The sequence below is a fragment of the Microchirus variegatus genome, assembly GCF_963457635.1.
Source record: "Microchirus variegatus genome assembly, chromosome: 1".
In the NCBI taxonomy this organism is placed as follows: domain Eukaryota; kingdom Metazoa; phylum Chordata; class Actinopteri; order Pleuronectiformes; family Soleidae; genus Microchirus; species Microchirus variegatus.
In genome coordinates this window covers 16897061-17000560 of record NC_139802.1, presented here as the reverse complement: position 1 = coordinate 17000560, position 103500 = coordinate 16897061, and the positions used below count along the sequence as shown (strand labels likewise).

The 103500-nt window shown below is 40.3% G+C and overlaps 6 protein-coding genes across 7 annotated transcripts; 4 read left to right on the top strand and 2 right to left on the bottom strand.

Moving 5' to 3' along the window:
• Positions 1 to 5175: 5175 nt before the first annotated feature.
• On the top strand, positions 5176 to 70510 carry LOC310925326 (dolichyl-diphosphooligosaccharide--protein glycosyltransferase subunit STT3B-like). The gene is made up of 16 exons (XM_083887250.1): positions 5176 to 5765; positions 43569 to 43677; positions 44965 to 45252; positions 46943 to 47008; positions 49402 to 49501; positions 54731 to 54829; positions 54997 to 55143; positions 55907 to 55955; positions 59532 to 59686; positions 63778 to 63989; positions 64527 to 64714; positions 65359 to 65530; positions 66529 to 66702; positions 67264 to 67377; positions 67472 to 67681; positions 67882 to 70510. Exons 1-16 carry the CDS (start codon positions 5473 to 5475, stop codon positions 67960 to 67962), a joined length of 2457 nt encoding a protein of 818 aa, XP_083743376.1. The 5' UTR covers positions 5176 to 5472; the 3' UTR covers positions 67963 to 70510.
• Positions 15747 to 16791, bottom strand: LOC310930989 (uncharacterized protein). Its single transcript, XM_083894058.1, has 3 exons — positions 16608 to 16791; positions 15931 to 16036; positions 15747 to 15860 (listed from the first exon to the last, which is right to left on the bottom strand). The coding sequence occupies exons 1-3, from the start codon at positions 16762 to 16764 to the stop codon at positions 15764 to 15766; spliced, it is 360 nt and encodes a 119-aa protein (XP_083750184.1). The 5' UTR covers positions 16765 to 16791; the 3' UTR covers positions 15747 to 15763.
• A 1090-nt stretch (positions 70511 to 71600) lies between the features above and the next one.
• Positions 71601 to 72685, top strand: LOC310935737 (transmembrane protein 42-like; the record flags this gene model as incomplete). The annotated part of the gene is made up of 3 exons (XM_083899675.1): positions 71601 to 71762; positions 72301 to 72447; positions 72542 to 72685. The coding sequence occupies 3 exons, from the start codon at positions 71601 to 71603 to the stop codon at positions 72683 to 72685; spliced, it is 453 nt and encodes a 150-aa protein (XP_083755801.1).
• A 1817-nt stretch (positions 72686 to 74502) lies between these two features.
• LOC310934328 (palmitoyltransferase ZDHHC3-like) lies at positions 74503 to 84673 on the bottom strand. Of its 2 annotated transcripts, none has more exons than XM_083898022.1 (7): positions 84542 to 84673; positions 82924 to 83347; positions 82369 to 82493; positions 82076 to 82172; positions 81852 to 81933; positions 79819 to 79949; positions 74503 to 74810 (listed from the first exon to the last, which is right to left on the bottom strand). In XM_083898022.1, the coding sequence occupies exons 2-7, from the start codon at positions 83263 to 83265 to the stop codon at positions 74604 to 74606; spliced, it is 984 nt and encodes a 327-aa protein (XP_083754148.1). In that variant the 5' UTR covers positions 83266 to 83347; positions 84542 to 84673; the 3' UTR covers positions 74503 to 74603. The 2 variants fall into 2 exon arrangements, with proteins under 2 accessions (XP_083754148.1, XP_083754149.1); XM_083898023.1 differs by lacking the exon at positions 74503 to 74810 and adding an exon at positions 76134 to 78380.
• A 291-nt stretch (positions 84674 to 84964) lies between these two features.
• On the top strand, positions 84965 to 86903 carry LOC310930925 (THAP domain-containing protein 6-like; the record flags this gene model as incomplete). The annotated part of the gene is made up of 4 exons (XM_083893993.1): positions 84965 to 85044; positions 85269 to 85464; positions 85608 to 85724; positions 86496 to 86903. The coding sequence occupies 4 exons, from the start codon at positions 84965 to 84967 to the stop codon at positions 86730 to 86732; spliced, it is 630 nt and encodes a 209-aa protein (XP_083750119.1). The 3' UTR covers positions 86733 to 86903.
• A 13038-nt stretch (positions 86904 to 99941) lies between these two features.
• Positions 99942 to 102934, top strand: mc2r (melanocortin 2 receptor; the record flags this gene model as incomplete). Its single annotated transcript, XM_083886990.1, has 2 exons — positions 99942 to 100294; positions 102385 to 102934. The coding sequence occupies 2 exons, from the start codon at positions 99942 to 99944 to the stop codon at positions 102932 to 102934; spliced, it is 903 nt and encodes a 300-aa protein (XP_083743116.1).
• Between the last annotated feature and the right edge of the window lie 566 nt (positions 102935 to 103500).

Here is a 103500-nt window from a genome sequence, read left to right as displayed (position 1 = left end):
TGCCCTGGTATATACGGTACAACAGTATTTCTGATTCTCCACCAGAAAAAAAACACAACAAAATGTGTGTCTGTCTCTTGACTGAAAGTTAATCCAAAGTTGGATTACACGAGTAAGCAGTGCAGATCACACAACAGAAGCGGGCACAAAGGCAGAGTCAAAGAAACAGTCAAAAGGTCACTCACTAGATAAATTGGCTCTGAAAGGCTGGAACCGACCCAGCTGCCAGGATCAAATGTTGTACTTAGTTTCTGTCGTCCAAAAATACACGTCAGCTGAAACGGAATTCTGTTATTATTATTTACACAGCTACAGATATGTAAGCATGTATCATATTGATATGTACTAATATACAAAAAAGAGTTAGAATAACTCTATTTCCAGACATGTTGATTCCGAAAAGTGGGATTTCTTAAAACCATGTGTTAGGCATAAATATCATCTGCCAACCAATTTTTGTGATTTTGACTGATGAAAACCACCTCCTGTGGCTAGATTAAGGCACAGAATCGTCTGGTTAGAGTCAGTGACAGGACAGGGATTATTGTTTGATCAGTCTGTTACATAAAAACACTCTGTTTAAAGCCACAAAGTGTCACTAAAACACACCACACACTCATTCCACGCCACCTTGGACTCCGTGGATGTTCCTATGACTCATATAATTTGCCCAAATGTCTGTGTCCAATATTCAAATGCACTAGTTCCAAAAGACCGCAGCTATGATGAGAATCATTTCGGGAGACCAGGCTGGACAATTACCATCGAATGCCCCCTGACTCCATTTCTACATGTCATGCTATAATAAAAGCATAATCAGTTCCAGTGAGTGTCTCACCATTTAGAAGCACAACTGTTACGGCCTTATCCAGCACATTTAATCTAATGAAGCAATATCGCCGGTACAGCTGACGTCGCACCACAGAGACAGAGAAACACGAGCCAGATTATTATGGAATATGTTCAGATCAGCAGGTTAATTAAACCCATATGGCTCCACGGGAATGAGTCACTCTTTGATATCACTCTACTTGCATCATCTGTTGAGTGCTAATGTCATGCTATGGGAAGTAAATGGGATTTAAGCCAAGCCTGTTTTGTCCTTTGATTGTCTCTGCGATTGGGTTGTATTTGTTGTATTTTGTACCACTGCTGTGTGTGTGTGTGTGTGTGGGAGTGACAATAAATGCACACAGATGAGAAGAGAAAAGCATGTATGTGCAATCTGGCTTATAATTAGATCGGGGGGCTTGTGTGTCTTAGTGTCAGGGCTGTAGGAGATAAAAGAGTTGTTGTACCTTCATTAGCTCAGCTTCTTCCAGAGGCCTGTTAGGCTTAATGATGGTCTTTTTTTTTTTTTACATAAAGCATTTACAGCCGTGCCTCTGTTTTTCAAACATTTTCTGGCAGGGGGCAGCGTTCTGGAATCGCCAAAAATAGTTTTCACTGAATTGTCCATAATCACCCGAAATGATTCACATTCGACTGCCTGTGTGTCCAACAAACAGGAAGAAGTTTTGGGGTTTATTATCAGACTTTTGAACAGTAGCAGTAAGTTAAAAAAAAATGGTCAGTTCAGTTGATGATTTTAGACTTTTTTAATGCAGTGTTTGTTTGTTTGCAGACCTGCTTTCTCTTAAATTCGTCCCTGGGGAAACAAATGACGTATTTTGAATTCAATTCAATTCAGGGCCACATGGTTCTCCCAATTGAGTCCAAAAACATGCAGAGGTTAATTGCACACTCTAAATTGACTGTAGATGTCAACGTGAGAGTAAAATGCTTCTTACGCCACCTTTAGCCCTATGTCAGCTGAGATTGGCACCAGCGGCCCCCACGACCCTCATCTGGAGGATAAAGTGGTAGACGATAAATGAATAAATTTAATTTAATATGTTTTTAAAACAAGGATGCTGGTCTGTTCTTCATGTGGAGGTAAGGCCTATATATATATATATATATATATATATATATATATATATATATATATATTTATATACATAAAGTACAGTTTTAGAATTACTTGACCCTACAGGTCTCTACCCTTGAATAGGGTAGAGACCTATTCAAGGGTAGTAATCTATAGCTACCATGGTAACAATATTGTCTCATAGCTACAGTTGGACAATATGTTCAAGTACATCACCATGATACAACAATTCTGAACCGATCAACAAAAAAAGAATTGGCTTGATATTTACTCCTGAGTGAAAGGTAAAGAAATGATGGCCGTTAACGCCTTTATGGAGAGAACACACTTAAGAGAAACCTTTCACACATCCGAGCGAAAGCATTCATAAAAAAAACAATTTTATTGCAATATATACAATTTGGTTTATTGCCCAAGGGAAGAAGAAACATCGCTCACGTAATTCACTTTTATGAGAAATGTTTTTAGAAATAGCTTCCAGTGGTAAAAACGCTATATAGACAATGTATTGACAACTAAATCCTGCAGAAGTACAAACAACTGTAACTGCTGCACTCACTCGGTTGCGCTTGCTCAACCAAGCTGGGAATGAGAAGATAGAGGTCAACCTTTAAAGTCCCCTTTTGCAGTGTGTAGCAGTCCGTTGGACTGTGCGTGTGTTTATGTGTTGCACTGCAGACACTGCAAAGGTAATTTATATGAGGCCAAGACGGCAGAGAATAGAAATACAGCTTCAACAGAAAATGGACAATATTCCTTGGGTACTTTTAGTCACAGGGAGTGTCCTCAGTCCAGTCTTTTTCTGCCTGAGACTAAAAAACAGATTCAGGGATGACGGAAACATCCCTGCATGGCAACCAACACACAGACACATCTTACCTTTTTGTGTACATGATGTGAGACTAAGATTCTTTTTGGGGAAAAGGGAAATGTAAAGACAACATGGACAAAACAAAGGAAAGTGCTCTCCAATGGGGCAAAAAATTGGTGGAATAGAAAAGAATCACTGTTCTGTTCATTGTTAAGAGGAAATATGAAAAAAGAAAGGCATCGAGATTACTAATTCATGGATATTGTAATTGTTAAAGCCTTTTTTGTGTGTTATAGATAAAGCATACATTTACAAGTCATATACACAATATTTAAAATGATTTACTCGTTTAATTTTTTAGTCCTTTCTGCATCTTCTTTCATGCACTTTAAAGTTTTATTCTCCATGCAGATATCTAGCACATCAACTCCCAAAGCACCACATGGTCTTGGGGACATCGCACTGGGAAGTGGAAACTGTAGTAAATAAGACATGCTGGGGTGTCAGGAGAGTTTGCCAATAAGTGCTTTGTAGTTAAAAGAAAATGCAGTGTCGTCCTCTTCTCTCGGCCAGCAGCCGGCGACTGCCACCCAACCTCCTGACACAGGACGAGGTGATGAGTCCTAAAGCTGTCTGCTGTTATGAATCACAGGGAGCAGTGATGAACTGCATCTATACCATTGAGCATAAGAGCAGGTAAGTGCACAGGCTGTAAATAACACCAATATAACTGCATCGTATCCTATATCTATAAAAGTATGCCATTTTCATTATTTTTTCACATTAAAAATGTCATGTGACCCATTCGAGAGATATTAGACAGATTAACAAACGGACGTCTCTTGCATTTCTTATCCAAACAATGTAGACTTTGACATTGACTTCCATTTGACATTGACATACAGATCAAAGGAAGGAGAGGGCTGCAGCTGTCAGCTGCATTCATTTCACCATGTAGACGGGACAGAAGCGATTAATTTAGCCACACATCTGTCACATTTCTACTGATATCTCTTGTACCAAAGTCATCACTATACACACTGCTTCTCTTAGTAAGTCACCTGCCAAGTTTGAAGCCCGTAATGCAAACCATTGGACAGTTATGCTGTTAACAGACAGAAGTCCCTTGATCCCCTAGATCACAGGTGTTAAACTACCGGCCCGCAGGCCATATGCGGCCCCCCACTCAACATAATGTGTGTATAATGAAAACATGGCCCACGCTTACACCATCTTTTAAACACAGTGTGTAGCTGAGGTGACACAATATAATATAATATATGTTTGTTAGCAATGTTACCAAAGTTGTCAAAAGGTTTTTGCGGATTCAAAACAGTGTGACCATGGCAACCCATTCGCCATGATACAGGAAGTGCCCTATAACTTCAGCATAGATTGAGTTCCACCTAATTTCCTGAAAATTGATGGGAAGACCATGGCCTCAACTCAACAGGAAGTCGGCCTTCTTGAATTTTGCCGTCCATTTTGGTGATTTGTGAATCTATGTACGTTCCTACAAATCTACGTACGTTCCTACAAAGCTATGTAGGAGCAATGTTGTCAAAGTTGTCAAAAGATTTTGCGGATTCTAAATGGCGTGACCATGGCAACCCTTGGTGAATTTCGGCCATTCACCACGATACAGAAAGTGCCCTATAACTTTGGCATAGATTGAGTTCCACCGAATTTTCCCGAAACTTGGCAGGAAGACCATGGCCTCAACTCAACAGGAAGTCGGCCTTTGTGAATTTTGGCATCCATTTTGGCAATTTGCACTCTACGCAAATGAGCTAGAGACATTAAAAAGTAGAACGTTGTTTTTCCCCCCATTTTTTGTTCTCTAGGCTGGCCCCCTATTGACCACACTGGATGTTCATTGGCCCCCAGGTCATTTGACTTTGACACCCCTGCCCTAGATCGAAAACACTGTACATTGGGCCTAGGCTTGAGCCCTGTGGTATCCCTTTTATACAATTTTAGCACTTTAAGCACTTTCTCTGTGAAGGTGCACTTTCTCTCAGTTTTTTTTTTAATTTCTTGATTCTAACTACAGTCCGCTGACTCCTCCCCCTTTCCCAACTTTTTTTTTATTATTTCAAAGCATTTATACACCCATAAAAACATACTTCAAGCATACTGAACTTTTGACAATAAACTCCCAAATGTTACTTACTAGACTTTCAAGGGGTTTTAGGGGGAACATTTTGCATAAGGTCTGATACTGCTCTCCCGCGCTGAAGAACCTCCAGTGGTCAGGTTGCTCTTCTGTCATTGGTCGCCGTGCCTGTCAATCAGACGCGCTCTGCTCCAGGATTGGCTGCTCTCCCTGGGATCTGTCCGTCTTGTCTCTACCTGTCTCACTCTGAGAGGCTGACGGCTCTTCCTGATCCGCGCGACGATCCCGCCCACTTCATCCAGCTCCAAGGAAGAAGGAACTGCTCGAAACGCATGTGTCACTTCCAGTATGCTGCAAAGCCGCCGCTGCTGCCTCACTCCCCGGGTGTATTCTGCTGCTTCTGCTGTCGGTGGGAAGTAAGGTCCAGTGGTGTGCAATCCCAACCGGTGCTTCTGGGGATGCGGGCCGCGTAGAGAAGGTGTAGCAAGTGGTTTCGGAAGTGGAGCGTGGCAGAGAAAAGGAAGAAGAGAGAGCGAGAGAGAAGGCGGGCGTCTTTCCTGTGCGATACTAGATAGCTTGTTTCGATCGCCTGCCACGACGGGACTGACGTAGAATATGGCGGAGCATCACCCGGCTGCCGAAAGCAAACACAAATCCTCGCTGAACTCCGGCTCCTCGTACTCCGGGAATGGACGCAGCAGCGCGGCGTTCGTGGAAAGAGGGAGCAGCAACGCCGGGGCAGGAGGAGGAGGAGGAGGTGGTGGTTTGTCCGGCGGCCTGTCGCAGCCGGCAGGCTGGCAGTCCCTGCTCTCTTTCACCATACTGTTCCTGGCCTGGCTGGCCGGCTTCAGTTCCAGGCTCTTCGCTGTCATTCGCTTCGAGAGCATCATTCACGAGTTTGACCCCTGGTGAGTTTTTCTTTTTTTCTTTCTTCTTTTTTACACGTACGCACACACGTTCATGCGCACGCACTAAACGCAGAGTCAGCTGCTTTTTTTGTGTGGAAGTTCTAATTTGAACCATGTCAAGTGAACAACGCGTCGTCTCCACGCACCGTGACTCTCATGAAATAATGTCTTTGCTTGGTTGCTTTTGTCCACGCGAAGTGGGGGAAAGCAGTGGTTACACAACTACTGTTTACTTTGCTGTGTAAAAATTACACCGGAGCCACCGGTCAGTCTTATTAATGTCAGCTCATGCGTCTGTAGTTCCTCTCCATACACGTCTGTGTGTGTGTGTGTTTATCTTTGGCCATTGTGGTAGCTGATAGCTAAACACTCTGCTTATATTTAGGTTGACATTTTCCGCACCACGTGACGCCTGCGTAGCCAATCCTTTGTGGGTAAAGGCAAAGTTGTACATTGCTCAGCCGGTGGAGCGGGAGGAGGGGAATGTTTCTGTGGGATGTCACGGCAGAGTAAGCAGAGGACAATGGCGACATCTTCATCTGACACGGGTTAAACCCGGTTTAGACCTTACCGTGACTCTCATCGGGAAATATTAATATGTTCCAAATCCACCAGGGGGCGACACGGCTGAAAAACAAGTTTGAATGGAAGCCTATGTGAAAAATTGCCTATTCTCACTTAGTAGGAGTTAATCGTCTCACTGTCTCCCTTTACATCTGGCTAAGGCCGAAAAATCGGAATGTTGGTGTAATCGCAATATTTGTTAAAGTCCAAATGTGTGACAAAATATACATTTAGATAAATTGTTGTCTTGATCGATACACATTATTCTACTGACTGAAGAGAACATCTTTGTTTCTCACAGATCTGCACAAATCTAAAGATCTGAAGAAAGCATTTGACACCGTAAACCACAATGTTTTAGTTTCTAAACTGTCCACTCATAATATCTCACTCGACACAATCAAGTGGTTAACATCATACTTGATGAGAAGGAAGAATTGCATTAAAATTAATGGCACATGGAAAATATCTGTTCAATAGGGGTGCCTCAAGGTTCAATCCTAGGCCCACTATTGTTCAGTATATATATTAATGATCTTCCTTCAGTATGCCCAGGCATTAACATCCAAATGTATGCCGATGACACTGTTCTCTATGTTCATCCAAAGACAAAACAACAAGCGGCATACAAACTCACAGGAGCAATGAACAACTGGCTGGATTACTCTTGTCTATCATTAAACATCTCAAAAACAGTTTGCATGTACTTTTCTTCATTAAAAAGTACTACGCAACAGCCTGACATAATTGTCAAGGGTCAAAAACTCCAAGTAGTAGATGTTTTTAAATACTTAGGGGTCATGAACATTTCTAGTCATTGATTCGTGTATCTTATTTCTATGTCTTTTCTTTATTCATTACTCAATTTTATTACTCCGTATCACTGTGATGTGTGTTTGGGTCATTGTCCCAACTCATTACATGTTGTCTTTTAATTTGATTTATAACATCAACAACTGTCCAGGGACAGCATATGTAAATTAGCCTTGTGGCTATAATCTGGCCCAATTATATATTGTGCATTGTCCCTGTCAAATAAACGTAATATAAGATAAATAAAAAAATCACACAGTTGAATGAAATTATGTAAAAATGACCATACCCTGTGATATCGCAATCAGAATTATTGTGATACATCAACAATGTGACCCGCATGTGAAATCGCGCTATTGTATGGACTCCTCCATACACCAAGTACCCGACGTGATCGAAATGCATCTCCAACCACCTCCTGAAGTGGTTTCAGGGTGTATTTACACCTGTGTATCGGATTGCAGTCCGATCGCAGAAAACACACTTGCCAGTGCCAGCTGTAAAGGGAGCCAATTGCTAGTTTTACTTTTTCAGTAGCACATGATGATGTCAATTTTATAAGTTATGTTTCCTTTGAGAGGAAAATGGACAATAAAACATGGCACATACGAGTGGACACACGTGCCTGGTTGCCGGTGACGTCTGTGAATTTCTGGTTGTAAAGTCTTGATCCTGAGGCCATGAAGTCACATTATTAGAGCATGGATACCCTGACCCGAGCAGAAATGATTGTCAGGCTTGTGCCGGGTTCAAATGGTGTAGTATAATAAGTAGAAACTGAAGAGTAATTGATTTAGGCTTTCTGTTTATAACCAGAGTTTACTGTACGACAGGACAGTGAATGCATCACAGCGAGGCTACTGAAGCCACCCACAATGGATCCTGTTCTTTTTCTCCACTGCTTGAAATAAACCATGATGGTCAGATTGTGTCAGTAGTTATTGGTGGTTACAGTTTAATAAGAGAAGAACTGGTGGTCATTTATGTTGGGTCTAAAATGTTATTCTTCTCATAAGTGCTGGTGATAACTCGTAAGGTTTGTGACTAGTGTGTATCTGTGTGTATGTGTTCATGGATCTGGTAGTTTCTTCCTCCTGGATGTAATAATAACTTTTATTGTTTTATTGTGACAGAGCAGTTAACACACATGCATCCAATATATCGCACCAACACACACAGACAGGTTTTGACCACCTGCGTGACTGTCAGGGTAACTCCAACATAAAATACAAAATGCACGTCAGGTTCGGCCGGGTTCTGTCAAGAGCCTTGCTGGCCCGGTCTGTTTTTTTCTTGGTGCGTCCGCATACTGTTGCACCAATATGAAAATGTTCAGCTTTTTTTCCCCCAAATATTGCAGCCAAAGAAGTGGGTCAAACTAGTTTTTGCCCACTCTGACATAAGGGTTTAACGTCCTATCATCCAGATAAAGCTCCCTTTTTCACACCCGCATCAAAGCTGCCGTGAGGAGAAACTAATCCTTGAATCCTCTCTCTGTGATAAAGCATGGTATTTAAAGGAAAAATCTGTGTTTTGCATTTTTCCCCCTTTTCATTCCATTCCCACCAGGTGTGTCAAGCTCTTACCTTTTAGGTGCCAGACCACTTTGCTTGGCACCCCAGAACGGAAGGGTGCCACATAGTGAGACGATATGGAACTTTGGAATTTTGGTACCTTTCCTTGCTTTTGACAATTGAAACTCGTAAATAACTGTGTACTTCCCTGTTCTTACCATTGGAATGTGGAAGCTAAAACAGAGATAGCAGTGTTTTCAAACTTGTCAGTTGGACGGCATGTATTTCTGGAGCAGAATCAGCATTTTTAAAATGAAAATGTCAATGATGTCATGTGGACGTTTCCTTTCACATCACGTGTGCTTATTTTTTTTCTAGGATCAGTCGTGTATGGAAGTCAATAATTCATAATTATTGGGATGATACACAGTGTTATTATAGATATATTTTTGCTTCTGAGTGACGGTTGAATAAACACTTTTCTGTCGTTGTAACCTTCGTGGGCAGAAAATAAAATTTCACACATCTGAGATGAAACATTACGGCAATTAACTGTTGTACCTCATTGCGTGTTTGTGCAATGTGCACATATTATTGAACTTTCGAGAAATTGCTGTTGAAGAAGATTCTCTTTAGCTATCGTTATTTTATTATATTGTTGGTTTGCTGCACTAGCAGAGCTCTGTGGAGACCCATTTAAACGCTGTGTGCCGTGCACCTGTTTCACGAAGAGCCTACTCACAGATATGCCATTTTGCACTTTCTCCAGTGCTTAGGTCCTACAGGCCATTTTCATTGTACCGTTCCAAATTTGTCTTTACTTTTTTTTTTTTTTTTTTGTTAACAAACTTTTTCAGATAGATGTGTATTTGAGAGTTGAATCTCTCCATCAGATGTGTGCTGTGAATAGTTGCAACATATTTCAGTTGTGCCGTGGCACATCCTGCTGGGTTTCCTCACACAGATTCTGCTCACGGTGAAGTGTAAAAAGGAGCCTGAGCCAAACCATCAGAATTTCTCCTTTTATTCATGTTTGTATTCCCCTCCAGTATGTTTGTTCTAAGCTAAGTCGCAGATACTGAAGCACCTTGGATTTATCACGCTGTTGCAGTGCCTCACCACATCCAATGCCTGTCCCTTTTCTTTCCTCCAATGACCTCCAAAAATCTTTTTTGTTGCATTTATTAATTTTTGTACAAAAAGTGTCCAATCCTGTGTTGCATTACTGAAAACAGATGAGACTGACAGATCTACATCATTGTACTTCATAAAACAAGGAAGCTTGAACGCGCTGGGTGGATTACAGTCTGTCAGTTTCTGTGTAGCTGTCTGAAAGACAAGTGTGGCATGACACAGAGGGAAATGTGTTCATACACTGCTCCATTGCTCTCGCAAACCCCCCCCCCCCCCATTTGCCATTGACATCATTATGTGCAGGCGTGTACAAAATGTTCCGTGTCAGTGTTTCTTTGATCAGTCGTTGCGTATGGTCAGCAGGTAATATTTCATGTTTCACACATGACTTAATATAATATGTCATTTTTAGATTATATATTTTTAAATTGGATCTCAAAAGTGCACAGCAATACATTTACTACTGATTTTATTTAAATATCAATTTACACATAGTGATTGCATTTTGTTTAAGGCAGCAGACACAACTGGTGTGTTTGTGTGTGTGTGTACTTTTACTTTATCAGGACCAGTAGTTTTCATGGAGACCAAAACCAGAGGAAGTGGTTCTGTTTATGGCTAAGATTTGAATTTCGTTTTGTTTTGTCAATGCAGTGCGCCAAGTTTGTGTGTTCTTGTATGGGTATCTTTGTGAGGACCAAAAATCATATAGACCGTACGGAGTGAGGACATTTTTGTTGGGTTCTCACGTTCCGTTACACATCAAAGGGGCTTTTTTAGGGTTAAGAACTGGTTTTAGGGTTAGTTGTGATGGTTTGGGTAAGGAGTATTACGTCTAAGAGGGTCCTCACAACGAATGTTGCGTATTGGTGAATGTCAAGTAGCTCACGTGCATCTGCGTTTTCGACGGACAGAATTTTTGAATTTGTGAAACGACAGGCATTTTTTCTTCCAGGAACATAATAGTTTCTAAAAATCAACAATATAAAGGACACCAACCTTTTGTGATATATCTTTCATCACTGTTCAACCCCACGACCTCAGGGATGCAGGGATGCTGTCATTGTGTATTTTACCTTTAACATTTGACTGCAGGAGAGCTAACAGTCATTTCACCCATCTGCCATTTTGTTTGTTCTCCTTGTTTTTCATCCTCTCTCGCCCTCATGCACTCTCGCTGATGTGTCCTTTTTGATGTGGCTTCTTAATAGTCCCTTTCCGAGAGAAATGCGAGAGTGTGTTGGTGGATATAATGGCAGAGGCTGGGTAGTGACTGACGCCAGGCTGCTCGCCCAGAGACAGTTCATTAGGAGTTTGAACTGTCTTAGCCATGAATTGACTGCACAGCATTATAAAGGAGATAGAGAAAAAGTTTAATTAGTTGTGTCTTTGATGGATGCATTAAAGGTGTTTCGCCTTTGCACTGGACCTCCATCACAACAAGGTCTGGCAAGGAGGGACCATTTGATCCACCTGTCACCCTTTGTTTTGTCCAAGGCCCCAGCTGGAGGACATTTAAGCAATTAGCGTCACTTGGTGGCCAATTCTTATAAAGAATGACATGGCTGATAACATAACTACAATGACCCCTAAATGACAACAGCCAAGCTTAATTTAGGCCTGTTATCAAGTTAATTACTTGAAGAAAAAAACAAAAACAAACATGTATGGTAGAATTAAATAGCTCATATGGGCGTCAATTACAACAGGCTTCAGCCTGTATTTATTCATTCATCTTTTACCGCTCTATCCTTCACGTCAGGGTCACTGGTGCTAATCTCGGCTAATATATGGTGAACACACTGGACAGTCCATAACAGTGCCACATAGAGACAAACGACCATTCCCCCTCACACCTATGGTCAATTTAAAGTGTCCAGTTCCATAATCCCTAAATCTGCATGATTTTGGACAGTGGGAGGAAACCGGAGAACCAAGAGAACCCAGGTCTTCTTCCTGCAAAGGCAAAGAGTGCCAACCACTATATATAAAATGTATCGTATGGCTGCATCTGTTGGGACAAGTTCTAACTTTGGTACTGAAGATGTCTGCCTTAACAACTTTACACAGAAGTATTGATCAAGTGTTCTCAAAACATATTATCTTTCCGTGTTTATTGTGCGAATGATGTACGGTAAGGATGTAATTCTTCTGTCCGATTCACTGCTTATCCGCAGTGTATGATGTGGACATGGCATGACTCTACAGATAACGATGTTCTGATATTATGATTAAGCTTACCCCTCCATGGCTTGTTATTTTTCAATTTGGTTCGTCTGATGGTGTTGTAATGAGAAAAACAAAGGATGGTAAGAAGGATGTTGACACAGATGATGATCGATGATGACTAAATGATGTAATTATCTCGTAGGATGCTCTTGATGATGTTTATGAATGAAAATGAGTTGGTATTTTGCTTATTACTCTGGTTTGACCCCCCCCCCCAGAGCTGAAAGCCTGCACAATTATATTGTTAGAATAAAGAGATCATAAAGGGAAGGCTGCACATTATTTTCTTTGTCTGTCGCGTCAAGGCTACCAGTTCAGATCTGACAAGGCCGAGGTGCGTGTTCAATTGACGGCGCCCTTGAAATGTCAGTTGGTCTGACATATCAAGGTTGATCAGTTTGTCATGTAAATTACTTCAGATATGTGGGTGATGGCATGGTATTTGATATTTGTGTGCCAGGGACATCTGTGAACTCTGATCCCGTGTCATTTTTAGATTTTAGATGAAAGCTGCTGGATCCTCCTCCTGTTCGCAGTCATTTTCCGGATTCAAATAAAATATTAGAATTAGAAAAGACTGTGATGTTTGTTAGGGATACATATCGAATATATATCGAAGGAAGTAGTGGATTAATGTCATTAGTCATATCGATAGATCTTGGTGTGTTTGCCGATATTTGATCATGCAAGGAGAGAGTAATAAAGTTTTCGTTACACCGATCTTTTGGACAAAGCAACAAATTGATTCAAAGAGAATATAATTGACAGATGAATCGATTATTAAAGTAATCATTAGTTGCAGCCCTAATTTAGATTAAAAGTCTAGTTTTTCCGACACATTTTGCTTTTTAATTGTGATTTAGGGACCAATTTCCAGACGGGCATAATACTGACATTTATACTGTAGACACTGTGGTAATTAACTATCAAACCCAAACCACTGACATTCTACTGTGCTCGAAGGTTGTAGGCAAAACGGCACATTTATCACTGAACCATGACATTCGTTAACCCTGAAACCAAACTCACTACTGCTCCACGTCAGTGAATCTGATGAGTCACAGAATATGACTCATTCGTTTCCATCTCAGACATTAGAACACGATCACTTTCTAACATGTGGAACAGTAGATTTTTAAGAATGGACGTTCACCACAGCTATTACTGTATAACTAAGTATCCCCACATTTAGTTTTGTGTTTTTTTTCTTGAAGCTTTTGCTTGTAGTCATTTGTTGTTGAAGCAACTTTGGTCCGTGTCATTAGTTTTTTTTTTTTTTGCTTCTTTGCTGACGCCTGTAGTGCCTGAAGAGGCAAAAGAGACCAAACAGAATGATAATGACTTTGATAACAGATTTGTTGACAGCTGAGCTTAACAAATCTCTGCTAAGTCTGGAACGGCTCCAACATGGGAGCCATCATCATCATCCCTAATGGTGGGGTATATGGTGACCATTATACATGCATTTTCCCATCATTAACATATGATCTGAATCAATATCTGATTCATGGGTCTGTATATTAATATCTGGGATTAAACATTTTAGCCTTCTCTTTATTGCTGCACTGTGACCGTCCACGTTTTGATTTGCAGTCTAGTCTTTTGCCGTTGGTGGCTCAGTTCCAGAGGTGGAAAGAGTACTGAAAGATTCTACTCTGTTACCACCAACGGTACCACTATTTTGATCAAATTTTACTCAAGTACAAGTAAAAGGGTCTAAAAATGTACCTTGTTTAAAATGTAAAAGTTACTTAGTTACTTCAAAAAAAAAAAAAAACAAGGCTGGGCTTCTCAAAATCTCACATTATCTGTTTTTTAACGAATTAAAGTGCTAACAAAATAAGTTAGCATAAGTTAAAATAAGTGGTCAATAACCAGCTTACCCGTGTACTGCGTATGTGTGCCTCTGTTTTTAAAGTTTAGCATTACTTAGACTGACATTTTAACAATCCGGAGACGTGTAAACATGTTGGATGCACGCGTATTTTCCGGTCAGTCGCCATGGAAACGCATCATGCATTAAACATTGTTCTCTGCCAAAGTTTCCAGTGAATTCTTTCATTTATTTATTCGGTAACCGATGTTATTCAAAATGTAGCGAAATACAGTACTTCCAAAAAAACATAGTTAAGTAAAATTAAATGTACAATTACACAAAAAAACCTACTCAATTACAGTAAAGCGAGTAAATGTAATTCATTACTTTCCACCCCTACTCGGTTCATACAAAGCAATGCCGTGTGGAAGTTTGAAGACATGCCGGTCATTGCTGCTACCCTGCATTCCTCTCAAATATTACTCATCTGATTCACTCCCAGCTAATAGAATGGAAGTGCAGAGTGTTCTTCCATGGACATTAATGGCGCTTTTCCACTAGCTCTAGGCTACACGGCACTGAGCGACACGGCACGAAACGGCACGGTTTAGTTGTGTTTCCACTACAGAGAACGTACCTTCTCAACGTGGGCGTGGTTATCACAACACTGCTGCAACCCGGCTGCGCGAAACTGCTATGACGTCCTATATGCGAGACACACACGCACATAAACAATGACGGACGTGGACTCGTTCTGTTGCTCGGTCTGTGGCATTTGTTCACACACAGAAGAGAAGATCGCCAGAAAAAGCTACAGGCGGCAAGAAGAAATACTGTGGAGGAGTACAGAAAAGTTTGGGAAGTCATACAACATGAAACTGAAGAGGAGATGTTACTAGACGACGAGTGAGGGTAAGCTAAATATAGTTGCTATCGATAACTAGCTCATATACAGTACTGTGCAGAAACGCTGTTGTTTTTTGAGTATGTAATACTCACGCATGTCTTGAACCAGAAACATTAATTAAGGTTCCACTCCAGTATTAACAGAGTTGTGTTATTGTTCAAGTGTAAGGGTAGATCACACTAAATACTGGACACCTGTAGAGGATGTTTTTTTTAAACAACAAAAAACTGCATACATATATTCTGATTGTGTTCCAGTAAAGTGAAATACAAATAATGATTCCTCTATTGTCATTATAGCAACAATCTAATGGTGGCCTCAGACTTCTACATAGTACTGTACAAGTGTACAGTGTAGTAATGACCGAAAGCAATCTCTATTTTTGGTATTCTGGTATTAACGTAAGCATGCTGCCTGTGTGTTTCAGATGGTTCTGTCACTCCTGAAAAGGAATGACTGTGATGTCCAGCTGGTGAAATCCATGGTGGTGACCTGCTGTGCTCTGCATAACCTGTGTGAAAATCATGGTGAGACCTATGACACTGAATGAGATGCACACACAGCAGCTACAGTGGTTAAACCTGTGGTGGCAGTGGCACAGGGTGTAGAGGAGGGCAGAGATGTAGGTGAGGGCCTGATGTGTCACTTGTTGTGAATTTGTAAAATGCTTTATTATTGTACTGTTTTTCACTGAATTACAAATAAAAGTTTGTACTTTCTGCAGAGATGTCTCCTTTTGTCTGTATACGTTGTGTTTGTAAAGGCTGCCACAATTAAAGAAAAAGAAAAGAAATACGCATGACGTAATCACATAAGTCACATTGTTGTTTATTCAAACAAAAAAACACAGCAAACCAAAGTTAAAGTGCACAGCAAATCAAATAAACTGTACATAGGTGGTGGAGTCCTAGGACAGGAGGGAGGAAATAGGTCACATGCTCCTGCCACCTATTGCCTTGACAAGCTGCCCAATCACTCAAAGGAATGCGTGGTTGAACGCAGCACTCCCGTGGTGTGGCGGTCACGTTGTGTCCGGTTCCACTCCTGCTACTGAACATCTTCCACCTGAAGCTCTGCTAGGACAGCCGTGAGCTTCTTTTTCTCTTCCCTCCATAACACTATAGAGAAGAAGAAAGGGGTTATTAAGGAAATACACAAATGCTGTAAATCATGTTTATTATTTCTTACCAGTTGCACAGAGCTGTGGTCTGTGGCGAAGTTGGTGCCCCCGATAACGAAGCAGCTGATGGCTCTGCTGGGGTGGATGAACACTCCTCACATATGGAATGGGATTCTTGAACAAAAGAAGTGTATACATACGCTGTAATTACATGCATAACAATATATATATATATATATATTCAGCCACAGACTGAAACACCCTAAATGAAGGAGCTTTATCATTATTATTATCCTTTATTCCTCCCTGCAGCTGTTAGCTCTCAGTAGACAACATATAACCACGCTCCTCATCCCATGTGCAATATACTGTCTTTTTGCAAAAGTGTAATATAGACATATAATATCCGATGCTCATTCTCTGTCTATAATGTAAATATAGAACCCATACTGTATATTCTGGTCAAGTCTGTTTTAACACGTAAAAACAAAACGTTACACGGTAGTAAGTGTAATTCATGACTTGTACAAATCTGGTTTCTTTTACAGGTTTACGTAATGTTTTGTTGTAGGTTGAGCACCTAATAGCGACATTGCTAACTAGCTAGCCAACTACGTTGTCTCGTGTAAACAGACGGACAGAGATTACCGACACACATGATGTTACTTTTATAATGTCTTGTTTAAGCGAGTTTATTCTCAGCAGTAGTTAAACGTTGCTCTCAGGCTGAGAATAAAAAACTTACCGTTGGCGTGTGCGGAGTTATTGGAGTTGCTGTGTACGCCGTGAGCGGACATCGACTCCCGGTAAGACCTGCTCGTTACGGGCAGCTCCGTCCAGCTCTCTGTATTTTGTCGTCTCCGACTAAACACAGGACAGTCTGGACCTCGTCGTTGGACCATGGAGTGTTCTTATGCAGAGTCGCCATGTCGAAGTATTTGCGTGCTACTATTTTTTGAAAAATGGTGAAATAGACTCCTGCATCCTGTATTTTATGTCGCGCTCATGACACACCCAGTGACGACACTTTTGGCCAATCAGTTGCCGGCAGTTTTGACCAATCAGCGCATAGTACCTGCGCATAGTACCGGCACCCATGAATGGAACCTCACCACCGCAGGTACTAAAAATAGTGCCGAGTTCCAGGTACTACGCTAGTGGAAACACTCGCTAAACCGTGTCGTGTAGCGCAGTGCCGTTTAAAGTCGGACCGGTGGAAAAGCGCCATAAGACTCTGTGCACCATCATGTCAGTCAGTTCCTCGGTCGTGTGCTCAGAGTTCAGGGGTAATTTTACAGGCTGTTAAATCTGCGTTCTCTATCCACTGGCTGCTAGGTAACAGGTAAGCGAAAGAAGGCCGGACACACACACACACACACACACACACACACACACACACTGACCTTCTGCATGCTGCTGACCTTGTGCAGTTTGTACCAGGCTCTATTTTGTTAAGCATTAGAGACATTTAAAGGTCCAGTGAGTTGTATTTAGGTGAATTTTATGAATTGTTCTTTTTCCTTGCGCTCAAAATGAACCTTTTATTTTCAGGAGTTGAGATATATTCTTACAGTAGCCCACAGTGGACAAACCTAGCAGACTTTTGTGTTTCAATGTCAATGGATACATAGATTCACCAACTCACTTGGAAGAGTCGGGCGAGGTGAGCATCAGCTGCAACATGCTACTTATTACAAATTGTACACATATCAAAAAATAGAATCCCCTGCAACAAAATCATTAATGCAGTTCATAATGAATTGTTGTTGACAAAAGGGCTGGGCCTGTGGGTGCTTTACTTCAGTAATATGATTCCTACTTGGAGGCAAATGAAGATAAAACAACAGTGAGGAAAGAAAACAGATTTAATCAGACACAGGCTTTGAAAGTATAAATGCAGCTGCCGCAGTTTGTGAGTGTTTATTTTTCTACCCTTCAATATAATGTCATCAAAATTATCACCGTGGAATTGTTCTTTGAATTTGGCATGGCACTTTTACTTCATAAATAATAACACTAATAATAAAACCTACTGAAGCATGTGTGGAAATTGGACAACAAAATACAGAGTCCCATTTGTCTTGATCAACAGCGTATTTATATTTTCCACATTGTGCCTCATCACTTTGAATACTGTGGCTCCAGCAGACCTTTGTGAGCTTTAAGCTGCAGTAAAAGATAAGCTTACTCTTGAATGTGTTGATGTTCACTTTTTTAAAAAGTGTTTTAAAGTTTTTGTCAGCAGAAGTTTTTGTGAGTTTAAATGTGAAGCCTTGTTCCTAGTCCAGATGGAAATACACAGAGATAAGCTGCTGCAATATTCAGTATCAGACCAATACTGGTCAAGATCATTGGATTGGATATGGAAGGAAAAGGTTAAAGTTGGATTCTATACACAAAACATAAATATCACATTATTGCTATTTGCTACAACATGCACAGGCTGTAAAAAGAGAAATTTACCACTAATGTCAGTTTGGTCTTATTTAAAAGCGACAAAATGCAGGATTTTAACCTTCAAGATTATTTTGATGGTGCGTCAACTTCCAACAGGGTGAAAATCTGATTTCTGGTCCATGCCTCTATACAATTGTGCTTTACGGCATATGTTACTGCAACATACATTGCCCCCTAAAGCTATTATTTTGTAAAATGAAGATATTTTACATCCACATCTGCTGCGACATGAGACTTGTATGTTCATTTCACTACAGAAGAGACTAAATGACTCCTGCAGTTGAGCAAAAGGAAGGACAGAGTATCGGTTATCGTCCCAAGCACTCCCGATATATTGACAAAGATTCTAGTATTGGTAGAAAACATGAAAAAAGTAGTATTGAGCTATCTCTGTTTTGGACCCTGATCGTCTTTGTTCATCCTCCATCCTGCACATTGTATGTAGTGTCAATATTTAATAGGAAGAGGAAACGGCTCATGACCCAACAGAAACAACCTCATCTTTCAAACCACTATTGCCAGTTTTACTTGCCATACATTTCACTCTGACATTCATCGACAATTTTGATGTCAACAGAGGCAATGTGATCAATGCAGAGGCTTTACTGGAGCAACGTATATCCCGACGTTCAGCCAAAACACGTCAAAACCTATTGAATAATATTTCACAGCAAAGCCGACCTCGAAAATCAAAGGGCCTTTCGGGGTGATTTTTTAAATTTATTTTATTTTGGCCAAGTCAGATCTCTGATCTCCACTTGCTCAAGGCCAGACTAAGCAACACGCAGGAGCTGAAGGACGCTGCTGTGACGCTCTGGGTAAGCATCGCTAGAAAAGATATGAAGTAGCAGCTGCAGATGTGTGCGTGCGTGTGTCAAAGACCTGAGGCACTCGCTGCCTGTAAAGGTTCCACAAAATATTTCCAGCGACATCTCCACGCGGTTATTTCAGTGCAGTTGAACTGAAAAACGTTGGCACCAAAATGTAGAATACCTTGTTTTTACACCACTGTCTTGCTGAAACACAGATGTTGAATATGTTTTAGTGTGTATTTATTCCAGAGGTGCTTAGTGATTTTATAATAAATAAAAAAAACCATGTACACAAGGGTGGAAAGCTGAGGCTCCTGTATCAACACCATGTGCACAGTTCCATTGGCCTCTGTCAAATATCAGTCTATATCACAGTTTTGCAAACCGTTGAACAGAAATTCCACCCTTTAACACACATCGTTTACTGAGAAACATTGACAACACCAAAATACACCAAACACCCTGATTACCCCAATTTAACTCTCTTACTCAATTTGAAAAACACCTGTACTGTGTTAGGAAATTAGAGGCCTCAAGTGGTGCCTTTTTTATTTGGGACTGTTTTTTTCCATAGCGGGTTTTTAGTTTTGTTCCATACTACAAAAAAGAAAAGAACATTTGCATGCGTCACCTGTCATATTTGAAACGCATTTGGAACATCCTGTTGTTATCTCCAACAGCTCTTGTAATGAAACCTGCACTATTTGCAACTATAAAATGTAGCCGACACCTGTATCTTCAGGAAGTCGATTAGCATGACCACCTGCCTTTGCATCATGCAAACTCTGCCGCCACGGCCAAGGAGAAGCCAAGAACTATTGATCTTTTTCAGCCCTCAAGTCGATCTGTTTATCATTCTCTCTGTAAAATCAATATTTCCCAAACCTCAATATGACAACTTGAATATTATTGCTTTGTCCAAGAACCAAAGAAGTACCGTAAGGACATAGAAACCAGAGAGATTCACATTTAAGAACCTGAAATGACTCCCTATTATTAGTGCATGAACATAAGTATTGATTTATCCATCTCAAGATGGAGCAACAGTTTTTCTCCTCTGGTCTGAAATGCAATTATTGTTTGTTCCTTTTTGTCCTCTGAATTAATTAATATACAAAGAGTTTGACAAAAGTACAAGTTCAGACTGAGTGATCACACGACGAGTGTTTCACAAAATAATCTCAGCTAAAGACTTTTTCAAGTCACGTAAAGCTAAATCGTTTTGCAGTATTTTTTTTCATACTTAATATCTGATCAGTAATTTAAAATCGTATTTATGGTATTTTTCAAACTTTCAACGGTTTGCCTTAGCATGTGTGGTGCAGCAATGAAAAGGGTCCCCCCTTGAACAGTGGTTTGCTATGTCACGTTCCGTTTTGCAGTATAAAAAAATATTCATATTATTAATACGAATTTGCACAAATACCTAATTGCAATTGCAATTGCAATAAGAGAGGGAATGGTAATATTTACATAATTTACATAATTTTCATCTGAATCACATATTTAAAATGATTTGCTGTGTGATATTTGTGCAGATCCATGAGGAACGACGATGTTTTCTTCAGTCTATCTGGACAATATTTAATCTAAAATGGTAATTTGACATACAGCTTTAAGAGATATTGCACCTCCTGCGAGGTTAAAGTTGCAGAAACGCGGTATTGCGATTTCGGTAAGAAATTTCTAAAAAAAAATACCGAAAAAATTTACCCTACTGCTCGGCACGAGCCTCAGTTTATTTCCCCATATACTGTACATACTCTAGATCTAATTTAGACCCCCAGAACATTGCCATCCTTAATCCTCAACTCGGCGACCAAATTTCCATCTCACAAATGTAATTTTTTATTGTATATCGTATAACAGTCCAGACACCAGCCTAAGTGCCTGCTGAGATAACATTGTTCTCTGGAGACAGTGGCGCTCATCTCAGCAGCAGGGCAGCAAAAAGCACCTCATGTTTGTCCACTCTTGCATCTTTTGTTCAGATCTTATTATTCTGACCAATTAATACAGACCATCAGGTAACTCTGTGTGTTTTTATCAGGGGGACGATGACGGAAAGTGCTTTAGCTTTGTATTCACCCGGGTAAGATTTGTCACGTGGCTTCTGTGAGCTTGTTGTGGCTTATAGTTGGTGCCATTAAAATCACATTCAGTGTATTGGAAATACATTAGAGCTGAGTTTTCCCCACCCCGTTAATATCGCCACTAATTAAAGGTGGGGGATGCAGACAGTCCGGTGCACTTCGCTTATGTGTGTCTGTGTGCTGTGAACTCTTTTCAAAACTTCTGCTGTTTGATCTGGACTTATCACCATGGCTACTATACATGCACACACACATGCACACACACATACACACAACACAGGCTGTGAAGTGTGTGCAGTGAAGCCTAGTGCCACTTTGAAGTGTGCATGTGTGTTTGTAGTAGCACTGTGATCTGCTCTGGCGCTTCTGTGCTCGATATCAGACGATTATCAGTAGAATTCTTTGTCGTAAAGTAGAGCCCGTACTGAAGAGGTGATGAAATAACTGTGCAATTGTTTTTCATATGTATGTATATATGTATGTGTCTTTTTTTTTTTTTTAAATGGACAGGGTACTGTTACCATTTGACTGTACCAGAATATATCTTGGGGCTCATTCACATCCGTAGTCGGAAAATAACACAACAGCACAGCAACAGTGCAGCTTTGTGTCAAATATCAAAGTAACGCCTCGTGACCTCCCAGTGTGTCTCATTATTATTCTTTGATGTCTGCTATTGGGAAGATAAACCGTGTAGTTTAACTCGGCAACATTTTAAGAGAATTTCCTCTTATTCTGCTCACAAACTTTCCTTCAGTCAAATGTGAGATGTGTGACTGTTGTAGGCTGTAGAAGAAATACGAGTAGTCGCTGTCTGCTGGTTTCTATGTGCATGCACCTGCTGAAAATCACACAAATGATTATATAGTTCTGTGCTATGTTTACGGTCTTTTGTATTTATTTTTTTTTGTCATCTGTACTCCGATTAATGTGTGTTTAACTTTGAAATTGGAGTCTAAATTTACAGAGACGCTGTGGTTGGATAAATTCAGTTATATTTTATTTTCAGCTCATCACTCTCTTCGTCGAGGACTTTTGTCTTTGTCTGTTTTGTCGCTGCACAAAGAGTGATTCATCATTAACTCCTCGCATATTTTATTAATCTTTCGTTTGCTTTGACTGATTGTTTATTTTGTTCGTTGTCGGGCCGCAGCTGTGCAGGTTCGATTGGAATGACACAATGAATGATATTCATTTTCAGGCCGGCGGGCACTCTACCCAAAAATATTTCATTTTACAGTGAATTATCTTCACATTTTTTTAATTAACTGTTGATAAGTCTGACTAGAAACCAGCCTGTGGACTATTTTAAAACGATACTACATGAAATTTGCTGGCATTTCCAACTGTGCTTATGAATTTTGAATTATTAACTTAATTCCCAAAATATGACCACCTCACACTTGTGGTGATGTCTAGGGCTGCAACTATTAATAATTAAGTATGTCAAAACAGCTTCGCCGGTAATTCACCGATTGCTGCTGCAAAGAACGCATCCACGTAAGTGAACTATCGTTCGCTAAGCAAACTTCTTCCATGATTTTCTGACTGACCGCCGTACGACACAAACATATTATTTATGTATTACATCATATCTACGAGGTATCAACATTATTTGTGAACTTCTGTGTTACGTGATGATACAGCAGCTCAGGGGTGAAACTTAAGCGACACATTTTTGTAGTCGACGTAATCGATTCAGCCCTAGTGTGATGTCCTAAGGTGTTTGGAGGAGTCCTTCAATTTAAGGGAAGTAAAAAGATAAATACGCTGTTAATCCATCGTTTGGAAAGCATTTATTGTACACAACAACGCTGCAAGTTGTGCAGTTGACTCAGGTTACATTCACTCTACAGTACAGTCTATGTCTGTTTGTGTGTGTGAGTGTGTGAGCCACGGATGAACCATGGCAGCAGGGGCAACGAAGCGATAATTGAATGGAAGACAAGATGCACTTTTAAAGGGCAGTGAAAGTGCTACAGTCACCTCCATCAAACTGAAGTAAAAGCGCACATAAATGTCATAAACATAAAAAAGCTTTTCTTTCAGGAGGGTGGGTGGTGGATGAGCTGTCCACTCCCTGAATGATTGGTGGGGGAAAAACCCCAAACTGTTGCTCTTTAACAAAGGCAGTGAAACTTAAAAAGTGACACACAGTTTAATCCATCAGGTCGTTTGTCTCCGAGAATAAGACTGCCCGACTGTTGAGCTCTTTTGAGCTCTTGCCAGTTCTTCAGATGAAAAATGAAGCTTCACATTCAGTGAATGGCCACTTTGACCATTTTCCTTTTTGGTCAATAGCTTTTTTTGTGTACTTTGAACCACTTATTCTGTCAGTGCTTCGCCGTACTGCTAACATATTAGCTCATGCAGTCTTTTTTTAATAGTATTGTTGAGACACTGACGAGATGGAAAAATAAATATCACACAATGAAGCAGGATTCTATGTTGAGCTTGGATGCTTGATATACTTGACCTACTCATGTACACTTAATGCCATCATTCCTACTAGATCATTTTAATACTTGTGTTTAGATGGTTTATTCAAGTCTTCAGATTGCTTTGTTCTCTTCATTTCTGTGTTTGTAGTTGATTTAGTTTGTCTGCTAAACACTTTCATGTCTCTCTTTTTTTTTTTTTTTACAGTTTACATAAACTATTTCACTTTAAAATGAGGATGTTCAGGGTGTCTGCGGGGTCTTTAAAAAGTATTAAAAGTTGATCAATTAATTTTGGGATAATTAAGGCCCTTAAAAAATATGAAAAATTCTTAATCACGATTTCATGAGGTCTTAAATTGTATCCATAGAGTTTGACTGCAAAATGATAAGTTCTTTAAATATTTTGAGAAGGTCTTGAAAAACTCTTTTGAAATGAACTTTTCCTGCATATACCCTGATGTTTGATGATGTAAGATAGAAGCTACATTGAGCTCATTTTTGCACACCGTGTCTTCATTAATACCTGGCTAAATTCACTGGATTGCATATAATGGGACAGATAAGAATTTAAAATCCAATACAATCCAAAAATCAGGCTGTAAAAATAGAAATAGTCATTTTGTGGGCTGCTTATTTCTTCCTTATGAGAGAAGAATATTTGAGAGGATTATGTCTTTGAAAGTGCACTGTGTTGTTTACAGCTTCATGGTTTAAAAGGTTTAAAATGACAGTTTGAGCTATCGCTATCGGACAAGAAGAAGGCTTATCCCTCATTTTAAAAAAAGAGAAAACGTTTATCCAGGTGGTTTCAGCTCCTTCAGTGGTAATCTTTGTTTGTACTTGCATATCACATGATCTGTAACATAACTCTGTAGTCGTGTGTGGACAGCAGGTGCAACCACAGTAGACCCTATGTGTTTTGTGTGGATGTAGCATGTGTACGGCAGACAGGTGACACACGAAGGTCTGGCCATTGTTGGTTGTATAGGTTTGCAGAAGGAAACGAGGCAAAAAGAAGAAGGCCATAATGCAGCATTGCAAATACCGACTGCCAAGAACACCAACAACAGCCCACACAGCAGTGAGTTGGTTAGTTTGAATATCCAGAGGAAGTATTCTGCCGTTTGCTCAGCAACTGCCCTTTTTCGAATCTGTGCTTCTTTTTGTCAGGTTTCTTATTTGTTGGACACTTTTCCCTATAGCTCGTCCATGTGGTGAAACGATACAGTTAAGATTGATTTTTTTTAAAGTACATTATTTAGATGATTGTGAGAAGCACTGCCTTTTCCTCCAGGCATCTGTCTTATTTTGTCCCTCAAGCCCACAGTTTCTTTCTCACATATTCTTAATAATACATTGGCACCAGAGCCATTCATCATCATTCATCTGTCTTGTGTTGGATCAGTGAAGACGCTGAATTGCTCAGAGCCAGCTTTGTGCAAGCAGGCAGGGACTGCGCTGCGTTGATTTAGCTCACTATATCCCACCGCATCAGAAAAATAGAATGTGCTGTGCTTGCACATTTTCCCATTTCATTGAAGAGAGTAATCTGTATCCATTTCAGTCAATTTTTCATCTGTTGGACGTCCAATGTGATTGTCAGTGTTTGAACAAGTATTAAGGATTTATCACGATTCATTTGACATGTTAACAGGCGCTGCACGGTTTCTCTGCGCCTCTAAAGGGAGTCCCCGCTCTGTCTTTACTTGTTGAAATGGAACCGATCATCGACATTTGCTCATTATCATATTTATTAGAGATGTCCTCAAACAACTCCAAAGATCTGTGTCACGGCCTCATGCAGCTGCAGGGTAATGCAATTTTTTTGGTGCATTGAATCAAACCAATCAAAATCCCATTTATTTTTTTGTGAACCTCTCAGGGTTTTGTGCATCTCAAGTCTGCCCCACTCTAGAGGATTTTCAAATCTGACATGATTTAAAAAAAAACGTGGGAGACCACAGACACAGACTTTGTGACTGATTTTCGACGATTTAAAGGTGCATTATGTAATAAATCTAAAGCAACTAGCCATAAAATCCTTCTAATATGTCACAGAGACTCAGGAATAATGTTCATATAACATACTGAACTCACCAACAGCAACAGTACAGCCAAAATATTTGCATAAAAAAATATATTTTGCAGACTACAAATCATGTTTATGTTTTGAAATCATGTTTTGGCATGTGGCGCCACCTACCGCCGTCTACCAATACGTCAAAAAAAAGAAACCTAAAAGATCGGTATTTTTAATTTTAATGTAGTAACAGTTTTTGGCCACATTCTTACATATGGCACCTTTAATCCTGAGAAAGCACTAGACGATCGCACATTCGGCGTTTAATCAAATGATTTCAGGGAGGAAATTCAACCGATTTGGGATCTCACAGAAATCTCACGTGATTTAACGTGACTTCAGAATACAAACCCAGACATGGAGGCAGACTGTCGGCACAAAAAAAAACAAAAAACGTGGTTGAAATCATGGCTGAGAAGATGGCAAAATCTGTTTTATTGTGGGGTTCTGCTCACGCCCCAATCAATGTTCAGTCTCAATATCAGACGTGTAATATTCATGATATGAAATCGTCCGATAGGCATTAAAATCACGCCCATTAACCCAGCCGTCACACAGGATTATTTAGCCAGAGAACCTGTTCAAACCAGCCTCAACGATTGTCGGAAGATCCAGATCGGGACTGATATCTGACCAATTATCCTCTATCGTGGGCCAGGCGTTCCTCTGCTCCAGTTGGTTCTAGTGTTCAGAATTTCACTATAAACATTGAAGGGCTTGCCGGTCTGTGACCCCCTCATTCTACTTGCCACAAATGCTGGCTGTTGACCAAATGGCCAACTATTTGTTTAAGTTCAGCTGGGTTATTTGTTAACATCCATTATGTTGTCCAATAGTGACCTTGTCTTTCACTGACATCTTCTCATCCCGACTGAGATTTTTTCCAAACAATCTTCATCTATTTCCTTTTTTATGAGCCATTTAAGCATTGCGTTATAGTTCCATTGAAAATAAAAGGGACATTATTTATATTGAGCAGCCAAAAATATTTCCGTGTATCAGAAGAGCCATATAAGAAGAAAATGGGCTCAACAATGGCTGACTGACATGGTGGTCGTTAAAATGCCCTTATAATTATAAAATGGGCTTATAATTATCAGCCGATGGTAGTTTGAGTGTGAAACCACTGCATGATCACATTGGACCTGGTGTTCTTCTCTCAGCGATTTCGGAACACTTGCATCAACCTTTTTACACTTAAAAGATAAAATATGCTGCCTTTTTTTTTTACTAAATTCACCAAAGTGAGCTCAAACTTTTGAGTACTTGTCCGCTATGATGCAGAGGAGTGAACAACACAGTGGGGGGCCTGAGGAACACGTAAAAAACAGCAGTCCTCAGGCCAAGGCTGCTGTGATATGAAAGGAAATTAACTCGTAACTCTGCGGAAAATATGATATATGGGAGGAAACACTCCAGACAGTTCAAAGCCTGTATCACCAGAGCCGTAAATCTGACAGACACAGCATGGATGTGTATTAGAGTTTACAGATCATAAAGGACACGGTACCAGTTTATTTGAAAAAAAGAGTGAAATTTGTTGCTGTTGACGACAGAAGAAGAGCGACTTTGACACAAAGTTGCCTTGAAATGAGCTTTAATGATCCGTAAGATGTTTGTTCTCAGAGGATAAGCTGACAAATGCTACAGTAGGGATCTGAATCTCTCTGTATCTTTTGTTTTGGTTCAGAGGGCTGCAATTCTGTTGTGGAAAAATAATCCATTCATGTTGATGCATTCAAATCTTTCTTTGTACACGTTTCAGCTTTGTGACATTTAAGTAATCGGATGTATTTATTTCCATTGTCTTTGAACAAAGGGAACAACAGAGCTTAATGTGTTTAATACTGTATTCACACAGTTGTTGTTGTTGTCTTTTTTTAAAGCTTTATATATTTAATGAAGGCTTGAGAAGAACAAAACTATTGGCTGAGTTACTAGTGAATGAATAATCACGCTCTCCAGAGAGAGAGAGACCATATTTCTCTATCTTATCCCTAAGTTATCAAAAAAACTAGACTGCCAAATACATGTTTTGTAGAAAATCAAAGTTGTTGTCTATTAATCCCCTGTATTCAATATCATTTGGCTTCATTTTTGCACACAGAGTCCATCTTTACATCGAGTCATTGGCTTATGTCTGTCTTTTCCTGTCATGCACAGTCTTTTCCTCCATCATCACCTGTGTATTCAAACCACCGACCGCTTACGAGGTCAACTTTCAGAGGCTGGTCATTTTGTCTCCTCTGTCAGCTGCAGTAAAAAATATATTACCCATCATCAGCTTGAGATTTTATTCTGCACATAGACCCTGTTTTGACACATAAATGAAACGAGAAAATAGCCGGTGAACCCTGAGGACGACTGTCACCCTGAGCAAAACAGAGAGGAGTTGGCTTTATGCCTTGGTGCCGAAACACAGACGGAACAGAGAACTTTAAAAATGAGGCTTCTGTGTACGACAAGAGGTGGTAACAGCGTGTTGAATGGATTAATGCACACTATGTCAGTCTCAACTGGAATAATTACTGCCTCCTCGCATCATTATGATGAGATGTCTGGTAATTATAAGGAGCAGGCTCAGGAGAAATGATTCCATAAGAACGATTAGATAGACCTAAGAATTTGACTCGAAATAATCAATTCTTAAATTAAAAAAATTCACATTTTCTTCCAGTGTTAGCTTATTTTTACTGACTGGAGTAACGTGCAACATTTTAATTAAGGTCTCATTAAGGATACACTCCTGTGTGACTGTTTGCAGGGCACATATTGAAAGAGTGCAGTGGGTAAATGTTAAGGAAGCGCTATTTTTTAAGTGAGTTAAAAATGACATGTTTTGTGCTGCTGTGCAGATTTCAAGATAGTGGCACAAAGGTCAGATCCAGACAACATAGGAAAGTATTTTTTTTTATATTAGGCTATGCTAACTCTAAAGCAACTTGCAGTAGGGCTGCAGCTAGCGATTATTTAAATAGTAATAGTGATTTTTTTGAAAATTAATCTGAAATTAATTGACTAGGCGCATAAGCTATAGGCTTTGAAATATACAGCCTCGAAACCCACCAGACTGGTTGAGGTAATTACCAAGTTGTGCAGCAGAGGGAGCTGCAAATCCAAATTTTGTCATCGATTTTTGTCGTTGCTCTAAATTGCCCTGAACTGTGAATGTGAGAGTAAATGGTTGTCCCGGGTTTACCCTGCCCTTTTGCCCCGTGTCAGCTGGGATTGGCTCCAGTGACCCGTGGCCCTCATGCAGAGGATAAAGCAGTAAACGGTGGTCACACCCATAACGTGCAGCAGTGGTGAACAGTGGTAAAAGTAGTGTCTCTCCTGCTTGCAGAGCTGTTTTGCTGCAATCCTGTGGTGCCACAGCATTAGGGATAATCTAGCGTCCGTATTTTTTTTTATTTTTTTTTTTATGAAATACTGTTTGACAAATGGCTTTTATATACTGACTTTAGCTCTATATGGTGGCTTATGGTTGGTCATTTTAGACCATTGGTGGGAAACTCTTTTCCTATCTGGGGCCATTTAGATTTTTATAACATCCTTGGAGGGCCATTCTAAATTATTGAACACATACATCACACTACTCTCTCTACCGCAGTGGCGGTGGCTGCTTCTTTGAGGCATTCGATGTCAGATGGTAGTGATAACGACAATGCCACTGGCAGCTGGTTTCCCAGGTTATAGTCGGTCTTGATGTCAACCGAGCTGGATTTGTTGAGATCTGCTCGCAGCCTTAGGACGTGCCGAGAGAACCATCTCTCATTAAAAAAATGGGGAAAAAAGCTTAGAATTTACAGTTTATTGGACTGGAACTGGGAGGAAGTTGTACCGTTTTGAGTTTTCAGCTTGTGTTTAGGGTTCTGCATCAAAAACTGGTTCACAACTCATGGTTTCTTTTCTTTTAAAGTCACTATTATCCGGCCTAAAACAATCGGGGTGAAAGATTTGGGTAAAATATGAAATGTTTGATTTGTTGCAGTTTGATTAAACATTTTCATTCAAGCCTTGGATTAGTGTATACAGCTATAGAATTGAAACAAAATGTACCAAAATAGTAACTACCATGCTCTACCATACAAATTTGCAAGTTAGGCTGCAACTAACCATTATTTTCATAATCGATTAATCTGTAAAATATCATTGGACATTATGTTTTAGTGTTTTCTTTGTTATATGGAGCAAAGAAACCAGATAATATTCAGCTTTAAGAAGCTGCAAAATCAGACAACTTTTAGAGACATGCATTGTTTTGAACATTTATAAATGACATTTTCTTAATTTGCACAGAATAGACCATAGAGAAATAAAAAAATGGAAGAATTAAATGCAGCCAGCCTTTGCGATTTGCATATTGCATTGTTTAAAACCGCAATTGTTGTTTCGAAAAGAATTGTTCAGCCTTCACAACATTATTTATTGTTCTGTGTAAAAGGTACAAGCCTGACAGCACATTGGTAGCAGATGAAGTCTTGGAGCCGGATGGATTTTCTGAATAAAAGCGAGAGCCAGCATGGTGGAAACTGTTGTGTTTCATGTCACATCGTTGATCCTGGAACTCCAGCATGCTGTCAGAAATTACACACCGGGGTGCAGTATGCTGGGCACGACACACAGAGGTCCTCTTTTACAGTAGTGTAGTGGGATGTCTGAATAAAAGGGGTTGAAGTGACCCTGCATTTAATGAAATAAGTCATGTTTTTGTAGTTGAAGCAATTCCTTCTGCCTTTTCTAAGTTCTCTACAGCTGGGGTGGAAGACTCAACTACTCAAGCACAGTGACAGTATGTGTTTGGTTATTGGGAGATTTTAAGCAAATACATTACATCATTAGAAGATTCTAGTGCTTTACATCATGGTGTTTTTCCACAGTTTCAACGGTTCAACTCATGAGTGAGTGCTCCAGCGAGAGAGAGGCACAGTTGAGTGTGTTTGTGTGGTGAGAGTGTGTGTGGTGTCATGTCCTGTGATCTGCTCTGAAGGCACTCACTGGTCTTGAGCAGCTGCTTGTATAAGCAAAGCATCTCCCTCATAAAATAATCATCCAGACTGCAATGGACTGAGATGATGCTGTGTTGGGCCTATTAGCGCTTCCCACTGACTGACCAGCAGCACTAAAAACTGATGCCGGACTCTCATTCAGGCGCAGCAGTGATGTCAATCCCGTCCTCCATGATGACTTTGTGGCACCAGATTTCCATTTTAATTCTCTGTAGAAATCTGAATTTAACGGCATGTTTTTGTAGTTCTAATTCATCACTCTGCACATGTCTGCCAAACCAAATTGACAAAAACAAGTTAACAGAACACAAATATTGAAGCTCCAACTCCTCACACTCAATTGTGTCTACTACGGATGAACAATTAATTGAAATGGACCAAAATGTGTAATTTTACATAATATTGTCCTGACCTATACACATCATATTCGACAGACATCATTGTTTATCATAGATCTGTACACGTAGCACAGATTTCTCATTTTAAATATTTTATTCAAATGAAAATAATACAATATATAATAATATAATAATAATTATGTAAAAATACCAATTTCCTCTCATATCACAATTTCCCTTGTTCAACCCTACTAGTGTCTACCTGTTCTTAAATCAACGCAATGTAGGATTTTGACCTTCAAAATAATATTCAAGATTATTTTTGATCAACTTACATTGGGGATGTATGGTTGTTTTTAAAATTATAATTTGTGCTTTAGAGTTCGCCCACATCTTTGACTTGTCAACAAATGCACATTTACTTTGCCAGTTGGAACAATGTGTCAGTTGATGAATGAACCAAAGTCTCTTCTGTGTTCAACCCAGTGTATTTGCATATTTTCCATTTTACAGTTGCACACAAAGCAACGGTTTGTGTGCAACTGTGAAATGGTAAATATGTTCGGGCTCTGTAATGGTAAATTAAATTTGAAAGGGGAGTTGCTTAGGTATGGCCTAAAAAGACAAACTTCTTGTCTATTGGAGGAATGCAAAAGGGGAGTTGCTCAGGTATAAATGTGGAGAGGCCACTATGCTCTGGGTCTTTCTCCAGCTAGGATCACTCCTGTGAAGAGTGGCCTCTGTATTTATGCAATTAAATAAATAATACATTTCCACCCACTCATCTGCACCTCATCTACTGTATAAAAAGCACCCCCCCCCCACTCACTAACATCCATTCACACACTTTTTGGGGTTAAGTGTCTTCTCTCAGGGACACACGCTGTGACTCAAACCCACATGTCTGTGACTTAAACCCTCTCTTTTTTAGTCAAAAGACATCCCACTGGAAGAACTTACCCACAGCTGCCCCATTACATTTGTCACATAAAATCAAGCAATCAAAACCAAAGGTACGTTCTTAGCGGCCGTTTAGTTTCCAATCACAGTACTTCTGAAAAGACAAATAATTATTCAGCTATGTAGCACACTAGGGCTCTGAGGGTACACAGAGTCTATGGAAATAAATAACATACAGCGCTTGACAAATTTATTAGACCATCTGTCATAAAAACAAGATGCATAAATATTTTAGAAATCTTTCAAAAACTAAACATTTTATTATTTATTTGGCAAAAAATCAAACTGAATTCATCTTTTTATGCCCAAATTTGAGCTGACTCACTGGGCTCACATTCAACCATTTTTTTCCTGTACGGGAATGCATTTTTTTTTGGTAAAACAGTAAATTTGCATAACATGGATACAGTGATAATTATATATTTTTTCATTAAAAATCTACTACACCCTAAAAACGGGTGTATTAACCATTACAGAAACATAAAAAATGGTTTTGATAATTACCAATGCTGTTAATGTAGGGCAGCTGTGGCTTTGGGTGGTGGTTTACTAAATTTGTGGAGCACAGTATCTCTCCCTCCTGTTTTGTTCCGGTCTTGCTCACGACGCTGCTTGAAGCATGTGTGAGGAAAAGGGGGATTTTTGTATAACCAGTATACTGGTTTTTGGTCAAGTCAAATGAAACAGTATGCCACAAAATTCAGTAAATTTTCATTTCATTGTCTTTGCACTGATTTGAGTGAAAATCAGTAGGATATCTGTGTTGTGCACCAGAAGCTCCTCCAACTGCTGAGATCTGGAAATAAGGGTGAATGGGACATATTGGAGAGAAGAGTTAAAAATAGGAGGGAAGAGCTGCAAACACCACAGGGATTTTTACTTCTCCGTTGGACTATTTACAGCATCAGGCTCCGTTTCTACACTACAGTAATTTTCTTCCTGTGTTTCACAGAGTTTAGGATTCTTTTCCAGCTCGGAGGTGAAGCAGCTGCTCAGCTGGAGTAGAAAGTGGAGTGGAACTGGTCTCACAGCCTATCTGCATGCACATCGTTCTTTTACCCACTCAGTCTCTGAACCCTTAAACCTCTTGTAGGCCTCTCCTCTGTGTGTGAGTGGTTTACCGTGCTTGTCATTCACTCACCTTCGCTCTCTCGGCTGCCTTCTGACTTCACATGCAGCGAATCCAGTTGCAGATAATGGACTCGAGCTGCAACTAACGATTATTTTCATAATCCATTAGTCCGTTGGTTATTTTCTTGGTTAATCAAGTACTTGTTTGGTCCATAAAATGCCAGAAAATGTTGAAAAATGTTGAAAAATGTTGATTGATGATGATGTTCTCAAATGTTTTGTTTTGTCCACCATTTTTCAGTTTTAATGGCTTATTTGTCAAATGGGGCAATGAAACCAGGAAATATTCACATTTATTATCAAAATACTTTAAGATTAATTGAATAATCCCAATAATGGAGACGTTTTTATTACTCAAAAGCCTGATGAATATTTCCTTGGTTAATTGTTGTAAAAATGAATGTCCATCACAATATCCCTAAGCCCAAGGTGATGTTTTGCATCAAACCAAGGGCACTTTCATAATTGAGCAAAGCCATGTGAGGTGAAATCACACAGGCCGACATAATGATGTGATAAGAGCAGGATGAATGGTGCACGATCAGTGCGGAGAATCAGACCATGAAATAAGCCTCTAGCCCAAATTAGCTTTTTTAAGTGCATTTGATTTCAGCCAGACATTTGGACAAAAACATGCACAGCACACCAATATTCTGATTTGACAATCTATTGGACATTTGATACAGGTCATGTAAAGATTAAATACCTGCTGCATTTACAAAATGTGGCCTCGTTCTGAGCTTTCTTTTTTCTGATGTTGATATGTCGGATGGTATTTTTTTAATAAATCTTCATTTAACCTGGGAGAAGGAAAAAAACGCCCATGAGATTCAATCTAAACAAATGTATACATTTTTTGGATCTTGTTTTTGGATTTTCCCAACTAGAGGGCAATATTACAGGCTGGAGCAGAGATGCATGCACAGAAGGAAAGTTCATGTCACTGCATGGATGTAGAAACCAATCCATTGTCTATAAATGGCTTTTTTGTGACTGCTAGAAAATCATATTTTGATGCAAAGAAACAAAGCACCAATTAAAGTATGGAGTCGTACTTTAATTGGAACTGCTCAGTTGCATGTAATTACAAACACAAGTGACATAAGTTTAACAGCTTAGTTTAAATGTCCTTTTCAGAATAAGGGTAGAACAACAGTCACTTTCTCTACAAACTTTTGCATCGAACCACCTTTGTCTGAAACAGGGTTGCAGCAAGTAACTAATACTTGAATTGAAAATCCAATCAGCGGATATACTGTTAATGAAAATCATTATTTGCAGCCATATCTACTCTCTTTGACTTTAACAGCAGATGATACCGAACTTCAGAGCTGGTGGACGTGATGAGTCATTTAAAAAGAATTGTTGAGGTAGACGTGAGCCTCATTTCTCACATTGCATCCTCCCCTCCTGAGAGCCTGGGCTGCTCACGCTCCAGCACAGGCCAGATAACTGAACAGAAAATGCTCTTATATCATCTATCTATTTCACCCTGGGGCCTCTGACTCCTGCCCACTCCTGTCTTTGTCTGTGGCTGACACTCTGTAGCATAGTACAACACTCTTTTTTTTTTTTTTTTTTTTACTTTTTCACCACCTGACCTACGCCTTAAGTCCTGTGATGCTATGAAGCTGTGGCTGCTTTTTCTCCCTCTCCCCTCCCATCGCCCTCAGTTCTAACAAAAAACTGTTTTATTTTGACCAACACTGCCACACTCCTTTTTAGTATAATCAGACAAAGCCATGCTGTGTTCCAACACAAAAACCTGAACTCGGAATATAAATGTTACTTGTCTTGTGCTGTGAAGCCTGAAATGAGCAGCCTGCTTACAGGTCGTACACATTAGCACGTCAGCAGCTTGAAAGTACAGCTGTTTTCAGACGTGAACTCTGGTAAAGGTCTGGAAACATTCTCCCGAGTTGGCTGTTGTCGTGTACAGAATGCAGCATGAGGTTGTCTCTCAGTCAGACGTGTTCATAACGGCAGGAAAAGTTCCAGAACTTTCAGGTGAAGGGTGGATCCTGGGTCAAACGGGCAGGAGGCAAGAAAACTCAACCACATCTCAGTTGGTGCATCGTTATTAGTGATACAATTTGTGTTCCAGGTCAGGGCTGCACGATACACTCACTGGCCAGGGTTAGGGGAGGTATTGGGACATGGCCTAAATTATCATTTTAAACTGGTCTGACAATTCTACTCTGATCAAGAAGGAAATTTTCTGCCCATAGAACTGCCCAGCTTATTGGATATCTATGTTTTTTTTTAAACTTTTCTGTTTCTGAAATATTATAGCACCATCGGTCAATTAAATCACCTTTTATCTCCGTTCTAAATGATCGCTTTAAACTTCACAATAGTCGTATCACAATTGATTTGCAACATTTTAGTGAGGTCATTTAGGTCAAACGGGTAATTGTACAACTTTTTTTGCTGCATCATTCAAACAAGTTGTTTTACTTTCATAAAAAAGAAACTCGAAAATATGTAAGAAACTGGAGAAAAAAATGCAGAAAAGGTAAAATTTAAACACTTTAAATGAACTTAAATCACACTGATGTTGTGGTGGCTGTTTTAACTGGTTTACTCTCATTCTCATTCACCTTTTTTAATCATTATTCTTCTCGTCTGTACACATGCACCCGCCTTCACAACTCCCTGTATTACACTAGAATGATGACATTTTCACTTATTTAACGATATAATTCTTCTTTTGGACATTGTTTCATATTGTAATTATGTCACAAAGACAACATTACTTATATAATATTCTATTAGTAATGATGGTATTATTTTAGTAATATTGCGCAGCCCTAGTTAAGGTAGAATCTGTAGAAGTCTGTGATGGCCGTTGGTGACAGTCACTGCATTTGGTAGTAGCTTCCTCTTTTGCTTTGCGGTTTCCTAAACAAATGGAGCGCTCTTTGTCATCCACCAAAGGATGCATCACTGCAATTTATTTAATCTTTTTTTTTTTTTTGAATATTCAAATATTACACGCTAGTATGTAATATGGTTATTTGCATGGATGTACAGGAACATGTGCAGAATAAGATCAACTTCATTAAAAAAAATAATAAAATAAAATATATATATATATATATATAGATCAATAAAAATAACTATGAGATGCTGCTTCCCTTAATATAAATGTTATTTCTCTGTGACATTTTAGTACCGTCAGAACCCGGAAGGTCAGTGTGTGGCAAGATCAGTAGTGTCCTCATTCTGGGTCTTTGACTGAGGTCTTTCTATGTAAATTAACATTAACATTGTGTGTTTCTAGTCTAGCTATTAAATAAAAAAGAAAGAGTGGTTTGTTTTTATTCTGCAGTGCTTTGTTTCACATTGAGTATTGGTGTTAAATCCCGGAAGCTGCTGCTTACGAAAGCATAACGCTGTATTTGGTTAACGTCAGTGAAGCACAGTCGGCCTGGTCGGCGGCGGTTTTGTGTGTTTTCTAGTCTGGCTACTCTTTACTGTGACCTCAAACTTTATATTATTGTATGACAAACTGTTTGAGTAAGATTTACCCTTTACGTTGATGCTACTATTTCAAGTAAATAAAGCTTACTATAGCAATCATTTGTTTTAATGTGTGAGTCACAGTCGTGTGTTTTAATAATTTGGTCCGTTCATTGTTAATGGTCTGTTGATGAGCACCAGCTATCAGCGAGTGAGGGAAGGAAATTCAATATGAACTTCCTGTTTAAGTGTGTGTAACCAAACGCGCACATACACACACACACACACACACACACACACACACACACACACACACACACACACACACACACACACACACACTGTGAAAGCAGCATGGTGTGCAATTACCCTGCACAGGCTGCTGCTCCCTTACCTCTGTTTGGAAAGGATAATAGGAACGGGTCATTAAAAGGTGATGCTGCCCCAGACTTCTGCTGCTATTTGGTCGTCTGCTGCTGTGTTTGAAGATCCAGAAGAGTGATTTTGAGGTCGTGTTGATAATTGCTCCTAATTATACAGTTGTGTACAAAATGCTAATGCTCTTATAGGGTCTTAACTTCACTTGGTATGTGCTAATTCAGCCCGTTGAAGAGCCGCACTGGTGTTTTTTTTTACACGTCAAAGCTGAACCTGTCCGAATGAAAATCTGTGAAAAAAAACAAAACCCTCTTGATCACTTGATTTACAGTGTTGGGGAAACATTTCCCTGAAAAGTTTATGGTCTCAATCACTATTTTCCGGTCTTTTTTTTTTTTTTACAATACAGCATGATATCCATTTTGTAATTTATGGCTGTAGTGTGATAAACTGCAGATGTCAGACACGGTGACCTCTCCCTCGTCTTTACTGCCTGAACAGAGCCGTAAATAAACATCGCATCCGATTTTTTACAAAGTTGTACCGCAGCTTTTTAAACTTTGCTGCCAAGGGTTTACTGGCAAGTATCAATACATTTAGCTACAGCCGTGGTTCTCAAACGGTGGTACGTGAACTACCAGTGGTTCAGCTGGAGTGGAGCTGAGGGATTCATTCACATAGGAATCACAATTCTGAATTGATTCATAAACTTCAAAAATCAATTTTTAAAAAAAGATGTTTTTTAAATTTTCTATTTTGAAAAACCACACAAAACACCAGTTTGTCTGGGAGAAAAAAGCAGCTCGCCTAAGCTTTTATTTATGCAAGTTACTTTTTTGTACAGTAAGTTTTTATTTGTTTTGAATGAATAAATATGAACTTTTGTCTTAAGTTTGCCTTTGTGTGATCACATTATCACATTATCTTATACAAACTGTATTGTTCTGATGCCATAATTTGCCTCGACACACTTTGCATTGTATACATTTTTGAATCGCGAATCGATTTTGAATTGAATCGTGACCCTAAGAATCAAATTGTGAGCCCCCCAAAGATTCACATCCCTAGTGTGTACATCTTCCCGTCTTCCAAATATTCTGTCAGTCAATAACACAATTGTCTCAGGGTCATTTCAGTCTACATATTCAATTTTGTCATTTTTATTAATGTTTCCGAGAATATCTTGCAACCGGGTTTAACTACACGATCGACACTATCTTCTTGTAGAATTTTGTTTCATTTCTTCACACTCTGATCCGTCACTGAAACAACAGTTCTGTTCGTTGTTGCGTCAGTAGAGAATAGAAACTGGTTTCAGTTGTCATTGACGGTGCCATGTTCTGCCGTATATGGCCTGTCGTTTACTAACCACCGCTGCAGCTGTGTTTCAGATGGTCCGTTTCATTTTCTATCAAACATTTGTTTTAATTGTACAGGCACAAAAGTCTATTTAAGGTATGCAAAGGGATGTGACTTGTTTTGTAAAGGCTCTTAAAGTTCCAGTGTGTAGGATTATGTATCTATAAAGAGAAATTAAGTAGAAAAAATATGTTTTTAATTTATTTTCCACCTGGGAAATAAGATGCATTGAGCTTAGGGACTAGTATTGGCACATATTGGCTTTAACTTTAGGATAAATAGGCTGCTATCTCCTTTACTTCGAGATACTGGTGCCCTCTACAACAATTATTTTTTTCTTGAGCTACAACAATTATTCGATTAATCGATCACTAAATGGACTGTTAACTATTTCGATAATTGTTAGTTAGTACCCTATTTTTTTTTTTTTTTTTACATTTATTTAGTTTGTTGCAATAAAGACGTTTTTTTATCTACATCTTCAGGAATAGGCAAAATATTATGTTGATTTCACAACAGAAGAGACTAAATGACCTCTTCAGTTGGGCAGAGAGAAAACATTTATCGGTTATCGGCAAAATGCCCTACAGCAGTCTGCCTTGTTTGTAGAATAGCCCAGAATGGATAAATCAAACACTGACTCAAATATAGGCTGTTTTTATGTATTAATGCACCCTGAAGACCACCATAATTACTCATATACACTTGGGAGGAGAGAACAAGGCAAAATGTTATGCAAATGCTTTCATTATGCATCTTCACACTTAAACGCCTCTACATCTTATGCACTGGTCTTAGAAAGATGCAGGTGGAGGTGGCTTCAAGTGTTGCCATGGTGATTGGGCTGACGGTATGCTCGCAAGTGTGCCCACATGGTAAATGTGGTATATGTAGCTCAACTAACACTTGTTTAACTGATTTAAAAAAAAAAAAAAATGGATTCTGAAGTGTTCTTTTGTTTCACAGCGAGTATTCTCTGAATGTCGGTGTTAAACCAAGGAAGCTGCGGTTTAGGAAAAGCTGTATTTGGTTGAAGTCAGTGAAGCATAGTCAGCCTGGTCAGCAGTATGTTTAAATGGGAGGGCGGGGGGCGACATCACATTGGTTTCTCTCTGTGGATTTGGACAAATGGTCGCCTCGATGTATTCCACTCTGCTCACCAAAGCTGTTAGTAAGAGTGAGTAATGAGAGTTCACTCAGGCAGCAGCAGTGCCATACGTCTTGTATTTGTTGTATTAGTTTATTTTCCGTGCACAGAGGTGTGTGTACCTGACTGAAGTAGAACACTACACTCTTGTACCAGGCTCTGCGTTATATTATATTACACTCTCAACTCATCGGCGACTTTCATATGATCCAGGGAAGCTGTGACCAAGCACTTCAGAGAAAACGCAGATCTCTAATTTAGCGTAATTAGATGTGGCCTTGGTCTATTACTCCTGCTGGTCCCTGTTTACTCCACTCAAAGAAAACTTTTCTAGCACTTCTCTCTCACTTCTAATAAAACCAGAGGGTATTTTGTTGCGCTCATTAAGGGGTTCAGCCATCTGACTTTAAAGACTATAACACAGCCACTTACTCTCATCGTGCAGAGCTCAATCAAAGATATAAACTCGGAGGCTTTTTATTTGGATTACACATGGACGTTAAACGCATTTGTAAAAGAAAGAGCTGGGCAAATGGCCTAAAAAAGGATATGTCAATAAAAGGATAAATCAATAAATGAGGTAAAACGTTCCATGCATTCATTTTCAAAGTAGGTTTATACACTATACTTATTTCTTAATCACTTAAAACACATCCAAACGGGCAAAACATGTATGCAGTTTTAAAAAGAATGCATTTCCACAGGTTAAAGTGTTTAGTATTTTGTGTAAACACTATAATGCACGATCCTGGCTCTCTTAAAGCTGTAGTCTAATTACTGGTAAAACTTGTTTGTCCGACTTTTTCATGTCAACAAATATCTATTACACCAGGATTATGTTGAACATTATATGCACATGCTGCCTGTTAATATACAAGACCAACTTTCAGTCAGCAAAGCTTTTGCACACTACTGTACAGTATAATTTACACACATTTTGTGCAGTGGAACACCACTGCTGAAAGAAAGCACTGCAGGTATCTTGTGAAAAAAGGCATAAATGACAATTGGTTGTACAAATTCACCAGCTGCAGCGAAGTACAAGGTTTTTTTTTGTTTTTTGTTGCCGCAATAAATTTCCCTTGCTCAAGAAAAGGCCATTCTTGTGAGTCTATCTGAAGACATAATGAGCCTGGATTTCCTGGATGATTTACTTCTTCTGAGACCTGAGCTGAAAAAGGTTAAAGAGCTCATCATCCACTGTGTCAAGTCTGGCTTGGTGTTTTCTTTCCCCTGCAGTAATGCTGGATTTCAAGCTGCAACGATGAAAATACACAGTATGTTATAATACTGAACCACAGCTTCTTCCTGTAGAGATAAATATGAAGCAGACACAATTTGAATATTGTACACACACCAGTTTACTTCTCCATTAACATCAGCCTTATTGGATACTAGCAGTGGACACACAAACTTGGCACAGGAGCAGTTTGCAGCACATGTCTGTGCCTGGGGAGCAATGAGGGGTTGGGTACCTTGCTCAGGGGCATCCTAGCCCTTGACCTGATTCAAACCAGCAGCCCCCCCAGTAACGAGCCCGCTGTCTTTCCACTTGTTCCCAGAATATATGAACAACATAAAGTCCATGATTGCTGCAAGAAAGAATTTAAGTTGATATTTAGGTAAATGTGTCCGGCTGCTGATGTGCCCTTGTATGTAATGACTCCACCTATTCATGCAGAACAAATGTCTAGTCATAATTATTAGTAGTCCTGGACACGTTAACGACATTAACGGTACGGCATTAGCGCATGGCGCGTTTTCATGACGACTGATCGGAAAAAGACACGCATGACGTCATGTTTGCGTGCTGTGGCATCGGAGTCCAGGCACCATTTACCAGTTGGCTCCGTTAACTACGATAGCGTGCCTACAGTGGAACGGGAGCGCTCTGTTTATCAAACGAAAAGAGCAGCGCTACAAATAACCATCGAGCCTGTCTACTGCGTATGTGTGCCTCTGTTTTTAAAATTTAGCGTGTCTTTAGAGACTCATTTTAACAATCGCGGCGTCAGGTGTCACACACGTCTGATGCTTTTAACGTGCCCAGCCCTAGAAGCGCCATTTACATTCCCACGTGTCCTTGAAATCCTTGAAAGTATGAAATAGCCCTAAATAGACATGGATCATTGGAAGTGCTTGAATTTTGTGCAAGAAAGAGTTAAGTTGATGTGCCCTTGTTTGTTATGACGCCACTTACTGTTTCATGCTCCCTGCGTTGCTTGATGTACGTAGACTAGGCCTAGTCATAATTATTCGCAGTGTTGTGGACACTATCCACTGTCTCTCTTTCCGCCGGTGACCTGAGATTCCTATGCAGAACAATCGGCGAGCAACGTTAAGCAAGAGAGAGCAAATTTACGTGATGCCTGGGAAATGCAAATTTCAAGATCTCTGACTCACACGAAAATTAAATTACAAAGGCTGACTTTGACCAAGATCCCAAGGACAATCACTTGTCCAGATGCAGAGCGTGCTGCAAATCAATAAAGTGGACGCCATGGGAGAAGTGGCTCTCCCATCTTAAGCTGTGTCGGCACATTTTGGTCCTTAAATTTGAGGGAATTGTTCCTGGAAAGTCCTTGAAAATTCCTTGAATTTCATTCGTTCACTAGAGTGTGAGAACCCTGCATTTAGTATGTAGCTGCCCCTCACTTGAGCTTTCTGAGCTCAGCTGACTAACAGCCTGCATCTAAGGTTTAGGAGACGCTTGTACAATCACCATGCTCTTTGCACCAACTTGTCCAATTATAGAAAAAAACAAACGGTAGTTGGATTGTTGTTCCTGAAGCGTCTGTGGCTGTAAACAAGTCGTACTGGAGGCCAGACGAGGTTAAGGTTAAAGCAGCAGCGTCAGGATGAAAAGCAAATTAAAACAACCGGAGAGAGAGAATGTGCAATAAAACATGTGCAGGATGCTGTAGGTGGATTAATGAACCGACAATTGGTGCTTGTGAATGGATGGTGGAATTGCACAGTTCGCTCTGTTGTTGTGTTACTGTTGTTGGAACCTTTTTAAAAAAACAAAACACATTTTAATCTCCTAATTAGGGCTGAACGATATATCGCATTTGCGATAATATCGCGATATGATCAAGTGCAATTTTCTAACCGCAAAGGCTGCGATTATACGCTGTTCACGTGACATGCGCGTGTAAAACATGTGATATAAATATAATGAACGAGATCGTCTAACCACAGACGCTGCACTCTGGTCACATGCAGGCTCCCTGCGATCTCACATGCGCGCGTTGCGGAGGACGAGTCACGGCCCGTTTTTGTGAATGGAATAGGTGAGGGCGGGTCGGCAAGGTGACTATGGAGCTTCGGCCGCTGTCCGAACAGCTGTTCAGTGACTGTGCGTGTCCAAGCGTGTGTGTGTGCGCGCGCGTGTGTCGTGCGAACGAGCTTGCGCTAATGTTAAGAACGGGGGTGGACACAACAATACGCCGTCTACACGATTGAAGACGGCATCTCACCCAGTCAAGATCCTACACAACAAGCGCAGGTTCAAAAACCTGAGTCGTCTGGAGACACATCTGTGCCAGCGGAGAGTTTCTCTCTGCTCCGCTTTTTTTTGACCCTCATTTTTATTATCGCTGCTTTGATGTTCAATAATGGACAGTTTTTGAGCCTAAAACGACGTAGTACACTGTAGAATAGTTAGTTTCCACCCCGCATTGCTGCGGTTGCTGCTGCTGTAAAAAAAAAAAAATATATGTATATATATATATATATATATATGACTTTAATGTAATATAGTATTGGCCATACTTATGATGTATTGCTTGTCCCTGTTTAATAATACAGAAGATTAAGACCTTTAAAAAATAATCGCATCGCAATCGCAATATTGGCACGAAAAATCGCAATTAGATTATTTTCCATAATCGTTCAGCCCTACTCCTAATGTTGAATAGTTTGATAACATTTGGGTGAGTTTTGGGTGTATTTCAGTCAGACACAAATGGTCTTTGTCGCCATTCAGTCCGTGCTGGTTTCCTGTCTAACGGTCCAATCTGTGTCTCCGTCTCATCAGGTTCAACTACCGGGCTACTCACTTCCTCACCACCAATGGCTTCTACGAGTTCCTCAACTGGTTTGACCAGAGAGCCTGGTACCCTCTGGGCAGGATAGTAGGGGGCACGGTGAGTCTTTCTCTTATTTGGCTGTCGGCCAGAATTCTTCTAAATAAATAATTACCTCTGTCTGTCAAATATTTATCTGAATGGCCCATATTCAGAAATCATGGGTAACATCATATTTAAAAAGAACCTAGAAAGTAAGGGATCCCGCTACCCAAGATGGACAGAAGTACAACAGAGACTGCATGTTGTTAAACACAGTACAAGTATTGCAATTTCAAAGTATTGGTTCTTTTGATTTGCTCTTGATAAAATAGCCCACAAGTCATATTTCCAAAAATCAATGGACTTGGCATGTCAGTCAGTCAGTCTGACATTTATCTGAATTGAATTAAAATGTGTTGTTTGTTTTGTTTTTACTTGCTCAGTGTTCACCAAGGTAGTGCAGTAATAAAATAAAAAACAAAAAAAACGCTGGGCCAAAGTGAACACAGCCTTTCAAATGAACTGACTTCAGATTTCTTTTCAAACCATGCATCAAAAGTTTCCACACTTTTTGAGGTAAATTGGTAAATGTTACTTTTAGCTGTTTCTGTTCAAGCTAGAAGAAATGTCACGGTTCTGGGAGAGGAGACAATTTTATTTCATTGTTTAAAGAAACAGTTTGTTTATTATCCCAATCCCTAACAATTAATACCATCCCTAACAATTGTAATGTATGGAAGTAAGCATATGGTATTATGTTAACACCAAGTTTTAAGTCACATTATTAATAATTTTTCAGAATGAAGTCTTGTTTTAATATCGTGGCAGATGGATGTACAGTATGTGTTTATTCCAAAGCATAGATGTTGTGACCTCTCTTTGCTTGTCTTTCCTCTTCTGTTTCACCACATATTATAACCCGAATTATCAGTTTATCATCATCACTTAAGAATTTTTCTGCTTCATAAATTTGTCATAACTTAAATCTGTGTGTGTGACAAACTTCTCTCCGTCCTTATCTCCTCTCAACATTCCTCCCACTGTGATGAATCTCTAGTCGTCCCACTAAACTCGTCCTCACCTTTTTGATATATAGCAGCATCAGCTGTCATCAGATCAAGCTCACAGTGTGATTTATTTATTCCCCTACTCTTGATTTGCTCGTTCACACTGTTAATGATGACATTTTCCACTTATTGCAGTGAAGGGAAGCATGAAACGGAGTTTTATTTCAAAGTTCTCATCAGCTTGTCGATGTTAATGCGCTTCTCATCACATCAAAACAGCATTATACTGAACGGATAATGATGACTGCAGTCGTGTGAAGAAACCCTGAATTCTAACCCCCTCCTCCTCCTCCTGCAGGTGTACCCTGGCCTGATGGTCACAGCAGGCCTCATCCACTATGTGCTCAACCTCCTGCATGTCACCGTCCACATTCGGGACGTGTGCGTGTTCCTGGCGCCTGTGTTCAGTGGCCTGACCTCCATCTCCACCTTCCTGCTCACAAAGGAGCTGTGGAACCAGGGGGCGGGGCTGCTGGCAGCCTGCTTCATCGCTATTGTCCCCGGATACATCTCCCGCTCTGTGGCAGGCTCCTTTGACAACGAAGGCATCGCCATTTTTGCTCTTCAGTTCACCTATTACCTCTGGGTATGCTGATACATACACCACTCACAAAAAGTTAGGGATGTTTGGCTTTTGTATTGAATTTCAGAATGCACCTTAAATGCACTATAAACTTTACAGGTGGACGTAAGTTAACCTTCTCTAAACTTTTGAATGCACATTTCCAATTGTTCAGTGTTTCAATACTTAATGAATAACATGGTGTTCTCTAGTAAGGTTATTAACCACAAAAATCACAACTGTCTGATTGTGTAGTGGTTCAATAACAATTGAACCACTACACCGCCAAAGTGTGAAAAAAGATGACTCACTCAAGTTTTTATGGTCCTCCTCAGTCTAAGAACAGGAGATAAAACGTGATGTTGACTTTGCGCTCACCGGGACGTCACAATCCGATAAATTCCTGGAATTGTTGTCTCGCGGAGCTCCGCTTTGTCCCTAAAACATGCAAGAGTGCTGGCGAGGGCAACATTATCCGAAAACCGGAAGTCAGCGAAAAGTTCTATTCATGGCTCCACAGTGCAGCACAGAGTTCTACACAAACTTCCAGTTCCACAGGATTTATCGGTCCAGTGGATACATGTTATATATGACGGCAATGTGCCTGCTAGAGCCTGCAAATGATCACTTTTCCAAATGCCAACTGTTGTTAGCTCCCAGTAGCCTCTGTGGCTGATGTCATTTCCTCTCCCTTAAGTTTCGTTTTACTATTTATTTATTTTTTTGAAGGTGGACCTAAAGAGATACTACTAAACAGAGCGTTCTGAACAGGGCTGTTTTGGCAGTGATTGAACTGCTGTGGTGCTTCATCCTTATGGTATTTTGACCAAAGCATGTCACAGACATGTTCATTAGGACACCAGGGAACTAGTTAACTTTGAAATTAATCAAGTTATTGAGATGTTTTGTTGTGTTATTGCCACCACTGTTGTTCGCTCTTGTTTCAGTTAAAGATATTACCATTGCATCCTTCTACTTTAATGTCCTCCTTTCATGGTAGAATATCACCGTAGCATGAACTTTTCATAGGGATATTCAAACTTTATGCGAGTAGTGCATATTTGTTCAATCTTGAGCTCACTACTTGTCAGGATCAAGGTAAAAGGTCAGATTATTAAACAAAACTCTGCGTGCCAGTTACAATACCGCAGAAAATGACCACTAAACACGCCCGATAATCACTCGGTTCTCTTATTCCATTTTTGCTTCCTTTTCAAATCATTACCCAGCCTGACACCACATTCACGTTTATAGTTTTCCGATTGATAGGGATCATTTTTATTTGTCCTTTGCTACATACGCAGCTCCAGTGAAGTTGTGTTGAATCTGATCGATTGATTTAATCAGGCAATAACAATTTGATGATGTAATTACAATCAGATGTTATCGGTTTTCCAGCCTGTTTATTGCCCCCAAAGTCACCAAAAATAAATCAGTTGATGCAGCTCTGACATTAAATTTAATAGATTTTATTGTTTAGGGTATCATAGATAATATAGGAAATAGCTTCTTTACATTAATGTATGAGATTCCTGAAAGGTTTTTTTTGTCCAAATGCTTGAGGCAAAGAAACAAGTTTTCCAGAGTTAAATCCCTCAAACTTGTGGTGGTGATGAAATGGACTGCAATTATAGATGAGACGACAAATTCTTTCCCCCCATACCTGGAAGCAGATTAGGCTCTGTGTATTAACACTGTCTTATTTGTACTACAGGTGAAGTCAGTGAAGACAGGATCAGTCTTCTGGGCTATTGGATGCTGCTTGTCTTATTTCTACATGGTGAGTATACAATGAATGGTTTCTTGTGTTTTTTTGTATGGTATTTTTTTGTATTTCCATCAGAATATAACTCTAGCACAAATGTGAGTTCATTATTTATCAAGCATCTCAGAATATGAAATCACTCATAACTGGCAGCTTGATTCATTTTGGGGCGCATCAGAGGAAATTGATATCGACGTTCTTGACTCGGTAAATTAGCTCCATCTTGACAAATATATTGCAGAGTGAGATGAAGTTCGGTCAAAGATCTTCAACAAGAGGAGAAACGCTTCATCACTGTAAGATTAGGAAAATAGATTTTCTGTGGGTGGAAAAGTGAATTTTTTTTTTTTTGAAACTGGTCTTGTGTGGCTTTCCCTCAGAAACCATTTACCCTCAGTGTTAGCATTTTAGTAATTGGGAAAAATGACTAAGGATTTCAACAGTGATAAATCAAACTATGATTACTCTTATTAACTCGGATAATTCACATGTAAATTAATTTCACCACCAGTCGGTGTAAAGTAAATGGAAAATGTGAATCTACAAAATGTGGACTTTTGCAATTCATTTATTTGTTTGGAAATTATGCATTCTGGAGCTGTAAATCTTAATATTGCAACTGTATTCCCCAGATAGACACTACCATTCAAACGTTTGGGGTCACTTATACAATTTGTGTTGTGTTTTCTATTCAAAGTCACACTTTTACTTATCAAAAGAGTTGCAAAATGAATAGAATATATAGTCAAGACATTGACGAGATTAGAAATAATGATTTTTATTCAAAATAATAATGTTGTCAAAGAACCAGCAAAACTGTTTTCAGCTGTGCTAACATCATTGCACACAGGTTTTCAAGGGTTTTCTAATCATCCAATAGCCTTCTAACACAATTAGCAAACACAATGTACCATTAGAACACTGGAAATGGGCCTCTATGTACATGGGCACCTATGTACATATTTCATTAAAACCCAGACCACATTAACAATGTATAGAGTGTATTTATGATTCATTTAATGTTGTACTCGCTTAAAAAAGCAAAGAAAAAGATAAAAGAAAGGAAATTTCTAAGTGACCCCAAACTTTTGAACGGTAGTGTAGCTTTAGTGATCGATAAATACCAAGAGCAGGACAGTGGAAGCTCACAATCACGCTGACAGAAATGAATATTGCTGCCTGTGTAGCATGGATGGCAATGATATTTGCATATGACACACTAGTCCCCGCTTCTATTCAGACACACTTTGAAGTTCACTTGACACACCTGGCATTAACTATTAATAGAGATGGAATTTCAACAAGGCAGATCATTATATGAGCTAAATAGTGACCAAAAAATGTGATCTATATGATCTATACTGGACAAGGCCACCGGGAGGGTTATTATGAATTTGGCTTTAGTTTAGGGAGCTGTCATCACGTCTCTCTTGATATAAAATCCATTGTTCAAATCCAATACCTTCTAATTGAGATGCAACAGTGCTCTGTAACAGAGCTGCTAACAAATGGATTCTGATATTGCTGTCACTTTTTCCAAAAATCAAGTTCAAATGAATATTCTGTGACACAAATATTCCTTCAAAGATATTGGAATATTCCTTCCTGCCCATACACACAAACATCCTCGTCCTCCTCCACCTCACTTGGGTGCGGCTAACAGCACATTACGTCACTGTCTTATTTTTCTGATGGCTTCAAGGTGCTGCTGGACCATGCAATGATCACTTCAGACAGTCTGTTACACTTCTAGACGGTATATTTGAACTCAAAATGTTATTTACGGTTCGACTTTGAACTTTTCCCCCCTCAAATTCAAAGGAATATCTTCATTTCAGATAGAAAGTGACACTCCTAGTCCCAGAACTATCACTAGGAGAAGGAAAAAATACACATGCCCATCACAGATCATGTTTCCAAAAGACTCGCGCTCACAACACTGGAAGCAATTTTTACCCGACAGACGGATCTGTTTGAGGATTGATGGATCATTAAAACAACTGTGACTCCTCTGGCCTTGCAGAAGCTCACTGCCTGGCAGTTACATGACAGTTGGAGGCAAAGAGGGCAAAATCTGGTCAAGAGATGCACGTGTTGTTCTGCTCATCGGAGCACGTGTCTGCCTTTTTACAGTTTTGGAACCAACAACAAAACCTGAAGGGCAATCACAGTGGTACAGCTCTCAAGCGGGCCAGTGCAGATATTGCTATTCCTCAGTCATTTCTCATTATCTCCCAGCATTACATTACACAGATACAGTAATGATTCAAATCCTGTGACACAGTAAATTAATTATGTATGTCTTTTTGGTGCAGGTGTGGGTCTGGTATTTATCTGTTGTTTAGCATACCTATAAAAGTGTGGATTTTTCCTCCCATTAAATATGGATCGTGTTTTGTGCTTCACAGGTTTCAGCTTGGGGCGGTTACGTTTTCATCATCAACCTTATTCCACTTCATGTGTTTGTCCTGCTGCTCATGCAGCGCTTCAGTCGCAGAGTCTACATAGGTGAGCTGCAACACACACACACACACAAACTGAAAAACACTACACAACACAGGGAATCAAAAACAACAAAAAATGATTTGATCAGGTAGTTTAGCTTCTGTGGAATTCTGAGTTATGAGTAAAAACACTGCAGGTGACTTTGCATGACCTGTGAGGGTGATTCCACTAGATGGTGCAAGTGCTCACTCTCACGAGAGCCACTGTGTGAGTATATCGCAATGTATGATTTTGCAGATAATGGAGCAAAATTAGCAAAGTTGTGATAGTATCGTGATATCATTTAATGTTGTCTCTGGCGATTCCCACACTAACCCATCAGCTACGCAGTTTCTAGAAATCTATATTACACTGTGCTGGGCACGTTAATGCACATTTGGCGCGTTTACGTGACGACTGGCCGGAAAAAGACGCCCGTGACTCCCGATTTCTTAAAATGAGTCTCTAAAGTAATGCTTAACCTTAAAAACAGAGGCACACATATGCAGTACACAGGTACGCTGCTCTTTTCGTTGAATAAGCAGACCACTCTAGTTCGACTGTAGGCGCGCTAACGGCGCTAAAGGAGCTAATTGAGCCAACTGGTAAACGGTGCCTGGACTCCGGTGCATGACGCCATGCACGTCTTTTTCCAGTCAGTCGTCATGGAAACCAGCACTACATTAAACTGCTGAATGTCTACTTTTTAGTTTTTACTCCAACTGTTTGCCGCCATCTTGCTTTAGTCGTGCCATGTAGCTCTTTTGCTTCCTCCCAACACCACTATACTGAGACTTGGAGAGAGTTTTGTGGAGCTTAATCAGCATTGTGTGAACTCATTTGACAGTGGTTTGAATATAATGGACGATTGTTGACATCCGCCAAGGAGGTATACGTTTTCGCCGGAGTTTGTTTGTCTGTTAGTTAGCAACATAACTCGAAAAGTCACAGATTTGGATTACATTTTCAATAATTGATAGCGTTAGGTTTAATAGCGGCGAATGCTACGTTAAAAGATGCCAACCATGTTTAATACATAGACTTTATGCACTTTGTTTATGTTGTGAATAAATAGAGAAATCCTGCATTTTAAACTTTTCACAGACGTTTTGTTTTCGGATGGAACGGAAGAAACGGAATGGATGATTTTCTCAAATTACTGGATGTGTCAGTACCTCAGATAAACACAAACCCTGAACTATCACTTGAATACAGACTTGCATAAAGAGGCTCATGTTATTTAACCTTGCATAACGTGTTTATTTTTGTCGTCTATTGTGTAACATCCAGGAAAAACAAACATCAACATAAAGAGGTTCAGTTAACTGAGGAGTCGCTGCACGATAAACAGCAGTGTTTTTTCTCTAAAAGCACAAAGCTCAAAGCCGTGAACATTGATTTAGGAACATGACACAGAGTAGCTTGTTACCCTTTGTCATTTCTCCACCATATAAATGCTGCCACTGATGATTAATAATAGCCATTATCATTGATGTTGTGGCTGTAATGAGGCAGATATGAGGTTTGTGCGAATCCCCCAGAGAAGAGCAGAAGGGAGACATGATAAAAGTAAGAAGACTGAGAGTGGAAATATGAGCAGGAAGCAAAATGACAGAACAATCACTTCACCTTGATGCTCTCTCTCAACTGTCAGCACTGATCTTGATTAATGCCTCATTTAGAATTTTCCGTCAGATGTTTTAATTTGGTTTGTGAGATTAAGTCAAGTTTCAGTTAAATGTTGATTTGCTGCTGTGTGATTTAAAACGTGATCGAGCTTTACCGCATGACCTCCATCACAGTATTCTTATTTATGTAATGCAACGATACAAACGATACAAATCCTTTCCTATGTATTTGTATATGTATCTGTGTGTATATATATGTGTATATGTGTACATATATATGTGTATATGTATATATGTATATATGTGTATATTTGTATATATATATGTATGTGTATATATATGTATGTGTGTATATATATGTGTATATGTATATATGTGTATATGTATGTATGTGTGTATATATATATATATTTATATATATAACTCCTTGCAGAAAGGCCCTTGTTCCGAAGTTTGTTCCAAACGGGGCTCGAACCCAGTAAGATCAATCAATCAAATTTTATTTGTATAGCCCACAGTTTACAAAACACAGTTTTCCTCACAGGACTTCACAGGGTTGGTAACATCCTTTGTCCTTAGACCTTCGACCAGGGTAAGGAAAAATTACCAAAAAAACCACCTTATAACAGGGAAAAGAAACCTTAGGGAGAACCACAGGTGAGGGATCTACTCCCTGGACAGACAGACGTGCAGTAGCCAAACATACCAATACACAATTACAAAGAATACACTGAGATGAGATTAAGTTTGCAATGAAGCTGTGAAACGTGGTGTGGACCAGAGCTCGCGCTGAGGACAAGGACAGAGATTGAAAGCAAGAGACGGGGACGTGACTCAGAATGACTCGCGTGTTCTACATCCTGCAATAGGATTATTGGAGACAAAAAATATTGAATTAGCGTCAATCTGACTTTGTCATCGTCCTGCTTTGGTCTTCTACCCAACGTCATCCTGTTCTGTCCCTCCTCCTCTGTTACTCTCTCTCTCTTTCTAAAGACCAGCTCTGTTCAGTCTGCCTGCAGCGACCCGGTAATCGAGTTAGTTCAGAGCTGTCGTAGCTCACAGCGTTCTCCGATGCGATGTACCTTGTACTGTGATATGGAGCCCAGTGTAATATGAAGTCAGTGCATTTTTTAAAGTTCTTCAACCTATTTTCTTCGACAATATTTGTCGTTTAATATAAACAACAGGAGCTGCATATCCTTGGTTACAGTCACGAGACTTAACGTCAACTCATAGTCTTCTTGCAAGCTTAAAATATTTATTACTTGGTAACCTGAGTCCTCTGTCATCTGTCACTACAGATTACCCTTTAAATTAATGTATTAATACTGTAAGACCACATTGATGCCGTTTGCTTGGATTTAAAAATAATAATAGTACTAGTTGTAGCAGTAGTGTTTTTATTGTCATTCCTCAAAGTGCTTTACAGGTAAGGAGTACATTGTACATCCACATGAATTCACTCCGTCTCGCTCTGCCCTCCCTGCACACAAGGAGAGCAGCTCAGTCCAGATTGTTCTCATCTCTGTGGTTCTCCAATAGTGGATCGAGGTCCCGTATGCTTTCAGAGAAGCAGAAACTCTTGAAGACTCATTGAAAATCTATAACTAACCCTAGATTTGTTTTGTGCACTTTCATAACTCCTCCTGCACTTTTTCTCTTGAACAGAGCTCTTATTTCACCTCCTGATGAACATCACTGATTGCATTTTAGTTGAATGTTTCCCATTGCGTTGTAACCTTAGCCTTCCACAGACGCACCCTTGGTAAATTGTTGTGGGAATAATACACTCACAACTCCTCATATGGACTTCCTGATGTGTGTGTTTATAGGTCAAATCTTCAGACTGTACAAAAGGTGTTTTTTTTGTGTCGAGACCCATTTATTATTTATTGTTCATAAAACCGAGCCAAGCGAACTTTGAACTCTGACATAATATTTCCAAATTTCACAAATTCTATCGGATTATTATTTTTTTCTTTGTACTTTTTAATCAGGTGAAAATGATTTAATCGGATTGCTTATAGGTTGTGCTGGTGAAAAAAAGCATATAATCACTCTATATTGGACATTCTTACAGCCTCTGTATATACGTTTTTAACATAGAATGGAATGTGTTCTAAGGGTCAACATCACTTCTAAGTTGGTTTGGATGAAAAATGTCTGCAGAATTGGTTTAATGTCATGCAAATATATTTAAAAAAACATAAAATGAAGTTGTGTTTAACACATTATAGAAAATTGGATGCTCCTCAGTTGACAATGGGAGCTTTTCCCGCACACACAGTCACACAAAGAGATTCATTTTATTCTTTGACTATTTTCAAAGTAAATGACACAACTATAGTGTAAAGCAGCTTTGAATGGTCATAACGTCTAGAAAAGTGCTATATTAAAAATACAGACCATTTTCCGCATTCGGCAAGTCTCATTTCAAATCATTATGCAATATTTATTGTCCTTTTTCAGTGCGTTTCTCAGCGAGGACTAAAGTTTAACAGACAAAAGGAAAATCATGACATTGTTCTTCATCAACTTGCCCACTTTTTTTTTTTTTTTTTTTTAAACTTGCAGATTCTCTTTTCGTTTTATGGCCTTTCCGTTCTTACCAAACAATATATTCTCACGCTCAACTTCTCCTGCTAACACAGCTGAAAGCTTCGCTTCATGGGTAATTACACTTCTCCTCCAAAGCGTAAACTTGAGATTGCTTTTTGTGCAGGGTGTGTTTGCTTGGCCGGGCGAGCACTGCGGTCTTAAAAGCAGAAGGCGCTGAGTTCAAACCCTGCTGAGAGCAGACATCACTCAGAGGAGGCTGGACATTCACTCATTCATGTCCTCCTCCTGCTTTTTAATTGTTCTATAAATTTTTGAAAATCATGTTTTTCTCCATTGTTTCTGCTTGCACCAAGCCACTGCATTTTTAATGCAATTTTCCTTAGGTGCTTGTCTTCTAATGTGTTTTTATTAAAAAAAAAAATATTTCTAAGTTCATGGCGTCAAACAAAAATATGTGCACCCATGTGGGCGTAGCCATGCATATGTACTCCACTACAATCCAAAGTTTGGATTAACTTTAGAAGGAAGCATTAGGGAGAAAAAGTGAGCAACCTCGAAATTGAGTCAGCATTTTACTTTGAAAGCTGCTTTACTTTACGCTGAAAAACATAGTGAAAGGAAGTCTTATAGAGGACCAGTGTATGAAATCAATAATGTTTTTCTATTTCCAATATAGGTATTATATCACCATTCCCCTAAATCCACTTTTAACAGTTAAATGTTGTTTTGATCTTTGATATTGATAGTTAAGAAAAAAGATTTTCTCTGAAGACAATTGGTGCAAGAGAATGAGGCATAAAACAAGATTTCTGATTTTTCACCTTCTTAAATGTGAATATTTTCTGGTTTCTTTGCTCCATATAACAAAGAAATCATTAAAACTGAATCATTTTGGTTTGTGGACAAAACGAGAAATTCGAGAACATCATTTCCTGATCAACATTTTTTAACATTTTATGGACCAAACGATTATGAAAATAATCATTAGTTGCAGCTTTAAAGTACTGTGTGTTGTACTTTGTATGTACCTGGTCTTAACTGTGTGTTTATTTCCTCCCTACAGCCTACAGCACCTTCTACATCATCGGCTTGGTCCTTTCCATGCAGATCCCTTTTGTGGGCTTTCAGCCGATCAGAACCAGCGAACACATGGCGGCAGCAGGTCAGTGACCACTCGGCTGGGGTTTTGTTTGTTCCATGTTTTGTTTTGTTTTTGCAGTCCCTGGATAACCACTTCTATTGTGTAATGCTACATTTCTGCTATGTCATGCATGGTCATTTTAAACCAGGAATTACTTTACTGACCCGTGTTGTGCTGCATCTCTGCAGGTGTGTTCGTGCTACTTCAGGTCTACGCCTTCCTTCAGTACCTGAAAAACAGATTGACCAGACAGGAGTTCCAGACTCTGTTCTTCCTGGGAGTCTCTCTGGCTGCTGGAGTGGTTTTCCTCTCAGTCATCTATCTCACATACACAGGTTGGTTTACTTTCTCTTGGGTTGGCTGAGCAGCTGCTTTCAGAAACTGCTTTCAGACATGCACTCAACCAAGTCCAGTTGCTTATAGAGTATATACACTGGAGAGGGAAAACACTGACCTGGATGTTTTGTGAACACATCTGATCACCTGCTGCATTCGTCATGTGTGAACAGCAACAACAAAAGGTTACTCAAAGTGTTGTGAATAGTGCAAATGTCAGGCGCTCTTTCAGTCGTGGATTAATACACGTTTGTTGCCCTCGCATGTCTCATTATGTCCAGCAGGAAATAAACTACGGAGCTCGTATCGATTGTAAAAATGCCACCCAGTGCAACAGTGCGGCTCGCAGATGTATTTTAATAGCTCGTGGACAACGCTGGTGATGTATGGAGCAGAGGGAGGAGAAACAGACTTACACACACAAACACACACACACACGAAACACAGCACTTGCCAGTAGGAGACATGAGTTGCTCATGGTAATGAGAAGCGTAATTTAAAACCCAACAACCATTTAATGCTCCCATTTAAAGCAATGAATAGAACCATGCAGTCGAATGACAGCAAATATCTATAATCCATGTATAATCAGTCTAAATATAGGTAGGGTGCTGCAAAGCTGGAAGAACGGGAAGGATTCGTACATGTTTGTCCCAGTTACACCTTCCATCGTTTCACAGCCAGCATTCAGTGTTGGTCCATGATCATTAGATGAGTGTTTGTTTTAATATGTACTCTGCTGTGTGTGTGTTTCACCCTCAGGGTACATCGCTCCATGGAGTGGGCGCTTCTACTCCCTGTGGGACACTGGGTAAGTCATGATGTTGTGTTGTACTTTTGTACCCGAAACCACAGTGCTGTCAAATAACTGTATTTTAAATTTATAACAGCAGCACAACTGAGCTAAGAATCTATAAAAAAAATAGTGCTGGGCACATCAACGGCATTGGCGCACGGTAACAAATGCCGCGTTACCGTTACATGACCAGAAAAAGACGCGACTGAGGCCATGTTTACGTGATTTCTGATTGTTAAAATGAGTCTCTAAAGTAACGCTAAACTTTAAAAACAGAGGCACACGTACGCAGTACACCGGTACGCTGGTTATTTGTAGCGCTGCTCTTTTCTTTTAATAAACAGACCGCTCCAGTTTGACTGTTGGCACGCTAACGGCGCTAAAGCAGCTAACGGAGCTAACTGGTAAACGGTGCCTGGACTCCAGTGTCGCGGCACGTAAACATGACGTCACATTCTTTTTCCGGTCAGTCCTCACGGAAACGCGTATAATAATAGAATAAAAAATATAAAGTATTGTATTCAATATAAAGTATAAAAGTATTGAAGGTGGTGGGGTCGGGGGATTTGGTCACACATTTCAATTAGTTCAAATACTCGGAAGCTTGATGCCTCTATACATAGATTTCTGTTTAAGCCACACTCGCCTCCTGGTTTCCTCTTGTAGTTTGACTATGTTTGATCAATCATGGTTGCCCACAGGTAAACAACAGTGTGTGAGGAATAATCATCAGCTTAACTGAGAAGCTCACACTGTGTTATCAAGTACAAACGGCACTAAAACCTGATATCTGTCATGACATGCTGTTAGTAACCAGCTCCAGGCAGCAGCATCACTAACACAGTCAGGAAATTGCCAGATAGTTCAGGCCATCTTGGTTCAGCTTTGTAGACCACTTTCTCCAAAGATGGCGGCCCCTGAGTGGAGACGTCTGGACTTGGACGTCCACCGTCTGCACCAGAAGTCCTAAAATATTGGCTGTTGCCCCCAAAGTCAGTCATCTTCGGTGTACGGCTGATGGGCCTCGACACTGAGCCAGATAACTCAAACCTAATGCTGTAGCTTCTCGCCTCTCTTTGGGGACACAAAATATTTTTTATGGTCAGGCAGTGAGTCACTCAGTTCCGTCATAAAATTCTAAATAGATCATGTCCAGAACTGCCAGACTGCAGCATCAGCTGTTCAACCCAAATACTATCTCAGCACATATAGGGTACAGAGTCCAAAAGTCTGACTTTCCTACTTACTTCAATGTTCCCTGACCTTTGACCCCACTCTGTCACCCTCCCCCTTTCTCTCTTGCGCTCTGTGATTTTTTTTTAAGGAAGCTGAATTTTGCTGAACTGCAGTTAAATGAATGGGGTAATTGTACCCAAGTTAACTGACATCAGCCAAACTTGATTTTATCTTAGTCATCCCCGTTCTGAATACGTGCTCACAGAGAGACATATTTGCTTTGAAACAAGTTTTGTTCAAAAAATGTCGTCATCATTATAACTACTGCAGTGCCTGTAGAAAGTATGTATTCCTATAGTTGGAGCTGAAGAAGATTTTTCAATTATGGTAATGCTTGATAAGGAACGTAAAGGCCAACATAATACAGACACTGTGCAACCTCAGCTAGCCACTGGTGTGGCTGACAGTCACAACATCTAGCTAATGTTAATCGAAAATGAAAACGTTTGCATTGTGCCTAATGAGGTTGCACAGTGTTTGTATTATGTTAGTCCTACGCTAATGCAAATTGTAGCCTCGCTAGCTTACCTTTGGAAACAGGTTCCCCGAGTTAGCGATTTAACTGTACACAGATAAATCATCTCTATAGATACTGAGCACACACTCATCCTCTCATACCGCCACTGTATTCAAATGGCGGCCCGTAGACCACATGCGGACCATAACCAACTTCTTAGTGGCCCCAACCAATGAAAACAAGTTACTGACTCAACATAGTCTACCTGTAGATGATAATGAAACTAATCAAGCTGGCTGTAGAATGGTGTCGAGTTACCATTGTTACCGTGTGACAGCGATTCTCAATTATTTTATTTTTTTTACATACTTGTCGTCGAGCCAGCCCATCCAGTGTCGGCAGCGACAGTGTCATGGGTCGATCCAAGTTTTCCGAGGGCTGGCTTCAAGAAGAATGAGTAAAAGATTTTAAAACCATTTATTCACATAATAAGCATCTAACGATTGGAAGAAGTCTGGAAATTTAAAATGGAGAATGTGTAGGAACTCTGTATAATGTAGTCATGGGTTTAGGTGCCAGTGTGGAATCGGTTCTTTGGCAGTGAAAATAAAGTAAAAAAACTGGCTCCACATACCACACAACTGGCTGTGGAAGTGCCCCAGTGGTAATTTATGGCCCCATTCTAAGCCTTAACAGGTGATAAAGCGGGATTTGCTGTAGGATGTTGCCAGGGTGTGATTGACAGTGGGTTTCACACATGGTGATCTGCTGGTCTTGACGCTCTCAGCAGGATCCACCACTGGCTTCTTCCTCGGCTTCACACTGTCGTCTCAATATTGTCATTTAAGTTGTTTATTTCAAAGAAAAATAAGTGGTGCCAGCATCTTAGAGAACAAAGATACGAATATATGCTTTGATCACGCCGCAAATATCACACTGCGTTTCATGTAGATTTCAGTAAACATTAACCCAGTCAAACATCACTTCAAACATTATAAACTGATTCAACATGGGTGATGATACAAGGACACCTGAGACGGTGCGTTTATTGGAAAGAAACAATGAAAACACAGAATGAATGGCAATGAAATAAAATTACCGGCCACAGCAAAAACCTCCTTCAGATTGAATGTGCACACAGCACTGCCACAGAGAAAGCCTGTCATAAATGGAGACGACAGCCAGAGTATTTATATTTACATTCTGAATTCGAGTCTAAACATATGAACAGGATGTCCAATTGCAACTTGCAAATGTGAATTAATTGGAGGAAAGTAAATGTGTTACTCAAGAAAAAGCAGTGGAAACTTGGTGCAAAAATATTTATTTTAATCCGTCAAAAAAAGCCAATGACATAAGATATCACTATTAACTACATTCATGAGTGGGTAGGCCATCAATCATCAATTCACCAGTGAGAGCATCTGGGAAACACTGAAAATTAATTGGATTTAGTGGTGGAGCTGGAAATGACGATGTTCTCAAATGTCTGGTCCACAAACAGAAATGATTCAGTTCTAATGAGTTCTTTGTTATATGAAGCAAAGAAACCAGAAAATAATCAGACAACTTGTTTTAATTATTGAAAATATAATAATCCGCGTTCATGAATTCCAACAGAAGTCGACGTCGTAACTGTTATTTCATTCTGTTACGATGTATCGTGCTGGCTGAACTATAAACTTCTATAAACACTAGATGTAGACGGCAATATGTGAATGTGTCCCGTGGTCTTATGATCAATAAAATCATGAAGCTGTGAAAGAGTGATTCAAGTGAAGATGAAAGGAAAGATGGACAATAAACAAAATACCTTCAGATATTTTATTTTATCCTCCTTGCCTGAGTATCTCACTTTTCTGTTTCTCTTTTCTTTTTCCATTTTTTTCTATCCACAGCTATGCTAAGATCCACATTCCCATAATAGCGTCGGTGTCCGAGCACCAGCCGACCACCTGGGTGTCCTTCTTCTTTGACCTTCACATCCTCGTCTGTACCTTCCCAGCAGGCCTCTGGTTCTGCATCAAGAACATCAACGATGAGCGGGTGTTCGGTAAGAGACGAGTCCTCCATCAGTTTACGATCTAGAATGGTTGTTTTATAAGAGAGCATCTCAGACATGCAGTGAAGTACAGACATTCTCCAGTGTGTGAGTGTGAATGCAAATGTCCACAGGAGTCACTCAGGACATTCTACGTAGGTTTTCCCGACAGCTCTCTCGTCTTATCGCCAGATTATACTAAGTCTCTGAAGCTTCACAGTCACTCAAGTCATGATCGTCTTCAGTAGTTTCGCAGATTTGCAGTTGCCTACAGCTAACACCTGAAGATAATCTCGGGATAAAGTCCAAGTGAGCTCGTGTGAGAAAGCAGCAGTAGAAACTCTCCTTAGTATTAACTCAATGTGCGAGTGCCTTGACACTCTGTGACTGTGTTTGCCACTCGCTTGGATGAATCCAGAGATTCTCTTGGTCTTGTGAATGCGTCTCACTCCCCTGCATTTGTCATATGAGGACGACAAACTCTAGACAATGTCTGGACCCAGTTTTCAGGATGTCACCGCAAAAACAGTACATTAGAAATAAGTTAAATTTAAACTTATATTGATTGATTTGATTTGAAGTTGAATTTGTTTTTGAGGAAATTGGAAAAATCTGCTGGTAGGGCAAGACATTTTGCTTGCTTCTTAAAACGTAGCTTGCAAATCATGCCACTTGGGGTGCTTTCACACCAACAGCATTTGGTGCGCACCAAACGTGTTTGGTCCCTTGGTTCGGTTCGTTTGCGTAGGTGTGAATGTACTCGGTACTTTGGTGCGCACCAAATCAAACGGTCGCTTCATCTGCCCTACTTTGGTACGGTTCTTTTGGTGTGAAAGCAACACAACCAAATGGGACTAAACTGTAAAGTTCAGTGCTTTATGGGATCTGAGATGAGATGCGGGATTATCCTGAATTTCCACCGGGCGTGTCATCGGCGCGGAATGTCAGCAAGTATTCAGCGAGCCAGCAATCTCCGGTGACTGCAGCACTTGCGTTCCGTGGCGGTGAAACGCCCGGTTGAAACCGGAGGTTAGTCTGGTTCCGTTTAGAATTGTGCGCATGTGATGTTGCGACAGTGGCGAAAATTCCCGCTGTCGCAAAAAGCGTAATGTAAAGTGGGCCTAAGAATAGAAAAGGGAGGAGGCCAAAACATAAAAACTGGCCAACATTTAAAAAGGGTCTGCTTTAATCCTGTCATGTAAGAAATGTTTACTTAAAGTTAGTGTGACCTTTCGTGACTAAGCCTTGGAATTATACATGTGCACACAGCAGTCTGTTATGGAGAATTTTACTTCAGCTCATTTGTAACACACACACACACACACACACACACACACACACACACACACACACACACACACACACACACACACACGCACACACACGCACACACACACACACACACACATACGCACACGCACACACACACACACACCACTAGTGAACACTGCTCAGGGGCCCCTCAGCCCTTGACCTGTCACAGAATTCAAATAGCAACCCTGGGTCTGCAACCAGAGAAGTGAAGAAAACCAAACTAAAAAAAATGTAAACTAGACACCAGAACTGATCCTATATGAGCATTTATTTTTTACAAGACAACATGGATATTAACTGCACAAAGTCAAAAAGCACATTTGGTGTTGGACACTACTGTATAATAACCAATCTTTTCCAGCAGTGGAGTATAGAGTTATATAGAGTATAGAGTTCTTTCAGCCAGTGCAGACACTGTCATCATCATTCAGGAGAGGAATGATGGGATGCTCTCTGTAGGAAACCTTGTTTCTTTTACCCTATGTATCTTCAGGTAAATGTACTACCTTGGAAAACGACACTGTATGTTGTTTAAAACGACGTCTGTTGAGTAATGTTGTTGTTATTTGCCGTTCTTGAAGTGCACAAACAGTACACCGTGAATTTATGTTTTTATCGTTGCATCTAAAGCAACAGTGTAGAATTTGAAAAGGTCACCTCAGGAGAATTCAGATCGTTAAAATGATCCGGGAGCAAGAAAAAGACAGACAAGTTATGGAGGCGCTGACATTTGTACCGTACTTGACGTGATCTCTGAGCACGATTTATTGTCCCGCTATTGTGATTTCCTGTGATTATGGCTGAAAAATAAAAAAGGATAGAGTACAGCAATGATTAAATGGGAAAATAATAACCGCCTCTCTGTCGTATTAGATCCCTCTGCTGACCTCACGTTTTACAATAAACCGTATATTGTTAGTTGTAAACGTAAGACGTTGCTTTCAGACGACCGCAGTAAAACGAAAATCTTGACCTTTTCTCTTTCGGTCGTGAACATGAATTGCAGAAAATGAAGCAGCTCGGGCACGGACCTCTAGTTTCCTGATGAATCATGCAACTGCCATCAAAACTCTCTTGTTGTTTCGTTTACGAAAAAACAATAGATGCATCCGTTCTCATCAGATCTTTTGTTATTTTTTTATTTTTGCACAGGAACAGAAATTAATCTTTATTATTCAAACCCTCAACCTTTTCACTGTGGATCACAAACAAATGTTTTTTTTCTTTCTGTATAGAAAGCCCAGATTAACATACACAGTGTATATCAGTGGACATCATCTGATGTTGCTGATGACAGATATTTTTGTCATACCATAAATCAACAGCTTCTGTAAAACGAATCTTAAGGTTGTAGTTGAGCAGACGAATCAAACACAGATTTTTCTTTTCATCACCTGTCTCTTAAAGTGGGGACTCAAGCAGCTTCAGTCAAGAGTCCTCGTCTCTTTATCTCCAGTACACTGAACAAGGACAGTCGGTGTCTAATTTATAAAGCACATTTCATACAAAGGTTGATTCAAGATGCTGCACAGAGACGGAGACATTCAAAAACGGCACAGAGACAAAGCTGAGAGAAATTCTTGGCTGCTGGTAGAGTTCCACAGGAACATCGTAGCTATGTTCCTCCAGATGCCGATGTGTCTTGGTCACATCTGATTCATCTCATTGTCTGAAGTGTTCAAATTAAAGAATTAAAGTTCCAATATTCTGCAAAATCAACTTTTTAATCATTTTAATCCTTATATTTGGGACTCGTGTTTTTGTGGTCCTTCTCAGTCTAAGTACAGGAGATAAAACACGCAATGTTGACTTCCGCACTCACTGGGATGTCACAAGGCGAGGGCAACGGCATCCGAAAACCGGAAGTCTGCGAAAAGTTCTATTCTTGGCTCCACAGTGCAGCACAGAGTCCTACACAAACTTCCAGCCTCAGAGGATTTATCTGTCCAGTAGAAACATGTTATATATGACGGCAATGTGCCTGCTAGAGCCTGCAAATGATCATTTTTCCAAATGCTAACTGCTGTTAGCTCCCAGTAGACTCTGTGGCTGACATTTCCTGTCCCTTAAGTTTCGTTTTACTTGCATATATGGGAACTTTAAGCGAGATGCGCTGGATTATGTTCACATAAAGGACCAGTGTGCGACTTAGAAGCATTATGGGTTGAAGAAGCATATTTTATATTCACTGAATACCTTTTATGTCACTCTCCCAATCCAACTGTGTAGGAGAAATGATGGAAAACATGCTATATATACTTTATATTCAATTTCTGCTGATAGATCCCACGCACTGGACTTTTAATAAAGCAGCCAGAGACTAAGTGTATCAATACAATATATCTGCACTGAGGTAAAATGAACCACTAATGGCTTGCCAACATAAAGTTCAGTCCTCTGCAGCTCCTCTTTTGGCTGATTGAACCCGGTCTGCGTTTCCTCACACCACAGATTTTATTTTTTTCCTTTTCTCTGCACACATTGACTCCTCATCTGAGAGACTTTGATCTGAGTTCAGCTGAATGCACACAGACACATTTGGTGTTCTGACCCTGTTCTCACCTGAGTTGTACTCTCCACTCAGAAGTCTCTGTTGCTTCAAAGGAAACGATGGATGCATTTCATCAGCTGTGTAGAGACTCTGGACCTATAATATGAGTCGGCTGTGTTAAATGAAAGGAAATTGGCTAAATGTAGAATTGAATTACTCCAATTAGCAGTGGTTTATCACTTCCTACTCACCTCTAACCTCCATGTCTCTGTCTCTGTTTGTGCTTTCTTTACACCAGTGGCCCTGTATGCTATAAGTGCTGTGTATTTTGCCGGCGTGATGGTGAGGTTGATGCTCACTCTGACTCCAGTGGTGTGCATGCTGTCCGCCGTGGCCTTCTCCAGTGTCTTTGAGCACTACCTGGGAGACGACATGAAGAGGCAGAGTCCTCCTGCAGAAGACAGCAGCGACGAGGACGACCGGAAGAACGCCAGCAACCTTTACGACAAGGTCGGCGGTCGTGTTGTTTTCACGTTGCTGCAGTGTTTTTGTGCATAATTGTTGTTTTTGATGATAAATGTTCATGTTACTGTGCATTTCACCTTTAATATTGTTTCTTTTTTTGCTGAATTTGAAAGTAATGTTAGACAGGGAAAACCAACAATAGTATATTTGTTGTTCTGCTGCTGCTTTTCTTCCAATTCAGTAGGACTACTCTATCAAAGGCCATCTGTGTAACGTTAACTTTATCAGTTCAACCACACGTTCGTGTTGTCGTGCTGTAGTTACAGCAGTCTCTGATTTACACCACTCAATTTTGGCCTGGTGAAGTGTGAAGTATTCAAAGACGGGGCCAAACTCTTATTTCATTTGATCAGAGACCGAGAAAGACTCAAGCCAAGCCAAACTAAACGATCAAAGACCAGTAGACATAAAAACGAGCGAAAGAAAGCCTGGTTTTACACACGGAGAATCACTCCAAAAGACGTGCAACGGTGAACCTGACTACTCGCAAAGTTTGACCTCTCACTGTGCTGCCCCCTACAGGCTGGTAAGGTGCGTAAACACGTCACAGAGCAGGAGAAGGCTGAAGAGGGCCTGGGCCCCAACATCAAGTCCATAGTCACCATGCTGATGCTGATGCTGCTCATGATGTTTGCCGTCCACTGCACGTGGGTCACCAGCAATGCCTACTCCAGCCCCAGCGTAGTGCTGGCATCCTACAACCATGACGGGTGAGAGCATCACAAATTGTATTTTTATCAGTATACGGGCAGATTAGATTAGATTATAGACAGAATATGATACTAAATATATTTGCTAGCAACATTTTTTATTATAGCAATAATAAAACATTCAGGTGTAAATATCACATTATTAAATGTATCACATACTACATTAAATGACATTTAAAAGATTCTTTGGTGTTTTTGCAACAAAACGAGCACGTTTACTTTAAAATTTTAAGATGATATTGTCCACCTGCTACTGAACAGTAGGTCCCCTCTTTATCAGACTAGATGCTTGTATGGCCCTCAGGTCATTTGAGTTCAATGGTCTACATGGTTTAACATTAATTTAAAATAATAATAAATAAAAAAAACCTTAAAACAGTTATCTCAAAAGTCCAGCTGTTGATTTATATAATTTAGTTCATTCTCTGTTACTCAATACTTTTCCGACCAAAGAAATAATAAATGGTCTACAGGAGACTACATGGAGCAGGCGATACTGATTATCTGATTAAAAAAATACATTTTCTACCCATTAATATACCTCTGCCATAATAAGTAGTTGAGGAAGCCATCAGAAACTCTCTAATTATGCATGTGTGTGACCTCGTGTGTGACCTTACCCATCTATAACTTTTACCTTCCAGCTCCCGTAACATCCTGGATGATTTCAGAGAGGCCTACTATTGGCTGAGGCAGAACACCGACGAGCACGCCAGAGTCATGTCGTGGTGGGACTACGGCTACCAAATAGCAGGCATGGCAAACAGAACCACGCTAGTGGACAACAACACGTGGAACAACAGTCACATAGCACTGGTGAGAGCTGATCCTGACCTCCCCTCTAACCATAAATTAGGGGATGATTTAGTTTTTCCTCAAAGATAAGAAATGACACCCAGAGATGCAGTGGCAAATGTGAGGCAATGATGCGAACGTGAACCAATCAGGCTCCAACTGACAAGCACGCTTTGAATAGTGCACTAAAAATATAACCTTTGATTAAAAGAGCGTTGCATATTGGTTTATTCACCTCAGGTGATTCTGTTGTGAAATCACTTTTATGAACACTGTATTTTTGATTTGGTCTATTGCACCACCAAGAGGCTGTAACACAGCACTACACTGCACTGCACATGGTTTACAGCCAGATTCTCCATTTATCAAGAGAGCCAATTGGCACACAAAAAAAAATCTATATTGTGTATATATATATAACATTATATATATATATATAACATTATCTCATAATGTTACTATCAGCTCTAAAATCAAGTGATGGTCACGTTTCAGAACTTTCTTCTGTCAGCACTTCATGTCTATGAAAACATTAAAGGTCCCATATTCTGCTAAATCAACTTTTTAATGATTTATATCCTTATATTTGGGACTCTGGAGGCCCTACCAGTCGCCAAAGTGTGAAAAAAGATGACTCACTCATGTTTTTGTGGTCCTCCTCAGTCTACAGGAGACAAAACATGTGATGGTGACTTCCGCGCTCATTGAGACGTCACAAGACGCTAAATTCCTGGAATTGTTGTCTCGTGAAGCTCCACTTTGTCCGTAAAACACGCAAGAGTGCTGGCGAGGGCAACGGCATCCGAAAACCGGAAATCCGCGAAAAGTAATATTCTTGGCTCCACAGTGCAGCACAGAGTCCTACACAAACTTCCAGCCTCAGAGGATTTATCTCTCCAGTGGATACATGTTATACAGACATGTTCATTAGGACACCAGGAAACTAGTTTAACTTAAAGAAATAGGATATAATATGGGAACCTTAAAGTAATCAAAGGACGCCGTGTGTTTTTATGCAGGTGGGCAAAGCTATGTCATCCAACGAGACGGCGGCGTATGAAATCATGAGGTCACTGGATGTTGACTACGTCCTGATCATCTTTGGTGGTGTGATTGGCTACTCGGGCGATGACATCAACAAGTTCCTGTGGATGGTGCGCATCGCAGAAGGAGAGCACCCCAGGGACATCAGGGTGAGAACATGAGAAATTAAAGTGACAGAAGCTGCTCACGGTTTGGAATACATCTGTTATTTCTTACTGAGCTAAGTGAACATCTGTGTGAGCACAGCTGACATGTCAAGAAAAGAAAGATTCCCTTCGACAGCAGCCCTGCAACGCTGAGCGTAATCTTCTTAAATGTTTTTGATGAAGCAAATTTGTGTTCTCAGTTAATGGGAGGCTTCGCTGCTCCCTGCTGTGTTGGCAGAGTGTGGATTAAAGAGAAGCAAATACTCATAAATCAACTTATGACGACAGTCGGTTGGAAAGGATTCTTGTGCCTCGGGGTGGGAAATGCATTAGTAGAAGATTCAGAAATTTTACTCACACTTAGCTTAAAATCATCTTGAGATAATGAATATGTCTGTGATTATGCTTATGTGAGGAACAGTGAGGTGGTGCTCTAGTGCCCTCTATTGGCCCTTTTTTCCACAGAGGTCTCAGGATTGGCTGCAAAATGAAACGTCGGACCATAATTTGTCACTAAGTGTTTTTCCCACCTTTTCAATCTCCTTATCTTGTCTGTCCACCCAGGAAAGTGACTACTTTACCCCGCAGGGTGAGTTCAGAGTGGACAAAGCTGGCTCGCCCACCTTGCTCAACTGCCTTATGTACAAAATGTCTTACTACCGCTTTGGAGAGATGCAGGTAAAATCATATATATTAATATTATTACACAGTTCTACTCATAAGGTTGTGTCAGACATTATAATGAAAGAATTTCTCCTCTATCTCCGGCTAGTTGGACTTCAGGACACCACCCGGCTTTGACCGCACTCGTAACGCTGAGATTGGCAACAAGGACATAAAGCTGAAGCATCTGGAGGAAGCCTTCACATCGGAGCACTGGTTGGTCAGGATTTATAAGGTCAAAAAGCTGGAAAACCGAGACCGTGTGGAGGAGAAGCTGCGGAGTACTGACTCCAGTAAGCAGAAGTACACCTCCAAAAAGGTAGGCTGCGCTCATTCCTCCTGTATCATCAGAAGTCCAGGTCATGTTCCGTTCATCTGCATGTTCCACCGTGTGTGTGTGTGTGTGTGTGTGTGAGAGCTGGGTGCTCATTTCATTTCATCTGTGTGTGGGTTCTTTTTTTTTAAACGTCTTTCCTTGTTATTAATCATGTATTTGCCTCGTCTATTCTCCCTCTGCAGACGGCCAAGAGGAAGCGTGGATACATCAAGAACAAGCTGTCCCTCAAGAAGGGCAAGAAACAGACCAAGAAGTCTTTATAGAAAGCCCACCAACAACAACTGAGACACAGTGTGGACGGTAGAGTGGAAGCGAAATCGTACAGTACTTTCAGTATAAAAAAAAACGAAAAATAAGAAAAATAAGAAAAAAAAAACGAATAAAAACATGCAGCAACAAGCAAATCCACCAATCAAGATGAATGAGAAACACAGGGGCCTCTCTAGACTCCTGTCATCCCGGAGAACGTGTCAAACCCCCAGCTAACCGAGTAACTGGGGTGAAGCAGGCGGAAAGCGGGGGATGTCGGCTCGTGCGAGGTTCTCCATGCACTGGTTTTTAACCTGAGGAGCTGTGACCTTAGACTTGCTTTTCTTTTCTTTTTTGTACTTGAACGTGCAGCGAGTGATGGGTTGACAGACGGAGAGGGTGGGATAAGATGTCCTGGGTGTGGGACTGTTCTATGCATCATTCACACACGCACACAAACACACACACACACATGCAGAAAACACAACGCTGTCGAACCATGTCACAAACCCAAGCGCCGCGACCCCTGACACCTGCTCACACTGAGACAAAAGGGTGGTTTTCTTTTTAAAGGGGGAGGGGCCGGGATTGGTTTCTTCCCCTTGTTGTAGTTCTAACATTAACCCGTCCACCGCCCTGCTTCTTCAGTTTGAACCGACTGAAAACACAAATCCACTCGCATCCCATCCGGTTTTATTGTTTTTTTTTTTGCTTTCTCCTTAAAATCCATTAACCAACAGGAGTTTGCATGTGTGCGCACACACGGTCTGTGCCGTTAAGGAGAAGCCGACCTCGTACTGCTGCAATGAAGGCACATGGTTATTTTTAAAAGTAGACGATATAGACTACTTAAAGCTGTAGTAGGCAGGATTGCAAGGAAAACAATAGTTCTAATATGTTGTTTAATACGAGTCTCATCTCCATATTGTTATTAAATAGTAACATTGTTGGGATGGAGGCTCTCTGTGCTCACCTCTGCCCAGATTAAAGGCCGGTACAGTTAGTTATGGACATTTCGTACAGGCCTTAACACGGACAAACCCGTGATCCATGACATATGATCTGCGGTCATCTCGTAAAATGCTCCGTCCTTATTAACTAAAATAATAATTATTTCATTTACTCTCGCGAATAGCGACTTTTCCACAACAGGACGTGAACGTGCAGCTGATAACTGAATCTTCACCCTTTCCCTATGAAGTCTCCCCTCATGGGGCAGTTTTACCTAACATTGTAAACGGAGGCTAAAGGTAAAGTGCAGAAGTTTAGTTCTAACTCCAGCTTTTAAAGTATAATTCCTGTTCGGTGCAGCTTTTCGCCGTCTGTGTCTCTCTGTGGTTGCTTAAACAAGCTCTTACTAAAGCAGGAACTATGAGCTGTTGTTAAAACGGGCTTTAAACAACCATATAAATCAAATAGTTAGAGAAGAAAACATTATTTCTCGGGCTATCACCGTGGTCTATCACTGTTCACAGAAACACGTTCCCTGTGTCGTCTTCCACTCAGTCTACAGGCTGCGGGTGCTCACTCAAACAATAACACGTTGAGTACACTCACTTTAGTTTTTAGCCTCGGTTTAATAACTTCCAGTAAGTTTCTATGTTAAGAGTATGTATACGAGTTTAGTCGGAGGACTCGCAAAATTATTTTAAAGTAGAATCAGAGCAGAAGTAGCTAAAATACCCAGTCATTTTACTATTAAAACTATATCTCCCACACTTCGCCAAACGATATATAGTAAATATGACTAAAGAGCTGGTTTGTTTTCAGCCCTGACTGAACGTGCCGGCGCTCGATGACGGCGTTTTCAGTTACCGATGAAACTACCTGCCAAAAGTGTAGTAAAACTAGAATGATGTCATCGTCGCCTGGGACATTTTTACACGATGAAACCACAGAGAGCCTTCTCCATCAGTGTCCCACTCAAACACAGTGGGTGTTGTGAGGTACTTAATACATATAGATGACTTAACTAAATTTAACCACTTTAAAAAAAAAAAAAGGCTCATCTGATAAAAATCTGTCATCTTTCATTTTTTTTATTGAAAGGTATTTAATTTAAAAACAGCACTGCTTGTCATTTCACAGGAAGCGTCACGAGAGAGTGAGACGTACAGAAGTTACCTTTACTAATCTTACGACATCTTCAGAGTTTCTTCTCCTAAACGAACTTCCCGATGACTCGTCACGCCTTATTTGTTGTTTCTCAAAGATATTATAAACATATCGTTCCTGCGCGAGTCCCGTTTGATTCTGTTGTGAGCTAAAGTCTGAAGAATACCATCACGAGACAATCCAGACTGAGGACAGCATTTCAGCCTTATAAGAAAGAAGAAAAAAAACAAATCACTTTTTTTTCGCCCCCAGAGCTCAACACTGACAGTCGGTGAGTGTATTTATTACATGGACAGTGGAGGCTGCGATGACTTAAATGAGGGCAGCGTCCTATCATGAAGTGCAAAGATTTTATTTTGTGTTGATTTTTGAGGTTTTCCTCCATCAATTGTAATGAACTCGATGCAGGTGTGCGAATGAAACATGCCTTTTTTTGAATAAAGGGGTTCAATTAACACCTGTCTTTTTATTTATTGCATTATTGTCATGAAAATTCAGCTTACCCAAATTCCAGCAAATGCCAAACACGTTCTTATATATTTTAGCTTCCTAAATATGAATACTTGCTGGTTACTTTGCTCCTATATGGTCATACTGGATTTGATACTGATTTTTTATATTTCTTGGTCAAAAGGTGTGCAGTCCAGGTGTGATTTTGAACACATGAATTTATTTGTGCATTTGTTTCCCCTGAAAATCTGTTATTTGATCCAATTTACATTTAATGTAGGCTATGAATACTTTTGTCAAGCAAGCAAATCTCCACATAAATCCATTAAATGTATCCATTTAGTAAATAAAACACATTTTTAAATGTCCCTGAAAGATTCTTAAAACGCTGTTGCACTAATTTTACACTTTACAGGCAAAACCAAGCATACATTTAGATTCCACTAACTTTGTAATTTACTCCTTGTTTTATTTAGTATTTTTCATTTTAAATGTTTGTCCCAGGTTTACTTTCTGGCATGTCCATATTTTTAATTAAGTTCATAAAGACCATCAAGACCGAACACATTTATCTCCAATGTAAGGCTTCGTTTGTTTTCCACATGAATTATTTTTTTTGGCTCCGTTCGTATTTTTCAAAAACGTTGCTCTTTTCATCATTTTAATTATGCTAATTCTGTGATAAACTATAACTATGTGTGTCCATCCTGTCCTCGAAAACGTATTAATTCAACAACGTGTCTGTTATTGTTGAGGGGACAGTTGTGTGGAGTGAAAGTGTGTTTACAACTCGTTTTATATCAAAAACAAGGGCTTAAATCGTGTTGTAGTTAGCATGGTTAGCTAAACGTTAGCTATTATCACACGTCACCAAAATGTCCCATCACGGCCGTTGTCACGTGACTGCTGGATTTGTTACGTTGTGATTGTGAGACGGAAGCAGCGGTGTTTACGGAAGAGAATTTGATTTAAAAACGATTTTTATCAAATATATGAATGATACACGTCTTAAAATAACCCGAAATGTTAACATTTAAACGATACACCTCCTTACATTTACATGCGACATAACGTTGTTTTTTGAAGCATGTTCTCCGGGTCTTTTTACGCGTTATTGGCTGGCTTTCTAAGCGCCGTCGCCTCGTTGTCTGCCAAGCTGTCCCTCGGTGCAGATTATCTGAGAGAAATGTGCGAGTCCACGGTGGGCAGCTGGACTGAAACCCACAGAGGAAGGACAGAATGTGAGTGGGTAAGAGATACTTCAAATTTTACTTACCTTACTTTACCAACTTATCCTGCATTAAAGTAAACTTTTCACAGAGGACCACACAAGGGCGGGGGGGGGGGGGGGACAGGGTCAATCGCCCCCCCCCCCCCCCCAGGTGCCCTAATGGACAAAGCACTCTAAAGTGTCTTCTTGAGTGGTAAAAACATGAGGTAGTGTCCTGACTGCCATTCATTTGTGGCCTCGAAAGTAAAATATACATTAAAAGTGTCTTTCTTGTGGACAAAAGTAACACAGTGCCCTATACGATGCTGTTGCAACGGTGTCCTAATTAAAAATGGTGCCATTATGAAGTTCCTTACTGTCCCAGTCTACATGACGGTGTCCCAAAGGGTGTCCTCAGAGGAAATTATATTCAGTGCTCTATAGAAAACGTCCATCTCTGTGATAGAAAGTGATGCTGTGCTGTAAACGACGTCCCCACAGGTGCATAAACAAAATAACATTTTCAAAACTAGATGTCAGTCAAAATGAACAGTTTCCCCCTCTGACTTGTTTCCAGCTCCACATCCCCCTACGGCTGCTGTGTGGAGCGCTGCTGTTCACCTGCAACGCCGTCATGTGGACCTTCTTCTCGAAGGCTCTCCATCACTGCTCCTCCTCAGCCAGAGCTACAGTCACGACCACCGCTGCTAACTTCATCTCCTCGGTAAGCTCTCTTCTGATCCCCGCAGTTATGTCCATGTGCTCTGAATCATGCTGTGCCTCCATTTTACCCAACCCTCTTTGGTTTGTGTGTCCAGGCTGCACTGGGGAGGGTGATTTTTGGAGAGGCCCATGCGACTTTATGGTGGCTGGGCATCAGTCTCACTCTGTGTGGACTGCTGACACTTCATGGATCCACAACTCAGACCCACCCACAGGTGGAGGAGAAAAAGGACAAGTGACTTAAGGAATTAATCTTGGTTCTCAATGTTTTAAGAAGAACAAAAAAACACATTAAGTGAGGACGTTTTGGCTCATCCTCTCAACATTTAAGGGCTTTTTTCAGGGTTAAGACTTGGTTTTTGTGCAGACAGGTGCAGGTTCACACTTTGGGAAGAACTACCTCAAAGTTCAAATCAGATGCCAACTGCAGTAAAACAACAAAAAAGGAGAGTTCTTGTTGTGTACAGCCAAAACCTATCATCTGCTGGAAACTTATTTGATTGTTCCGTCACAACAAGTGTTAAAAGACTGATAGATTGATTACGGATATTAGCACAGCATGGTTGAACAGTGGATGGCACTGTTGCCTCACAGCAAGAAGGTCCCAGGTTCAAACCCTGGTCTGTCCTTTCCTTGTTGACTTTGCATATTTGTGTGGGTTTTCTCCAGGTGCTTCAACTTTGACTTTCTCTCTGCTGCTCTGTGTGTGAAAATGTTGAAACTTTAGCGTCATTTAAACCGGTTAATTTTCGAATTACAGAAAGATTTTTGTTTTAGAAAATTAGAAAAAAATGACATTTTCACCCTTAATTAAGCTGAATTAACAGCCAAAGTCTTTTTTAAAAAAGAAAATCACTTTATTTTAGAATTTAAAAATGAAACCCACAGTCAAACAACACAGGTTATTGGAATAATGTAAACATAATAAAACATGATGTCCATTATACATGTAACAACATTAAAACACTTTAAAAAAAAAAGCCCTTAGACCATTGTTTTCACTTAAATTCATGGAAATGTCTTCATCGTGAGGAGGACATTTGTTGACCACACAAGTGATGGGGAGGAAAATGGCAACTCCTGACACAGATCCCAGAGTTAAAGCGAGTGAGAGGCAAAGTAATGTCATGTGAAGTCCGATAAGGCACGAGGTGAATCCTCACGAGTGGTGTTGCTGTATCCGTGGTGTTCTCCTGAGATCGCTTCAACTCCTTTACTTAATATCGTTGTGTTGTACAGTATTATTGACGGAACAGAAACCCCACAGGTTTAGCAGCATGAGTTTACAGAATAAAACTCCTCTTATAATGTGGACTAGAGGAAGGAAAACATCAGTTATTAGATACATTGTGACTCACCTTAATACAATTATAATGCAATGTAAAAAAAAAAAATTGGACCTTTAAAACAGTGTGTAACTATATGCTCCCTCATGCTGGTTTCATGGAACAGTGTCACAGTTAAATACTATTCGATTAGAATATTAACAGAACTGGAAGAGCAGTTAATATTGTTTAAATGTACAGGAAGGTGTCTTTGGTGGAAAGAGTTTAATAAATGCAATTAAACGTGTCAGCGGGTGGAACATTTAAGATATGGAGAGATCGGGTCACCTGTGTTTGTCCTTTCTCATCTGAGAGGAGCTCAGAGCACGTAGCAGTGGTCTTAAATGGATTTCTAATGTTCAGAGCCCTAAAACTTTTAGTTTTTTGGGGGAAAACGGGTATCAGAAATCTAAAAAAAAGTCTCAAAAGACCACTTTGAAAAACTTAACCCTACTAGATTAATGCACATGCTCCATGTCATTATCTCCGTTTTAGGTATATTTCTGTGGCAGCTTGACAGCACCACACGCAGGCTTGGCATCTATACTGCAGCATTTACAGTCATCCGTGGGGATTTCTTGCGTTTGAAGACACTTCTTGAAACAATGCTGTGTTTACAGTAGATCGTACAGGGAAAGTGTGGATAAAAGGCCCAAGTCTGCTCAATAGAAATCAGGCTAGCTCTTGTTTGGCAACCAACATTAGATTCTAGAAAATTGTAGGTCCAGGTAGTTTCTCGCATCGTAGCAATCCTTGGAAACGGAGATCTTGATTATATTCCTGAAGAGAATTTCCACCATGAGACGGAATGTCCTCCTGACTGCAGGCGGTGCTAGTTCAGTGGTATCTCTATGACGTCCTCCTCAATGATCTCCCCCTGTGGAACAGTGACGCGCTCTGCAGTGTTCTTCTTGCAGCTCAGCCCTGCGAAGGGGCTGCACCAGGACAGAGAGAACGGGCCTCCGAATGCCACCTGCATGGCCTCCCAACACGGCACCTTCACCCACTTCCCTGTCTCACCCTTCAGACGCTCTATGCCCTGGAAAAAAGACAACATGGAGGCTGTGAGGTGAAAGGAGCCGAGCCAAAAAAAAGAAAGAAACCAATGGGTGTGTATCAGCACAACATGCAAGAGTCAATCACACGTTATGACACAGTTGATGGCACACAAAAAAACTGTAGCAACACATAATCATTTTTGCTTTTTTGGGCTCTTTTCTCAGGAACAAGTGAAACTATCCAGACTAAAAACAGCCCTGAAACTTGAAACTCGGTAAGTTCTATGAAGTGTGAGAAATATTCAGCTGGAAGATGAAAGTTTGCCAATAACTGTTAGTAGATTTTTACACACTACCTTTAAGGCAATGACATAAACCTCTAACAGGGTGTGGGAAAAAAAAAAAATCAATACAGCAGTACACTATCTGTGTTTCTGACCCTGGTGGTTATCGATACGCCGGTCTCAAATATCAATATTTTAAGTTTAACCTGTCAAATCTGTGGAAATAATGGTTGGAATATTATTTTGGATATATTTGGATTCAACAGCAGCAGTAAGTTGTGCAAAAAAACCAAACAATTAGCTATGAAATTCTGTAAAAAAAAAGATAACGACAGCCAATTTTAGTAATCCAATAATCTGGACGTATTCCCAAAAAAATCTGAGCAAAAGGTTCACTTGTTTTCTAAGAAACATACCCAAGATTTACTCAAAGCACAAAAGTACTCATGCATGCACTTTAAAAATATAAATGATTAAACCCAATGGATGACAAACATTTGAAAAGAAATAACAGTGCGGGTATCACAGAACTCACTCATTCATTCATTAATGTTTTGGTTGAATTTAAAACGACGACGACAACAACAAAAAGGTGTGTTTTTTTTATTTTGGCGTTCGGAGTCGAATCTGCAGCATGCGTGTGATGTGACTAACGTGACCTCTGCTCAAGCTTACCTCTGTGTCACGGTTATTAAGCGCGGTCTGCTTCAGAAAAGGCTTTCACAGAGTGAGTTATCAACCAAAGCGAATGCATGAGCGTGGAGAGAACGTTTGGCATGGAAACGGCAAAGTGGGATTGAACAGAATACAAAGATGAGGGAAATGTGAGAGTAAAACGGGGGAAATGACTGATGCACAGGAAGTAGAGACTTTGGTTCTTTTGGTAAACATTATTCAAACTCTTGAGAAGTCAAAAAAAAAAGTAAAGACAAGGAAGCACTTTGTGTTGCAACTGAGAAATATTTATTCTCTGCGCATGTGCTGAAAATATCTTCAGAATATTTGGAAAGAATTCAAATGTCTCTAAGGAAAAAAAAAAAACTCTCCAACATAAATAACCATAAATACATACATGACTTTAATCGCCTTCGCCTGCACCATGCATTCAGATACCAGAGACATGAAATATCATCAAGTAAACACAGAAGAGGAGAATTAAATGTTACACTGTAGAACAGACAGCATTTCACACAGGAAAAGTTCTGAAGTGATAAACACACACAGAGCCAATCAACCAGTTTAGAAGTTGTGTAAACATGAATAGTGAATATTGGGGTTAATGCGTTGAAGCAGTTAGGAGGAGCTGAGAAATACAGTCAAGCTAAAACCCCACTGCTGCAAAATAAAAAAAAAATGAGTTTTTTTTTCCTTTCCGTAGGGGATTAAAACGCACTTATATGAACAGCATTCAGCCCACAGTCTGTTTGGAGGGGGGAGATTTAAACGTGTTATTTTGCTGTGACCAGGAACAGCTAAGAAAAATATCATAGAGCAACGTAAAAGAAGATCAATAACCTTCTAAATGGATGCTAGATTGGGAATATTTTCAGCCGTTGCCATTCCTGTGGCACTATATTTTCTCAGTGTAGTAAAACAGTGTTAACCATGTTTCCAGTTCTCCTGTACTCCCCCAAAAAACCCAGATCTATCCCTTTAAAACCACTAGGATTTTCAATGTTTTCAAATTGAAAGCCAAGACAATGTGTTTATCCTTCACACACACCCACACACATGCTAACAACATCAAAACACCACATGGCTCAGGGGCTGTTTCACTGCCAGCTAATCTCTCGCTCTCTCAAACACACACAAACTTGTCTTTATATCTAAGTGAGGACACCTCATAGGCATAATGTAATCCCTAGCCCCTTACCCTAACTTAACCTTAACCATCACAACTAAGAGCCTTAACCCCTGAAAAAGCCTGTTGAAGTTGTGGGGCCTGAACAAAATGTCCTCACAAAGACAGGTTTGCATTCCCTAGTTCCTTAGCCTAACCTTTACCATCACAACAAAGTGCCTAACCCTTACCCTAAACCCAATTTTAACCCTAGCCCTAAAAAAGTCTTAACCCTGAAAAGGCATTTTAAAGTTATGGAGCCCAGACAAAATGTTCTCACAAAGATATAAATACAAGTCTGTACACACATGCATGCACACAGGCAAAGCCTTTCTCCAAAAAAAGGGAGGGGGGGGTTTCCACATTTGTACTTCCTAAATCCTTTTCATTTCAAAACTTCTCTACCCTCCCTGAGTCCCAGCAGCCACTGATCAAATTATTTGGGTATAATTTAAAAGGGCAAAGATGAAAGGATCGATCCACAGTGAAATCATAATCATAAAGTGTGACACAAAGGGATATTCCCTACTCATCCATTGAACTGAGGTGGCTGTTGAAATGTATATATAAATAAAATAGCACTTTTTCTTTATAATTTAGCTGAAGCAACCCTTCAAGTGGAAAACAAAAGAAATCACAGAGCAGGGAAAAGGTGGCTTCTGCTACATCAGAAAGTAGTTCAGAAAAAGACAGACTCGTCACAGTGTTTGCAAACAGGACACAAACGCAAGTTCTTTCTTCAACTGTAACTTGAGCTACTGAAGGCAACACAAAAAAAATGTAATGCAGAAAGCACAATTTGTTTGGCAACACTGAAAGGTGAAAAGCTGCCCATGGCTAATGTGTGTTGGCTAGGGCTGTCGCTTTTTATCCAAAATTCAGATATCTGTTTAACCGTAGGCACATCTGTTTAAATCGCATTCAAGTTGAAAATATACAGCCTGGAAGCTTATCAGACCCCCTGAAGTAATTACCCTGTGGTGCAACAGAGGGCGAGTAAACCTACTTACCTAGCTACCCACCTAGCTTAGTTGTTAGCTCCACCTGAATACGGCCCCACACGCAACGCAACACGACTTTAACCTCACGTGACTTTTTCAAGAGTCATTTTTCTAATCATGTCACATTTGTGTGTACGCGCGCAGGTACCCCAAATATCTGGATATCCTTGAAGGAACCGTATGTAGTCTAACATTCATTCAAAGTACATTTTGGGGTTAAAGTGACAGCCCTAGCATGAAAAGTATATTTAGCAGTGAAAGGATGGACAGAAAGCCACAAGTCTGCTCAGTGGGGCTGGGCCGGACCTTCTTCCCTGTGCTGAGCTCTCACACCACATACTGGTATGTCTCAGCCTTCCCATGGTCAGGGGTGGAGAAGGGACTAAACCACAACAAGGAGAAAGGGTGTCCGAACACCGCCCTCATGTTCATCCACTTAGTTTTTTTAGCCCATCTTCTCTCTTCCTTTTTCAACTGCTCTATACCCTGAAAACAAGAGATAACCAAACTTCAGTCGGTGTGCGTTTGTGACCCCCATCAGCAAATCACAGACCGAGCAACTGCAACTGAAAATCCACATAAGCAATAAAAATCCGACCACTTCTGGAAATAATCTGGGTTATTTCTCTACAAGAATGATGTTGCGTTTGGTGTGTTTTACAGTCTCCACTTGTAAAAACTCTCACTACTTGATTAAATAAAGATGGAGCTGAGCAGATATCCCACTCTCTCTTTTAAAGCCACCAGGAAAAACCAGTCTGATTAATATTGACTGTCAATAAGCTGTAAAACTGATATATGAGCTGCTTCAGCACATAGAGAAACCAGCAGGAAAAGATCTCCGCAAGATCGACAATTCCATTTTGCCAGCTGAGAAATTTAACTGATGTTAGCAGTTTTTTTTAATAGCTGTAGCTATATATTAATTCAATAAGCTGATTATGGTCTTTCTGCAAAGGACTTCATAGCTATCTAATATTGTTTTGGGAAAAAGACAAGAGCATCACTTTGTTGGGAAGTGATCAAAAACAGGGGAAGCTGCAGCTCTACTGAGGGATGACAAGAAACAATTCTGCTGGTTTGCTAGTATTCTTCCCAGTGTGATTTTAGGTGGATCTCCACAGGGTATACTGTATGTGTATTTGAATATATCACACAAGGCCCATTCGGACAGGATTACTTTTAATGGGGAGAGGTGGAGTAATGTAATTTTACCCCAGGACATCATAATAATAATGGCCAATTTGCACGGGATAAGAAATCGCAGCAAAACGACCACAATTTAAAGGGGTAAGTCCCCGTCTGTCCCTGGGCTCGACAGAACTGCCACTATGGCTTTGTTGGCAGACGCGCAAAAACTTCACCCCAAGTAGCACTTGAGTTAAGCACCACTGTCACCTTCTGTCATCATGTGCATACTATGCTGCTTCTTGATATCACAGAAGTGCAGATGCACATAAACATAGCACCTCCATGATTGAAAATCTGTGGAAAATTACTTGTAAATAGGAAATGACGGAATATTTATGCATATTAGTATTACCTGTGTTTTTCCAGACATTTTTCCAGTTGCTATAATCTTTACTGGCATCTTCCGGTAGCAATTACTGACATGGCACATTCGGACATGAGTAAAATCACAGATAAGCTTGTGTAATAATTACTTTACCCCACCTGTCCATGTAAATCTAATACCATTCTAATAGAGCTTTAGTGATTGCAGATGATGTGCTGATAGTGGCTCATCAAGCTGAAAATCATAAAGTGCGATCTCAGCTTTAGCCGTTACAGTTTGAATTATGTTTGAAGTGGTGTTTCAACAGCAAAGAGTTGAAGCAGCAGGTAGGAAATCTGAAAGAAGGAGGAAGAGGAAAAAAACAAAGGGTTAGGAGGAGGACTGCCGGTCACTTAGCGGGTCACTTACTGTTTCGTCGGTACAGATGGAGTGGACTTGGGTGCCAAACATCACAGAGGTGAAGATGAGGAAGAGGAGGCTCTCAAAGCACAGGAGTATGAGGAGGATGACTGTGGCTGGGGGAGAGAAGGTGCTGCACTCTGCGGGACCGAGGGAAATGGAGGAAGAGAAGCGCAAGGGTAAAAACAAAAAAAGAAGAGAATAACGAGAGGAAATACTATGCCACAGTCACTATAGTAAGGATGTGAAGCTTCAAAGCTATTTGGTCTGCAGGTCAGTTCATGTGTCACAATCTCAGGCTGCTTCACTATCAGAATATGGGCAGAGTTAATGAATGTAAACAGTAAAATCCATAGCCTTTGAGTCGCAGTGCTTTAATTAACAGCAGTGATTTAAACAGGAAAAGTCCAGGGATGCTGTTGCATGACTGGAAGACTGTTATCATGTTTCAACCACAGTATGAGCAGTTTTTCAGGAGAAACAAATGACTGCCATAAACTGAAGATATTGTTTGATGGTTACAATTCACACATTCACAGTAGGTGTGAGTGTGTGAGTAAATGATTCTTCCTCTCTATATGTTGGCAACCACACCTGGCCTTTCTTTTGTCATCTGGGATTGGCAGCAGCAGTCCCACAGCCCTCATGTAGAGGATAAAGCGGTAGACAGTGGATGATCTTTCCCTACAACTTGTCAAATCTTTATTATATAGACTGCTCTGAGGCACCACCAAATACAAACTCTCAAGAGTCAAAAAGAGATCTGCGGGGGATGAATGTTTGCTGCATATCATACTATTGTTTACTGTAAACCTCTTTGAAAAATGTATTCAAAAACATCAGAGCTTTTAAGGTCCCATATTATACCCTATTAACCCAAGTTAAACTAGGTCCTGGTGCCCTAATGAACATGTCTGTGTCATGCTTTAGTCAAAATATCAGGATGAAGCACAATTGCAGTTCAATAACTCTGCCAAAACAGCCTTTTTCAGAACGCTCGGTTTTGTGCCTGGACATTTACATGTGAATGAGACCCAGGTAAATACATCCACTGCTTCCAGGGGAGTGTCGATCTAACTTACTATCCACAGCCATACTGTCGCCACTTATCACCTATTGTCATGCACTGTCGTCCCAACCCCCGCTCCATATACCCCATAGTAATGTCCGTTTACCCGTTGTTACTTAGATTCAACGTAATGCATAGTGACCACGATTTTGGCTACTCTCGATCATAAAAACATTAAAATCGAAGAAAAACGATTAATGCTCCGCGCATGTAAATTCCCATGCTAGAAAAAGACCTTGAATGCACCACTAAAACATGACTGAGTCTTGTTTTTTCACATTTTGGGGACTGGTATGGCCAACTGAGTCCCAAATATAAGTACTAAAAGATTAAAAAGTTTTTGCACAATAGGGGACCTTTAATGTGTATGCAACATTACCTTTGGCACAATTGCAACCAGGATAATGAACAAAACAGGTTGAGGAAGAATAAAATCCTGCAACAGTTGACATCACTGCAGACGTGCTCAAAGAAAGATAACATGCTGACTTGCCAAACAGGTTTCTACCAAGGTCCGCTGATGTGTCACTCGCATAGTGGACGGACAACAATGTCCTCACACCTGTAAATAATGTCTTTTTCCTCTTCTGTAGAGAGGAAATGGAGATACTAGGATAAAATAAACATTCTATTATTAAAGTTTAACGTACAATTAAATTATATTTATAGCTTTTATCATCAACAAAATTCCTTGTAATTTATGGGTTTCATTCAAAGTGTGTGGTGCAGATTAAACTTTATCTTTTCCCTATTTATTTGTCTCTTATAGATGTGTCAGACCTTGCACGAGGTGAGTAGAGATCAGATGCACTTACTGTTATAACTGTAATTGTTAGTTTGGTTTTATGTAAAGCATTACACAATATATTGTGATGTTACTTGTGTTAAACTGCACCACAAAAGAATACTTCAGGAATGCATCAGTTAAGGACTTCTTAGAGAACAGGGGGCTGTGGGGCTTATAAACACTCACTTGTCCAATCGTCTTCAAAGCAGTTGAGGAAATGGAAGACCACCATGGTCAGGCAGTGGAGAGAAATTAGTGCAATGTACATCTGGGTTAAAAAAAAAAAAGATGAAGAAGACAATGAAGGGCAATGCAGCACATAGACTGAAACAGACACTGAGAGTTGGTCTTTGACAACCATCTTGTGGACCAAATCCATTTTAAGAGACTTATTATTGCAATGAACTTACTGTGAAAAGTACAAAATACTTTTGGTTGTTCTCTCCAACACAGTTATTGACCCAGGGACAGTGGTGGTCCATCTTTCTTATGCAGCGTTTGCAAACACTGTGAGACAGAAGAACAGCGAGTTATGTGTAATGCAGGTTAAAAAATAATAAAGTATTTTCTAAATAAGAAAATGAATACTAGAAAATTACAAGACTTCACAACTTCAATGACACACTGCACCCTATAATGCACTGCAGCAATAAATGTGGGCCTGGGTTTGTGAAAACTAAATGTTATATGCTTTTTGCCCTACCTGCAGTGATGTGCCCGGTCCGGCTTGATGCTGCAGCACTTGGGACATTTGTAGACCACCTGCCCTGGTTTTAGCTGGAGGCTTTCTATGTATTCCTTAGTAGCATTCCCTTTCGGTACTGCACCCTGGTATAAAACATCACCATATTATTTTATTGTAATCTTCAGCTAATAATCACCATATTGAAATAGATAGGTAGAAGCTTAAGCAGTCTAATAATAAAGCAGTTTTTTTTTTACTTACTTTACTTTACACTTTGTTATTCTCTTGTAAAACAGGAAGTAGTTTTATTAGAAACATGACAACTGATAGATTTTTCTCCCCTACACACACATGCATCGAACGCCAACTTCTGCTATACATCCATTCAAGCAAAGCAATAACATTACTAAAGCTATAGTATTCCTATGTAATGCACATCTGTCTTTTTTGTTTGATGGTTTGCAGCTACATCTGCAGTCCTGCGTTCACCCTGTTCACAGGTACGAAACCATTCCACTAAATCTAGTCATCCTGTTTGCTTTGTGAACAATTAACTTCCAAACTCCTACTTACAGGGTCAGTGCACATGGCCCTGAGGTGTGAGGCGAGGGCTAGGAAGGCCAGAGTGTTGAACAGGGTCCCATTCACAATGCTGTATGTCAGATTCTTGGAGGGCAGCAGCATCACAAACAGCACCACAAACTCGGCATACAACACCAGCAGCCAAGTGATGATGGCGCACACGATGCCACAGGCGTCCCTGATGAACCACATGGCAGAGGCGGAGGAAGAAGTGATAATATCTTTGGGGATAGGGATGCGCTGCTCAGCCTGCAAGAAGCTGCCTCCTGCCCCATTCCCGGTCTGCCCACGGCCATGTTCTACATCCCTGCATCTGTGCACCGGGCTCTTCATCCTTCATCTAAGCAAGATGCCTGCTGCTGCTGCTGCTGCTGCCACTGGACACACTGCGCCTTCAGGCCTCAGTCACTGCATACTGTGGGGAAAAAAGCAGGAGGGTCACAGGTTAAGGTAAGATAAAGATAAAACAGGTGAAAGCTTCAAACTAAACGTTGAGTGTATCAAGTTGGGCTGTGTAATCAAGGCTGTGATATCAGTACTGGAAATAGAAAAAAAGCCATCCCTAAATAGTAACCTGTGTCAGGACAAAATAAACAGTGGGCTATCAGAGCGAAGGTCATAAAGGTAGTTTTGCCAATTACAAAGAACCAACCATGTCATTGCCTCAGATTGGCATGTCAACAAGTAACTAGCACTTACACATGTGTGAAGTGCTGTATTCATCATTATAAAAAGGAAAACTGGCTGACAAATTCACGATGTATCTCATCTCGGGCATTTAAGAAGCTGAAAATTCAGAACACTTGTTTTGATTATTGAAAAAGCACTCAAACCAAATATCAAAATAGTTGACAATCATTGCAGCCCTAATTTCTCATCACTGATCACACAAGTGTGTGTGACCATTTGCTTGAGTTCCATGTGCCACATAAGTCACTGAATGAGTAGCAACTGGAGTTGTGGATTACTTTTGGAGAATTATGGGTTTGTAAAAATCTACACCAACATAATATTCGTGTTTCTTTCTGTGCTCTGATTGGCTGGAGTGAGGCTTAACAGCCAATCACAGCGATGTCTCTCACACACGGACACTGAATCCGACTCGGGGTGTTACAGCAGGGGCTTGTGTCAACACCGACCAGGGCCAACACATACACCACCCCGACAGCGGGTGAGTGTGTCCCGGACGTATCGGGACACCGTATTCATGACAACCAACATCTCAAAGCAGCAGTGAACATGGAGGAATTACTGGATTTGTATAATGTGAGGACAGTTTACGAGCTATTTTGGAGTCAGAAAATAATGCTGGAGCACAACGTTCTGTGCTGCTCCATCCCGAAGGTTCCCGAACTTTCACAAAGTACCCATCCCCGAGCATGGTAGGTAAAAAATGATCCCGGAACTCCAATTTAAATGCGGTGTAAGCGCACATAGTTCCCGGTTTAGTCGCCAGTTCCTGTTGAAAGTTCCTGCGGTTGAAACCCGGCTTTCGACAGTTTAAAGGCCTGTAAACACCTACTGAAACCTGACACACGCGCACACTGTCCATTTTAGCATATGCTAGCTGTTTAGCTCAAGGTGTGCTGTATGCGAGGGTCTTTCTTACCTGTTTCCATCCTCCCGTCGGTGTCCTTCCATGTAGTTGTATACGCCCAGGAGCATCCGAGTGTCTTCACTTCCAATGATTTACCATTATTGTTACCGCTGAATCTCACCTGACAGAGGAGCATCCATCGGACACACTGCAGCTGTTCCGTATCCCTCGACGTCCTGCCCCGCCCCTTCACATACAACAGGACGTCGTGATGTAGAGGGGGTGGGGCTAGGAGTGTTCAACATATGAGAAGACCCGCCCCCAGCCTACATCTGATTGGCTTATTATGGTTTTTTTTCCTTAACTCCAACCAATAACCTCTTTTTCTCTGAAAACTCTCCAACCGCATTCGCATAGACGTACACACGTAGATGGCGCATTCAGAATGAGTCAACGTTGCCGCCATTTTGGGAAGGGCACTGACTGCGAAGAGCGATGCCTAACTCTTGTTCTGCTTGGGGCTGCACCAATCGCTGCAATATTCAAGCAAGATCCCAGGGAATTACTTTTCACAAGTAAGTAAATATGTGCATTAAAACATCATATTGAGAGCTAAAGTGGCTAAGGTTGTGGATAATGCTAAGACCTGTATACCTGTAGTTGACTGTTTTCAGAGGTGGAGGTTGTCTCAGCTGCTGGTTAAAAAAAAAAGAAAGAAAGAAAAAAAGCCTGAGATCCGGAATAATCACTATGTTTGATTGCTGTCATTTGTCAAACTAACTTTTCTCTCACTTTGAAGGTTTCCCAAGGATGATGTGTTGAGGAAGCGTTGGGAAGTAGCCCTCAGAAGGGAAGGTTTCACTGTCAGTCAGTCGTCCAGACTGTGCAGTGAACACTTCAGACAGGAGGACTTTGACAGGACAGGTCAAACTGTCAGGATCAGAGAGGGAGCTGTTCCATCTGTCTTTCCCAATTTCCCAGCTCATCTCCAAAGGGTAGGTGAAGTAGTAGAAGTATTAGTTAAGTCAGTCTCACACTTTTTTTATGTTTGGAATGTTGGGGAACCTGTATTTTGCGTTACATTTCTTTAGATAGTTCCTCTGCTCAAGGTTTTAAATGAGTTTTTCTTTCATTAAAGCCAGTGGCAACCAGGACTACTGTGACCTCAAAGAAGGCTCAGGAGAGCTCACCAGTCAACTGTTCAAAACCTCTTCAAGAGACGGAGCCTCTGTCTGTGCCTTATGTGCCCAATGTTGTGAGTAATCCCCTCAAACGTCACACTTCAAACATCATCATCCTGTCACCCTATTCTAAATTACACACTATAGTTTCCATATATTGTATATAGCAGAGCTATAGTCATTTATATTGTGTTCATATTGTATTTCTTGCACATTACTTCCTTACCTTATTTCTGTTTCCTTGTTGTGATTTTTGGCCGCTGTAACACTTGCAAAATGATCCCATGTGAGATGAATAAAACAATATCTTATCTTATTAATATGTATCACAAGTTTTAGACTTGGTAAAAGTGCATTTGTGTGTGTGTTTCCATCAACTGCTGTGAAGCAAATATTAGTTCAGGGAGGGTGTATGATCTGTGTCACCACAGAAGGATAACAAAGTGTGCAAGTAGCTGTTGATATACGGTTGTGTTTCATACCTACTTCATTTTTGCGGTAATATTTGCTTCTTACACTAAGGAGGAATTTTGTGATTACCTAATCCTCGTCACATGAAGTCTAAATGTCCACTTTTATTCATTTAATTCAAATCCGCCTTTTGTCGCTAGACTTTTTCTTCTCCCTCAAGTGTTTTTATCCTTAAATCTAAATTATGCATAAACACAGGCTGATGTAAATCCACCTCCACTCATATACACATGCTCATACAGTGAATGATACACACACACAGTGCTATCAGTGGGATTGAAATTATGTATGCAGGCCACCTGACAACACACTATATGAGCTATTGACTGGCTGTGACTGATGACTCCAAATATTTCCATCCTCATTTCTACTAGGACCACTTCTACGCACTGCCCACATCTGCCTCTGATCTGACAGCCAGACTCAATCAAGCCTTGGCTCGGATAGAGAGTCTGGAAAGAGAGAAGAGGAACGCGAAGGATCGAGAGCGCAGAGCGAAGAACACGCTGCATGGTCTCCTGGAGTATCTGAGGCAGAAGAACCTCTTAAATGAGGAGCTGAAAGACTGGCTGGATTTATACTCGGGTAAAGTGAAAAGTAAAAAGACATGAGACAGTCGGGCTAACACCGGTGAACACAGGTGTTCTGGAAGGTTAACAGGGTTCCACTCCAGCATTAATAAAGGTCAGACGACACTGGTCTTCTGGTCTGGTGTGATGGACACCATGTCATGTTCGGGGATTACAGAGCCAAATATTTGTGCGGTAACAGCTGAGAGGAGGAGGGCCTGAACCATGGGGCGTGGCTACATGACATCTGTGAAGAAGAATGTAAACAAACCATGGTGCCTGAAGCTGTCTCCGTGATAGTTGCTGTGTTGGGCTGCAGGAATAGGACTGGTCGGAAACCCTCACGTTTACATATACATGTAAATGTCTGTTTTATTCCAAGCATTTACTTGAAATGTTTGGAAAGTGTTGATCAGTAGTTGAAAAAATAAAAAAAGTGAAGTTTTGCATGGCCCTGCAGAAGTCTGTAGTCGCCACTAGAGAGCAGTGTTATACAAACGGTGTGTTTTTTTTTTTTACTTCACTGGCATCAGCTTGAATTCATTATGCTGTTAATGATAACAACATTTTAAAGTTGAATATCAAAACTAAAATTAAGACAAGCCAACCGGGCAGTCTACATGTGTTGGACTCTAACCCAAGAAAGTTTGAAACCAGAGTAGAATCTTATGTGGGGGGGTTTTCTCATGTCAAATGTCAAATAAACCTCCTCAGCCAAAGAAAATGGTCCAAAGGCAAAGAAAAACTAATTTTGATATATATATCATGCTGATTATGCACTTAAATGACATTTAACAAAAAAAGGGAAGAAAATATTCCCCTTTTTTTCAACATATTTTTCCATATAAAGGCATACGGCACTGTATGGGATTAAGCTAGTGTGCACGTGAAGCTGACTAAAATATGCCTTCTTTTTTTTTTTTACCTTCCATAGATATGAATTCACATGGACTCAAAGAACAGTGACTGTGTGTGTGTGTGGATGTAAGGTAGATGTTTTGTTCTCTTTTTGGACCTTGAGGATTGGAAATGGAAAGACGGACACAGATTACATTTTCTATTAAAACTTCCAAGACTATATATACGTGAGCCTCAGGGAGAGATCACACACTCTACTTATATGATCCAGCTGAAATAGAACAGCATTTATGGTTTCCTCAGTTATTATGCATTCATGTTATTTGCAAGGATTCATCTCCCCCTTAAGACTACCATAGCTTTGAGTGCAATACTTCAGTTCTTACAAGACTAAAATTCAGGAACCAAAAATGAATCCTGTGATTTTACAGGGAAGAAATAGTCTCTTAAATGGATGGTATGAAAAACAAATGATTCATGATGATACAGCGTGGACTTACACTTTTAGAATCTTAATGCTAATTATACTAATTAAAAACTACTGTTGAATCATTAATAAAAACATGAGCTTTGCTACAGGAAGGGAATATTTTCGTTCCCTTGCACTTGAGGGAAAAGGCAGGCAACAAGATGGAAATGAAAGATGATGATATATTTGACCACCACGACCGTCTTGTTAAAATCTTTTGAGGGTGAGACACGCCGTGTTCACGTGTATGACACGGAAAATGAAATAAAATAAATGGCAGACGACACTCACTCTGCAAGGCAAGAGAGAGCTTGGTGGCGCAAATTACATTCCCTTCAAATTAACCTTATGGTTTTCCTTTGGGAATTGTTGCTCTCCCCTTAAGAGTAGGCACAGCATTCAAAGACATGCTCTTACACTAATCAGTCTCTTATTACAAAGCACTGTGGAGTCCTTTCAAGTGCAAATTGTACTGTTACATATTCTCCTAAAATTTGTATCATCACCTTCATGCCAACCAACATTGTGCTCAAAACCTGACAATTCCCATATTTTCAGGTTTAAATGTCTTGTAAAAAACATTGCATGGGTGGAATTTCAGCTCCACCAGCCTCACATTCATTTCATCTGCATCCAGTTTGCAATCTGCACTTTTCACACAGGATATTTTCTCAGTTTCAGGCTTCGCATCACTGTGCAATTCATCCATCTGTCTTCTACTGCTTTATCCTCCACATGAGGGTCACGCGGGGCACTGTGCCAATCTCAGCTGATATAGGGGCGAAAGGCAGGGTCACACTGTTGGACAGCTCTCCAATCCATCAAGCATTGCATGTTTTTGGACTGTGGGAGGAAACAAGAGAACCTGGAATAAAAAAACACACTCGGGCAAGAACATGCAAACTCCATGCAGGAAAGCCCTTGTTCTGAACCCGGCTCTTCATTTCCATAAATATGATGAATGGTGTGTGTATTGTTTTCCTTCAGTCTGAAACTGAAGTCATTGCTGTTAAGAAAACAGTTGGAAAGCATATACCCCCCTCTCTCCTCAGTTACCCATTGCACGTTTATATATAGTAATTCCACCTTTATGTCTGCGCTCTCCTGTAAGGGCAGATCTCACTGTACTGGCGTGTTTCTCACGTGTATCTGTGAGCTCGCAAATGTCTGCTGAAGTCCACAGAGGACAGTGAACACTATAAGATGAGAGAGAACCCATGTGATGATGGGGGTGACATTAATTCGTCACCACTTTCCTGATTATTTGTCCCTCACTGGACCTACACTCCATCTGCTCCTCCTTCCCACCTGCTTCCATTAAGACAGTCACTAAACAGGTAATAGCTGTTTACTGTATGTCCAACCATTAGTCTGCATTCCTCACTGTTTTTGTCCTTCTCCGATTGTCTAATGGTCTTTCCTGTCCAACCTCCACTGAGACAGATTTTTACTCACTTACTTTTTTTTTTCTTAGCACATTGTGCTGAAAATCTTTATCAAAATAGACTTGACTAGACTATATAAAAAAATATTGACTAAGACAATCTGTTTCATTGTCTTTCAGATCTGTCTTTCAGGACTTTGCCAGTAAACTAACTTGTTCCCATCATTATGTTCTTCATATATAAGTGGATTATTTAATTAAATCTTATTATCTTGATTTTGCTAATGCAAAATTACAACAAAAAAAAAAGTATTTACTTAACAGCATGAGATGTTGTGGGCTGTGACTTTGTTTTTAATTGTTAACGTGAAGTGCAGTATTTGCGCCTACAGTTGCTGTAAATGTTAGTTTGCCGGCCTTGAACGTGACACTGAGCTCGTTAACTGAACATGCTCATAATTGGGGGCATATAAAAATAGGCATCTCCATTAAAAACCGTGTCACCAGGAGACACAACTGTTTATCCACTCGTTCACCTTCTACCGCTTTATCCTCCACATTAAGGTCATGCGGGGGCGCTGACTGCTAATTAAAAATGCAGTTGCAAAACAGTCAATAAATAAATAATTAGTACATATATATCATTAATTTTATTATATTGCATACAAATAGTCTTTTTTTTAAATCATGACTGAGATGTTTAAGAAAATTTACAGTTCTGTTCATCATTTTATAGGATCACTTTCCACTCAGTTACTGAGTGTCATTACAGTTCACACAGATTAGGACCCGAACGCAGGACAGAAGCACAGATGAGGGTTTATAACATTTTATATTGAGGATCAGAACGAAGGTCAGTGCACGGTTTAACTAGGCAGTGGTGTCAAATAACAAGAGACTAAAAAGAAAGGTCAGGTAACTTGGAACAAACAAACAGGCTGGCATACTGACACAAGACAACAAAAACAAGTAGAGTTGACATGATTCACAAGGTATACTGTCTGTTGTAAAACGAAACAGGGACTAATGTCCAGAACTGAAAATGAGAGTTGAATGCAAGAACTCTAATGAACAGGAAAAAAGTAGTCATAGGGACAGAGCTGAAAGCTGTTGAATGTGTGGTCTTATTTACAAAATTGAGACCAATCAAGCTCTTCTCCCATATTGACTTTCATTAATAAAATATAGTATCCTTGTCCAAACAGAGAGAAAATAACGAGAGCGACAGGGGGAGGGTCACTGCACTGTCCATCCGTGTGCTGATGCCATTAATGGTCATGCTGACAAACAAGAAAAACACAGCAATGGGCTAAAAAAACACACACACCACAGCCTTGGTGAGGCAGCCTTTCAAGGCTACAACAACAGCGTTTTAGCTCCTTCCCTCCTACATGAACACACTCACAAGCCTAAAACCTTCTGGAGGACAGGTTCATTTCTGCTCTTACATCAGTACCTTTTGTTCAGAGCTACAAAATGAATGAGGGGAAGAAAAAAAAAGACTAATCATCTCCTAAAAGGCATCTAAACAGGAAGGTTGTTTCTGCAGCTGGCAGCAAAGGTATGAGCAAAGTAAGGCTCTTACATGATTCTCCATTTGATCCAAGCTTTTACATTAATGGTGACCAATTCAACCGGAAGATGATATGTTCTGAGACCATGATGTAGATGATTATAAAGTCCTGCTGAATAATCTGATTACCTAAAAGCTGGAATAATGCAGGCAGAGGTGGACTCATGACATACTGGTGAAATGTAACAATAGCTCTGTCCATTACCATTGCTACTGTAATTCCGTGCAGCTCAGGCTAATTCATTATGGCTTTGATCGTCTTTCAGTGAGAGCTCACTCTTGAAGAATGGGTCTTCTATTGTTCTGTTGTCGTCGTGGCTCGCTCAAACGTCTGTTCCATTATGACATATGATCAATTTCGAGGGACAATTTAGATAGCTCTTGTCGTACTATATGTACAGCATGCAAGGTTTATTTTTGTAACCTGTGTTCTTCTATATGCACCGTGGAACACATGATCGTGACGGATGACCATGTAGCTTTACATGGCCGTCGTCGGTCCCTGTAAAGACAACTGACTGACCTTCAGTGCCGGATAGATGATGCAGAGGAGACACTGGGAGTGAAGGAGCTGCACAAAATGCTTCTTAAGAGAGGGTCTTGGTATCAGACGGGAGGAAACATGTAATCTAATGTATTTCCTGACGTGTTTAAAGGTCCACTGTATAAGATTGGGTTGCATTTATTTGGCAGAAAATGGAATGTAACACAATTATATTAATGGGATTTTACTACAGAATCATTACCTTTATTTTTCACATCAAAAGTAGGTATTCACTATTGGACCACCGTTGTTTTTAATGGGCAAACAAAACACCTATTGAATTTTAATGATAACTACTACCATATGGTTCTCCTGCGTGCTTGGAATGGAAGGGTTAGGTGAGATATTCAGCACCTTTAAAGCTTCTTTTTTTTATTATTATTATTCCACGGCTTTGTTGTATAATAGATTATTATGACGTTCTATTGTCCATTCTATTCTGTAGAGCAGATTCCTGCTACGTTTGACAGACCACTGCTACAGATGCTGTTTGATGAAAGGGTGGACCAGAGTGAAATAAGTTCATGGACTCTGATCATAAACTCATATCTACCTGGATTAGAACACTAAAAAAAATAATCAAATGAAATGAATATAATATTTTTACTCAAAATACATATGCAGTGAATTCAGCTTTTCTGACCCTTGTTTTCTGGAGTTGTTTGAAGTCAGTTTATGTAGTTTATGTATTTATCCTCTCACAGCTAAGACCATATTTTAAGTGTGTAATGAGAAGGGTGCAAGCGTTGCCATTTCCACTTTTATGGACGCAATTACCTTGACTTTGACTCTGACTTTGCTACGGAGAAGAAAAGAGGACATGAAAACAGCCCAGTGGAAACGAGGGAGTTTAGGCATGAGAACTCTGCGGGAAAAAATGGTTTCATTTATTTTATGTCACATTAGTGTGGCTGTGAAATAAGATGGATGGATAATGTGCAGGGAGATAATCGTTACTGGGGAGTAAAATCCTCCTGATATTTGGATGCAGTACTTCGACATCAACTCCATTCTTGTTCCACATGGCAGTGTCTCTGATTTGTACCCAAACTGAAAATGGTTTTTTTTCCTGTTAAATTCCAGCGGATGCCAACTTCCAATTTTGTGAACAATTCTTGCCCTTTATAGAACAGAACATTTCACAATAATTATAGTACCTGTACTTCAGTAGGAAATTGGCTCTGTGAAGGGCATTGTGAAAGTATTCTGAACTTGTCTCTCACGTTTTCAGACAGTTGTCATATAAACGGACTTCATCGCATTTGCCTTAAAGGTCCCATATTATGCAAAAATCAGCTTTTTAATAATTTAAATCCTTATATTTGGGACTCTGGAGGCCCTAGCAGTCGCCAACGTGTGAAAAAAGATGACTCACTCATATTTTTGTGGTCCTCCTCAGTCTAAGTACAGGAGATAAAACATGTGATGTTGACTTCCACACTCACTGGGACATCACAATGCACTAAATTCCTGGAATTGTTGTCTCATGGAGTGCCGCTTTGTCCGTAAAACACACGAGAGTGCTGGTGAGGGCAACGGCATCTGAAAACCGGAAGCCCGCGGAAAGATCTATTCTTGGCTCCACAGTGCAGCACAGAATTCTACACAAACTTCCAGAACTCAGAGGATTTATCTGTCCAGTGGATTCATCTTATATATGGCGGCAATGTGCCTGCTAGAGCCTGATCACGTTCCCAAATGCTAACTACTGTTAGCTCCCAGTAGCCTCTGTGGCTGATATCATTTCCTGTCCCTTAAAGGGGAAGTAAGTAGTTTATAGTGACATCTAGAGGAGAGGCTGAAATTTACAACAAAGACCTGCTGCTCTGCTCACCCCCTCCCTTCCCTGAGCGCTACGGTATTCGCAGCTGGTCAAATGTCGTCCTCGTTGTCTTTCTCCGTGTCAGCAGATGAGGTTAGTGAGGCGAGGGAGAGGGCGAGCTACCGTGGCCGTAGCAGACGAAGCGGAGAGAGAGGAGGCGGGACTTCCGCTACAAGTAAAGAGGCGCTTGTTTGTTCTCTCGCGTTTGTCCTTACAGGCTCCGGTAGAAACATGGCGTCTCGCTGCTAACAGTGGCTATGCAACCGCGGCCCGCGACCATGTTATTTTAAATGACTTTTTGAAACACTACGAAAATGAAACAAAGAATATTATACAGCGACTAGACAATGCAGGAGCACATAATATGTATACAAAAGTGGATTTTTGGTAATATAAACCCATAAATACTATATATTGTCCCTTTAAGTTTCATTTTACTTGTTCATTCACAGACATGTTCATCAGAACACCAGGGAACTATAATATGGGACCTTTAAGACATAGTCAAGCAGCACATGTAGATGCAAGTTTATTTTCTGTATATCACATACATGAATAACCTTATAAGAGAAGCCCGTACACAATTTAACATTTCTACAAAGCCTCAGAGCATAAAGCCAGCTCCTCAAAGAAATAGTTTGTCCAAGTTTGCTGTGAAACTACTTCATTGACCTGCACAGGAACCATTTACCGCTGAACTTTATTTAACAACTTTGGGGCAAAGTGAAGCCCCAAAGTCTGTTCACACAGCGTTAGTGTTGGACCTCGTTAAGGCTCTGGTTTAGTGATTCAATTGAAGCAAAGCCCCTCTGGCAGAAGTGAACTCCTGGTGGTAATGCTGAAACGTAAAGAGTCGACGCTGTTCCTGCATCATGAACATTTTTTCCCTTTCGCTTTAGCAGTTCACACGAGAGAGCTCTGCATGGTAAATGGTCAATTTTCAGTATATTGTACCCAATGCATACTGAACATAAACATGAAGATATAAATGCGATAAGAAAAGTGATAGTGATATAACAACAACAGTAGCTGCCAGGAATAATCTTCTCTTGAGAGACGTGAATCAATGTCACTCTGTCACTTAATCAATAATGTATCAGGTTTCTGCAGATTTTATCCCAAATGTTTAAGTGACATTGAAGCTTGACGATGTCTGAGTATCGACCGCGTGCGAGTACACACACGCTGGTTTTGCATGCTTTGTGTGGACACTCATAAGCATAAAGCATTCTCTAGCCCCTTACCCTCACAACAACACACACACACACACACACACACACACACACACACATTCTTGTATAGTGTATAATGCATTCCCCCTAACCCGAACTCATCTGAACTGTAACCACCACAACTTAAAGGTGCATTATGTAATAAATCTAAAGCAACTGGCCATAAATTCCTCACAGTCACAGAGACTCAGGAATAATGTTCATATAACAAACTGAACTCACCAACAAAAACAGTACAGCCAAAATATTTTCATTAAAACTAATATTTTGTTTTGGCATGTGGCGCCACCTACCGCGTCTACCAATCATTGCAGTCAGTAGAGTCTCAGCTGTCGAGCAACCATGGGTTGCCAGTTACGTCAGAAAACGAAACCTAAAAGACCTCGGTATTTTGAAGTTGAATGTAGTAACCGTTTTTGGCCACATTCTAACATATGGCACCTTTAACGCCTAACCCCGATCTTTACAATAACCCTAACCCTAACCTAAAACCAAGTCTAACCTTAGTCTTAACCCTAAACATTGCTTGTTAGGACCAGCCACAATGTCCTCATAAGGTCAAACTGCCTTCGCAAAGACAGGTGAGATAGAGGGAGATTTGTATTACTGTTCTTGTGTGGTATATTTCTTTCTGCTTAACTTGTTTCACGGAGCACCTATAGTTGTAAGAAGACTTGTTGACCTGTCACATTCTCGAGCTCCTTTATCGTGGCCTTTAACATCACCGCTAAATCCTTATCTTAACTCAATGCAGTCAAAAAGCTGCATAGTCCGCGAATACTAACGGCTGATTTACACAGCTGTCCTGAGGCCTCGCTGGTGCTATGGAATGTTTCCCTCCATCTCAGGAAGTCTGCTGACTTAAAGGAGCTCTTCGAGGTCTCAGTGCCTTGACCGAGTGATTATCCTAAACCTAACCACTCAATCTCAGTGCTTATTCCTCACTGCTTCTGTGTGGGACCCTAAAGTCAAAAGTTGAAAATCCTATTGGTGGAAATATACGACCGGGAAAAACAGGAACAAGAATAAACTCGAGTAATCACCGAGATAAGGATGTACATTTTTACAGCACAAGTCCAAATAACAGTGATAACACAACTGTAAGATTGCTTGCTAGATTAGACTGTCAAAATCCACTTGAAAAATAAGCCCTAACCTGAATAAACTGAGGTAATAATCCCAAAGACAAATTGAAATGTATATCCAAGTGATAGCACTAAAGTAATAGTGAGCATATTCTGGACTAAATATGACCCTGATGCCTTTAAAGCAAAGTTCACATTTGATGATTTCCAACCTGGCGATACAGTCTGCAATTTTGTTCAGCAACTTGCAGCAAATCACCAAATAACTGGCATGTGATTAGCTGTAAACAGTCACTCAGTGTGAAATATTCAAAGATTTAGTCTGAAGACTCGTCAGTGTTTTCCCACGATGTTGGAGAACCTGATTTCAGCATGCTGGAAATACTATGATCATACTTGATCCGAGTCTCAGAACACTCCAACCACCCCCATCCAATCAGAAACCATTTTACGGGGAGGAAGCCGGCTAAAAGTTGAACAGAAATAAACCCCTGGGTTCATCAGAGAGAAGAAATATTCATGGCAGAAATGATGAACAACACAACAGCTGCAATGAAAAATCAGCAGTTGGCCTGTGGAAATGAAACCGAGCTAAATCAGGTCTGGTTCTGTGCACTATTCCTGTGTCACTGAACTCACAGCGATCAGAATCAGAATCAGAAGGAATTATAAATCAAAAAAAAAAAAGTTTTGGGTTTCCACTCGGAATACGGAAAAAAAACACGTCAAGCCAGTCAGATTACGGCGGAGGATTTGGTATCGAGGTGATGTGGGAGAAGTAGAAGAGCCGTCGATGTGACGCGTGACAACTCCCAACTGCTTACTCAACAAATGTCAATCACTGCTCATAGATTAAAACATCATTAAATATTTATCTAGCAGCAGATGCTCAGGGATGGCAATGACTGGCGGTATTCCAAAATGGAACGCCGATTTATAAAATCCCATGGTGAATTTGACTTCTGCATTTAACCTGTCCTTATTAGACTAATAAGGACAGGTGGTGAACACACACACACACACACAAGCAAGGCACAAGGAGCAATGGGCAGCACTTTTGAACTAGCAAACCTCTAGAATAAGAAAGAAAAGAAGCAACTTGTTGACGAAAAATGTGAGAAAAAGTGATGAAAGAAATTCTTCACTGCTGCTGTATTGTTGTATTCATATCAGCGTAACCTGTGTCTCTGCTTTACGCCCACATACAGACTGACTTGTTTTCGTAACCTGTGGAATTGGTACTGCTGTTACTTCTCATCTTTCGTATAATCATCTCCATCTTTTTCCCCCCAGTGCGACTTCTATGCTACACCTGTTGTATTGTAGGTTGTAATTAAAACAGCACAGATAAGTAGAAATGAGTCATGTAAGAACTACGCTGACAGAGTTATTACACATGATTAAAGCTCATTTTCTAAGTGCTCGCTGTTTAATGGAAATCATTGGTTCATGCCCAGTACGCTGCTTGAATCTGGTCCAAATACTCCGATCATAACAGATTGATCGGCCTAAAGAACAGTGTGCAGAACACTGCAGGAAATCATCTGAAAGCTTGTGCTGCTCACAGCAGTGGCTTTAATTAATTAATTCATGTTTCACCTCAGTCTTATAAAAAGAAACCCCTGCCGTTTGTTGTTTCTCTGAAGCAAACTACTCCAGAGGAGAGAATCAGCATCTACACTGTCAGTGTCACACAAGCTACTTTTTATGTGCAGTTTCCTTCTATAACACATCTATAGAGAAGAAAAGAAAACACAAAGCAGTATAAATGGGATTTGATGTAAATGTATGTATGTATTATTAAAGGCTAATGCTTTTGGTTTAAGGGCGGGTTGGCAATTTTGTTTGATAGATAGGCCCTGGGTCCCCTTTGTCAGGATCCTCTAATCTCCTTATTTTTGATGTTCTTTTTGATGGAATTGGGAGAAATGAACTCTTACATTATATGTTTAACATAAGTGGAGGTGGATGCGAGTGCAGTGCAGAGTGTTTTTTGCACACTTCTGTATTCCCACACGGAACTGCTGTCTGCTACTGGAGCTGCTGTACTGTATGTTGGGGTTGCCTTTGAAAATTGTCAATAATATATAATATTTGATATAATACTGTCGACGTGAGAGTGAATGGTTGTTTGTGTCTATGTGGCTCTGTGATGGACTGGCGACCTGTCCACGGTCTTCAGTCAGCTGGGATTGACACCAACAAGATGGATGGATATTAATTTGAATTTCTCTCCTACTGAAAAAATATGCCAGGACTCTATAGTAGGAAGTAGTATATATACTCTATTTACAAGTATATAGTATTCACCGGCCCCGACAACATTTCAAGATGTTGAAAATCCGAGACTAAGAGTGCTTTTATTTTGAAATTGGTTCAGAAAGTGTTAGGGGTGGACAGATTTAGACAATTAAACTATTTTGCTGTAAACTGGCAAGTGTTTTATTCTCAGAAAAGCAATGAGGCTCAGGTCAATCAATCACACAAGGAAACAATAACAGAATGCGTTTCTAAAATTCAGTATCTATATATAATATATATCAATATTTAACACTGATATATTAATCTGATAATGTAAGTGCCCAAATGGAAAGCAAGGCACAGACATGCTGCTCACACACTCATTATGGCCCAGGATTTACTTACTGTGCAGCACTGGTACAACAATTCATTTAATTGAATATCTTCTTTTGTCCTTTTTGACTCCAGTTGTCCTCTTTTTTTGTCTGAGCCTGTAAAGAGACAGAAATAAGGAGACAGACTGAAAAGCTGCAGGGCTAATATTTCACGTATACATTTGTACTTTTATTCCAATTTCCTTTATTGTCGACTATTCTGAAAACACCAAGGTCACATTCCGACAAATTTGCTCAGCATGATTATCTCCATTTTCTTCGGGCCTGATGCGCTGATCACAAAGTACTTTTTTTAAATTTGTTTTTACACAAGACTAGTGGAAAAAATATCCACTTAAAATGTGTTTCATAACCTATGAAGAGCGCCCATTTATCAGGCTGGAACTAAACTAGTTGAAGGCTAAGAATAAGTTTGGAAAACAAGACCTTGCAGAAAAGGTCGTATCACTCATCATTACGAAAATACATGTGTGCAATTGTTCTTCATGGATCCACCGTGTGAAATATTGAAATATCAATATTGAATTCATTCAACAGACGCAGGATTACCTGAAGCCTCTTATATTAATACAATAATGTTGTTGTTGTGTTTTCACAGGTAAAGCATCAATCACTGAAGTGGACAAGACCGGATCGAACCAATTCAAAAGATCAGCACTTTAAACTGCTGCAATCCAAACCCCCCCCACTCGCTGTCTGACAGAAACCATTTTGAAAATTAATTTCTCTTGTGAATAAACAGGAGAAGCAGACACCGTCACATGACTGGAGACCGTGACTGAGCTGTAGCGGGCGACGAGAAACAGGGAAACTTTTCTTTTTCCTGGAATTTGAGATTCCACAAGAGGAGAAAGTCACAGTGCCATCAGCTGAGAACTTCACCACCAGTTCGTGTCCAGCATGAACGTCTGCTGTTCATTGCTTGTTGTTGCACTGGAGCACACTAGAGGCGGTGTTAAATTTGGATTATTTTTCAGTCCTTTGACTAACACACTCATTAGTTTCAGTCAGTGAGAGTTTAGCAGCTGCTTTGATTTTTGTTATTTTGTTCTGTAATGTGAGGCTGAGGCTTTTTGTTTGACAAAAAAAAAACAGGAAACGTTTGAGCAAAAAAAAAATCATTTGTATAGACATATATATTTTATATCTATTATTAGATGCAGATCTCTAAGTTGTACAGATCAGACCAAAGTAGTACATAACTTGAATTTCTTCTATCTATCTATCTATCTATCTATCTATCTATCTATCTATCTATCTATCTATCTATCTATCTATCTATCTATCTATCTATCTATCTATCTATCTATCTATCTATCTATCTATCTATCTGAAAATAAAAGAAAGTCAACTACAACCAAGTAAACATCCTTTCCTCACAATACATCCATTTATTGACAAAAGTACATTTTTATTTGTTTTTCCCCCCCATTTGTTTTTGTTCAAAAAGGAATCATACTCCCTTATTTCCTGGTTTTCATTGGCAAACACTGAGTAGTAAGTTGCTGAATCTTGAGCATGGACTCAGTGACACGAGGATGAGGCGATAAAATCAAGTGTTTCCCAAACATCCTGAGAACCTCAGAGTACAAGAGGACACTTGGTGTCCAGTCACTTTTCATTTTTAATCAGCCGTTTAATCAGAACGATGAACAATACCTCAGTGGCCCACTCTGACTGCCCTGAAGTCAATGTCCCTGCCAGTCTCTTAAACGCCATCGGATTAATCAGCCTGGCTGAGAACTTCCTGGTGGTAGTGGCTGTCATACAGAACAGAAACCTTCACTCTCCCATGTACTGCTTCATCTGCAGTCTGGCAGCCTTCAACACCGTTGCCAGCCTCACCAAGACCTGCGAGACTCTCATGATTGCATTCGCAGACGGGGGAACGCTGGAGAAGACGGGCTCCTCTGAGACCAAGCTGGACGACATCATAGACTCCCTGATGTGCATGTCCTTTGTCGGCTCCATCTCCAGTTTCCTGGCTATTGCTGCAGACCGGTATGTTTGAAGGGATTGGATTTGCTCACGTTATTTAGATTTGTGGTTCTCAAACTGTGGTGAGCTTCCTGTGGTGGTACATGGAGGAAAATCAGAAATACTGATCTACCTGTATCTACCTCAAACTCTTACAAGATATAGGGCCAATTCCAATTCCTATCTTAACCCTCAATCATAACCCTCAAGCTCAACCCTTATCTTAACTGGCCTTCAAAACCAAGTGTTGAGGGTTATTTTGTCACTTAGAAATGGGACACCCCTTAAATGCAGATACGTCTTCAGACTGTGGGGGGCAGAATAACGCGAAAGCTGCGTCCAGTCTGTCAACTCCAAAAAAGAAGAAGAACACATTTACGTCACGATTATCTATTGCGATCCGTTTGTCAGTCAAGTTATTAGGTTGTCAGTTAGTTATAAGATGATACTCATACAAATACCACAACCACGGACATATTCAGCTGACAGTTACCACCACGGCTTATTGAAAAGTAAACAATAGCAAACAATCGCTTGTCCGCACCGGCCGGCTATTGACAAAAGATCGTAAAATAAAAATAAATGTTACGCAACAATGACGTCAGTAATCCATAATATGGGCCTAAACTAAGATAATACAATGGTTTTCATAATTGTTATATCTCTATTAACAAAGAAAATACTTAATTTGTAGCGTACTCGTTTCGCTGCTTTCTGCGCCATCTTTGTTATGTCAAAACACGCAATGCATTCTGGGTAGCCCTTGCTTCCAAGGGTGGTGTTGAAAAATCTCAATATTGAGGGCGATACAGCCCTTAAACTCGGCCCTCAACTTTATTTTTCTGAGAATCGGGACAGCACTTGCACTAGAGGGAGCGCACATTTTTGAGATTCAGGGTTAAAATTGAGGATTAAGCAAGGAATTGGAATTCACCCATAGACACTACATACATTTGTGTGAAGAACAAATCATACATATGTTTTCACCTCAGTCCACAAATTAACTCAATTTCAGTGGAACAACGAGACTAAAAGATATTTGTTTTGTTTCCAGTGTAAACAAGGGAGCGTATATTTGTTCACTGTGATTCTGTGACTGTGTTCTCTGCAGACTTTAGACCCCGATAATTAATCACCAGCTGCTTGTGTTTAAATTCAGAACATCAGGTCCCTCTCTCTGGGACTGACTCAGCAGATACGGTACTCGAACATTGGCGAGCTCGTATGCCTATAAGAGGCGGGCAGTTGTCAGTATAACAGTGGGTTGTCTTTTCTAACCAGAGGTCTGTTGGTTTAATGCCCAGCTCCTCTGGTCTGCATGCCAAATGACCGCGAGCAAGACACTCCTAATTGCTCCTGACACTGACACATAATCAGATCACCCACGGCATTAAAGCTGTGTTGTTGTTTTTTTTTAGTTGACCAAGTTTTGAAATAATGGAAAGCAACTGAAACTATAAAATCTATGGATATACTCTACCTCAGTGTGCTACATTAGAACCAGTTACAAGTCATGTTTGCCTTTATCAGTGTACATAGAGACAATTCAGTGCCTCTTCATACCTCTTTCATTGATACTAGAGTGAGGGTCCACGGCGGTCTGGCATTCCCTAACTGATCCCACATGCCGGCTCCGTCCTTCTACATTTCAGAATCTGCATTCTTACTCACACAAAAAAACGTACATGACATTCAGTTGCACTGGACATGTGTTTGTCAGTGTAAACAGGAAGCTGATCATCTCCTAGGCATTTGTTTGCTTCCTTTTTACTTCCTTTTAATTGAAGAAACAGTTATAGTGAAAAGTATGTGCAAGTATTCAGTAGACTGACGACAACGTGAGTTTACATAGTTTGCTATTTCTGCCTGTTCCAACTAAAACTAAAGTGAGGTATTTTTCAACTTCTCAGTTTTTGTGTCGTGTGAATGCAAGTCAAATCTGCAGTGAAAATGTCAAAAATAGTAATGTAATAGTATGGATGTAATCTCTAATCCACAGACCAAAGTATTGTCCTACCTGGACCATGCACACTTGTGGACCTCAGCAGTATGAATTGCTCTTTCCCAAATATGATTTGAGCAGGGAACTCAACTATAGTTGTTGTCATTTTCAGTTACATCACCATCTTCCACGCGCTGCGATATCACAACATCATGACAATGAGGCGCACCAGGGCCATTTTGGCTGTCATCTGGACAACGTGCGGGGTGTCAGCTGTGCTCATGGTGAGGTTCTTTGATTCCAAGTTCATCATGATCTGCTTTGTTATCTTCTTCGTCCTCTCCCTGGCGATTATCTGCTTCCTCTACGCCATCATGTTCATGCTGGCTCGCATCCACGCCCGCAAGATCGCAGCTTTGCCCACAACTGCCGGGAGGAAGTGTCGCTGGCGGGGGCGCAGCATGAGAGGCGCTCTGACTCTCACCATCCTGGTTGGGACGTTCATGGTGTGTTGGGCGCCTTTTTTCCTCCACCTCATCATCATCATGGTGTGCCCCACAAACCCGTACTGTGAGTGTTACCGATCGCTGTTCGAGCTGCACATGGTGCTGATAATGTGCCACGCCCTGATCGACCCAGCCATCTACGCCTTCCGCAGTGCAGAGCTCAGACAAACCTTCAAGAGGCTGCTGCTCTGTTCAAACTGGATGCAGTGCTCGTAGACAGCAGCCCAAACTGTTCACATTATATATTGATGAGTGATCAGATCTGTGTCCATAGTGACATTGTCTAGTCTAGTCTTACACATGGATTTCTATCGTTAAAGGCCACACCTTAGAAAAACAAGTAGTCTTAACACAAACTCACTCACCTTCTTCTGCTTTATCCTCCACATGAGGATCGCATTGTGGTGCCAATCCCAGCTAAAGGCGGGGTACACACTGGACAGGTCGCCAGTCCATCACATGGCCACACAGAGACAAACAACCATCCAATATAACACTTACGGTCAATTTAGAGTGTCACAGATCCAGGTCTGAGTGCTAGTGGTGCGTTACAGAGCCCAACAAAACCAGTAGGACGTGAGACTTATCCTACCTCCAACTACAAAAAGTGCACTGGATTACCTGTCGAAGTGGGACCTACTAGTGAAGTTGTGGCTGATCGGCCTACCCCCACTACGCCAAAATGAAGTCGGAGAATAATGGCGGCGCCCATGGAGTCACAAGAATAGGCTTTAAACTTTACTTTTCTGTGTGTAGAGTTGTTTTAGACACAGCAATTTTAT

What these genes read in the sequence shown, in the direction of transcription:
- LOC310925326 (XM_083887250.1), top strand. Translation starts at nt 5,473, where the DNA reads ATGGCGGAGCATCACCCGGCTGCCGAAAGCAAACACAAATCCTCGCTG. An exon ending in ATTCACGAGTTTGACCCCTG is followed by an intron (nt 5,766 to 43,568) that starts GTGAGTTTTTCT and finishes CCGTCTCATCAG; the next exon opens with GTTCAACTACCGGGCTACTC. An exon ending in CAGTCGCAGAGTCTACATAG is followed by an intron (nt 49,502 to 54,730) that starts GTGAGCTGCAAC and finishes TCCTCCCTACAG; the next exon opens with CCTACAGCACCTTCTACATC.
- LOC310930989 (XM_083894058.1), bottom strand. Translation starts at nt 16,764, where the DNA reads ATGGTCCAACGACGAGGTCCAGACTGTCCTGTGTTTAGTCGGAGACGA. An exon ending in TAACTCCGCACACGCCAACG is followed by an intron (nt 16,037 to 16,607) that starts GTAAGTTTTTTA and finishes CTTTTGTTCAAG; the next exon opens with AATCCCATTCCATATGTGAG. An exon ending in ACCACAGCTCTGTGCAACTG is followed by an intron (nt 15,861 to 15,930) that starts GTAAGAAATAAT and finishes TCTTCTCTATAG; the next exon opens with TGTTATGGAGGGAAGAGAAA.
- LOC310934328 (XM_083898022.1), bottom strand. Translation starts at nt 83,265, where the DNA reads ATGAAGAGCCCGGTGCACAGATGCAGGGATGTAGAACATGGCCGTGGG. An exon ending in GACCGGGCACATCACTGCAG is followed by an intron (nt 82,173 to 82,368) that starts GTAGGGCAAAAA and finishes TCTGTCTCACAG; the next exon opens with TGTTTGCAAACGCTGCATAA. An exon ending in CCATCTGTACCGACGAAACA is followed by an intron (nt 74,811 to 79,818) that starts GTAAGTGACCCG and finishes TCTTTTTTCCAG; the next exon opens with GGCATAGAGCGTCTGAAGGG.